We start from the raw sequence: 119,222 nt of genomic DNA, 5'->3' as shown, positions 1-119,222 counted from the left end.
ATGTACGTTACAGCAAAGCTGCTCAAACATTTCTGGGGCACTCATGATGGTCTGAAGCCCAAAGCTGGAGCATGGGGGAGGGCAGGCCTGCGGGCGAAGTGAAAGCTGAGGCAGGAACATTCAGTTTGCTTCTTTTTTTTTTTTGAGCTGCATGTCTTAGTATAACTTTACTAAAAGGTTGTTCTAAGGGGCAATCTGTGCTAATCTCAACCAGGCCTCGTGGTGCTTTTGCTTTGTTCTTTTTTTATTGTGGATATAGAAGGTTTCATTTTGTTTCACAGTCAAGATTCTGTCTGTGCTCAGCAGAAGTTCCAGCCCTGTCCAATGTCATCCAGATTAGGCTGCCATTTTTTAAAATCGGGAGAGACAAGGTGGGTGAGGTAATATCTTCTATTGGACCAGCTGCTGTTGGTGAAAGAGCCAAGCTCTTGAGCTACACAGAGCCTGAAGAAGAAGAGCCTCGAAGAAGAGCTCTGTGTAACTCAGAAACTTGTCCCTTTCACCAACAGAAGGCAATACAAGATATTCCCTCACCCACCTTGTGTCTCTTGTATTCTGGGACCACTACAGCTACACCAACACAGCACAGAACATTTGTAAAAATCCTTGAACTTTGACACTCTTTGTCGGACACTTCCCCCATGGCTGAGTTCCACAATGTTTCATTGTTCTATATCGCCCTGGGGATAAACACTGCAATCACACTCCAGGAGGGATCACATCCATCCATACCCTATCTCCAGCTGTTGTGAACAAAGATAGGTTTCCTTTTGTAAACTAGGCAGATGAATATTTATGAGTCCCTCAGTGCCTCCCTCCCTCTCTGTCCTAGTAAATCTATTTTTGCCTTCTAGCATTAAGTGGAAGGAAAGGAACTTGGGTAGTAGCCAGTGCTCTCACTGCCGTAATAAGACTCTTAAGGCTATTAACAATAAAACATACTCCCTGAAAACTCAGTCCATGCCAATAACATTAGTGTGATCATCCCTGAGGGAGCAGAGCCAGGTAACGTAAGAACAGTTCATCTCATGGTGTTTCCAACAATTATTCCCCATAGAAGAGAGGAGTTTGGGGACAAAGGGGACTAAGTCACATAGAAGCCTAAGCCCCATTTTCTAAAATGATTTAGGTACTTAGGAGCCTAGGTCCCATTGACCTTCACTTTTGAAAATGGACCTTCAGCTCCTCAGTCAGTCACACACAATAATGTTGTTCAAAAATGTACATTACAGCAAGGCAGCTGAAACATTTCTGGGGCAGCTCATGCTGGTCTCAAGCCCACAGGCATGGGGGCACAGTGAAAGCTGAGGTAGGAACCTTCAGTTTGCTTTTTGGGGGGCTGTAGGATTCATACGGGGTTCATGCACTTGGCAACATTCAGGGCACACCCGGAGTGTTGTGTAGGAGCAGTGCAAACACAGCTCCTCTCAAGGGCATGAACCTTGGAAACTCGCCCAGATGACATGAACCGTGGGAAGCCTCCCAGGACTGGGCTCAAGGCCCGAGAGCAAGGAATGCGGTAGATAGAAATTGGTAAATAAGAATATTAAACAAAGCCAGTGTATTCCTTTTATCTGTTGGAGTATGTAATGCGCAGGAGGAGGGAGAGAAATAAAAGAAAGGGTGGAAAGCTGACAGGGAGACCAGCCCGTCGGCAGACCAGCCTGCTTGCTTGCTTAAAGCCTTGTTCTGTCTTGTATTTGAACCGCAACAGGGGGCTGCATATCTGTTTTAAGTATAACTGTAATAAAAAGTTGTTCTAATGGCCAACCTGTGCTAGTCTCAACCAGGCCTCATGGTGCTTTTGCTTTGGTTTTTATTGTTAGTAGCTTAATAGGCAAATGTTAATGGACAAGTTTTTAGAAGAGCATGATCCTGAAAGAGGCGGCAAATGCTAGGGGTAAGGAGAGCAACTGCACTGCACCTGGAAGACTCTCTCTGCCTTGCATCCCTGGGATCAATTGCTCCAGTTCTGAGTGACCTCTTGGGCTGCTTGGATAAGGGGCATGGGAAGGACTAGGTCTCCTACTCCCCTACCCAAAGCCTGTGGAAGGTACTTGGTGTGAGGTTTGCCTCTTGTAGAAGAAGCGGGAAGATTTCCGCAGTTCCATGTGTGACATTTCTCACTGCTGGCAGACAGTCAACATAGGGATATAGATTTAGCTTTAAGGGATGGTGAGGCAGGATTAGCTGATGTCAGTTTAGTGTTAGTGTGAAGAGGATTAAGGGTTAGAGAGAGGGGGGTTCAGTTTTAGAATTAGGGGTGATGGAGTTGGGTTTAGGGAATTGGGATTAAGGTTTAGGGGTCATGGTTTGAAGTGGGTTACTGGGGCTCAGGCTAAGTGGGCATGGCTTGAATTTAGGCTTAGGGGTGCAGCCAGGGCATTAGGTTTACAGGGCAAAGACTTCAATTCCAGTTTAAATGACAGGGATTTAGGTTTAAGTGGATGGGGTCAGAGGTGGACAGGGTGTGGGTCTAAGGGTGAGGGACTAGTTTTAGTCAAAGTTTGTGGTGGTTTTGGATTAGGGGATAATGATTTAGGCTTTGAGGCCTGGAAGTATGTTTTAGGTCTAGGGTCAGAGACAGGTTATTAGGTGGAGGTTACATTTAGGTTTAAAGGACAAGGTCAGAGGCTGAGGAATCAGCTTAACCTCAGGAAGTGCGGCATTAACCTTATGTTTAAGGTGTAAGGAATTCCGTGAAGGCTTCCAGGAGCACCCCGTGATGCTCTCTGCTTGTGTGAGGGACCCAGAAGGTTCTGTGAGGAACTAGAATCTGAGGAGGCCATTCTACAGGCAATTAGAAGTCCAAGGGATATTTGGGGAGCTCTACTCTGATGGCAGTTTTCTGAGGGGTAGGGAATCCTAAAGGTGTTTTTCCGAGGGGATGGGAGCTCTGGGAGTTATTAGCTCTGTGGGACAATCTGTCAGGGATAGTTAGCCCCAGGAGACCTCCTGTGAGAGGTTGCTAGCCTTGGACAAAGTTCTTTGAGGCACAGGGAGCCCAGACTACATTCTGTGAGGCTGGGAGCCAAAGGTGACATTCTGTGAAGCATGTACCCTGGGATATGTTTTCTGAGGCTCAGGGAACTATGGGAGATACTAGAGATATTGTGTGAGGGGTGAAGGACCTGGGGAACATTTTGTGATGCGCTGAGAGCCCCAGTAAATAATCCGCAAGGCTTAAGGAGTAGAGCTGGTCTGAAATTTTAAATTTTTCCTGTGGAAATTTTCTATGAAAATGAACAAAAAAAATTAGTTTCCACTTGAATTTTCAATTGTTCACAGAAAAATAAAATAAAAAACAGGGCCAAAACTGATGCAGAAGGAAAAAAAGTTTCAGGCTATGAGGGAAAGTTACAGGCAGTGGTGAGTGTTGGGGGAAGAGAGGGTTATAGGAGAGCAAAGGAGTGTTAGGTGAACTGGGGGAAGAAGGGTTATCGGGCAGCACGGGAGGGGGCCAGAGGAAGAGGCTGGAGTTCTAGACAGATACAGGGGCAAGCAGTTACACAGGGAATGTTTGAGGTGGTGAAGCGACAGATTATCTGTCCCTTCACCCAATTCCCTTGCTCTCCAGAGTTGGCTTTTCGTTGGGAGGCTCCCCTGGAGTGCCACCTTCTGTTGAAGAAGCCCCCAAATGAAAAGGAAGAGGGTAGAAGCTCAGATAGTGCCTCTTCCTTCCCCATATCCCCCACCCCCGCTTTCCTTTTCTCTTTGAGATCTGTGGGTGGAAAGTGCTAGATAGGAACTAGATATTATTATTGTTAACATGCAGGTTAGGTTGCTTCCAACCAGCCTGTCTTTAATCTATAAGAAGTCACAGACTTCGCTGAAGTGGATAGGCATGATAGCTGCCTTTCATTCAGGCTGAATGAGGAATCAGTTAAATGCCCCTTTGTTTAGTGATTGGTGGCGGCTTCCATTGTTTCAGCTAAGGAATGGATTGCATGCAAGGCCAGGGCAGAAGCCAGACCGTAGGGGCTGAGGGGCTTCTCTAGGGCAGGGATTCCCAAATTTTATTCCCTGAGGCCCCCCGTGCAGCTGCAGTGAGCACCGCGGGCCACTATTAACACCGAGAACATTTTAAATTATATACATACAAATAAACCATAATACTGTAAATAACGTACATTTCCTTTCCCACCCCTTCCCTGACCGAGCTGGGGAAAAAGCCCTGACCTCACCCGCCCCAAATCAAGCCAAAGCTCCATGTCCTTGACTCTTTACCATAAGCAAGGTCCCTCAGCCTCTGCCCCCCAGGAGCACTGGTGGGGGTGTGGCTGAGGTCCCTTGGTGTTGCCCATCACTGGTGCAGGCAGAGCACGTTCTGCTCGGCCCAGGTACTGCTGCATGCTGCGCCAGCACAGCCCGCAGGGCCCGGTCCTCCTGCAGCAGGCAGGCGAGAGCCCCCTCCAATTGGAGAGGGGAAAGTGGATACAAGCTGAATCCTCATTCAGCCAAAGCGTGCCAAAAAGGTCCCTGAAAGATCGTACAGACTGTTAATGGGGCATGCTGAATAATTTATTTTCAGATTTTTAATAGGAAATAATGGACTTTGTATTAATCCCAGAGGTTCTGAGAACAGTGTATTTGCCAGGTACAAGTCATTCAAAAATAGAGGGCAAATGGAAAAATATAAACTGATTCTGGAAGACTTTCCTGGCAGCACAGCAGGTGGATTCTTAGGGGGTAAACTACAGCCCGTGGGCCACATCCGGCCTGTGGGATCGGCCTGCCTGGCCCTTGAGCTCCTGGCCCTTCCCCTGCTGTCCCCCCAGCCCCCTAGTTACACCACCGCACAGACAGCATGACTGGCTCCAGCCAGGCAGTACAGCTTCTAGTTCTGCTGCTCTGAGCAGCATGGTAAGGGGGTGGGGAGGTTGGATAAGGGGCAGGGGGTCCCAGGGGGCAGTCAGGGGACAGGAAGCAGGGGACAGTTGGATGGGGCAGACATTCTGAGGATGGGGGGCAATCAGGGGAAGGTTGGATAGGCGTGGGAGTTCCAGGGGTTGGATAGGGCATGGTTAGGGGCCCCAGGAGGGGGCAGTCAGGGGACAAGGAGCAGGGAGGGGTTGGATGGGTTAGGAGTTCTGAGGGGGATAGTAAGTGGGAGGGGGTGGATAGGGGGCAAGGGCCAGGCCGTTTGGGGAGGCACAGCCGTCCCTACATTTTCACAACCCCAATGTGACCCTCGGGCCAAAGAGTTTGCTCACCCCTATTCTATACCTCTCATAGCCAGGGAAAGTCATGCAATTCTAATAAATATACACCAGCCTATTGCAAAAGCAAGATAAATTCTTTCCCATCTGGAATGTGAAATAGCCTCTCAGAGAAAAAATACACTTTTAAATCAAATCAAGTGATAACACAGTCATAGAGATTATACTGGTAAAATGTCCCCTCAAGAAACTATAGGGGATAGAACAGAGTTACTATTCATTCTTTATAAATGTTATTTTAATAGTTTACCCCCTGTGACAAAGCTCTGTCCTGTTCTCCCTGGGTCCCACACTTCCTGGCAGATTTTGCTAGCCTCAGGCTCAGTGTGACCCTCCACATAGCCCTTCTCTCTCTCTAGAGAGAAGGGTCATAGCCTACTAAGTTATTTTCATCATAAGCCAGCAAGGGAGATGAAGAGAAGCAACTCTCTCTCACACCATCTCTGTTGTCCCTCAGTCTCACTGATTAATTCAGTAGAGAGTCTAGGCTCCAGCTCAGGAACCCTAATAGCATCAGCTATATTAGCTGACCTTTTAGAAACAGGACATGTACAATTCCCTGGGCCACTTCCCCAAAATCTCCTTCACCCTTACTTCAGGACTGCCTTCCTTCTACCTGTTTTGGTTTGTACTACCCAGTTTACCATACACCATCCTCCTTCAGCTCCCCCCAACTAACTGGGAGGCTTTTAACTTGTTTCAGCCAGCCCTTAATTGGCTTCAGGTGTCCCAATCAACCTAGCTATCTTTCCTGCCTTCTGGAAAGATCTTAATTGGCTCCAGGTGTCTTAATTGACCTGGAGCAGTTGCCATTTACTTATCCTGGTCACAGGGATTTGTTTAGCCTGGGGCTAATATATGTCTCCCACTACTTTTCTATAGCTGTCTGGCCTTGCCCCGTCACACCACCCATCTTCTAGGCAGGAATTCTGAACCTGATATCAGGGACGTGAAATTTCATGAGGGTCCAGTTAAGGGCTGTGACAAGCTGTTTGAGATGGAATGGGAAAGTAGCATCTACCTGCTTTGGGCTGGTGCCTTCTAGCAAACTCTCCCCTACCCCCACTTCCCAAAACAAACAAAAACCAAAAACCACCCAGACCTCCACATCAATCTCAGCAGCACAGGTTCAAGGTAGATCAATGACATCTGTGGGGATTTTTGGGTGCTATAAGCTTATTGCCAGAGCACTAGCTCCGTGAGATGAAATTATGGTAACTCTAATCATTATAATTTAGAAGAAGGGGAAGCAAGATACTCCTGAACCTCAAGCACTTCTCTGTTCTGAGGTAGGTACATTTTTTGCTAGAGAACTTGGTAAATTTTGACTTTTTTAGAATGCAGAAATTCTCCTTGGAAAAAAAATGTATTAAAACTATCACACAAAACTGTCAGGATGAACTGGAGTATATATCCCTTTACAAGCATTTATTAAAATCTGAGATCACACCCATTCCATTGGGAGATAATTCTATAGTCAATACACCTCAGTGACTATAGATGTAAGCCACTGGGGTGAGTGAGCTTTCTGTGGCCATCTATTGATGAATGAGAGGAAAAGACCTCATGAGCAGATCTTATTTGCATAAGTGACTCCTACTGTATCATCGTGATCATTTTTGGCTGTTTTGGGTTAAAATTCACATAAGTCTTAGATATAGGGGTAATTAAATGTTATTCCCTGTATTGTAAGAATAAAGGGCAGTAGAATTATACTTCATATTCCTTGATTAAGGGGGATCACCATAACCTATAGCCCATTCTTGAACAGCTGGGTAGTGAGCCAAAAGCCAAGCCAGGGGGAGGGGAGAAATGAAGATAGGAATGTTAATGTTTCTCTTTTTTTTGGGTGGGTGTATGGCTTCTGTTGAAGGGTCTTATGTGTTATTTGAACATTCTTATCCTTGCTGGGACTGCAGAGTTTAAAGACACAGCTGAATAGATTCAATTAAGAATCTTCCTCTCTTCCTAGTGATAACGGTAAACCAGGAAAATGAGATGCTAAAGAAGTAGTAGCCCAATTGCTATCAGTAGTAAAGCAGTGGCAAGAGGTCATATAATGAGAGGCAACAAACTGAAGCAGTGAGACAAGAGACAGGCATTTCTTCACAGGAGCCAGGCAGCAAACCTTGCCTCCCTTCTCCCAGGCGGTAGAGGTGAACCTATTTGAATGCACGTCTGGACTCTGGGACTTTGCTAACCTCTGACAACAAACTTATGCCAACAAACTGTGAGTGGGGTACAGTGAAGGAAGTGGTGTGTTAAAGGGATATTTGTCTATTGGACTTCCCCATGGGAAACTCAGGCAAAAGACTACTGCCCAAGATGCTTTTGGGAGAGAGTTTTGCTTATTATTTGCATGCTTCTGAGTCATCGTTACTGTATTTTCCCAAATTTTCTTCTCTTAATAAGTTTTTCCTGTGTTATACATGGACTTGGTGCTTGTGAATGGAGAAGTATTGCTTAGTAAGGGCACCCAGGAGAGGTGTTTTGTTTTCCCAGGTTTCCAGGTGGAGGCTCGAGCTGGTTTTGCTAATATTGAACCTGGCCGTTGCCACTGCTGACAACATCTGGAAGAAGGGTTACATCTTTGTTGTGTATTGGATTTCTTAAGTGTACTTGACATAAGATTTTTTAGGTCCACACACAATGCCAACTTTAAGCTGTCTGGCTGAGTTTTAATTGCATTCTGAATGGTGTGCTAGGACATTCAGAGCTTTACATCGATGTATATTCATTATGAAAATGGAAAAAAATGTACAAAAATTTGACACCATGCCGAAGGGAGACAAAAGAACATAGAACTAATAAGTCCAGCATTTGGTGAACAAAACTTTAACATTATGATAAACAGAAATGAAATTGCAGTCATGATTTCCCCAGGTGATTCCCTCTCCCTTCATAAGAACTTGCCATGTACAACCATGGACCACAACAATAACCTGAGAATAGGTAAATGTGCTACCGCCTACAGGGGTGGTGCTAAAAGGCACATCGTCATGACTCCAGCCTGAGTGGATTTTACTAGAAGAGGAAACAAGGGAACCATGCTGCTGGCATTAGCTGATGGAAGGAAGGGCAAGAAGTGGTCACAGTTATTCCTGAAGGTTCTCTGAAATGAAAAGTAGGCCAGGTTAACCCAGCAGGCAGCTCCCAGTAAAAAGAGCACTCCGCGCTTATCGTGCTACTCAGATAAATAGTTCTTTCCATACCATTTATTTTCTGTGTTTTTGTGGACAGGGTCTCCTTCATTACCCTGGGCCTGAGGGTGGGAGATGCTCACATCTTCTTTTTAGAGCCTCCATTATTCACTTGATTGTTTCTTATCCCTCTACCCCTACTGCCACCTCTGACTGTGCAGAACTCCCCAGCTAAGGGAGCTGATCCATGCGTCAACCGGTCTGTGGAGGAGGGGGAAAGATCAGAGTTCTGGAGACTGTTTGGGTAGCTCTCCCTCCCACTGGAAGGTCAGGGTCATCACTTCCGCAATCAAATCAATCTCCAGACACTCAGGGAGTGAAAATCCCCAAGATGGTCTTAAACCTGCTCCCACCCCCTGCCAGCCCATGCAGCATGATGCAGAGAAAGAGAGACAATGTGCTCTTTGTAAGATTGCTTTTGATCTTATTTTTCATTCATCTAATATAAAGGTTATTGAGTCTGTGAGTATATGGCTGGTTTTGTTTGTGGATAACAAGTTAATATCAGCTTCTGACCCTGTTGGCTTTGGTTCAGCCTAAGCTTACAGGGCTAGCTGCACCTCTGTCCCCTTTTGGGTCTCTCCAAGTGCACTCGGGTCCCGTGGTGCTGGAACATTTTTTTGTTCTGGAACCCTGTATTTGGATTGTTACTCCTTCAAGCTGTGGGGGCGGAAGCACACCCAGCACCTATGCTCAGGTCTTGGGCTCCTACACTTACCTGTCTTAGGGCAGAGGTTCACGATTTCCCCCCCCCCCCGCTTCTCTAAACCAAGATTTGGTAAGGCTACGTGGTGTATACCTACCATTTTCATCCTGCAGATCTGATGAGGTTTCGAGCACCCATGATTTCTCCCTTTGGGATCCTGTGACAATGAGATGGGCCCCAAACAGCTTTCTTAAACCTATTTTATGCAGCAGCGAGACAAAGGATTATAAAAAGCCTACACACATGTCTATCTGACCTGAAGTCCTACCATCCCATAACGGTGACTTTAGCAGGCCTAGCTGCTTCAAATCCTGCTTCGTTCTTACCCCCCCAGGTTCCTCTGAATGGCTTTTCAGTCCGGTTATCCTCCTATTACTTGAGAGTGTGCTTTTAAACCCTGCAAGTGTTCTTTGTTCTGCAGGTTGTCTATTCCAGTGTTCATGGGCTTTGTCCCTCTGCCCCCCACCCCGCCCCCAGTTAAATCAGTCTCCTAGGCTGTGAAAAGACCAAGCTAGAGTCCTCACTACTGATAGTTCTGGCTTTGTTCCTTAACTCTTTAGTGGAGACTGATACGTGACCATCTTGAGCCATTGCTGGCTGGCTGCCTGACCCATCCTAGACAGTCTACTAGAGAGAGGCAGTCAGGGTTCCCTTCCCTCTCTGAACTCTAGGGTACAGATGTGGGGACCCTCATGAAAGACCCCCTAAGCTTATTTCTACCAGTTTAGGTTTAAAAACTCCCCAAGGCACAAATTCTCCCTTATACCTTGGATTAGGTAATGCTGCCACCACCAAGCAAGTTAGACAAACTCAGGGAAAGGACCACTTGGAGTTCCTACTCCCCCCTATTATTCCCCCAAGTCCCTACACCCCCTTTCCTGGGGGGGCTTGAGAATAAACAAGATGAGCACAGGCCAACCTTGGGTTTTTTTAGGACACGAAAAAAAAACACCCCAATCTGATTCTAAAAGAAACAGAATTTTATAATAAAGAAAAAAGGTAAAAGAGGCACCACTCTCAAATTAGAATGGAAGATAATCTTACAGGGCAATCAGATTCAAAAACACAGAGGATTTCCCTCTGAGCCAAACTTTAAAGTTACAAAAAGAAAACCAGGAATTACACCTTCCTCTCAGCACAGAGAAAATCACAAGCCAAAACAAAAATAAGCTAACACATTCCCTTGCTAGTACTTACTAATTCTAATGGAGTTGGATTGCTTGCTTCCTTGACCTGTGTCCGGCAAGCACACACAGAAAAGACAGACCAAAACCTTTCTCCCCCTTCTTCCCCCCCGATTTGAAAGTATCTTGTCCCCTTATGGGTCCTTTGGGTCAGGTGCCAGCCAGGTTACCTGAGCTTCTTAACCCTTTACAGGTGAAAGGATTTTGTATCTCTGGCCAGGAGGGATTTTATAGTACTGGATACAGGAAGGCTGTTACCCTTCCCTTTATATTTATGACAGAGGCGCTTAAATCAAAATATTTATACAGAAAACCAGACCAACATACAGTATTCACAAATTACAGGGCACTCTATATTAATCACAAACTATTATGGGGCATCCCATATTAATCAAAGAAGTGTTCAGGAGATTACACAGTTTGCCTAAACTTGTCCTGTGCGTCTCTGCCCACTGCTGACATTGCAGCAATTTTGACTCAAACAACAAATTTTCTTAAGCTGATTAAAATGCAACCATGGGTGTAGATGACACCACACGCTGGGAAAGTGGCTTGTGGCCAACAGGTATAAAATTAATGTGATAGTTAAATAAAACATTGATTGTATACAGAGGGCTATACTGGTTTGTGTCTCAACGAACTGGCAAAGGTCTGAGTGTATCCTTATAAATATATTTCTGCTCTCTGATTGAGGTTAATGCAATTCAGAAAAATAAAATGGTCATCATTAAAAGCTTTAGAGATGCCATTGCCAGTAATTGGTGGCTCCGTATTACCTATGCTAAGTAAAGGGAATATCACAGCTGTTGAAGAGGAAGCATGCTCTAGTGGTTAGGGAACTAGCCTGTGTCTGGGAAGACTAGGGTTCAGTTCTCTGCCACAAACCCTGAGTGGGCCTTGTGTGGTGAAGTGGGGAATTTTTTTGTAGTATATTTGTGGCCTATGTGTGCCTCAGTTTCTCCTTTATACTGTGCATTGCTACCCTGTGGTGGTGGGGGGGGGAGAAGATTGTAAGAGACAAAGGCGCATGTGTGTGTCTCACTTTGTTCATTCCACCCAGAGCAGCAGAGTCATTAATGAACTGGTTGAAACTGACCCAGACCAACTGGGGTCCAGAGAGACAATGCAAGCTCCTATGACTCGTGAATCCACACTCAGCAGCAAAGCTCAGCAGAGACACCAGTTTGAAAACAAAGGATTGGGACAGAGGGTTAAGTTTAGGCTTTAGGCTGCGAAAGAAGCTCGCAGCTCTTACCTGGAAGTTTGGAACTGACCAAGGAAGTCAGAAAGGATCAGGAAATTACAGTGGATGAGAAGCTGGATATGAATCAGCAGTGTGCCCTTGTTGCCAAGAAGGCCAAAGGCATATTGGGCTGCATTGTCAGCAGATTGAGGGAAGTGATTATTCCTCTCTATTTGGCATTGGTGAGGCCACGCCTGGAGTATTGTGTCCAGTTTTAATCCCCCCACTACAGAAAGGATATGGACAAATCAGAGAGAGTCCAGTGGAGGGCAGTGAAAATTATTAGCGAGCTGGGGCACATGACTTATGAGGAGAGGCTGAGGGAATTGGGGTTATTTAGTCTGCAGGAGAAAACTGTGAGGTGGGATTTGATAGGAGCCTTCAACTACCTGAAAGGGGGTTCCAAAGAGGATGGATCTAGGCTGTTCTCAGTGGTGGCAGATGACAGGACAAGGAGCAATGGTCTCAAGTTGCAGTGGGGGAGGTCTAGGTTGGATATTAGGAAACACTATTTCACTAGGAAGATGGTGAAGCACTGGAATGGGTTACCTAGGGAGGTGGTCGAATCTCCATCCTTGGAGGTTTTTAAGGTCTGGCTTGACAAAGCCCTGGCTGGGATGATTTAGTTGGTGTTGGTCCTGCTTTGAGCAGGGGATTGGACTAGATGACCTCCTTTCATAGAATCATAGAAGATTAGGGTTGGAAGAGATCCTGAAAATGGAGATTACTACAGCTTAGCTGGTGAATTGCTCTGGCTTGACTAGAAAGGACTATGCTTAAACCTTTATTTCTCTGAGCTAACCTAAGGGCTTGTAATGCTGTGTTCCAGTTGACTAATAAATCCCAATCTATTTTGAAAACTCTGCTTGGGTGTCACTGCAAATACTTGCTGGGGTACATCAGTCCGTGAAGAATGTACAGGTCTCTACCAGGAGTCTGCCTCCGTTGGACTTGCTGAGCAGAGCTCAAGGTGTGAAACTGGAGTGCTGGAGCTCAGTAGCTCAGCCTAGTAGGCCACACAGCCGCCACTGCCTCCTCTGAAGGAAGAGTGGGACCGCTTTGGGATCTGGCACACGAAGTTCCTCCAAGAGACTGTTGAAACGCTGGGGTGTTGCACAGATCTTGTGGATCTGGGACACTTTGGATAAGTGGCTCGTTCTCTCCAGGCTGCCGTATGCATCTTTAAAATGGGGAAATAGCCCTGTCTTACATTACATTGCTGTTGTGAGGATAAATAGATTCAACATTGTGTAGGAGCTTAGGTACAATGGTAACAAGATCCTTCATGCTAGGAAGGGCAACACTGTAAAGAGTTTTGGGGTATATTTGAAAACTCTATTTAATGTTATATGTTGCGACTTTAAATTGTAAGGAGTTTCCTTGTTATGCCTGGAGACCTAGGGGGCTCTGAGGGGAACCTGATCTTTGCAGCAGCATTCTGAATGGGTCTGAGTTTGGCCTTGATACACGTAATCTGGCCCGAGAAAAGAATGTTGCAGTAATTGAGCCATGAGTTGATGAGAGCTTGGACAAGAGTTTTAGCTGTGTGGATGGACAGGGAAGGCTGCATCTTAGCAATAAGATGCAGAAGGAATCTGCAAGGTTTAGACATAGCCTGGATGTGAGGACCTAGAGGTGTCTGAGTCAAGAACAATGCCAAGGTTACAGGCCTGAGTGATGGGCAGGATGCTGCTGTTATCATGTTATGAAAATGTGCTAATGTGTTGAAGTTAAAGGCAGACACCTGTTCAGAAATCTTGAGAGCCACAGGCAGAGGGTGAAAATATTCTTTGGGGTGCTTAATGTTAAGTGCTATTAAGGTCCCAATGGGTTGGAGAGCAAGTCCGGCCGCCCCATACTCACCCCGCAAAGGCGGCTCCTGTCCTGTGGGTCTGGGCCTGTCCCCCGCTCTGGCACATTGGCTCTTGCGACTCACAGATTTGGAGGAGCCTGTTATGGTATCATGTGGCACATTTGTGTGTGTGCAGGCAAGGCCCTCCTGCCATGACAACACATTCTAGTTGCCAACTTTCTAATTCCAGAAAACCAAACACCCTTGCCCTGTCCATTGCCCAGCCCCTTCCCTGAGGCCCCCCCAATCACTCCATCCCCCCCTTCCTCTGTTGCTTGTGCTCCCCCTCCCTCTCTCTCTTGCTCATTTTCACTGCAAGGCCCAAACAGGCATATTTATTGTTTTGACAGATGTATTCTGCTAAGTTCAGGTTTTATTTGTTATAGGAAACTAGAGCTGGTAGCAAAATAGTGAAAAAGGTTAACCAAAAATAAAAAAAAATGAAATTCCACAAAGGTTTTCATGTTTCTTTCCCTCCCCTCTTCCCACTTTTTGTAACCAGCTCCATGTTTTTTGTTCACTAAACTTATTGTAATTTCATAAACAAACTAGGGAAATACAACCTAGATGGAGCTACTATAAGGTGGGTGCAAAACTGGTTGGAAAACCAGTGAGCTGTAGCTCACGAAAGCTCATGCTCAAATAAATTGGTTAGTCTCTAAGGTGCCACAAGTACTCCTTTCCGTTCCCAGAGAGTAGTTATTAGTGGTTCACAGTCATGCTGGAAGGGCGTATCAAGTGGGGTCCCACAGGGATCAGTTCTGGGTCTGGTTCTGTTCAATATCTTCATCAATGATTTAGATAATGGCATAGAGAGTATACTTATAAAGTTTGCGGATGATACAAAGCTGGGAGGGGTTGCAAGTGCTTTGGAGGATAGGGTTAAAATTCAAAATGATCTGGAGAAATGGTCTGAAGAATTTCATCCTATTTGCAATAAGGACAAATGCAAAGGACTCCACTTAGGAAGGAACAATCAGTTGTACACTTACAAAATGGGAAATGACTCCCTAGGAAGGAGTACTGCGGAAAGGGATCTGGGGATCACAGTGGATCACAAGCTAAGATTGAGTCAATAGTGTAAGGCTGTTGCGAAAAAAGCAAACATCATTGTGGGATGTATTAGCAGGAGTGTTGTAAGCAAGACACAAGAAGTAATTCTTCTGCTCTACTCCGTGCTGATTATGCCTCAACTGGAGTATTGTGTCCAGTTCTGGGCACCACATTACAGGAAAGATGTGGACAAACTGGAGAAAGTCCAAAGAGCGACGAAAATGATGAAAGGTGTAGAAAACATGAGCAATGAGGGAAGATTGAAAAACATCTATTTGTTTTAGTCTGGAGAAGGGAAGACTGAGAGGGGACATAACAGTTTTCAAGTACATAAAAGGTTGTTACAAGGAGGAGGGAGAAAAATTGTTCTCCTTAACCTCCAAGGATAGGACAAGAAGCAATTGGCTTAAATTTCAACAAGGGTGGTTTAGGAAGTTTTTCCTAATGTCCAACCTAACTGTCACGGTCATTAAGCACTGGAATAAATTGCCTAGGGAGGTTGTGGAATCTCCATCATTGGGGATTTTTAAGAGCAGGTTGGACAAACACCTGTCAGGGATGGTCAAGATCAGTGGTTCCCAAACTGGGGCTTGCGAACCCCTGGGGGTTTGCAGAACATTACAGGGGGTGCGCCAGAAAAATTTCAGTAATAGTGGCCAGAGGACCCTGGGCATTGGAGGCAGTAGTGGGACCTGGTTGCAGGGCAGACAGCCTGAGCCCCAGGGAGAGCGGGGCAGGGCAGTTTGGGCTGGCAGCCGAGCCCTGCCCCCATCAGCCTGAACCCCAGTGCTCTGCGTGGGGCTGGCAGCCTGAACCCAGGGAGAGCGGGGCCAGGGTCAGTGGGACTTGCAGCCCGAGCTCAGTGGAGCTCAGTTGACCGGGGTGGTCAATGGGGTCCAGCAGCAGGAGCCCCATGGGGTGCGGAGCCCGCAGCCTGAGCCCTGTGATGGGCAGGGGGGCAGCTGAGACCCCAAGTGCGCAGGTGGCAGCTCGGACCCCTGTCCTTGTCAGACAGGGGAAGTTGGCATCGAGGGTAGAGTGAGCCGGGGCCACACTGTACGTGGGGGGTGGTCCAAGCTAATCTCCTCCTTGGAGGGCACCCTCGTGGGGACAGACCTCATGGTGGAAGAAAAGCTGTTTGCAAGCAAAACCAGCCGGGAGCACGTTATAGCCAGTGTAGCAGTGTTAAGGTGCCTTAGTAATTGTCATTCTCTCTGGAGTGCTGTTTTGAGTGAATCTTCTCATTTTCTAGTTTGTTGGTTGTTAGCAATCTCTCTCTGTTTTTATTAGAACTTTTGTGCACAAGTTCAATGGATAAGTGGCTGAAAACGGAAAGTGTCAAGACGCAAGAATCAGCTAGTGTTTCCTCAAGTCCACACTGTGGGAAATTGAAGTCTAATGATCAAGATGGTCCTGGAAAGTCACTTACAAAGAAAAGAAATATGATGACGATTATATAAAATGTGGCTTTACGTGCATTGGTGATCAAGAACGTCCAGTACCACTGTGTGAGATTTGTGGTGATGTTCTAGCAAACAGCAGCCTCAAACCTTCTCTGCTTCAGTGCCATTTAGAAACTAGGCACCCTGCACAACTCGACAAGCCTGTTGATTTTTTTTCAAGTGAAAATTAGCTAGAGAAAAGTGACATTGCCAGTGTTCTATCCAAAGCAAATGCTGATAATGAAAATGCACTTGTAGCAAAAGCATCAGAAGCTCACACCATAGCAGAGAGCTTGATTGGTCCATGTATAAAAGACGTTGCACGCTCCGAGAAAAGGCTGCAAAAAGGATTGACATGGTACCTTTGTCCAATAATACATTGTCACAAAGAATTAATGACCTGTCAAATAATGTAGAGATCACAATTGTACATGAGTGAAAAATAGTCCGTATTATGCTATACAGTTGGATGAATCAACTGATGTAGCTAATCTAGCTATTTTGGTACTGTTTGTATGTTATGTGAATGAAGGTCTGGTTGAAGAAGACTTGTTGTTTTGCCGACCATTGGAAGAACGTACGACCGGAGAAATCTTCAATCTGACTAATGCAGCCTTTCAAGAAAAGGAAATAGATTGGTCTCCTTGCCTAGGCATTTGCACTGATGGGGCCACATCAATGACGGGGAAGTATACTGGATTTGTAGCTCGAACAAAAAAGGTTACATCAAAAGTCTCTTGGACTCATTGCAGCATCCATAGAAAAGCCCTCACACCAAAACGCATGCTTGAGGGACTGAAGAAAGTGCTGAACAATGCAGTGAAAATGGTGAATTTCATAAAATCACAGCCAACAAATTCCAGAATATTTCACGTACTTTGTGAAGAAATGGGTAGTATACACAATTGTCTGTTGACCCATACTGAAGTTAGATGGCTCTCTCAGTGCAAAATCCTTGTGTGCTTGTTTGAGCTTGGAACCAAAATCCTAGTTTTGTTTTTGTTTTGGTTTTTTGTTTTGTTTTTCTCAAAAGCCACCCTTTCCACCTTGCCAGCTGTATGGAAAATGTCTGGCTCCAGAGCCTAACTTATTTAGCAGATATTTTTTCAAGGATTAATGACCTAAATTTCTCTCTTCAAGCCCTCAATCCAACAATTTTTTCAATGTGCAAGAGCAAGCTGAATCCATGATAAAGAAGTTGCAGTTCTGGGAAAGATGTTTGGAAAACAATCAAACTGAGTGTTTCAGTAATGTTCATGACTTCCTGGCAGAACATCAACTTCAGTTGGATCAGTGCACTAAAACCAATATAATTGCACACCTACAAGGACTTTGCAAAACTTTCAGGGAATACTTTCCAGCTACGTCAGGCAAGCATGATTGGCTTCGCAACCCTTTCAATGATACCACTTTCTCAACACAGATATTGAGCACTGAGGAAAAAGAGAAATTCATTGAGATCTCCTGTGATTATGAACTGAAAAGGAGTTTCAGAAATCTGTCATTGATCAACTTTTGGCCGAGTTTAAGAAACGAGTACCCCCTTCTGGCAGAAAAAGCTGCTGCAATTTTGTTACCATTTTCAACATTTTCCTCATATGCACATCTGAAAACCAAATACAGAAACAGACTTGATGCTGAACCAGACCCGAGACTTTTTCTCCGGTGGTTCTGGACTTCCAAGAGCTATGTAGAGCAAAGCAAGCACATCCATCGCACTGAGGAAATTTAAACTTAAATCCCTGGAAATATTCTTATTTATTTATTTTTAGGAAGGTGTTCGCAAGATTTCACAATTTAGTGAAAGGGGTTCATGGGCTGTTAAAGTTTGGGAACCACTGGTCTAGATCAGCATTTCCCAAACTGTTCCGTGGACCACTGGTGTTCCGCACGATGTGAATAGGTGTTCCGTGAAAGAATCGTAATTAAAAAAAAAAGGGGTCTTGCACTTGATTTTTGCTACTTTATACGTGCTTTCCAGTTAGAAATTTAGTTCGTTATTTTAAATTTGTATTTTTGCTTTGCGTTATTTATGCTCGATTTTTATTTTATAAAACACTTTTTTATTTGAAAACCAAACGACTACAAAATATAAGTGTTCCGTAAATATATACCAGGGGTTCCATGGCCAAAAAAGTTTGGGAAACGCTGGCCTAGATAATACTTAGTCCTGCCCTGAGTGCAGGGGACTGGACTAGATGACCTCTCGAGGTCCTTTCCAGTTCTATGGTTCTGTGTGTGGAATTAGGACCACACATTATCACAGCTGCTACGGGTCCATTAAAGACCCATTCCTGAAGCCCAAATACAAATCCACAGAGCACAACCACAGAAATGCACAGCTGTCCAGATACCTATATAAATAAATCTGTAGAAACTGACTCCCACACCTGCATGCAGATGCACATGTGTATTCATGTGTACACATCTAGCATGCACTAATGCATATACTGCCACATTATTTAATATTACAGTTGTTTAGTGCCTAGAGACCCCAACTAAGATCAGAGATCCAGGGTGGTAGCTGCTGGACATACTCATTTTTAAAAAAAAAAAAAGTGCAGCAAAGAGTTCACAATGTAGCCAGACAAAGGCGGGGAGAAATGTAGGATACATTGGCTCTTCTGCAATTACTAGTCACCAACTTTCACTTTTTAAGAAATAGTACATTTCTTTTAGAGTTCCCTTCTCTTTTAAAAACTTGTTATAAAATGAATGCACACACACTCGCTCTCTGTCATCAATTTATGTGTCTGAAAGCCAGCAAAAGGAATAAAAGACAGAGTTAAGTTGCAAATTGTATTCATGCAGCTACACACACGCACGGCAATACACACACCAAGAGACAGTCTCTTAAACACATACAGTGCATGCATGCACAAACTTGCCTACAGAGAGACGCTTTCCCAGGGGCTGTCTAAATCACCCAGCCAGGAAGGGAAGAGGGTGGGCTGGAGGGGAAAAGGCGGGGGGGGTGGAGGAGAGAGGATGGGGAGGGAAAGAGGCCAAGGATGAGAGCAGGGTGGGAGTGAGAGGAGGCTGTGAAGGAGAGAGGAGGGAGTATGTTGGGTGGATGGGGATGCAGAGGGAGGCAGAAGGCTACAGGTACATGAGGATGTGGGGGGCATGAGTATATAGGGACATAATGGGGTGCAGGGCTGTGGGGGATGAGAGACATGGGGGGGATGGCTCTGGGAGATGAAGAGGATGAGTGGGAGAGCACTGTAAGGGGTACAGGGCTGGGATGGGTAGGTGTTGGGGGCAGGATGGGACGGGGAGGGATGCAATGAGGGGGATGGGGGTGCAGCCTCATTCCCAGCACTCAGAGATGGGGATACACACACCTCAAACTCCTGCATGCCGGCAATGGGGTGACAGACAGACTGCAGTTCGCAACAGGGCACATGCCGCAACTGGAGCCCAGCCACACTAGGAGCGTGAGGAGAAGAGGCCGGGCTTTGTAAATGTGTCTGGTAAACACATTTTAGTTCCACATTTCCTTCAGATCTGTGTGATCCCTTTGGCACTTACCATACATATACCATACAAAAATATTAATGATTAGGGTGTTAATTTTCCAATTATATGTTACATGACACACATCAGATACAAAAACTAGGAGTCTGGTGGCACCTTAAAGATGCCCAAATTTATTTGGGCATAAGCTTTCATGGGTAGAAAGCTTATGCCCAAATACATTTGTGAGTCTTCAAGGTGCCACCGGACTCCTTGTTGTTTTTGTGGATACAGACTAACACAGCGGCTACTCGGATACTTGACATCAGATACAGTTTGACATTAATGAATGGGGGTACACCAGACTGGTCAGGCCAGTTGAAAATTACTGCCAGATGCCAGTGACCCCGTTGCCCTCTTGCATTGGGGTGCTGTTAGGGTCACACCTTCCTCCCCACCCCCTTACAAAAATGCTGGAGGGTTAGCCACTGGCTGACCTGGAGGCAACAGGTCAGAGCCCTGTCCTGGGCAGGGCTCTATGCCACCATATTTTCTTTCCCCTTTAGATGTACAATCTCCATATCATATTCTTGGAGAGTCATGCTCCATTGTAGTTTTGAATGGGAGCCTTTTGTTTTATATAACCATGCTAATGGAGACTGATCAGTCAGGACCCTGAATTTCTTCTTAAAAGATAGGGCCTCAACTATTTAATTGGCCACATTATGGCATAGCATTCTGCCTAATCCCAAGAGGGGTTGCAACTGAGAAACCAAAGAAGGTGGGGGGGAGTGCCTCCCTTCAGCCCTAATTTAGGCAACAGACTCCACGAGAGGCGTGGGCTTAGGACACAGCCCTCTCCTTGGTATCTGGTATTGCCTAGCTCAGGTGGGGAGTTGCCTGACACGCTGGCTTTTGTGAATCTTATTCCGAGGCGCCCTCCATGCATCTTACAGGGAGCCTGAGCGCTGAACTCTGGCTTTGTCAGTCCCAGTGATTTGTTATGCTCAGTGTAGTCACCCCTACGTCCCTTCCTGAATCCAGACTGTAAGTGCCTGGATCCATTTTGAAAATGGAACTTAGGCTGCGGAATCACTTATGTGCTTTTGAAATTTTGGGTAGAAAATCTGGAGTTCCCAGTCTTTCCGCCCCAGTGGCCAACGGCCACTGATGAACCTCGACAGGGTAAGAGAGAATTCCTAAAAAGCAAAAAATTTTACCTAGAAACTGAAATCTGTTTTCATTCATTGCACTCACAAGGTTTTTTGATTAACCCAACAAGAACAAGGGTTTGGCTGCTTATTGTTGTAGGGTTGCTCATGAATGTTTTGTTCAACATACGTCATTTATTGTGGGCATCTTGAGTGATAAGCCCACAGATTCATTACCGCAGGGTTTTGCTTCTGTGTAGATAGATCAATTATTATAGGGCTGCTCAGGGCATGGGATGAAGGTGCTGTTTTTTTTTTTTGTTTTTTTTTACAGGTGGGCTGCTCTTAAGAACTGGAGTCTACACCCTGATTTGTTGTTGCTTATGAGAGTTGAGCTTCTGACATTGATCTCTGTTTTTATAAAGGAAAAAAGCGTTCTTCAGAAATGACACCTGTCACAGGTGGGGCTGCTCTGTAGCACCCTCTGCAGAGCCAAGCCTGGTATTGCAGGTGCGTCCTGCCTTAGTCCACAAATTGTAGCTGCCTGCTTGGAGCACAATAGCCCATTTTGTAAGCTAGGCATCAGTCTCTGCACAGTTAAATAAAAATGACCTCAGAATTTGGCTGTTTGCACCTTTAAACAAACACACTTCAAAGGCAAGTGCTCAGTGGTTTTCAAACTTTTTGTGTTGGTGACCCCTTTCACACAGCAAGCCTCTGACTGTGACCTCCACCCCACCCTTATAAATTAACATAACCCTTCTGCCCATCAGGGTTGGCAGCAACAAGGGCTGGGTTCAATATCTAGGGGTTCCGTTCCAATAACACAGTGCAAAACTGGCTCAAGCCCCCACCCAGTGACCTGGGACAATTACACACTACCCACCTGGGTGCCTCTAAGAGGCAATACTTCCCCTCTCACAAGCAGAGAGTCTGGGTGTAGCAAAAAATCTTTTAATAAAAGGAGGGAAACAATGCAGCATTATTTTGGGGAAACAGCACAAACAGGGTTCATAAATGTACAAAGGAAAGAAAGAAAGAAAAGTCCAGCAACACAAGTCCCATTAACACGCCTGTCCTTTCCCTAAAAAGAACAGGAGTACTTGTGGCACCTTAGAGACTAAGGCATAAGTTTCATGAGCTACAGCTCACTTCATCGGATGTACCTCACGCATGGCTGCTGTCCTTGGATTGTGCAGTCTGAGTTCTGAGGCGCATCTGCAGAGTTCACATCACGTCCCAGCCTGGGCCAAAGGCGGCGTGGGGTGGGACAAGGAAATGATTCTATGAGAGTAAACAGCCTGCAGCATTCTCGGGAGGCTGTGTTGCTTTAATCTATTCCCTGGGGAGGGAGGACAGGGAGAAGAACTAATGTAAAGAAACAAATCTGTAGTGAAAGTGTTTTTAAAATGACCATATGCTGGGTCATCAATCAAGACTGCTAGAACATGAAATATATGGCAGAATGCTGGTAAAACAGAGTAGGAGACCTACAATTCTCCCCCAGGAAGTTCAGTCACAAATTTAATGATTGCTTTTTTTTTTTTTTTTAAAACAAGCACCATCATGGAAGCATGTCCTCTGGAACGGTGGCCGAAGCATGAAGGGGCATATGAATGTTTAGTGTATCTGGCATGTAAACACCTTGCAATGCTACAAAAGTGCCATGTGAATGTCTCTTCACACTTTCAGGTGACATTGTAAATGAGAAATGGGCAGCATTATTTCCTGTAAATGTAAATAAACTTGTTTGTCTGAGCAGTTGGCTGAACAAGAAGTAGGACTGAGTGGACATGTAGGCTCTAAAGTTTTGCATTGCTTTGTTTTTGAGTGCAGTTATGTAACAAAAAAATCTACATTTGTAAGTAGCACTCTTGCAATAAAGAGATTGTACTACAGTACTTGCATGAGGTGAATTAAAAAATACTAATGCAAATATTTGTAATAAAAATAATATAAAGTCAGCACTGTACACTTTGTATGGTGTAATTGAAATCAATGTATTTGAAAATGTAGAAACATGCAAAAATTCATAAATTTCAATTGGTATTCTGTTTAACAGTGTGATTAAAACTACGATTAATCACAATTTTTTAAATCAGGATAAATTTTTTTGAGCTAATTGTGTTAGTTAACTGCGATTAATCGACAGCCCTAAAATATATTCATGGTTTCCTATCCACCCTCCCTCCTTTTTTTTTTTTTAAATATAGGACAGAGCTTTTCACTGAGCTCTGCCCAGAGAGATGCCCAGGTCTCTCTTCTTGGCTTTAAAATTTTTGTTGTTGTTAAGCTAGATCCCAGCAATGAAGATGAGTAGCTCAAATGATTCCTTCCAGTGTGTGTTATCCTGCACTTGCCTCCACTGAATTTAATTCACATCATGCTGCCCATTTGTCCGCCTTTGGTAGGTCCTTTTTGAAGTTTCTCAATGTACTTTAGTCCAGACTCATCTCAATAATTATATCTCTGATATTCGCTCTAGAGTGGTCTCTCCTTCTCCATATCCCATGTAACTCTAGAGCTGGTCAAAAATCAGAATTTCAATCTCACCAGAAATTCTGCTATCTTAACCTCTCTTTCTGTCCCAAACGAAGATCCCCTGGAAAAGTTCAGTTCTGTGGAAAAGGTATTTTCTGTCAAGAAAAGATGGACTGAGAACTCCCTACCAGCTCTGTTAAATGCAGTAAACACCAGCCCTAAATAGTGGGACACTGTTAACTTCTCTGCATATTGAAAACTGACCATTTCTTCCTACTCCTTGTTTTCTCTCTCTTAGCCAGTTTCTGGTCAATGTCTGAACTTTACCTCTTGTCTTGTGACGACTACACTTTCTTAATTAGCTTCTTGTGAAGGTCTTTGTCAAAATGCTTTGCAAGTGCAACTGGTCAGCTACTTTTCATTTATCCACCGGTTGGCTGATGCTGTGAAATAGCTCTAGCAGCGAAAAGGCACCACTTTCCTTTACGAAAGCTCAGTGGTGCTTTTTCCTCCACATGTCCTGGTTATTGTGAATTTATCATTCTATTTTATTAAACGTCTGGGCTAATCCCTCTAATACAAAAGTATGGCTCTTTGGCATGTAATTCCTAGGAGCACTCCGAGCATCTTTATTAAAGACAGGTACAAAATTTGCTTCCCCCCAGTATAACAGCTTCTTTTAATGAGATTGCATGTCTTTGCTAGCAGCCCAGCCACTCCACTCTACACTTAAGTTCCTTCAGAAGTGCCAGCTGGTCCTTGTATTTCATCTGATTCTTTCAGCACCTCCTTTTCTGCCACCTCAGTGTCTGACAGGACCTCCTCTTTATTTCTTGAGAAAGAGTAAGTCTAGAGCTGGTATCTCGCCAACCTGCTCCGTGGTGCAGAGTGATGCTGAGGAGCTAAAGCTCAGATCCACAAAGGTCCTTAGGTGCCCAAGTCCCAGAGGCCTAAATCCCAGTTCTAAGCATCACTGTGATCCCCTGAACTATGGGATTTTCTGGTGTCAGGCTCCCTCGATAACCCCTATTGAAGCTGTTCCTTTGGGTATAAATAATTAGTTAGTGGAGAAGGGGGACTTGATCCTGGGTCTCCCACAGGGGGTGCTCTAAACTTGGGGCTATGGAATAATTCTTTCTCATGCTGTCTCTCCTTCTAGCCCAATGACTAAGTATTTGCACACCGTGGAACAGCTTCAACAGGAGAGAGGGAGGGAGTCCTCTCCAATCAGAATGTCCCATTGGTCAGTGTTCAGAGCATTCTCTTGGGATGGTGGGAGATTCCTGTTCAAATGCTTATCCTGGGTGAGTTCTCTAACTACTGGGCTAGAAGTGATAAGGGAACCACCATTATCATGAGGGGGCAGGGCTTAGCACCCACCTCTCTGGTCAGCATCTCCCATTGGCTAGCTCAAACACTTATCCCCCTGAGAGGGGCAGGGCTTGGTACACACTCTTCTGGTTGGCATCTTCCATTAGCACACATCTCTCTGACTGGTTTCACCTATTGGCGAGCTTAGGTGCCTATCTCCCTGAGAGGGGTGGGGCTTATCACCTCTGGTTGACATGTCGCCTTGGTTCGCTTCGGTGATCCCTGCCTAGAGCGTTGGGTTTTGTGGCTCACTCTCTCCATTCACTGTATAGGGAGCCTATGTGCTTAACTCAAGCTTTGTGGATCGCCATGTTGGCCCAGTGATTTTCGTGGTACCTAAAAGTTAGGTATTGCAATGCTGAGCATCATAACAGCTAAGTCCCTTTCTGGTTCCAAACCGAAGTGACTATGTTGTAATATCCGTTCTTAACAGCTCCCTTCTTTCCTTGCTAGTTCAGTGCACCCAACAGCTCTTTTTCAGGCTTCCAGCTTCTGTTAGTATTACAGACTTTTTGGTGGTGGTTTTTTTTTGTTTTTAAATTCCTTTGGTCATTTACTTTTTGCATTTCCTCCTTAGCCTTCTTAATTTCCATCTTACATTTTACCTGCCAGAGTTTATGCACCTTTTTCAAACTTGCCAAATAGGCCCCATGCACCCTTTCTTGCAGTTAGCCAGGCTGCAGGAACAGGGCAGGTTTTTTCGTGTAATTTCTCCTCCGGGATATCAGGATAGGGTTTTTTCTTTCTCTTTTCTTGCTGACTTCTATGATAAAACATCCTTAAGTAGCCTCCATGCTGAGTAAAGATTTTAATTTCTTCACATTTGACTTTCATATCCTTTTAAATTAGCTTCCTTCTTTATTTTTTATATCCCACTTCCTAAAGACTAATGCCACACTGCTGGTTTCGGTATGAGCTATGAAGACTTTAACCATAATTATATACTGCTGGCTGTCAGTAAAAGGCTAAAGAATAGTTACTACTTCAGCCAACTCCGGTATATTACTTAAGACAAGAGGCTACTTAACTGTGTTACCTAGAGCTAGATAGTCCAAGAAGTCGCTAAATGATCAAGAAATTGCTCCTCTTTTATTCTATCGCGGTGTGTCATTTCATCAGCTGATAATATGATTCTGTCAAGTCCCACATTACTGCTGTTTTACCCAATGGGTATTACAGATCCCAATGTCTTGGTGATTTGTCTTTTTAATTTCCTTTTATACTCTGAACTTACTGTTCTAGTAGTAAAACTTAACTAGCATTTTTATTTTTTCTGAGTTGGGTTGTATAGACCTACAGATCTACCTTATAGTCCTGTCCACTCAGAATGTTAACTCATTAAATTCTCTAAATTCTGTAGAATCCTGTAGGTATAGTTCTACTCCCCAACCTGTGTGACCTAATCTGTCTGTCCAGATATCACAATATCTCCCTTTTAAAATATACTATCATGCTTCAGAAAGGGCTGTTTTTATAGGTTAAAGTCCTCTTACATAGCTAGGCATTCTAGTTCACCTCTTTTGCCTTTCAGCTTTTCACACAGGAAAAGAAACATTTGATATTATTTATTTACATTAGCACCCAGTGTGCTAAATACTTCACAAATGTAGAACAGAAAAGCTGGGAGACAGCCAGAGAAGCTCTGGCAGCATGGCCCTGGGAGGAAGCCAGAAGAGGTTATTGGGCAGAGTGCAGTTTGGAAAAAGGCTTGGAGTTGTGAACAAGGAAACTGCCCCCTGTTTGTTTCTACTGTATTCAGGGAAACAGGAAACTGCCCCCTGTTTGTTTCTACTGTATTCAGGGAAACAGGACTTAGTGTACGTGCTTTGTAAATAAACTGGATTGCACCTATCAACTTTTCCTCCTAACAGAAACAATCCACAAGACTTGAACGTTGGCTAGCTCCTTGGGCCAAATGGAGCAACATGCCTTAACCACGAGACCAAGCTTTCTCTTCCTGTAGTCCTCTGACTAATTCACTACACACTTTCCAGCGTGCCCAACCCAGTACCTACAATAGGGTACATATCTTCTGATTTCTGCAACAAATAAAACTGGGGTCCTAAAGACAACAGCTGTGTTCACTACACAATATTGATTTGTAGAACTTGAACTTGTGTCTGCAACATGACAGGTGAGTGCTCTAACCACCTGGCTTTTGTATGTTATGGGCCAAATCTCTTTTCCCCCTCCTCTTCCCCCTTCCCCCCACTCCCATTCCTTCCTTCCTTCCCACCCTGAAATTCCATCTTGGACCTGAGAAACCTTCTTGAGAACATTTTTGCCATAACTGATATGTTTCCACTAAGCATTTCAGTTTTAACAAAAAATTATCATTTGAAATATTTTTCCATCAAAAATATCAAACAACTTCTTTAATTTAGCACCTTATTGCTTTTCCTGCATTGTTCATCGGTGACCTCAATCTCCTCTCTTCCTTCTTATAGATAATATGTTATAGAGATTTTGGGAAGAGTTAAGATTATTTGGGTGCCTTAATGCTGCATTTCCATATTTAAACATTTGATTTTCTTTTGAGTGTCACTTTACTTTTGACTTTTCTGGGTTTATAATGATTGTTTTGGGGATATTGCAATATCCTGCTATGGTTTTTCCCTTAAGTCACTGATACATACTCTCAATCTTAACTACATGTTAATATACTTTTCTGCCTGGGAATTTCATTGTTTTTTTAAAAGTTTTATTCATCTCAACCTCCAATCATTGTTTTAATTTAACATTTTTAGGGACAGACTCACTGGTTCTTTAAATCAATGTAAAACTCCTGTCGTGCAACCCCTATTTAAGCTCCGTTTACTTCTGTTTTGCCAAAGCAGTGCAAAGCAACTGCAGCATATGGGTGACTCTGCCCCTTAGTTTGCAACTGACATAGGTTTAGAGGGCTGTGTTAGCAAGGCCAGTGCTATGTGAAAGGGACCGGGGAAAGTCCAGTCCCAGTGTCTGTGCACATTAAGGGCTCAGCTTATACTTAGTTCCCCTGGCAATGCTGCCTTGGTATGAGTGGATCCAAGACAGTAGTGCCATAGGGAGACTTTCCAGCACTGATGCCCAAGCTAGCATGTTGCTAATGGACCCTTTAAAGAACAGTGACAGCTGGACCAAGAAATCTACCATCCTGGCACACGTGTCTAGTCTCCTTCATATTACCGAGTCATTACAAGCAGTAGAATTGTTGCATGCAAATTAGCTATAGAGACCAGTGGAGGATGGCTGAGTTACTTCTGATGTCACAATGCCCTTTTTAAGAAATACCTGAGCTTGTCTGGTTTCAGAGTAGCAGCCGTGTTAGTCTGTATTCGCAGAAAGGAAAGGAGGACTTGTGGCACCTTAGAGACTAACCAATTTATTTGAGCATGAGCTTTCGTGACCCACAGCTCACTCATCCGATGAAGTGAGCTGTAGCTCACGAAAGCTTATGTTCAAATAAATTGGTTAGTCTCTAAGGTGCCACTAGTACTCCTTTCCTTTCTGAGCTTGTCTGTTGTGCACATCACCTTAATTGACTGGTCCATCAGCCCTCACAGAGAGAGTGACGATCACAACACATTGTTCATTCTGTCATAGCCATTCCTTCAGCCACCCGCTGGCCAGACTGTCAGTGGTGTTGGACATTCGATCGGCATAGCACACCGCAGCCCAGAACCCCTGAGCTCAAGCGATCTGCCAACCTTAGCTTCTGAAGTAACTGGGATCAGAGGTTTATGCCACCATGCCTGGTTGCCCACATATTTATAGCAATTGTATACAACAATCATTAATAGCTTAATTGCAACCTCATTTCTTCAAAGATAGTCTATGCATAAGATTTTAAATAATTTTAACTACAAGGAAAGTTTGAAGCGTCTGTTTTACTCCATTATTAAGTTTATTTGAAACAGAGAAAAAACTGAGACAGATGCTAAGTTTCATAAAGGAGCAGGTTTTAATTAGTTTTAACTTGTAAATTAGCAGATTTACTTGTAAATGATCAGAAAATTCATTCTCCACTTAGAGTAATTGCTGAATGCTTGCGGAGGATATGCAATATTTTTTCATGCATGACAAAAAGGGCGATTCCCTCTCTAAGTGCAAAATGGAACTCAACTTTAAATATTGTCATCACTGATGCCTTCCTAATATTTTCAGATTTCACCTATGGCAAACATCACAAACTCTATTTTTTTTAAATAGGGCCATACAGGAAAGCTTCATTTTTATTTGTTTATAGGTGTCTTTATGATGCTACTTGCTGTTATACCTGAACGTCTTTTCTTGTCTTCACTTGGAAGGTGACAAGCCTTCTACTTTCTCCACTAAATAAGCGAACGATAAATTGTAGAAACATAGGATTAGAAAGGACTTCGATAGGTCCCCTAGTCCAGCCCCTTGCACTGAGGCAGGACGAAGTATTATCTAGACCATCCCTGACAGGTATTCGTCAAACTTGCTCATAAATCTCCAATGACAGAGATTCCACAACCTCTCTAGAATGTTTGTGCCATTACTTAATTACCCTGACAGTTGGGAAGTTTTTCCTAATGTCTAAAGTAAATATTCCTTGGTGCAACTTAAAACCATTCCTTTTTGTCCTGTCCTTACTGGATAAGGAGAACAATCTATCACCCTCCTCTTTATAATGACCTTTTATGTACTTGAAGTCTGTTATCATATCCGCCTTCAGTCTTTCCTTCTCCAGACTACACCCTTTTTATCAATCTTTCTTCACAGGTCATGTTTTTTAGACCTTTGATCATTTTTGTTACTCTTCTCTGGACTTCCTCCAGTGTTTTCCCTTCTATCCTGAACTGTGGTGCCCAGCGTAGACGCAATACTCCAATAAGTAGGGCCCTACCAAATTCATGACCACGAAAAACACGCCATGGACCGTAAAATATGGTCTCCCACTGTGAAATCTGGTCATTTGTGTGGTTTTACCCTATACTGTACAGATTTCACGGGGGAGACTAGTGTTTCTCAAATTGGGGGTCCTGACCCAAAAGGGAGTTGCAGGGGGTCACAAGATTATTTTGTGGGGGGTTGTGGTGGTATTGTCATTCTTACTTCTGTGCTGCCTTCAGAGCTGGGCAGCCAGGAAAGCGGCAGCTGTTGGGCAGGCGCCCATCTCTGAAGACAGCGCTCTGCCAGCAGCGGCGCAGAAGGAAGGGTGGCAACACCAGACCAGGCCACCCTTCCTTCTGCGCTGCTGGTGGTGGCTGCTCTGCCTCCAGAGCTGGGCTCCCAGCCAGCAGCTGCTGCTCTCCAGCTGCCCAGCTCTGAAGGCAGCGCAGTTGCCAACAGCAGTGCAGAAATAAGGGCAGCAGTACCGCAATTCCCCCACAATAATCTTGCGACCCTCCCTCCCCATAAGAGTAGCTATGTGGGCCTGCTCCTCTTCTTAGTGAAGTCAATGGGACCAGGACTGGATCCACTTCAGCTGTGACCATAACAAGTTGTGGGTTTTTTCTATTCCTTCCTTCTGTCTTTATTCCGATTATTTAGTTGGTTAATTTGGGTTATGTCATAAATATAAAGGGAAGGGTAAACCCCTTTGAAATCCCTCCTGGCCAGGGGAAAGCTCCTCTCACCTGTAAAGGGTTAAGAAGCTAAAGGTAACCTCGCTGGCACCTGACCAAAATGACCAATGAGGAGACAAGATACTTTCAAAAGCTGGGAGGAGGGAGAGAAACAAAGGGTCTCAGTCTGTCTATATGCTGTTTCTGCCGGGGATAGACCAGGAATGGAGTCTTAGAACTTTTAGTAAGTAATCTAGCTAGGTACGTGTTAGATTATGATTTCTTTAAATGGCTGAGAAAAGAACTGTGCTGAATAGAATAACTATTTCTGTCTGTGTATCTTTTTTGTAACTGAAGGTTTTGCCTAGAGGGGTTCTCTGTTTTGAATCTAATTACCCTGTAAGGTATCTACCATCCTGATTTTACAGGGGGGATTTCTTTATTTCTATTTACTTCTATTTTTATTAAAAGTCTTCTTGTAAGAAAACTGAATGCTTTTTCATTGTTCTCAGATCCAAGGGTTTGGGTCTGTGGTCACCTATGCAAATTGGTGAGGCTTTTTATCCATTTCCCAGGAAAGGGGGGTGCAAGTGTTGGGAGGATTGTTCATTGTTCTTAAGATCCAAGGGTCTGGGTCTGTAGTCACCTAGGCAAATTGGTGAGGCTTTTTACCAAACCTTGTCCAGGAAGTGGGGTGCAAGGTTTTGGGAAGTATTTTGGGGGGAAAGACGCGTCCAAACAGCTCTTCCCCAGTAACCAGTATTAGTTTGGTGGTGGTAGCGGCCAATCCAAGGACAAAGGGTGGAATATTTTGTACCTTGGGGAAGTTTTGACCTAAGCTGGTAAAGATAAGCTTAGGAGGTTTTTCATGCAGGTCCCCACATCTGTACCCTAGAGTTCAGAGTGGGGGAGGAACCTTGACAGGTTAGCACATTTTCTACAGTCAGAAAAAGACAATAATTTATGTTCACATGAAATGATGCTGGTGACCTGCTGCTAGCTCTCTAAATAATGAGTTCCACTTCTCTCTCCTTCCTAGTCATCAATTCACACTTCCACCCCTGTGACAGAGGGAACTGCAGGAAATGCAATCTTTGCATTCCGTCACTGGTTAAATATTTACTCTTGGGCAAGTTGGAGATTTGTTGCCGTGTAAAAATTGGGGAGTTTACTTGAGGTTTTAAATCGAAGTTTGATCTGTCCTTGAGGTCGTTCAATGGAACGTGAGACTTTTTATTTTTATGGTTGCACTTCTTCCCAGGACGGACAGAGTCTGTAGTAGGCGGGGTCTGCTCATCTCTACCCAAGTGCAGAACAATTTTAATTCTCCCTTTTTCATGAAATTAAAATATGGTCTTGGGCTTTAGCTACATAATTACAATTCAAAGATCCCAAGGCAAGGCCGGAAGGGACCATTGTGATTATCTAGTCTGACTTCCTGTTTAACACAGGCTACGATCTGGATTTCAACTTCCAAAATTTAGGTGGTGTTTAAATCTAGGATTTCAGTTCAGTCCATTATAAAAGGTAGATGCAATTTTCAAAATTCAGAAGGTTAGAATTAGTGTTCTTCTAATTTGTATTGTCTGTCATTCTATTATTGTCAAGCCTCACATCCATGTTGCATTTATTATGCTCTCAGATGGTCTTGCTGCAATTCTCCTTATTCATAAAATTTCTCCCAAAAGTTTTGCTGAACAAAAACTTGGCAATTTATGCTTTCATGGCACTTCAAGGGCTACAAGTGATTGATAGATTTTTCTGAAATATCCCATTCCCATCAAGTTCTCTGCTGTCCTCTCTGCATTACAAATGGAAATGTAGGTAATGTGGTCTCTGATTGCAGACAACCAGTTATAACCAAAACACCTGGGACCAGATTCATCCCTGCTGTAATTCCGCTGACTTCGATTGGAGACGTTAACTGTGGTTTTATTATCCTGTCAGCTGTGTGGACTGAACTGCCATTGAAGTCAGTGGGAATTGCATGCATTCAGATGAAGATTATGCCATTAATTAACTGCAAGTCCTCTGTTTTAGTCACAAGATCAGCCTTCAGTCCTCTCTCTGTCGTACTGTTATGACAGGGATCTTGTTTCAATATTTGTATATTGAAACCATTGGGGTGTTTCATACCCCAATATTTGTATATTGAAACATTGGGGTGTTTCATTTTCTAATGTCAGATTAGAGAACATTAAAAAAATAGTTCCCTGTGAAGATCTGGGTTCAGTTTTCAAAGACTTGATAAATACAAGGGTGTTCAGTTCTGTGGCTGAGTTTTGGGACCCATCTCTGCCCTTAAGTAAAACCAAATGCCTTTATATTTTCATTTGGGGTTGGTTGGTTTGTTTCTAGTTTAGGGTTCTTTGGCTAACCGTGTCTAATGAAAGAGAAGATTTCCCTCTCAGCTTTCATGTCCTGATGGAAGAAGACAATGTACAAGAGTTTAAGAATAGTTTTATACAGATTGATTTGTTGAACAACTTTGGAGGTGTTTAAACTCTGCTCTTTGGATTTGGGCATATTGTATCATGCTCAGTGATACTGACCGCATCAATAATCACTATGAGAATCTCTGCTTTAAAGAAAAATCATTGAAGCTAGCAGAAGGAAACCTAGGGATATTAAACAAGGGAATTACTGTAGAAATATTCCACCAGGACCTAAAATGAGCTTAAAATAGAGAAATCATAGAACAATCTCAGCAGTAAAGTGGAGGATGGGTGGGAAGAGTTGAGAATTTAAGAGGTGGAGTTTATTTAGCCTATAAAAAGCACCAATGGATGAGATGCTAATTAGAGAAGAGGCTAAGTGGAGCTTGTTCTTGCAGAGCCCAGCACCAGACATGGGGAGAGCTGCACAGCAAACCCTCACTGCTTTACTCTGCATAACAGCAGCGGTTTGCGTGGATGAGGACAGCTGCCCAGGTGAGTAGGAAACAAACCCAATCACAGCTTCTCGTAATAGCCTTATTACTAAGCCATATTCCACAGAGCTAGTGGAACTGATCAGATTAATCTGCGTTTAATTGGTTGGTTCCTTCCTTAAAATAATATTGTTATTAATAGTGAGTTGTAGAGTTCATCATCTCCTATCTGATGTTGGACTTTTCTGTGGATTATGGAACTGCCAGTTAGCAAATGACAGTCCTGAAACTATAATAGCCTTAAACCAGGACTTCTCTTTTTTACTAGAATTGTTTTGTCTAATTACTATAATGCCATTAGCATGTTGCTGCTGTGTGTATACTACCAGTGATCCATTCTCTGGAACCATCACAAAATGACATTCATTTGATGGCCAACCGCTCAGTTGTTCAGAGCACTGGAGTGAGTGTTGAGTTAAGAATGCTGAGACTATGCAACGTTGATTAAAATTCACACTGACACATGTACATATTACTATGGTGCTATATTTCCCTAATTAGCATGGAAAGAAACTTAAACTTTGACTTTGATAGTTAGGATGTTGCAGAACCAATGAGGTTTTGGATCTCTCATGGCTTGCTGTTCACAAACAAGAAAACAAGCATTCATTAACACTTGTTTGTGAGGCACAGGTATCTGAGGCCTCTAACTGGCTGTCACGGATATTAAATAATAGCAAATACTTGCAGAAGGCAACTTAACTACCATATTGTCCTGAAGCATCCAGAACCCTCATAGCAGCCTCATGAGAAATGTGAAACCATAAAGAGAACTACATATATAGTGATGAGTAACTTTAACAAATGCAGTTAACAAACTCAACTAAATGACTATTCAAATTATTATATAATTTATAAACTATAGGTTAACTCTACAGATGAGATCTATAGGTTCTAATTTGCTGAGGTCCCCCCCACCCCCGAATCTACAGAATATTTCACATCCTGAGACCCTCACAAGTGTCGTTTATTGTTTCATTTCTCTCTCCAGAGGTGAGGATAGTAGGTCTCAGTGGTTCTGACAAACTTGCTGTTCTCCAAGGATGCCCTGGGATGGCTGGAGCCTCAGGACCCAAAGGAGAACCTGGATCTGCAGGAATGAAAGGTATGTTCCCAGTTGCTGAATGAGAATCTAGTCTTGCTGGTGATGTCTAAAATATCTGTTATAATGCAGATCTTTTAACCAATGGTGAGGGATTTGAGCTTTATAATGTCTCTGCTCTGAGCTAATATCCATTTTCCTTTTTTCTCTGCTGATAGTGAAGAGCGGACACTTGGTTGGAGGTATGTAGGGAAACATCAGTTATGTATTTACCAGGTTACAGATGCTAATGTTCTATTTGCTTACATACAGAGATGATTTAAAATGGAGATTTAGTTGATATCTAAATTAATCCTTAAAATACCAGCCAAACAGAGTTTGACTGATATATTGTTTGGGATGTTCATAGAGTAGCCCTAAGATTATTGAGATCAGAAAGAGCGGAATTATAAAATAAATTCAGGTTTCAGAGTAGCAGCCGCGTTAGTCTGTATCCGCAAAAAGAAAAGGAGGACTTGTGGCACCTTAGAGACTAACCAATTTATTTGAGCATAAGCTTTCATGAGCTACAGCTCACTTTATCGGATGTATTCAGTGGAAAATACAGTGGGGAGATTTATATACACAGAGAACACGAAACAACGGGTGTTACCATACACACTGTAACCAGAGTGATCAGGAAAGGTGAGCTATTACCAGCAGGAGAGCGGGGGGAGGGGAAAAACCTGTGGTAGTGATAATCAAGGTGGGCCATTTCCAGCAGTTGACAAGAACGTTTGAGGAACAGCGGTGGGTGGGGGGGGGTGATAAACATGGGGAAACAGTTTTGCTTTGTGTAATGACCCATCCACTCCCAGTCTTTATTCAAGCCTAAGTTAATTGTATCCAGTTTGCAAATTAATTCCAATTCAGCAGTCTCTCATTGGAGTCTGTTTTTGAAGTTTTTTTTGTTGAAGAATTGCCACTTTTAGGTCTGTAATCGAGTGACCAGAGAGATTGAAGTGTTCTCCAACTGGTTTTTGAATCTTATAATTCTTGACGTCTGATTTGTGTCCATTTATTCTTTTACGTAGAGACTGTGCAGTTTGGCCAATGTACATGGCAGAGGGGCATTGCTGGCACATGATGGCATATATCACATTGGTAGACGTGCAGGTGAACGAGCCTCTGATAGTGTGGCTGATGTGATTAGGCCCTATGAAGATGTCCCCTGCATAGATATGTGGACAGAGTTGGCAACGGGCTTTGTTGCAAGGATAGATTCCTGGGTTAATGGTTCTGTTGTGTGGTGTGTGGTTGCTGGTGAGTATTTGCTTCAGGTTGGGGGGCTGTCTGTAAGCAAGGACTGGCCTGTCTCCCAAGATCTGTGAGAGTGATGGGTCGTCCTTCAGGATAGGTTGTAGATCCTTGATGATGCGTTGGAGAGGTTTTAGTTGGGGGCTGAAGGTGATGGCTAGTGGCGTTCTGTTATTTTCTTTGTTGGGACTGTCCTGGAGTAGGTAACTTCTGGGTACTCTTCTGGCTCTGTCCATCTGTTTTTTCACTTCAGCAGGTGGGTATTGTTGTTGTAAGAATGCTTGATAGAGATCTTGTAGGTGTTTGTCTCTGTTTGAGGGGTTGGAGCAATTGTGGTTGTCTACAGCCAAGCTCTACGATACAACAGATCTTGTGGTGTGGTCTGGATGAAAGCTGGAGGCATGTAGGTAGGCATAGCAGTCAGTAGGTTTCTGGTATAGTGTGGTGTTTACGTGACTGTCACTTATTAGCACCGTAGCGTCCAGGAAGTGGATCTCTTGTGTAGACTGGTCCAGGCTGAGGTTGATGGTGGGATGGAAATCATGGTGGAATTCCTCAAGGGCTTCTTTTCCATGGGTCCAGATGATGAAGATGTCATCAATGTAGCACAAATAGAGTAGGGGCATTAGGGGACGAGAGCTGAGGAAGCGTTGTTCTAAGTCAGCCATAAAAATGTTGGCATACTGTGGGGCCATGCGGGTACCCATAGCAGTGCCACTGATTTGAAGGTATACATTGTCCCCAAATGTGTAATAGTTATGGGTGAGGACAAAGTCACAAAGTTCAGCCACCAGGTTAGCCGTGACATTATCGGGGATACTGTTCCTGATGGCTTGTAGTCCATCTTTGTGTGGGATGTTGGTGTAGAGGGCTTCTACATCCACAGTGGCCAGGATGGTGTTTTCAGGAAAATCACCGATGGATTGTAGTTTCCTCAGGAAGTCAGTGGTGTCTCGAAGATAGCTGGGAGTGCTGGTAGCATAGGGCCTGAAGAGGGAGTCTACATAGCCAGACACTCCTGCTATCAGGGTGCCAATGCCTGAGATGATGGGACGTCCAGGATTTCCAGGTTTATGGATCTTGGATAGCAGATAGAATATCCCAGGTCGGGGTTCCAGGGGTGTGTCTGTGCGGATTTGTTCTTGTGCTTTTTCAGGGAGTTTCTTGAGCAAATGCTGTAGTTTCTTTTGGTAACCCTCAGTGGGATCAGAGGGTAGTGGTTTGTAGAAAGTGGTGTTGGAGAGCTGCCTAGCAGCCTCTTGTTCATATTCCGACCTATTCATGATGATGACAGCACCTCCTTTGTCAGCCTTTTTGATTATGATGTTAGAGTTGTTTCTGAGGCTGTGGATGGCATTGTGTTCTGCACGGCTGAGGCTATGGGGCAAGTGATGCTGCTTTTCCACAATTTCAGCCTGTGCACATCAGCAGAAGCGCTCTATGTAGAAGTCCAGTCTGTTTTTGACCTTCAGGAGGAGTCCACCCAGAATCCTTCTTTTTGTATTCTTAGTAGGAAGGTCTTTGTGGGTTAGTATGTTGTTCAGAGGTGTGTTGGAAATAGTCACTATCAGCTTGTATGTTTGACAATTTTGATTTTTTTTTTTACTGTACTGTAAATAGGCTTGATTTAGGGGATTTATTTGTTCTGTTTGCATTAAACATTTGGGAGAGTCAGGTTAAAAATCTTGACTGTTTTTAAGCAAACATTAGAGTTTCTCGTGGTGTGATGTACCATACATAGATTTGTTCAAGGACACGGGTTTAGTGTGTCTGCGGCAGGGCTAGCAGAGAGTCAGACAACAGAACATGGGCTCTGATCCTCAATTGGTGTAAATGGGCATTGAAGGTAATGGAGCTGCATTAGAGCTGGTCAGAAAATGGGCTTTGGTTATGGAAAGTTTTGATTATTTTTTTTCCCCCCAACAAAAAATATTTTGATATGGAATGACCACTCTGGTGACCTCATGGGAGCTGCAGCTCAGAAGCCTCATTTTCCTCTAAAGGCTCAGCTCCCTTGTCATACTACATCTCCCATGATGTGTTGTGGTCTTTCCTCTTGGTAAGATCAAGTGGTGGTGCATCATGGGAGTTCCTGATATTGGTGAACCGTTGAAGGGGATGTAGTCTGGCTAGGGAACCCCTCCCTGCTCCCGTCATCGCCAGGGTTTGGACAGACAAAAGACTGAGGAAAAAAATCCTTACTTTATTTGGTTAACATATTAGCATCAGCTGTATCTTTGCTGCATTTCTCCTCATGTTCCTTTTATTCCGGGTCTACACTAATTTTTAAATAATATTTATGCACAACAAGTGTGTGTGTGTGTGTGTGAGAGAGAGAGGGGTTAGGGTGCAGCAGCTCTCCCCTAGTAGAGGATGTCCGCAATAGATGCTCAGTGACCTGCTGAAGGCAAACCCAAGAGACAGGTAGGACACAACCTGAGCCAGTAGCCTTCTGGTTGGCCAGTTGTGCCACAGGCACACCAAGGTGCTGAGATAATTGGCTTGACCCTGTCTGCGCAAGGAATACAAACTGCAGTTGAAGATCAATGAGAATTTTGTCTGAGTAAGGAATGCTGGATCTGGCTCAAGAGGGTGACCAGCCACATCGGCAGAACTCTTAAACCTTGTGGGTTTTTTTAGTTAATTTTGGTATTTGGATTCCAGGATGGAAGGTAGGAACTGATTTCACAGGTTCCCTTACTCCCCACTTTACCCCTACAATATATCCCCACTAGCATCTTTAAAATGTTAATTCTGAGTATTTTGTGTCTGTAGGAGAGAGAGGTGCTGAGGGGTTCCGTGGAAAGGCAGGACCAGCTGGGGAGAAAGGTAAAGGAATGAAGAATAAATAAGAACTGTGTTCATTCACTGCATGATTTAAACCATTTGCATCTTCTCTACTTGGTATATGTGCCAGAATGGGTATTCACCAAGGAGAAAATCTTCCTTTCAGTACCTGTATGCTACAAATGAAGGTGTGATTCGCTGTGCGGATAGATTTAATCTAGCTACTGTGTGCATCAGTGGTAGTGAGGACATGGCAGTGTGGACTTCAGCACAGGCTAGTCCACAAGTACAAGTCCTCTGAGCATTCTCGGTACCTACTTTGGTTGCAGGCCTATGCCAGGGTCCGTGCTGCCACATCTTCACTGGCTATTGTTACACTGGCTATTGTTACACTGGCTATTGTTACACACATTAGTTACATTAGAGCTATTCCAGGTACGTCTACCAGCACGACAGTCACACCTTCATTTGTAGTGCAGGTGTACCCTATGTTACAAGGATCTAAAACCTCACTGAAATCAGTAAAGTTAAACTGAAGAAAGGGGGAAGAAGGAAATGTGGCCAAAAATATCATGTCCATGGGAGTCATGTTGTCTCCTTCAATTCCATTGCATCCCCCTTGTCTTATTGATTTCTGTGTCTGAGAGTCCAGGAGTTTAGACTACGCTATCACACAGTATGTTACCTCATCCTTTGGCTCAGACCCAGTATACATGTAACTTTATTTCTAAGCCATCTCATATCTGAATAGCTTCTTTATCCATTTTCTCTAGCTACCAAACCTTTTACATTTTCATTATCTAATTTTCATGAGTGCACAACAATTCTTTTCAAAGACTTTTTTTGGCCCATTTGAGAAGATGTCCTTGAACTCAAAGGCCATTTCTATACAAGGAAAATGCATCATAATGTCAACTAATGTAGTGTTAAAATTTTTGCAGTTAATCTGAACAAGGACTGTTGTGTTTACACATGTCCAGATACCATGTTTTTAAACATGACTTCCTGTCTACACTAGGCGCTAAGTCATGTTTAGCATCATGTTAGTGAACATATTTTCAAGCATGATAAATTTTCCTAGCATAGACAAGAGGGAGACTGCTTTGCCTTGGATAGACAAACTTGTTCATCAATCCTGTTAATTGGCCCAGAAGATTTGCCTATAGGCTTTGGAGTTTTTTCTGCCCATTTATGAGACGGAGGAAACATTCTGCTTTTCTGTAAGTCCTCTCAATATGCTAATGAATATCCTAGATGGTGGTCTCTTACTTTATTGGTCATTTACAATGAACAGTGCCCTAATATAGACACTAACATCTATAAAACAAATGAGACTCATTTGACACACCAGGCAGCTTCCAGCAGAACTGTCAACTTGTTTTGTTTTTTTTAATAGGTTTCAGAGTAGCAGCCATGTTAGTCTGTATCCGCAAAAAGAACAGGAGTACTTGTGGCACCTTAGAGACTAACCAATTTATTTGAGCATAAGCTTTCGTGACTACAGCTCACTGCACTGGATGCATTCAGTGGTGATTCAATAGTGATCCACACCATGGCCCATATTTCCGAAAGGTTCTGGCTTTGCCTTCACTGACAAGAAGGTGTTTGTCGTGCAGTACCTTTCTCATAAGACCCTAGTGAAGGAAAGGCACTTGTAGTGTTTACTATGAGGTAGCTGGATGAGATAAGGTAAACCATTGGTTGGGGGGTTTAGTGCTTTTCGATCACATGGTAAAACTATGTAGCCTTGTCCCCACTTTTTTTTTAATTTAATTTAATTTATTTTTTTTACAGTGGGTGAGCTCATGTGTTTTTTACCATGGGTTAACTGACATGCTGATTTTGTCAGTGACAACATAGCAGCTTTTCTTTAACCTCTGGGCAAATAACACATGAACCATCCAGAGGTAAAAACACGGTGAAGATAAGGCATCACAAGGTAAATTCAGCTAAGTGCCTCTGGTACTCAATCCCAATTCTCCTGAAGTCCCCACTTAATGGAGTTGGAACCTAGGAGTTATTGCTATGACATCCAATTCCAGCTGCAGGAACAATTTTCTGGCTCTAAGTTACTGTCTTTGGAGATGGCAGATCAGAAACAGCAGAATGATTAAAGAAATTCACTGTCAGTTGTGTGCTATAATGTTTACAGGTTTCAGAGTAGCAGCCGTGTTAGTCTGTATTCGCAAAAAGAAAAGGAGTACTTGTGGCACCTTAGAGACTAACCAATTTATTTGAGCATAAGCTTTCGTGAGCTACAGCTCACTTCATCGGATGCATTCAGTGGAAAATACATCCGATGAAGTGAGCTGTAGCTCACGAAAGCTCATGCTCAAATAAATTGGTTAGTCTCTAAGGTGCTACAAGTCCTCCTTTTCTTTTTGCGAATGTTTACAGTGTTTGCCTTGGAAACAGGACATTAAGTTTGGGAGTTTTATTTTGTTCAACGTGGGGTTAAAATTCATATGGAAATAAATAGCAATCACATTATTCAACATCCACCTGAAATACGATGATCAATGCCAATCACCCTTAGCCTATGTCCTCTCATTTCTTTCCCACTGAGGATTGAACTCACTGCAGAATTTTTTTTTTGACTAGTCAGAGGCCAGGAAAATAAATTAATCAAACTAGGTGATAAGGCACCATCACCTACATCTTTGCTGCATTTTTCTTTACTTGTTTTGTTCAGGATCTGTAATGATTTAAAATAACTTTTGCATACAACAGAACTTTGGATAGTGGAGAGGCGAAAGGAGACGAGGAGGAGGAGGGGAGGTAGTGGGGTGAGGAACAGGTTCCAGCAATACCCCCACTGGTGGCAGGAGCTAAAATTACTTCTGCTCTGTGTTGAAGATGGTGGCCATGGCTCTTTAGTGGCCAGGTGAAGAGCTATTATTTGCAAGCACTGAAAACATGGCTTGCTGGCAGTCTGGTTGGTGAGTCATGCAACATCTTCAACAAGCTGCTAAGATAAAGGAGCGTGAACATCTGCTTCCAGTTTAAGCAAAACTTCCAAATGTTGAGGAATGCAGGATCAGACCCAAGATAATGCCCAATCAGATGGGGAAATTCTTAAACTGTGTCCCTGGTTGAAACTTACTTTTGAAATTTGGATTTGGGTTGAGGGTAGAAATTGTCCACCCATGCCATTGGTTAACCCTAGAAATACATTCCCTGTGTGCAGCTGTGAAGTATCCATTGTGAGTTTTCTGTGCTTGTAGGAGAAAGGGGAGCTCCTGGGGAGGTGGGACCAGCTGGGCCACCAGGCAAAGGTAAGACATTTTAAACACTTCCATCTTCCCATATGTGCCAAATGTTCATTCACAATGACCCAGATTCTCCTTTCAAGTGATACCAGGGTAGCTCAATAGAGCTGAACTTATGTATCTGAGAGGAAAATTAGCCTAGAAAGTGTATGACCAGAGAATCTAGTTCTGAGCACCTCTCCCCTCCCACCTCCCTTGATATTACGGGGTAAATCCACAAGCGCGACCAAGTGGATCTAAGGGCACCTGAGATAACCTGTACCTCCTAGTGGCTCCCTCCGCTTGTAGCTTACAATAGGTAATTACTCACTTACCTCCCTGAGGATGTACTTATGCTGAGAAGACTCAGGCATGGAATTTTCCTCTGGGGCAGCTGCTCTAGTTCCAGAGAAGGTGTAAGGTCTCATTTAGACAGGGCAAGGTGATTTTAATGCTATGTCATGAAAACTTGACTAGCTTCTGATGAGATGGTGCTAAAAACACCTAGGGGCAGATCCCCACCTGGGGCAAATTGCTTACCTCCACTGGAGTCAATGCAGCTGTGACAATTTACACTAGCCAAGTATCTGCCCCCTCCTCCCCCGCCCCGAGTTCTGTCTACACTAGCACCTACACCAGTGCTAGCAGCAGTTCACCTGAGTTCCTGCTAGAAAACGGGAACGAAACTGTGTAGTGAAGACAAGGCCAGAGTCAGTAAAACTTCTTTACACCTGCATATATCTCTGGATGCCATTTTATACCTGCCCTCTGAAATTGGCCCTCATGGGCCTATCATCATAGAGCCAGATTGCTCCCAGCTCTAGACAGGGGAGCAGTACAAGGAGGGACAGAGCCCCTTCTCTGGAGAGCTGGTACCACTGTGGCTGCTAATCTCTGAAAAGGGGCATGGCTTCATCTCCCATCCACACTGGACAAGGAGAATGGGGTACCCACATATGCTGTACCCCTTTCAAACATTCCCTAAGATCTCCAGGTGCCTCCCCGAGCTCCCACATGGGATGGGGCAGCTCTGTATTACCCCCAAGGCAGGGCAGTAGCTGTAAGGAACAACTGAGTTCCTAGTATGTCAGCAACAAGTACTAGATTGTTCCTTTTCTTTTTTTAATAAGGAGAGAAAGGTGATGCCGGCCCCTCTGGACTAAAAGGTGAGAGACCTTGGATAGTTCTCCTCTCCTGCTTTGGGGTCTGGTTCTGCCAATGGCTCAGTACCAGTCAGGATCAGGAGACCGATCTTGCAGCTGTCACAGCAGCAGTCTCTCTGGTGTCCCTGCGACTGTCCTTGAATGAGGGCTGCAGGATTGGAGTCAGGTCCTTTCTGCTGCTCTTCATGGGGACAGAGACTGAGGGTGTAAGAGGTAAAGTTGATACTGGGGGCCAGATTGTGGCTCTTCGTTCCCTGCTTCCTCTGACCACCAGGAGACAGAGCCAATACCTCTGCAAGCACCAGGGGAATGCAGGCCTGAGCAGTCCTTGCTAGTTCCACTGACAAGGCTGCAGCTTGCGCTACCATGTGCTGACTGGCATGGAGGGAAAGCGGGGTCCTTTCTGGTTGCAGCCTATAGAAGAAATAAAAGGCAAATGTTAAACTAAAAGATAACTAAACCCGGCCTCACCTTAGACTGGTGTCTAACAACATGACTGAGCGGGCAATGAGATTAAATCACCAGGGAATGCAGCCTCCACCAGGCACAAAAAGAACCTGGCCCAGATTGTCAAACTTCAGACGAATTCTGGTTTCGGGCAACTTTTATTTTGCTCCCTAAATGGAGCTTCTGGTCACTACCCTCAGGTGCCTCTGTTTGGAAATGTAAGCCCTCTTCCCAGCCTCAAGGTCGTCAGACCAACTGAAGGCCCAGCATGGGACTGGAACCTCTGCGAGCTCCACTGATCTACACCAGCCCCCTACTGTGCTGAGTCCTTGACGTTGGACTTACAAGCAATTAAGTAGTATCAAAGCAATTAAGTAGCCCCAAATTCTTTTAATGCCTTAGATTTTTTTTTCATGGGGTCTGCACTTCTCCTGTTTTGGATCTGAGCAAACATGCTGCTTTGGAAAAGTTCTTTTCAGTATGTTGAATATCCTTGTGATTCTCTTTATTGGCAGAATGTAACTTAGAATGCAGTATTAAACAAATACACCTCCTGTTGGATAGGCAGGGCTTCATCTCAGCACAACTGTTAAAATGTTTATGCGTAGAATGTGCGGTGCTGGAAAACCTGAGCTGAAAATGACCCAATGAAATTAAATCTCTCTTCTTCTGGTAAGAGAGGAATAGCAGAACTGTGTGTTTCCCCCTATATTTTTGATTTTGTACTTCACTCCTCCTCCTGCCCCCCCGCCGCATTCTCCCATTACTTTTTGGAAAACATTTCCCCCCTTAAAATAGAAATAAATACATAAAAGACGGCACCACTTACATCAGGGCGTAGTCTTTAAGTAGTATAAGTATTTAAGTCTGTTTTTTCTTTCTTTAGGAGAAAAAGGAATCCCTGAGACAACAGCATTTGGTGAGAAGCATTTAAGTTTTAATGATTAAATCGCTAGCATTAGGATGATACGGGAAACTTTCTGACTAATTTCTTTGCGTGCAATATTGAGCTCCACCCACTAATCTTCCCCTTTGTGATGTGATGTAAGAAAAGTGTAACAATCATGGTATACAGTAGCTTGCGCCCATCCAATTGTGGCATCATCTTCAATAATTGCTCAAAACCTAAGGGTAAACTTTCAAAGTGCCTAAGGGCCAGATTGTCAAAGGTATGTAGGCCTCTAATGATGCAGATAAGTACTTAGCGGGATTTTCAAAAGTGCCTAAGTTAGTTAAGTACCCAAGTCCCACTGAAATCAATGGGAGTTTAGGTGCCTAATGGGCAGTTTTGAAAATTCCAATAGGGGATTCCTCCTGAAGTGCCTAAATATCTTTGAAAATCTGACCATAAATTGCTCAGGAGCCTAAGGGCTTGTCTATACTGTAAATTGGTGTGCACCTTCTGGAGTGTAAATTCTAGTGTGCACCAGTTAGGGTTGCCAGGTGTCTGGTTTTCGACCTGAACACCCAGTCGAAAAGGGACTCTGGTTGGCAGTGCCGACTGGGCCATTAAAAGTCTGGTTGGCAGCACAGCAAGGGCCTAGGGCTAAGATAGGCTCCCTACCTACCTTGGCTCTGCATGGCTCCTAGAAGTGGCCACCTGATCTGTGCAGCCCCTAGGTTCAGGGAGGCTCCATCCATCCGCACGCTGCCCTCAGGAGGACGTGCCCAAGGGAACCAGGGTAGGCCAGGAACCCTGGCTGTGACAGTGACTGGAGTAGGTGAGGTGCGGGACTCCGGGGAGGGGGGGTTCCAGCCAAGAGGAAGTGCTGCCAGAAGATCCTCCTAATGAGGAGATTTTACAAACCCCGCTCCAGGAAGGGGACTTACTGACTTGAGTGATGGATTTTGTTTAAGACCTGAGGGAGGATGAGACCTTGAGCCATGCATATGAACAACTCCCAGTGGTTAACAGCAAAGTCGTAGATCCCCCACCGGGATGCACAGTACCTCCACTTTGAGATCCAGGCGGAACAACTATATTGGCTGGAAAAAGACCATCAGATGCAAGAAATTTGGTCACAGCTCCTTGTACCTTGGCTGCATCGATGAGAAGTCTTGGGACTGGCCCATGCCATCCCCTCCGCAGACCACCTTGGACAGGAGAAAACGCTGGCCTGGATCTTAAACAATTTCTTCTGGCCTGGTATACATCAAGAAGTTAAGAACTTTTGCAACTCCTGATCTGAATGCCAGCTATTCAGGCCAAAAGGTGGGATGAAAGTCCCCCTTGTCCCTCTATCAGTTGTTGATGTCCCCTTCAAATAAATGGGTACAGACCTTGTTGGTCCTCTGGGGGGGAAAAATGCCACCAGATACAAATACCTGTTGGTGATAGTTGATTATGCTACTCACTATTCTGAGGCAATCCCACTGCACAACACCAATACAGAGACTATGGAAAGTCTTTGCTCGAGTAGGAGTTCCGCAGGAGATTCTCACTGGCCAAGGCACCAACTTCACAGATCTGGTCACAAACAGCCCCAAGAAAGTGCACTGGTCTAAGACCTTTGAAAAGGCTTTTCAAGAATTGAAACAACACTTCTATACAGAACCGGTCCTACTCAGTCCAGACTTCTCCAAAGAATTCATTTTGCAGAGAGATGCTTCCGATGTGGGACTGGGCGCTGTTTTATCTTGGGAAATAGAGCACAGGGTGTTCCTCCCTTTTTATTTGAGCTGCAAACTGTTCCCACGTGAATGGACCTACTCTGTCATATAGAAGGAGGGGATGGCAGTAAAATGGGCCATAGATTAGCTTCGATACTATCTCCTGGGAAACCCTTTCAAGCTTGTCACAGACCGTGCTCCGTTAAGATGGCTAAACACTATGAAGGAGACACACCTCAGCCTGTTGCACGGGTACCTCTCTCTCCAGCCCAACACGTTCCAAATTCAGCATTGAGCCAGGAAAGCCCATCAGAATGCTGACTTCTTTTCCAGGGAGGAGGGTAGCAATCGGATGGCCCCAGCTCCCCTGGCTCTGTCTTGAGGGGGAGGGTGTGATTGGGTGTACAAACCCCACACTGGGCAGCAAGGGGTTAAGGGATTACTTTGGGCTCAGTCAGCCCCATCCCACCACACCTGCTGCAAATGCTCCATCTGCTGGAGGAATTAAAAGGCTGGGAATTAGCTGATTTGTGTGGCAGAGCTGGAGGTGAGCAGACCTGCAGCCCACAGCTCTAGCAGCCCACAGCTCTAGCAGCCCAGAGCAGAGCAGATGGACTAAATTGACCCAGGGGGTGTAAGGGATGAGAGGAAGAAGCATGGGGAGGACAAGCTTAAACAGCCTTGGTTGCCAGACTACTGGTAGACCAAAGGGCCCTGGGTCAGAGCCCCGTGGAGTGGGAGGGTCCAGGCTCCCCTCCCCACAACCCCCTTGGCAGCCAGGAACTGCAGCCATGGCCACTAGGCCACACCCCCCAACCAGACCTCGAATGAGGACCATTACACTGCTACATCCACTCGATGGGACCGTCTATTCCTAAACCAAGTAACTTCCCCTTATACAGCCAACCCTGCAGGGCTCTCCTGGTGAAGGAGAAATAAGTTTCTGATCTCAAATAAGCCACAGACAGTGGTGCCCAGATACTCTCTCACTTTTTGAAGAAACCAGATCTTTGTTCCTGTTGAGTGGTGTAGAGTTGGTGAGAGAGCTCCTTCCCCTTTCTCCCATTTCTCTTCACTAAGGTTGTCAATTCTCCCAGACCGGATGGACCAGATCCCATTTTGCAGCAAGGGCATCCCCATTTGTGTCAATGGTGTCCGGTTCAGTAGAGTTGGCAACCTTACTCTGCACAAATCTGACTGGCTAAGGGGAAGTGGCAATCAAACATGCAGAATTAATTCAGACCCTTGGGAGGGTTTGAGTGAACGAGCAGACGGGGGTGGGATGAGAGACAAGCCTGGGAAACTGAAAAAGTGAACAAAGAAGAGGCAGGAGCCCTGGGCTGGACAGAGAGGAAGCTGCTTGGAGGAGAACTGGCTGCTGGCAAAAGGAGATTCTTGTAAATGCCCAGCCTGGAGTTGAGACCAGCAGCCAACCCACGATGCTGAGCCAGCACCAGCCCAAAACTGCATGGACAGGTTGACGGATCCACTGGAGGGAAGGGATTGTATTGGCACATGGTAGAGAGACTGTGTGTCTACCCAGGCATGGGGAAGAGTTGTTTTGCTATATGCTGTGCCTAGGGAGAGGGAGTCTGTGTAACCCCTGTTGGGGATCCAGACCTGGGTCTGCACCTGGCTTTGCCTGGGTCAGATAAGTGTTGTGCTCTTGTTAAGTGCGGTGCTTGTTCCAGGGGTTACATCTGACCCCCCTAGCAGGAAAGGTTGGTGTTTGTGCAGAAGTGTGAGGATTGCACTTGGAACCTCGGCCCCAGTCCTGGGAACCTCAATCTACAATATCCATTGCATAGTACGGTATGGGGAGCAGAGACTCAGGGTATGTCTACACTACCCGCCAGATCAGTGGGCAGGAATCGATCCAGCGGGGGGGGGTGTCAATTTATCGCGTCTAGTCTAGACGCAATAAATCGACCCCCGAGCGCTCTCCTGTACTCCACCGCCACGAGAGGCGCAGGCGGAGTCGATGGGGAAGCAGCAGTCAACTTACCACAGTGAAGACGCCGCAGTAAGTGGATCTAAGTACGTCGACTTCAGCTACGTTATTCACGTCCCCTTTGGATACCTGGCTGCATAGTCAATGATCACTAGCATGCTAGTCAACATGCTGGGCAGGAGGAACAGTATTTTGTCACTTCATGGTGTATGCCTGTGGCCAATAGACTCTAGCGAATATCCAGGCCTGTGTCTTCTGTCTCCCATATCATGCACCAGCTGCAAGATGGACTGGTGATACTGGCATGGTATAAGCAGCTGGTCCCTCACCCCCCCAGTTTGCTGATTCTTCTCAATTTGGTACAAGTGCTCCTTCTTGAGTGCAAAGTGCAGGTATTGATCGCCTCCCTGAGACTGCTGCTTCCCCGTTTATGGGGACCAGTTGCTCATATACACGGTTTAAAATAGGGTCGTTCCTCTGTTCTTGCACAAACTTTCCATCCCATCAGAGAGCCTCCAGGTCCTAATGGTTTGCTTCTTTCTCCCCTGTGGGGGTCTGCAGCTGTGTTGCTTGGGACATCTCTTCCCCAAGGTCATTTGTTTCCCTAAGGCTTGCCAAGCTCCGGAGAGCTGGTGTTACTACTTGGCCTCTGTTCTTGCTTGTGGCCCAGGCCTAGGTATTAAATACTTGCCGCAAAAAAAAAAAAAAAAAAAAGCCAACCCTAGCCTGTAATCACAAGGTAGGCCAACTTTTCTGCTAAGGCTGCAGTTATCCCTACTGTTATTACTGCAGTATGGGCTCTCACTGCCAGCTGTAGTTGCTGGGTGGGGTAGGTCTTGACATTGCCATGGATACACTGAAGATAGATTGTTGTCTTGGGAGTGGTGTCACTTCCCACCATGGAGGTCCGGACCACTGTCTGGCTGCAGCCAGAGTTCAAGAGTCCTTGAACCAGCTTCCCTTGGGCCATCACCGGGACCACCAACTTAGGGGGAGTTTTCTTCTGTGCCTGGATTTCTGCCGTCCACCTGGGCATACTCTCACTCCATCAGTGGGCATGCCCTCATTATGTGCCCTGCCAGCCCACAGGAATAGCCTATTAATGGGCTGGGGTTGCTAGCCTCTTTCCTAGTCTTGAGGGAAGCTTGCCTGTGAGGTGCTGGTTGGACCTTCGTCTATGAGCTTCAGTTCTCTGGGGTGCCTGACGGTTCCACTGGCTGCATTGTACTCACCCTCTAGGCCTGCCCTGTGTCAAAGTGGCCATCTGAGAGGCCCCTTTGGGATTCACCTCCTTGTGGACTGTGGCTCACCCTGCCCAGGTCCCTTGTCCTGCTGATGCCTAAGGTAATTCTGCCTTTAGTGACCCTTTGGCTTCTACAAATTCCTCCATTAACCTGACTGCTTCTGATAGTTTCCCTTGGAGATGCCATTGTCTCCACTCCCTGCCTTCCATAGGCAATCTTTATAAATTGCTCTAGACACAAAGGCCTCAACCACTTGGGTCCCTGAGCATTCCTCTGGATAGAGACGCTTCCAGGAGTGTTCTTTCAGTCATCGTGCTACCATTCGGGGTCGTGCCCCCTTGGGGTAGCTCCCGGCTCTAAACCATTGGTGGTAGGTTTCTTCTGAAATATCAGATAGTCCAAGATGGTGGACTTCACTTACTTGAAGTCCTTCTTGGTGAACTTCACTGGTACAGGTGGAGGGACCCCTTCTGTTGAAGCATGAATCCCTGGACCCGCATACGGGCATAGCGCTGATGTCATCTGCGGTAACGTTTCCTTTGGGAACTCTTGCTGCGGGGTCATCCGTTCCCTCAGCAGCAGCTGTTGGGTGGCCTGAACCTGCTGCGGGGCGATCTGCTGCTGCAAAAACTGCAGCAGCAGGTTCAACAGCATCGCTGCTGCCCACTTATGGCACTGCGCCGGCCCCCCGGCTGTGCGGAACAGCTGAGCTCTGTCAGCTCTAAGGCTTGTTTGGTTGGGTGTTTTTTTGTATCTGGGATAGTTTGCCCACATTCTCGACAGTTTTGGGGGGGAGGGTTCCCTGTCCGTCATTTGCCCTCTTCTCTCCCCCAGTTGGCAGCGCATGGGGAAGCTCTCTGAGGCTGTTGGACATGGGCAGAGGAACAGTTCGCCCTCTTCCCTTCCCTTCATTGAACGGTGGGCGTCATAGGCCGGGCGGAGGCTGTGCCTCCCAAAACAGACTAGTATGGCCCTGTCCACACTCCGCTTCCAGTCTCTCTCCTGCCTGCTTCCAGTTCCCTTCCAGCTCTTCCATGGTGGAGAGGCTGGGGCAGGCAGGCTGGGGCTGGTGCTTGCAAGGCCCAGACCTGGGAGTGCACGGGAGGGGGCAGGGTGCTGCTCTGGGCTCCGGCTGTGGGGGCAGAAGAGGAGGGGGAGGGTTGGGGCATGAGGGGGCTAGCCTCTCCTAACAGCTTGTTCACCTGCCACCCATGATTTGCCTTGTAAAAGATGTGGATCCATCTGGAAAGAGGGCCAGTCTCTCTGACAGCCCCAGGATATCCAGTTCTAAGGGCTTAGTCTTTCAGAGTCTATTGCCCCTTTGCATGGTTTACCTTCTACCCCTCTTCCTGGGGTGTGTTGCTTTGCTGTCAATCAGGGCAGCTTTGGGAGTGGTGCGCCTTGTGGCGGTCTCTTCCTCAGCTGGACTACTTCTATTACCAGCAGCCTCTAGGTGGAACAGCGTTCTTCCTGTTCACTACCCCTTCCTTTGGGAAATTCCCCCTTTTAAGCTCCTCCTCCTCCAGGTTGAACAAGCCTTGCAGGTGCATCTTGTTAGCGTGGAACAGGCCCAGAAGAGCTGTTAGTCTCTTTCATACCAGTGTGAGGTTGTGTCTCTTCGAAGCATGTTAAGCAAAGTAAGCAGTCATGGAGTAGGAGAAGTCATCTCATGAATCAGTAACTGGTTAACAGATAGGAAACAAAGGTTAGGAATAAATGGTCAATTTTCAGATGGAAAGAGGTAAATGGTGGCGTCCCCCAAGGATCTGGACAGGGACTTGTGCTGTTCAACAAATACATTATCTGGAAAAGGGGGTGAACAGTGAGATTGCAAAGGTTGAAGACTGTACAAAATTACTCAAAATAAGTCCAAAGATGACAACGAAGAGGGATCTGGCTAACTGGGGTGATTGGGCAACAAAATGGCAGATGAAATTCAATGTTGATAAGAGCAAAGTAACGCACATTGGAAAAAATAATCCCAACTGTATATACGTACAAAATGATGGGGTCTAAATTAGCTGCTACCACTCAAGAAAGAGATCTTGGAATTGTGGATAGTTCTCTGAAAACATCCACTCAATGTGCGGCGGCAGTGAAAAAAGTTAACTATATTAGGAACCATTTGGAAAAGGATAAATAATAAGAGAAAATATCATAAGGCATATATAAATCCACAGTACACCTCCACCTTGAATACTGAGTGCAATTTTGGTTGCCCCATCTCAAAAAAGATACAGTATAACTGGAAAAGTTAAGGGAAGGGCAACAAAGGCAATTAGGACGATGGACCAGAGATTTAAAAAAACAGGGACTGTTCATCTTAGAAAAGAGATGACTAATGGGGGATATGAGAGAGCTCTATAAAATCATGAATTCTGGGAAGAAAGTGAGTAAGGAAGTGTTGTTTACCCCTTCACGTAACACAAGAACTACGAGTCTCCGAATGATATTAATTGACTCCAAGTTTAAAACAAAAGGAAGTACTTTCTTCACGCAATGCACAGTCAACCCGTATTGTCAGATCATGGTGTGAAGGCCAAAAGTATAAGTATAACTGGGTTCAAAAAAGAATGAGAAGTTCATGGAAGATAGGTCTCTATCAATGGCTATTAGCCAAGATAGTCAGGGATGCAACCCCATGCTCTGGATAGCCCTAAACCTCTGACTATCAGATCCTGAGACTGGATGGCAGAGGATGGATAACTCAACAGTAGCCCTGTTCTGTCCATTCTCTCTGAAACATCTGGCACTGGCTACTGCCAGAAGACAGGATACTGGGTTAGATGGGCCATTGGTCTGCCCTAGTATGGCCATTCTTGTGTTCTTATAAATGGTTTGACTCAGAAAAATAGACACAACTGTTAGAACTGAATAAGAGTTAAGAAAAAAAAATGCTCTTTTCTCTGGTTTTAACCCACTTCCACTGGGTTTCTTTCTCTGCACAGATGTGAGGCAGCTGGACAATATCCAGTGTAAGAAAGGTGAGTTTGCGATAATAATTGGCCAGTTATCCCGTTCAGGTATCAAAGTCCAGTGTATATCTGCTCCATGAAGAGAGGAAAGTGTGTGAATTTCACTTTTTGAGAAACAGAGATCATGTAACTGATGCTGTGTCAGCAGCAACAGATTTAATGGAATTCCATTCCATATAAATTCTGCTAATGACAATGGGCCAAATCCTGTTTTTCTTACTCACAGAAATAGTCCCACTAGAGTCCCCTATAAGAAAAAGGCCATCTCTAGCCTAGTAACAAATGAGGTGACCTCTGCCACAGCAGTTAAGTACTAGAAGGGAGTCCATTTTATAAACTTCATATACAGATTTTCAGTGTGATGCTGAGGAATTCATTTTCATTAAGATTGTGATATTTTAATTCTTTTGAAATGGGAGTCCTGATGAAAATGCTGTGGGGAAAATCTATCTGTGTTCAATCATCTGACTGATAGATTTTAAGTCCAGAAGGGACCATCATGATAGTTTTATCTGATCTCCTGAACATTGCAGGCCACAGAGCCTTGCCCACCTACTCCTGTAATATACTTCTAATCTTTGGGTGAGTTACTGAAGTCCTTAAATTTTGATTTAAAGACTTTAAGTTACAGAAAATCCACCATTTACTCTAGTTTAAACCTGCAAATGACCCATGCCCCATGCTGCAGAGGAAGGTGGAAAAAACACCATGGTCTCTGCCAATCTGATCTGGGGGAAAACTCCTTTCCAACCCCAGATATGGTGGTCAGTTGAACATGAGCATTTTGGCAAGACCCAACAGCCAGGCACAAGGAAAGAATTCTCTGCAGTAACTCGGAGCCCTCCCCATCTAATGTCCCATCAACATCCACAGGGGATATTTGCTGCTAGCAGTCCTGTGTGAGCTACATGCCACTGTCGGCAGTCTCATCATACCATCCCCTCCATAAACTTATCATTCTCAGTATTGAAGCCAGTTTGTTTTTTTGCCCACACTGCTCCCTGTGGAAGGCTGTTCCCAGAACTTCACTCCTCTAATGGTTAGAAATCTTTGTCTAATTTCAAGCCTAAACTTGTTGATGACTGGTTTATATCCATTTGTTCTTGTGTCCACATCGGCGCTTAACTTAAATAACTCCTCTTCCTCTCTGGTAATTATCCCTCTGATGTATTTACAGACAGCATTCATATCTCCTCTCAGCCTTCATTTGGCTAGGCTCAACAAGCCAAATTCTTTGAGTTTCCTCTCATAAGGTAGGTTTTCCATTTCTCTGATCATCCTAGTAGACCTTCTCTGAACCTGTTTCAGTTTGAATTAATCTTTCATAAACATGGGAGACCAGAACTGCACACAGTATTCCAGATGAGGGCTCACCAGTGCCTTGTATAGTGGTACTAACCTTTCCCTTTCTCTACCAGAAATACCTCCCCTGATGCATTCTAGGACTACAATAGCCTTTTTTCACAGCTACATCACATTAGCACCTCATAGTCATCCCGTGATCAAACAACATAGCCAGGTATTTTCCTACTTTTGTTGCTTCCAACTGATATATCCCCAGTTTATAGAAAAAATTATTGTTGTTAGTTCTTAAGTGCATGACTTTGCACTATTAAATTTCATCCCATTTCTATCACATCAGTTTTCAAGATCCTCCAGGTCTTCTTGTATGCTATTCTGGTCCCCCTCAAGATTGACAACACCTTCCAACTTTGTGTCATCTGCAGATTTTATTAGCATACTCCCACTTTTTGTGCCATGGTCACTAAAATATTTTAAATAAGATTGGTCCCAAGACTGATCCCTCAGGAACTTCACTAGTCACCTCCTTCCAGCCTGACAGTTCACCTTTCACCGTGACCCATTGTAGTCTCCCCTTCAATCGGTTCCTTATCCACCTTTCAATTCTCATATTAATCCCCATGTTCTCCAATTTAACTAATTTCCCATTTGGAACTGTATCACATGCCTTACTTGAAATCCAGGTAAATCAGATCTACTTCATTTCCTTTGTCTAAATAATCAGTTATTTTCTCAAAGAAAGTCTGCCAGACCAACCTGATCAATCTACTTATGGTAAAACGATGTTGTATTTTAGCCCAGATAGTATTTACCTCTATGTCCTTAACAGCTATTTCATTCAAAATTTGTTCCAAGACCTTGCATACAATTGAGGTCAAACTACAAGGCCTGAAGTTTACCAGATCACTTTCCCCCCCATTTCTTAAAAATAGGTATTCTGTTAGCAATGCACCAGTAACCTGAGTTTGTGGATTCTTTAAAAATTCTTGCTATTGGACTTGCAATTTCATGTTCCAGTTTCTTTAATATTCTTGGATGGAGATTATCTGGGCCCCCAATTTGGTCCCATTAAACTGCTTGAGTTTGACTTCCACCTCAGATGTGGTAATTTCTACTTCCATACTCTCATTGCCATTAACCACCCTGCCAAACCCTAAGCGTCTCATTACCCTTATTCAAAACTGAGGCACAGTATTTGTTTAGGTGTTGGGCCATGTCTAGATTATCTTTAATCTCTACCCCATTCTCCGTGCTTAACAGTCCCACTTCTGTCCTTGTTTCCTTTTTATTTATATGGCTATAGAACCTTTTACTCAAACATTTCTTGCCTTTTGTAAATAAGTAATCATGTATTTTCAATTAAGTTATACATCTCAAAATGGTAAATCATTAGAATAAGATAATTTTGAATCCTTCCCATTTGGTGCAAACGAAAGTTTTAAATTCCTGTTCTCTGCAGGTGCAAAGGATTGCAAGGAGCTGTTATCCAGAGGGCACGTTATGAGCGGCTGGTACACCATCTACCCCAAAGGCTGTGCTGCCATGACCGTGCTGTGTGACATGGACACAGATGGTGGGGGATGGCTTGTAAGTAAGAACTGAGCGTAATGAAGTTCACTGGACGCTTATGCAAATGTGTGCCTGTCTCAAAATGAGTTCTCTTAGGCAGAGTCTTCAATATACAGCCATAGCATGAATATTAAATACAAAGCAAATTCCTATTTCACAGCTTTTTCTTCAGTGAATCTAACAGGGAGTTCCCTATTAAAACATTAGTTATGTGTGTAAGTGGGGCCTGAATGAGCTTTCCCCTGACATCTAGTGACCTGGAGAAAAGACTTTAGGAGCAGATTGTATTTGTATGGACATACCCACTCTGCCTAGGTTTTCAGCAGCCAGACTGGCTTTGCAAAAGTGATCAATTTTGGCTGGTTTTGGGTTACAATTCACTTTAGTATTGAATGTGGGGTAATGCTCTCTTTATTGTACGATCAAAGAGCAGCAGAACTGTGCTTAGCATGCCATGACTGAGGGTGTCGCAATCGACTGAATCTCACTTGGTAGGCAGAAGGTAGAGATGCTAAATCCCATTGAAGAGGAGACGGGGTGGTGCCAAGTGTTCCTGTTCCTCATGGTGTGGGCTCTGCCTAAAGAGTCCTGGACACCATTTGATTCTCCTCTCTTAAAATATGATGGGGGCTAATTTAGCTACAAATCAGGAAAAAGATCGTGGAGTCATCGTGGATAGTTCTCTGAAGACGTCCACACAGTGTGCAGCAGCAGTCAAAAAAGCAAACGGGATGTTCGGAATCATTAAAAAAGGGATAGAGAATAAGACCGGGAATATCTTTATTGCCCTTATATAAATCCATGGTGCGCCCACATCTTGAATACTGTGTACAGATGTGGTCTCCTCATCTCAAAAAGGACATACTGGCATTAGAAAAGGTTCAGAGAAGGGCAACTAAAATGATTGGAGGTTTGGAACAGGTTCCATATGAGGAGATATTAAAGAGGCTAGGACTTTTCAGTTTGGAAAAGAGGAGACTAAGGGGCGATATGACAGAGGTATATAAAATCATGAGTGGTGTGGAGAAAGTGAATAAGGAAAAGTTATTTACTTGTTCCCATAATATAAGAACTGGGGGCCACCAAATGAAATTAATGGGCAGCAGGTTTAAAACAAATAAAAGGAAGTTCTTCTTCACACAGCACACAGTCAACCTGTGTAACTCCTTGCCTGAGGAGGTTGTGAAGGCTAGGACTATAACAAGGTTTAAAAGAGAACTGGATAAATTCATGGTGGTTAAGTCCATTAATGGCGATTTGCCAGGATGGGTAAGGAATGGTGTCCCTAGCCTCTGTTTGTCAGAGGGGGACGATGGATGGCAGGAGAGAGATCATTACCTGTTAGGTTCACTCCCTCTGGGGCAGTCTGGGACAGTGGCATTGGCCACTGTCAGTATACAGGACACTGGGCTGGATGGAAGTTTGGTCTGACCCAGTATGGCCATTCTTATGTTCTCTTCAGTGTTTAAAGCCAGAGCTGATTGGACTCAACAGAAGCTCCTTGTTTCTGTTAGGTGATTACTAGAGCTGAAATCACTGATGAGCAAGTGTAGGGGCCAAGCTTTAGAGCTGGTGTGGGAATGACATTGCAGTGAAAGACAGTGAAGAGGCAGCAGTACAGAGGTTCCCCACTATCCAGTGAAATCCCGAAGAGCTGGGCCTAAATGGGGAACCTCAGAACACAGCATCTCGGATGGTACTGAATGGTAGAGATGGCAGCAAGGGGACAACAATGGCGGAGATAACAGTGGCAGCAGCCGGGAACTAGTTGCCGAGCAGTTGGAGGCATTGTTCAATGCACGCCACCCTACACCTCCGAGGTGATAGGTGAATGCATGTGGATGCACCTGTGCAATCTAGGTGTTTGCTGACCAATGACAGCCAAGTTAGACAACTGTGAATGGGGTGCAGCAGAGGGAGTAGCGTGTTAAATAGACATACATTGGTCAGACTTTCATACCTCAAGATGGAAAACTGAGGCAAAGGACACTTCCCAATGCACTATGGGATGGGTGTTTACTTACAATTACATGTTGTTTTTGAATTGTGGTTGTGGTGTTCTCCCAAATTAAAGCTTGCAAGTGTGGAAGTATTGCCTATTAGAGGCACCTAACGGTGCTGGTTAGTTTTCCAAGATTACTGAGTGAGGGTTTAAGCCTGTTCTGTTTTGTATTGTTATAAGAGGAACCCCTAGATTTTGAACCTGGCCCTTATTGGTGCCAACTCCACCTGGCAGAAGGGTTACATGTGCAATGCAATGGAGGATTTCAGCATAACATTTACACTCCCGAATTTTAGCGCACACATATACACCTCTTTTCCTGCCAATCTTCAGAGAGAGTTTCCCATATGTAGTAAGTATCAACTGGATTCTTCAGAATTAGAATGAAAACTGTAGTGGCTCTATAATATAATTCAGCACCTTTGTGTGTATGCATTATTATACCGTCTTCAGTTACATAAATCAAATACCATTTTTTCCTGTGAGATCTGTGGCTCACTCAGTACCCAAATTGGACTCTCAAGAGCTGAATTAAGGTTGCATGGGCAAACTTAAATTTGACATTTCCTAATTCTGTGTGCTTGACTTTGCAACCTTCCAACAAATCTGTTCCTCCTCCGCATCACAGCCTTCCCTTACTATGGAATTGAAATAAAATAAAATGCCATGGTGTAAGAGCATGGGGGTTACACGAGAAACTCAGTATTTGACAGAAGTGAATTTTTGTAATTGTGGGTAGATTTGGCTTTTGTCAATTTTAATTTACACTGGCCCAAATCTGAGATTCTTATTCAAATTTTACTCTGCCAAATACCAGTTCTGTACAAGGGAAGTTTCTCTCTCTCTCTCTCTCTCTCTTTTTCTCTTTCTTATATATATAAAAAAAATAAATTAAAATTTTATTTTTTTTACTTGGGCACTCCTAAGGCAAACCCCTGTTGAAGAGAACTAAGGAAAGACTGAGTAAAAATTGAATAAGGATCTCAAGATGAGGCCCATTGAAAGGACTCTAAATTTAATTCTCTCCTTTCTAGAAGAGCTAATGACAAGGAAGTTAAAATGATGGGCTGTCTAATTCTGATTAACCTAATATACACTATTTGAGCAACTTACCCTGGAGGAACCTGAACTGCCAGTCTCACAAAACTAAAATGAATGTGACCAGCCTCCAACCTGTTTCCCTGCAGGTTTTCCAGAGACGGGTGGATGGGTCAGTGGATTTTCATCGTAACTGGGCTTCCTACAAGAGAGGTTTTGGCAACCAGCTGACAGAATTTTGGTTGGGAAATGACAATATTCACCTGCTGACATCACTTGGTAAAGAAATCATGGATGCAGTCTTTCTTAAAATCTCTTCTGCCCACCCCTCCAATCCCCTTCTTTGCAACATGTCTTATAGTGATCATAACACTTACAGTAGCTCTTACATAGTGACTTTCATCTGTACATCTCAGAATGCTTTATCAAGAAGGGTATCTGTTCACATAAAGCAAGGTGCAGAGAGAGGAAGTAATTTGCCCAAGTTCATACATCAAGTTAGTGGCAGAGCTGTGAATAGAGCTTAGACCTGACTCCCTGTTCAGTGCCTTCCACACTGGGCCAATAGTGGTAAAACTGCTGCCAGAATCACCATCACCATTGCCTATGCCTTAGAACTTAGCTCTTCCAGGAAAAGCAAGTGAAATAGATAGCAATCTAGTGCTGCTGGCTCCAGTCAAGGTTGCTTCAACCTGAAGGTTGATATGGTGTCTGAATAGCAAATATTCGACACCTGAGTTTCCCCCAAACTGTCCCTTTCCTAGCAGTGGCTAACCTTGAGCATTCATGGATATATCTTCTCTAGAAGGTGAGACATCACAGTGCCAGCCAGTCAGTCACTGCCATATTGCAGCATCACTCCCTGAGGATTGCGTTCCATGAACCTTAGTAGACAGAATGGTGGAAACACTTGTCAGATCCTTGCTGGCCAGAAGAGGGTCAACAGGTAGCAAAATATCCAGCTACACTGTGGGATTCCAAATACATCAGGGCACCCAGCCTTTGCTACTCTGCTCAGCTTTGTCTCTGGTTCTGTTCCCTCTCCCTGCCCTTGCCCTTGTTCCTGCTGGTTCACTCCAGCTCCTATTTGACCCTGAGATCCAAAATCCTGTTCTAATCACTGTGACAGAGTCCCCCATTGGAACCAATGGAGCCAGGACAGAAATACCTGTGTGTCTTGCTGGCGGAGGCCATAGAGGGATGGATACTATATATTCTGATCTCCTGCCTGGGTGAAAGGTGTTAGATGTGGGTTCTGTTTGCCAACGGAAAGATGAGAGTGGGGGATGGAAACTGGGTTAGCTAAGGCAGTCCCAGAGTCAGCACAGGCTGGTGAGTCAAGCCCAGGTGTGTGAGGGTCCTCACAAATAAACCCAGCATTGTGCAAAGTGATAGAATGTAGTGAATATTTCACTTTGCTCCTGTGTTCCCCAGGAAATAACGAGCTGCGCATTGACCTCGGAGACTTCGAAAACAAGAAATATTTTGCCAAGTACAAGTCATTCAACATTTTGGGAGAATCTGAGCAATACAAACTGATTCTAGGGGACATGGTGGCAGGTGATGCAGGTAGGTGCTGTACTTGCTCACAGCAGAGGAAAAACATGCCCATCCAATGGAGACGTAGGACATCCTGCAGCAGAAACAAACCAAATCCTACCCTTTTAAAGACTGGCCCAGGGCTGCAGCATCAGGCTCATAAAATTAAGGGGAAAAAAACACCTTAAGTTTTAATTTTAACATAGTCTCTGTAAAGCTCTGGCTTCAATTGTCCCATTTAAAGCTCCAGCTTCTCATCAAGGGACTGGGAGGAAAGGGGGGAAAAGTGCTTCTACCTGTCCTCTGAGACCTTCCAGACCACGTTCTGGTCGCACAGGGCAGGTATTTAAACAGGAACAAGTGGGAAAAACCTCATTCCAATCAGCAGGGGCAGGTCCTGCAAGGCAGGACAGGCCCTTGGCCTGATCCAAAGGAAGTAATGAGGGTCCTTGACCCTGTCTCTTCACTCCCCAAGGTGAGGTGCTCAGGTACTCATGCTGATAAGGCCAGGGAACCAGAAGGTACTCACGTATTCTGTCTGTCCTGTTTCTCTCAGTGCATCATGTCACCCTTTGGGTCAGAGCAGAAGCACTGACTTACTCCTTGGGTGGTGCAATTCCATGATCAAGGACTATGGTGGAGAGTGTTTTCCCTCCACTGCCCCACCTAAAGCTGAAGAGCTTGGTGCATGTCTCTGGCTCTACTTCCTCAAGCTGGGTTGTGGGGAAACCAAGTAGAGCTGGGCCACTCATCCTCCCTTCACTTTCCTCCAGCCAGGCGAATAGGAACTGGTTGCCTCATCTCCCACCCCTCCTTTACTTTCCTTCTAGTCTTTCCCTCCTAGTCTTCCCACCCCAAACTTGGCAATGGCTATTAAACACAGTTTCACCCCCGCACCCTCAAGTAGGCCCAGAGCATAATGGCAGCCTCTCTCCAGCACCACTAGGATGCAACATCGGAGGTGATTAAATCCTCAGAATTAACTGACCCAGGATTAAGGGGAAGGAAAAAGTTTAAACCCTGTCTGTGTGTTGTTACAGGGGATTCATTAACCTACCAGAAGAACAGTAAGTTTTCAACCCCAGACCATGACAATGATCTGGATTCGGGTAGCTGTGCAAAAACCTTCCAAGGAGCCTGGTGGTTCAATAGCTGCCATTACTCCCACCTGAATGGGATGTATTTACGAGGAACCCATAATCGTCCTGGTCATGGTGTGCTCTGGAACAAGGGTATTGGGAACGAATATTCCTACAAGTTCTCCGAAATGAAATTCAGGACTCTTCCCTAGTGTGAGGTAGGGGCTGTGCACCCTCCCCTCCCAGGTGCATTTTGTGGTGAGCACCGGCTTCCTATGGAGGCTTCTCCTGAAATAAAAATGTTTTCTGCTTGGAGAATCTCGTTTGAGTGGTATTTCTTCTTTGTTCTTGAAGAAGGAAAGGTGAGGGCGACACTGGAATTCTAGGTCTCTCTTCACTGTGATACACTGAGTCACACCTGCCCATTAACAAAGCACTTTGTCTCTAACTAAGGAGAGAGAAGCTTTATCTGTCTCTTCTCTCTCATGATACATTGAGCAGAAGGAGACGCTAGCTCCTCTCCTGGCTGGCTCCACTGATTTAGCAGAGGATCATTATGAGCTATGCCATCAATGCCCATGGCACTTTACAATACAGATCCCGAGGGATGCCCTGCCCTGAACAGCAATCTAAAGGCAAGATTTGTGGCTGTCTCTTGGTGCAGATGCATGGTGGGGACATACAAAAGCCTGTCACAAACACTGTCCCTGTGCTCAGGGACTGCCCACTCCCTGTGCCCTTGGGAAGGCACATTGCTCCCAAGGGGACAGGGAAAGGTGGGACAGATGCAAGGCCCCCACCCACCCTCACTCTGAACCAGCTGATTGTGCTCCACCCCACTCCCAGGGCGTAGCTGTAGGTAAATCAGGCAGTCGGGGCCCAATTCATCCGTCAGCCAGTGCAAAGCCTGGCACAGGGAAGAGGGGCTGGTTTGTGTTTCCCCTCCCCAATCTTGGAACTGTCAGGGGGCAATTCAGCCCCCCACTGGAGTCAGGGATGCCCTGAGGCTTGCACAGCTTGTAGCTAGCTTCTCAAGATTTTTGAGCTTTTACAGCCGGATTATCTAGGGAACAGGACCATACAGGGTATACACCTTCCCAGCCCTGGAACGGGCTGCATCTAAGCCTGGCATGCCCTATATCCTCTCCTGCACCAGGGATTCTTGTAGGGAGCCAAGAGCTGGTTGTCTGCTGGCCTAGAGGATCTCCCCCATTACGTATCTTCTCCCAGGGGTTGTAGGACTGTTTTGCAGTCTCTTTGCTGGGGTATTGCTGGCTGCAGTTTCAGAACCACTACTGGTCTGTCTCACTCAGTCCACGTGGAGAGCATAAGAAAAAAATACATCAGTGATTTAGTTACCAAACGATGTTAACAGGTGGATATTGTGATTCCCCAGCCAGAATTCTGTCAGCTGGTTTCCAAAACATCTCCTCTACGAGTTCCAGTCACGGGGAAAAAATCCACTGACCCATCTGCCCATCTCTGGAAAGCCTGCAGGGAAAAGAGCAGGGCTCAGGTGGAAGGCAGCACAGTGGTCTGGATCCTGAATAGGGAATAAGCACATTACATATTGTTCAAATCCATTTGTTTCCCATGACTCAGCTCAGCTCTCCATGGCTAATGGTCAGGGTGGTGTGTGGTAGCATAGCCCAGAATTGTGTCACCTCCCTGTGCACAGTGATAGAAACTGCCTGTATGACACAATCAGCCTTTACACCAACTCTTATAAGGAAGTAATGTAACTAAAACTCTGACCAAAAGTAGCATCCACAGTAATAGCAAGGGAAAAATCTTTGCTAACCTGGCACTTAAATTTAGGGGACTTGGTGGGGGAATCCCATAGGAGAACACTGGTTTTCTCAAACTACTAATGCTATAAAACGCAAAATTAACATTCAAAAAGGTGGAACTGCACAGTTAACGTTAGTCACCCTAGACAACATTAGCTCGGGTCCACTTTTCTGCTCTCCCATCACACTGTGTAGGCAAGGCAGACAGATTTTGATGTGGGTATTTTTGATGTGGGATATTTTGACATTTTACCCCCATTAAAGCCACTCTATTATCCAAGTTGGACAGTGGAGTCCAGGCTCACTGTGATGCACGTGGTAAAAATGTATTTTTCAGCTAGCACAGCATGCTACTCCTTCCCTGCTGAGAGAGAATGCTCGATGGGATCAGTCTGCTCAGGGATCTGTACTGGGCTATTTGCGCTTCTGTGGGTTCAATTAAAGGTGTTGGCGCACATCCTCAAAAGTATGTAGGCTCCTAACGTTCACTGATTTGAAGATCTGGGCCGTTGGTTTTAAATTGTAAAGCCCTAGATAGTTTTAATCTGAGTAGGAGTTGGGTAAACTCAGGAGGATTTTAGTTTAGACTTTGGTCGCAATTGGGTTTTTTTAAATTACGTGTGGCCCTTGCACCCTGAGCTGTAGATATTTAAGCCAAATTTTAAATGTAAAACTAATTAGATAATATTCCATAGTATGTTTATTTATATATTTAATTTGCTTGCACAACAAATTTTATTATCAAACCCATGTACTAAGGGCTCCAATCCCACTTTAGAGCAGGAGTAGTAGGCTGGTTTGCTAAAGAGTTCTTGGCCATGTTCTTTTACTCTTGATTCGTACTCGCAATCCATCCTCTGCCATCCGGGTCCATGTCACACCGCACAGTCATGGCGTATAGTCACAGGGGTAGATGGTGCACCAGCCGCTCATGAGGTACCCCTTGCTCAACGGCGCTCTGCAGTTCTTTGCTCCTGGGCAGGATGAAGACCTATAATTGGAAGATGTAAATACTTGAAGGACTTTCCTTGAGCAAAAGAGTTATGTGGATATGAGGAAATGGATCAGTTGTGCTCTTGTTAGAAAATTGCAGCATCTGATCTTCATTTGCAGCTCTCACCTGATTTCACCGGGAGCTGTGGGCGTTCAGCCCTTGTGAAATCAGGGCCAAAGTGCATTGCACAATCCTTCCACTGCTCCCCTGTTGCACAACTGCACTGAGCTACACGGGGGGTAGGTGCATTAGAAATACAAGAGCTGACTTGAATTACATTAAGCTACTGCAAAGTGACCGAGCTATGCTACCAGAATATGAGATAACAGGCTCATAAGAATATGAAACTCACCTTTTTCACGCAGTATATATTCTCCAGCTCCATCTCTCCTGTGTAGGAGGAGGAAGACAGTGAAAATGGTTTTTGAGGTCCATATTGTAACTGAACCTAATGTTATGGCATTGGGGCATACAAGTGCATAAAACAACCCTCTGCATGGTCTTCTCCAATCTTGGGTGCCTGGTGCAGTAGCTGTGCTATCAGTATTTCCTGCCCCATGTAGAAAAGGGGAATGGACCAAGCCTTTATTGTAGTCTTCCAGGTCACTGAAGAAGGTAGATGAGCCAGCACCAGGGATGGAGGAAGATTCATCTGAATCGAGTAAAGGGATGGCATAGCTTATGTCCCACCTGGTGCAATCCTTTCCCTGGGCTGCTCTTGGAAGGGTAAATCTATGTAGCACCCCATGCTCAAACCTGGAAGCAAAGGCGCATTATAGCCCACCCTAAATGATTCTCATTTTGCATCTTTTTTCTGCCCTTTGCAGACACGTTCTCACTCCCAGAACAATTTGCTTTCAAAAGAGAACAAATCAACCATACAGATACCAGGAAGGAAATCCATGAACCCATCTGCCCCAGGACTTCAAAGAGCGGCTATTTAAAAATAAAAAGTGCAAAAAACCTAACCCAAAGAATAATTATAGCAAAGAAATTTTCCTTCTCCCCTCAAATGTGGGGTTGTAGCTCCAAAGTTACACAAGTGTAAGATCACAAAGGCTCCTCGGTAGTCCTGGGACACTTACACTTTTAAAGTCCAATTATCTTGGGATCCATTGGGAGTAGAAATGGACCACTGGAAAAGAGATTTCTAGATTATTAATGGGCTAAATGGTATTTGCTACTAGCCCTGGAAGTTCCTGAGAGTTCAGACTTTGAAGTTACAACACTGATATACATGAGGAAGCTACTTTAAGTCCTATTCAGAGATTCTAAAATATTAGTTATACTTTTTCTCTCCTTCTAGCTGAGTCTGTTATGGGAGTGCCATGTAAGAGAGGTCTATGTTATGTAGATAGTTAATCTAAAGAACTCTATGGATTGGCATATAGGAATCTATAGTAATGTTCATCAGTAAGGAGGCAGAATAAAGTTGTTGATATGCACTGCAAACAGCTTCCTCAGTCTAGCTTATAACATCTACATTCGAGCTGGTTGGGAATTTTCAGTGGAATGTTTTTTCAATCAAAAAATGCAGTTTTGTTGAAGCCAAAACTTTTTTTGTAGAAAAAGGTTGGTTTTGGTGAATTTCCTGTTTTGCAAAAAAAAGTGTAGAAACTGTCAATGTCCTGTTTGGATACTTTTGAAATCAAACACAAAGTTTATTTCTGCAGAAAGACTTTTCAGTGGGAAGGAAAAAGTGCAATGTAGACAAGGCCTTTAAACCTGGTTATTTGGACGTAAGGTCCCAATTGTACCCCTGACTTTACTAGATGAGACGCATCTCACTGGGCAGATCTCGTCTGCTCTTTGAAGAGGGTTAGGGACAGCTGATTGCACCATAATTTTCCTTACACTAGAACCTGCCTGCCAGTGAGGTGGGGGATCCAGGGCTGGGGAAGAGGTAAAGATCAGGACAGGTGAGCATGTATTCTCTCCACCGTGCACTAGCAGAAAGTGAATGCAACCTCAGGCTGCATTCGCTAACTGCTCCATAACATCTGTGCTGGGTGGGCGGCGTGGTTGACCTTTGATAGGCTTGTAAAATACATACATCCCTATTGTGCCATATATCCTATACAGCTGGGGTTTTAGTTACATAGTTACATACTCGGACATGGGCCACTGTGGTGGGGTGACTGCCCCACTCTGGAGGAAAAAGGGTTAAAGGAGGCCAGTGAGGCTGTGCAGACAGGCAGCCAATTAAAAAGGGCCTGTGGGCAGCTAATCAGGGCCAGGCTGGGCCCTATAAAAAGGCTGCTGAGTAGAGGTGAGATCAGTTTCTCCCTGACCACCAAGGGAAAAGGACTGGCTCCTGGTAGAGGGACTGACTTCCTGACAGCATGCAGGGTAATGGGAGCTTTGGCTGACCACTGCCAAACTGCAGGCCTAGATACACAAGCTGAGTGGGTGCTAAGGGCTATGGGGAGGTGGCCCAGGGAAGGCAGGCAGAAGAGGGGAGTGGAGGAAGGCAGCAAGTGGCTGCTGCTCAAGGGTCCCTGGGCCAGGGTCCAGAGTAGTGGGCAGGTCTGGGTCTCCCCCTTTGCTCTGCTGGAAGGGGAGTGGCCAACAAAAAGGACTGCAGTTTGCCCCTGAGGGACAGGCTAAACTTGGAACTACAGTTTCCCACTGCTGGTGGGACTGGACTGAGGACAGCCGATTACCCCAAAAGTGGGGAGAATGGAGTTGGGGGGCATGGCTGTGGAAGCAATTTGCCCAGGGGCCCCAACGAGAGTTTTCAGGGCCCCTCCCCCCACAAGAATTTTTGGTGGCACTTCGGCAGCGGGTCCTTCAGTGCTGCCAAACACACCCGGAGTGAAGGACCCGCTGCTGCTTCTACTGCTCCAAGTCGGCGGGGGTCCTTCCGCTCTTTGTCTTTGGTGAAGTGCCCCGAAGACCCCAGGCCCCCTGAATCTGTTGGGCGGCCCTGAGAGAAGGTGGAGACAACAGAGCAGACAATGGGCGAGACACCTGCTGCAGGGGTGCTCCATGGCTGCACTGAGCTAATTCCTGGAGTGACCAGCAGGAGGCGTTAGAGCGGTGAGTCAAACTGCCCTGTTACAGCCAGCTATAACCTATGAGCAATTATTGCAGATGTTGCATCATCTGGACAGCCACATGTTAGTTAATATCTAAGTTGGTTCAAGAGTTTCACCGTTCAGGAAAAATATCACTTCAGAGAACAGCCGAGAGAACTGTGTACAATGATTAAGTTTTGTTTCCATGTTACTTTAACACTTTAAAAATGAATCTCTGTATACAGGAGAGGGCAGAGGTTCTTACCTATTGTCCCAAGTGTTCTGGGGCTTCCTCTTTCCCTAAAGAAAGAGAGCCTGAAATCTTTGTTTCATGCATCAGTCACACTTTGCTCATTGTGCTAACCTTGCCCTGGTGTTGGGAAAACCAAACCCCTCCAAATCCATTTGCTAGTACTCCAGGGAGGAAGAATAATCCTGCTAATTCCAGAGCAGCATGGATTTGGCAAAAAGGCTCTAACAGCTAATAATTTGCTCAATAAGGGTGAATTCATCCATGGGCAGAAGGCTAGCAAAAGGTCTAGGCAGAGCTTGAGCCCACTAAATAAAAGCGGAAGCAGGATGTAAGTGGTGTGTAGACCCTTCGCTGACTGTGTACACAGGGTGAATGTCACCTGGGGAGGGCATGGCTAGACTGAGTCTAAATATCTAATCTCCTTTTATTTTGCCTTGATCTGACCCTGCTACCACTGTTCAAGCTAATCTCCCATTGAGTTCAAGCAGAATATTTCATGAGTGAGGGCTCTGTTAGGATTTCAAGAATAGTTCCTGTGGGTTCTATTCTGTGTAAATTTATCTGGTTGATACAGTCTGTAAGTTGCTGTTATCCTGTGGGTGGTTTGGATAGGGATTCTCAACCTTTTCCATACCTGGTGCTCAGGACACCCCTCCCATTTAGCTGGGATGTTTTTCCATTTAGTAATGTGGGATGGGTAGAGAGGTTGTAACCCCCAGGCTCAGAACCCCGGCTCTGATTGTCTGTTTCCAAAGGTGCATTACTACCAGTCTGCAGCCCAGGAGACTGAACGTGTTTTCCAGTCCCAACTGAAGATGTTGGAACTGTGCACCCCAACTCCTAGAACTCATGAAGTGTCAAACCAGGCATATCACTTTTCAGGAGGAGCCTGTTCAGGGATAGCTTGCAGTGCGTCTCACTCAGGGCCAGAGATGTACCTTTCAGTCCTACAGCTCCGGGTTCACCTTTGGGACTGGGTGGTTCTGTGGTTCCAGGGCTACCTTGGAGAATGGCAAGTTTGTCAGAACTGCTGAGTCCTGCTGTTTTCACCTCTGGGGAAAGAAATAAATGGATGATGTTTGTAAGGAGAACCTCGGGGTCTGAAATATTCTGCAAATTCCAGACTGTCGTGAACACCTTAGGTCAGAGCTCACAAGGCTTCATGGATCTTTCTCACTGTCTAAAAACAAAGTAGCCCCCTTGGTTTTAGGAATTAGCTGGATCTTTAATATCATTACAAACAGTGATACTAAAGGAATGACTTTATATAGATTAAGACATGCCACCAGTAGAGCTAACCTTAGATGTTCCAATACTTACCTGAAAGGTGTTGGTGCATCTTTAGGTGGGCAAAAGTCACAATTTTTGTGTCACAGAACTTCACACAATGTTTTCCAGTCTTTTTTGTTTTCTGTCATTTCAACCCCCCCCCATCCCCATCAATCGTGTTTTATGGGAAATCAGTGACTTGGCTACTCTTCCCTTGCAAACCTGCAAAAACACAAATTTTCAGATTTTTGATACAAAACAATTTTCACTCAAAGTAGCCCATTTTGCAGAGTCCAACAGGTGCACTGACGAATGATTTACAATTTTTACATACTTTTAACATGGTACTTTCTGAGTCACTGATTCTGTGACCTAGGGAGGTCGTCTAGTCTAACCCCCTACTCAAAGCAGGACCAATCCCCAATTTTTGCCCTAGATCTCTAAATGGCCCCCTCAAGGATTGAACTCACAACCCTGGATTTAGCAGGTCAAACCACTGAGCTATCCCTCCCCCAGAAGTGCAGGGCCTGCATTAGGGGTGGCAAGCAATATGCAATTGTCTGGGGCCCTGCGCCACTGGGGCCCCTGCAAAGCTAAGTTACATGCTTCAGCTCGGGCTTCAGCCCCGCTGCCTGGGGCTTTGGCTTCAGACAAGGCTCACAAGTGGAAAAAAAAAACAGGCTCAGGTATCACACTGAAAGGTAAGTACAATATTTATATTCCAATTGATTTATTTAGAATCATCTGGTAAAAATGAGAAAGTCGGCATTTTTTCAGTAACAGTGTGGCTGTGACATGTTTGTATTTTTTGTCTGATTTTTTGTAAGCAAGTAGCTTTTGAGAGGTGAGTCTTAAGCCCTGTCAGACCCCTGAGAGGGGTAGGGTAGTCTGGAAAGGCTGAGAACCACTGGACTAGACAGCTAGTGGAATTGCTGCTTGCTGGCCTGAGACATGGGCTTGCATTTAGCTTGGTACCTTTGTTTAGATTATTTAAAATTACACTTCTCCTCCTGAAGAAGAGCTCTGTGTAGCTCAAACTGTTTCTTTTGCCCTCAGATGGTGGTCCAATGAAGGGATTACTTCACGCAGCTCGTATCTCTAATATCCAGGGACCAATGCAGACCCAACAACACTCCAAACAACTTTTCCTCCTTTCGGCTGAGTGGCAGAACTAAATATCATGCTATGTTGTATCTGGGCTGTCTCATCCAGCACAATCCAACCATTACCATGTGCCCGACCCCTTTCAGAGTGAACAATCCTGATGGGATCAGAGAGACATATATTAGCTATTACTCTGTGTGACATTAAACATTTGTTTAATGTGATGGAAGGCAGGTGATGGGTCAGTCTGAAAAGTGTTCAATGCAATGGATTAACCTGTTTTCTGACGTCTAGCTGTTCTCACACATCCACATCATGGTGATTACTTACAAACTGAAACATTTGATATCCTTTTTTGTTTACCGTGACACTGAAATCTACGAATGAGACCATCCTGCAGCACAAATTCTACCAGCCGGTCTGCAAATCAAAGTTGGTCTTCAGTTCCTGGGTTTGTGGTTCCTGGGTCGTTAGCGAACAGCTGTAGTTTTAGAGTTAGAAAGGAACACAAGCAATGCAGTGTTTAGAGATTTTTATTATTATTTTGGAATTATATTAAGAAGGATCTTGCTAATGGTGACTTTAATTGGATCAAATCTTAAGGGCCTTATTGAGCTTCTACTAAGGCAAACTCCAGTTTTCTACCATGGGATTTTTCCCTTATTAAGGGCTGAGTAAAAACTTAGTAAAGACCTCAAGATTTGGTCATGGAAAAGGCTTTCTGTTTCACCCTTTTCACCAGCTCTTCCTTTCTCAAATAGCTGATGAAAAGGATGTCAAAATTTTGGGGCACATTTTAAACTCTTTGAAAAGATGCTCACACATATTCTGATTAACCATAGCATGCACCATGCTGACAACTTGTCCTTGAAGAACTGAGCAGCTATTCACATACAACTAAAATGAATGCAACCATCTTTTCACCTAAGGTTCTCTAATTTCCTGGCAGGTTTTCCAGAGACAGGTGGATGGTTCAGTGGATTTTTTCTATGACTGGGAGTCATACAAGAGAGGTTTTGGCAACCAGCAGATGGAATTCTGGCAGGGGAACGACAACATTCACCTGCTAACATCTCATGGTAAGAAATCACAGATGCAATTTAACATATATATATATATATAAAAAATCACCATGCCCTCCGTTTCCTTGGTAACATGGCACAGCGTGATGATGATATGGTAGCTTTATGTAGTGCTTTTCATCTGTAGATCTCAAAGTGCTTTACAAGGGAGGGTAAGTATCATTAACCCCACTTGGTGAATGGGGGTTTGAGGGAAGCAGAGATGAGGACCATATCTAAGTCCAAGTTGTGTATCCTGTCCACTGGACTATGCTGTAGTGAAACTGCTCCCAGAGTCACCACTGGCTGCTCCTGACACACACACACACCTGCAAGGAAAAGTTTCTGAGAGAGATTACACTGGAGCTCTTTGGACTCCAGTCAAGGCTAGCTCACCTTAAAGAGCATTAAGTGAACAGATCTGGAGACGTACCAGTCCTTGTTACAGTGCGTAGGACAGAATATCTGTTGAACCATCGGTGCTAAGACAGGAGCTGTAATTGTCCCTTGCTGCTTTGTCAGTGGATTGGTTCTGGCAGAGGCCATAGGGAGATGGATGCTATAGATTCTGGTCACTTAGCTGGAGCGCAGATGTTAGCTATGAGTGCTGTTTGCTAATGGACAAGAGATATAGGGGTATGCAACTAGGTTATTAAAGGCATCCCAGACTGAGCATTCAGGGATAGGCTGGTGGATGAATGATGTACTAAACCCAGATGCTGAAAAATGTTAGTGGAACACGGAATAGCTGATATTCTTCCTGTTTTTAACAGGAAGTAATAAGCTGCGCATCGACCTCATGGATTCTGAAACTGAAGTATTTTGCCAAGTACAAATCATTCCAAATTTTAGGAGAATCTGAGAACTATAAACTGATTCTAGGAGACTTTCTCAATGGCACAGCAGGTAGGTGCTTGCTGGGTTTTACTGTGATCACAGCTAAGAAGGAATAGCAAATTCAGCTGAGATGTGCTGAAGTCTGGGGCAGCCAGCAAAGTAAATTCTGCCCTGTCTGCACAATCTGAATTTAGCCACTTAGAGAGGCACATGCTCAGGTTCAGATAAAACCCCTGAAAGTTCTGTCCCAGGCCCCTATTGGGAAGATGCCACCTTATGTACCAGTGGGTTAACAAACAGGATTCCTGGGCATCCCTCACACACATTGAGAACATGCTCTGAAATCTCCGACAGCTGGCTTCATTTGGGGGCAGTGAAATGCATTGGTGAGGATTCTCCAAAATCAAGAGGAAGAGCATCTCCTCTTCTCCCAGCGGGATAGAGCAACTTCTCAGTTCTATCCCTCTGATTACCCTGTGGGGTAATGAGCACCTCCCATCTCTCTCCTTCCCAGCAGTTCTCCCATGAAGACGGAGGGAACATCATCCCTTGGAACGTGGCTCCCAGTTTCACTCATCACTGAGGACCCAGGACACTGGTACCAATCACAGAAGTGCTCTTAAATCAAACCCACAGAACAGGAAGTACATCCTGTAGTCATTGCTGTGCTAGCTTTGCCTGGGCCCAGGGTCAAACCTGAACCTGCAGTGGTGGGTTTTGGTTCTGCCAAGAGCACAGACCCAGACTGGCTTCAGGTTTCTACATTTTCCATCTAGCACCTCCTGTCACCAGCCCCAAAGCCAAATCCCGTGGCCCTTACCCAGGCCAAAGTGTCAGGTCACACTGAGATTTTGGATGAATGAGGTCTGAGTACAAAGCTCAGGAACAAGGCCTCTGTTTAGAGGGGTTTGAAAGTTTTAGCCCAGTTTTGGCTTAAAACGTGGCCCAAAAATATCCCTTGGATCTGAACCACCAAAACTTTGGGGGTAGTTTGGAACTGGACTTTGTAGCTGGACTCATATCTGTAAAGGGATGAACCAAAATCTCTGATCCAAACTGTCTGAACTTGGGGAACACTTGGATTTGAAGCCAAAGTTTGTGATTTATGCCATCCTGGTTCTGGCCCTAGCTGTAAAGCTTACGGGTAGTTTTCAGGGTCCAGATATTTGAGCATAAACCCACAGTGTAAGCAAGACCGAATGTGTCATTCTCGGAGCACTGTTATAAAAAGCTTCCTCTTCCTCCCTATTCCTGAGAGGCCTCCAGAGTGAAACAGCAGCCTCCCTGCCCTGTACTGTGAGGACTTTGGGATGCCCACAAGGGGAGTGATCAATCCCCACACTGGAAGGCCAGGCCCTGCATTTGGGAGACTGAACTACAGGGAGGGAGGCAGTGTGGGCTAGTGGATCGAGCACTCTGTTGGGACTTGGGACAACGGAGTTCTATTCCTGGTTCTGCCTCTGGTCTCCTGGGTGACCTTGCACAACTCACTTCCCCTCCCTGTGCTTCAGTTTCCCCATCCATAAAGTCAGGACAATGCAACTCTCAGAGTTATTGTATTACAACTTGGGAGACAGCTACAGCTCTTTGTTACAGGTGATGCCTTAACCTACCATAGGAACATGATGTTTTCAACCAAAGAAGGGCTGTGTGTCACAGTGGGGTCATCAAGGCCAGATTAACGCATTGGCAAACTAGGCATGTGCCTAAGGCCCAAGCGTGGTCGGAGGCCCAGTATGTTTTGTTTTTTCCCATGAGAGGCAGCCGGCTAGGCCAAATTAGAGTGAGTGGTGGTATGACCTAGTCAAAGTACTGCTCAGGTTTGGGCCAACCAAACCCTCCATCATGACTATAGATTAACCCCCTGCTTCTGGACTAAGTACTGGTTGGGGGAAGAGCGGGGGTTCCTGCTGCCAGCCCTACCTCTTTGGAGAGGAAAGAGGTCTCTTCGGAGGAAGAAAAGGATGCCCCATGCCATTGTCTGTGACTCCCTGGAAGGGAGGAGGACCCTGCCACCAGCAAGCCAAGTTGGTGGGGGCCATGTCGGGGTACGTCTAGGGCCACGGGTTGCTTTAATCCAGCCCTGGGAGTAATACCAGCGTCCTGAGGCCTGGACTGGGAGTGGGATTTTCTAGTACAGATGTAGCCTGAGGTCCTTGCAGAACTCTTCTATTTGCACCACTGCTCTTTTCCGACATGCCCCCTCCGAGGAATAGTGCTCCTGGCAGAGGTAGCTACCCTCTCTTGCACTCCCCAGTGTACCCAGACAAATTGTCGTCTCCTAGCATGATTATACATTGCCTTCCCACCTCTCTAATTCACCTACTGCACGGCCAGGCATGTTTTTAGCTCTGATGCTATTGAACTGTCTTGTATGTGCCTTTCACAGACTTTTTAAAAAAAAACATAATGGAGCCAGTGTTTGCTTTACTAACAGAGGGGAAAGTTCGCCAATGGCAGATGCGGCTTCCAAGGGCAATGATTCACTAACAGCAGAGGAAAAATTGCATGACAGTGGTAGGAGCTGTAGTAGTGCCTCTGGGAATGGAAGCAGCAGAGGACAGAACCAAAGAGGAGAAGAGAGATGACCTAGTTAGAGCTGGTTGAAATTTCTGGAATTAAGGGAATGTTTACACTGCACTAAAAGACTTTTGTGGCATGACCGCAACTGGCCTGGGTCAGCTGCTAGGTTGGACTCGGGCTGGATCCCAGGCGATGACAGCACATAAAGAGGGAGCCTCAGAGCTTCAGCCCCAGCCTGAGTGTCAACACTGCAATTTTACAGCCCTGCAGCTTAAGCCCTATGAGCCTGAGTCAGCTGACCCAGGCACCAAGACCTAGTGCTCTGGGTTTTTGTCACAGTGTAACCATACCCTAAGAGTTTTTCTAGGGAGAAATAGCTTATTTTTTTTAAAATTTTTAATCTATCACTGACATCATTCTAATGTTTTGTTTGACTGGAAAAAATTCACTATTTTTTACTGAAACTCTTTAGCATTTTTTTATATCAAAAATGTTCTCTGGATGATGCAATTTTTATTTTTTTGTGTGTGTATAGAATGCCAGGGCTTTGGTAAATGAGAACATTCAATGGCATTTTTGCTGATACATATCAGGGGGAAAGAATTGGAAAAAAATATACAAAAAATTAAAAACAAACCCAAAAAACCTTTGAAATGAAAACAACTTAGAAATTTCATTTTTTTTCCCCACAAAACTATTTTTGCCTTATTGTTACCAGCTCTAGTCCTAGTGCATTGCAGTGGCTGAATGTGTAATTTGATGTCTTCCCTTAGTGGGTGGTATACAAAGAAAATGGCCCCTTACACACAGCTAAAAGGTACTTGCTTAGCTCAGGTATTAGGGGCTTGCAGTTATTGTGCTGACAGGTGATGGGCTCTAGCCTTACTTATGACTTTGGGTCCATATGTATTTTACCATTTATTTAGTATTTTACCATTGTACCATATATTTTTTTTACCATTTATTTACTTATGACTTTGGGTCCATATGTATTTTACCATTTATTTGAGCCCATATTTCTACTTTCTGTTACATAAATGGCTGCACATCTCATTGGGTGAGCAGAAAAAAAGACGTAAAAGACAAAACATTATGGTATAAAAAGAATTCATCTGAGCACATCTCCAGCTAAATGATCAAGATGATGATAAATATGCAAGCCTGTATAAGAACTAAGTGTAATTACTATAACTGCCTCCCTGATTGGCTACACGGGCCTAAATTTCATTTCTGACACCTTGTAGGAGTACTTGTGCCCTTTGCCGGTCTTCCAGTTCACCCCATCAGCGTAGCTTTCATGGGCTCCTCTCAAGTATAATCCATTCAGGTTGGACCAATGACATTCCTTGTACCACCAGGCCCCTTTAAAGGATGTTGCACAGTTACCTGAATATAGGTCATTGTCTCGGTCTTGGGTTGTAAACGGCATGTTGTTCTGCATGGTTAATGAATCCCCTGTGGAAACAATTGTGTGTACAGTATTTACCACATGTTTTTACAGTTCAGGTCCCACGGCCCAGCCTGGCAGTTCTGCAGTGGGGTTGCTAAATTTCACCTTTCACCAGGCAATAAAAATCTCCCTGGAGTTCAGGAGCAAGACTGCATTTCTACTTCCTAGAAGGAAGATTTTCCACCAGACCATATTCTGATCTCAGTGACACCACTATAAATCAAGAGAGTAACTCATTGCAGTCAATGCACTCAATGTGCTCCTAACACTAACAGCTTACCAGAGAACGGGTTGAGGATTCAGGTCCAAGGAATCACAGAGATATAGGGCTGGAAGGGACCTCACGAAGTCACCAAGTCCAGCCCCTTATGTTGAGGGAGGATCAAGTAAACCTAGACCAACCCTGACAGGTGTTCAGCCAATCTGTTTTTAAAACCCCCATTGGTGGGCATTACACATCCTCCCTTGGAAACCTATTCCAGAGCCTTAACTATCCTCATGCTGTAGTTAAAAAGTTTTTCCTCATATCTAACCTAAGTCTCCCTTGTTGCAGATTAAGCCCACAACTTCTTATCCCACCACCAGTGGACATGGAGAAGAATCGATCATCGTCCTCTTTGTATGAGCCCTTGAGACTGTTCTCAGGTCCCCGCTCAGTCTTCATTTCTGAAGACTAAACATGCCCAGCTTTTTTTAACCATTCCTCATAAGTCAGGTTTTCTAACCTTATATCATTTTTGTTGTTCTCCTCTGGACTCTCTCCAGTTTGTCCACATATTTCCTAAAGTGCAGTATGCAAAAGTGGACACAGTACTCCAGCTGAGGCATCACCAGTGCTGAGTTGAATCGAGCAATTACCTCCAGTGTCTTACATGCAATACACGTGTAAATAGATCCCAGAATAATTCACAACAGCATCACATTGTTGTCTCATATTATTTGCGACCCACTCTAACCCTCAGATTCTTTTCAGTGGTGGTACCACCTAGCCCAGGAGATCTCAGACCCAGGGTCATGACACCTCAGGGGGCTGCAAGGTTATAACACGGCGAGCCGCAAGCTGCCAGCCTCCATCCCCAAACCCTGCTTTGCCTCCAGCAATTATAACTATTCTTAGACTTGCTGTGTGAAAAGAGTCACTCTCCCAGCGTGGTGTCATCAGCAAATTTTAAAAGAATAGTCTCCGCTCTATTAGCCCAGTCATTAATGAAAAGATTGAATAATACCAGATACAGGACTGACCCCCGCTAGACTCTACTTGATATTCCCTCGCTGTTTGACAGTGAATCACTGATAATTACGCTTTGCGTATGTTTTCAACCAGTTGTGCAACTATCTTAGAGCAATTTCATCTAGATTTCATTTCCTTAGTTTGCTTGTGAGAATGTCATGTGGGACTGTGTCAAAAGCCTTACTAAAATCAAGATGGATCACCTCTATTGCTTCCCCCTTATTCACGAGGCCAATAACCCTGACAAAAAAGTAAATCAGGTTGGTTTGGCATGATTTCTTCTTGACAAATCAATGCTGGCTCTTCCTTATAATACTATTTTCCTCTAGGTGCTTACAAATTGATTGCTTAATAATTAAAGGATAGGGCTTATGTTTGCACTTCTCCAGTCCTCTGGTATCTCATTCGCCCTCCAGGTGTTCTCAGAGATAATTACTAATGGTTCCTGGGATGAATTTTGTCAGACCCCATTGACTGGAGTACATCTAACTTATTTAAATATTCTTTAATGTGCTCTTTCCCTATTTTGGCTTTCATTCATTCCCCCTTATCGCTGATATTAATTGTGTTGAATATCTGGTCACCATTAACCTTTTTAGTGAAGATTGAACCAAAATAGGCATTAAACACCTCAACCTTCTCAATATCATCAGATAATAGCTCTCCATCCCCACGAAGCAGAGGATCTACACTTTCCTTCATCTTTCTCTTGCTCCTAATGTATTTAAAGAACCTCTTCTTACTGCCTTTTATGTCCCTTGCTAGGTCTAACTCTTTGTGACTTAACCTTTCTGATTTTGTCCCTGTGGGTGATGCTATTCTTTCGTACGCCTCCTTAGCATTTCGTCCATGTTTCCACTGATGGTAGGATCCCTTTTTGATGTCCAGGTCATTGAGGAGCTCCTGATGGAGTCCTAATTGCCTCTTCCTATTTTTCCTACCTTTCCTTCACTTTGGGATAGTTTGCAGTTGTCTCCTTAGGAAATTACCAGCTCTCCTGAACTCCTTTTCCCCCTAGATTGTCTTCCTGTGAGACCTAACCTACCAGTTCTCTGAGTTTGTTAAAGTCTGCTTTTTGAAATCCACTGCCCTTCTTCTGATGCTTTCACTCCTTCCTCTCTTTAGAGTAATAAAGCCATCATTTCATGATCAGTTTCACACAAATTGCCTTCTAACTTCAGATTCACTACCAATTCTTCCCAGTTGGTCAGAATTAAGTCTAAAATGGCTGGTCCCCCTGGTTACTTCCTCTACTTTCTGAAACAAAAAAGTTATCCCCAATATATTCCAAGAATTTACTGGAAATTTTCTGTTTTGCTGTATTACTTTTCCAACAGATGTCTGGGTAGTTATATTCCCCCATTATTATCAGGTCTGGGTTTGCCTATTTTTGCTATTTGTTCTAGAAATATCTCATCTTCCTCGTTTTTACCACTTTTATCTTTATCCAGAGACTGTCAAACGGCCTGCCTCTCACCTTGTTCAAGGCCTCAAAACAAGTGTATATATTCTTGGTGTATAATGCAACACCTTCTCCCTGCCTGTCTCTTCTGAACAAGCTACACCCCTCTATACCAATATTGCTGTAACAATTCTTATCCAACCAAGTCTCTGTGATGCCAGTTAAGTAATAAGAACATAAGAGCGGCCATACTGGGTCAGACCAAAGGTCCATCTAACTCGGTATCCTGTCTTCTGACAGTGGCCAATGCCAGATGCTCCTGAGGGAATGAACAGAACAGGTAATCATCAAGTGATCCATCCCATGTGCTCTGGCAAACAGAGGCTAGGGACACCATCCCTGCTCCTTCTGGCTAATAGGCATTGATGGACCTATCCTCTATGAACCTATCTAGTTCTTTTTTCAACCATATTATGGTCTTAGTCTTCAGAACATCTCCTGGCAATGAGTTCCACAGGTTGACTGTGCGTTGTGTGAAGAAATACTTCCTTTTGTTTGCTTTAAATCTGCTGCCTTTTAATTTCATCGGGTGACCCCTAGTTCTTGTGTTATGAGAAGGAATAAATAACATTTCCCTATTTATTTTCTCCACACCAGTCATAAGTTTATAGGCCTCTATCATATCCCGCTTTAGCTGTCTCTTTTCCAAGCTGAGACGTCCCCGTCTTTTAAATCTCTTCTCATATGGAAGCTGTTCCATGCCACTAATCATTCTTGTTGCCCTTTTCTGTATCTTTTCCAATTCCTATATATATATCTTTTTGAGATGGGATGACCACATCTGCATGCAGTATTCAAGATGTGGGTGTACCATGGATTTATATAGAGGCAATATAATATTTTCTTTCTTATTATCTATCCCTTTCCTAATGATTTCCAACATGCTGTTAGCTTTTTGAACTGCCGCTGCACATTGAGTAGAGGTTTTCAGAGAATTATCCACAGTGACTCCAAGATCTCTTTCCTGAGTGGCAACAATTTAGTCCCCATAATTTTATATGTATAGTTGGGATTATGTTTTCCAATGTGCATTACTTTGCATTTTTCAACATTGAATTTCATCTGGCATTTTGTTGCCCAGTCACCCAGTTTTGTGGTCTGCCTTTGTAACTCTTCGCAGTCTGCTTCAGATTTAACTATCTTGAGTAGTTTTGGATCATCATTTGCCACCTCATTGTTCACCTCTTTTTCTAGATCACTTATGAATATGTTGAACAGTACTTGTCCAGATACAGACATCTGGGGGACACCACTATTTACCTCTCTCCATTCTGAAAACTGAGCATTTATTCCTACCCTTTGTTTCCTATCTTTTAACCAGTTATTTATCCAGGAGAGGACTCTTATTGCATGACAGCTTACTTTGCTTAAGAGCCTTTAGTGAGGGATCTTGTCAAAGGCTTTCTGAAAATCTAAGTACACTATATCCCCATTGAAGGGGTGAACAAGATGGAGACAAAGAATTCTAGTATATTGGTGAGGCATGATTTTCCCTTTACAAAACCATGCTGACTTGTCCCCAACAAATCGTGTTCGTCTATGTGTCTGATAATACTGTTCTTTACTATAGTTTCAACAATTTGCCTAATACTGAAGTTAGGCTTACCGGCCTGTAATTGCCGGGATCACCTCTGGAGCCCTTTTTAAAAAAAAAAAAAAAATTGCATCACATTAGCTATCATCCAGTCATCTGGTACAGAAGCTGATTTAAATGATAGGTTACATACCACAATCTGCAATTTCACATTTTGAGTTCCTTCAGAACTCTTGGGTGAATGCCATCTGGTCCTGGTGACTTATTACTGTTTAATTTATCAATCTGTTCCAAAAACCTCCTCTAATGACACCTCAGTCTGGGCCATTTCCTCCAATTTATCACCTAAAAAGAATGGCTCAGGTTTGGGAATGTCCCTCATATCCTCAGCCGTGAAGACTGATGCAAAGAATTAATTTAGTTTCTCCGCAATGGCCTTATCCTCCTTGAGTTCTCCATTAGCATCTCAATTGTCCAGTGGCCCCACTGGTTGTTTAGCAGACTTCCTGCTTCTGATGTACTTAAAAAAAAATTTCCTGGTACTTTTTGAGTCTTTGGCTAGCTGTTAATAATTAATAATTTAGCTATTGAGCTAATACTTCCAGTTCTTCCTATTCATTCCCCATACTGCTTACATTTGTGTGTAGACCTCTAAGATGTTGAGCTGATATCCCACTTGTGTTGCTCCTCTTACCATACATACCCCCCAACATCTAACCCTGTGTTAAGGTGGCCCTTTTTTATTCTTAGCGGTGGGCTTTGATCACCTACCCCCTTTGAACCTAATTTAAAGCCCTCCATAACAGGTTGGCAAGTTGGTGTGGCTAAGCAATCCTGCAGTGGCCTGCAACAGACTCTGTATGCCAAAGAATGTCTCGGGCTCTAGTGTGTGTGAGTCTGGATGCATAGTTTGCACAAAATGCACATGTTCACCCACTCAGTGACTTGTACCAATCCAGGTGTGCCTACTTAGTTTAATTTAGATGTTTCTCACAGGCATTTAGGTTTAATTTAGGAAAACAACAAGGAGTGGCTGTGCTTAACTCTGCTCAGAATTCTGTCTTCCCGAGGCAGGATATCCATATTACACTTCATAGCTGGTGTCGCTAGAACATGTGTTCCTGCCAGAATAGTTCAAAAGCAGAATAACTGATTTTTTCCAAGAGAGATCACTTCCACAGATTACATCGCCTTTTGGAGCTACCACAGAATATTCTGCATCTCACTTGCTTTCCATTTTTCCATCTGCCACAAAGGGTAAAGGACGAGCTCAGAACCTACCTGCAGTGCCATTAACAAAGGGTCCAAGGATCAGCTTGTATTTCTCGGTCTCCCCTGTAATTTTGAACGATCCGAAGGTAGCAAATTGATACTTGTTGTCAAAATCTCTGAGATCGACACGAAGCTCGTTGGTTCCTTTGGAAAACAATTTGAAAGCAAAAGGTTCAGCAATTTCAATCCAGTCTGTAGCATTCCTCATTAATGTACTGTGAGCGAACCACCGCACTCAGAGGACAAATGCTACTCCAGGCATCATGACTGGAGCCAGGCCAGCTACCCTAGCACTATCGGTTTCAATAGCTTTGTGCGGCAGGGCTGTAAGGAACAGGAAGGGGTGTCTGCAGCAGAAGTGTTACCTTCTACAACTCTATACCCTGTATCTATGGCTAAAGTGATGTCTTTACCAAGGGATGTCAGCAGGTGGATATTGTCGTTCCCCAGCCAAAATTCTGACAGCCGGCTGCCAAAACCTCTCTTGTATGAATTCCAGTCACGGTAAAAATCCACGGAACCATCCACCCGTCTCTGGAACACCTGCAGGGAAACAGGAGGTTCTTAGCTGGGAAATCCCACATTGTTTTCCATCCTACGTAGAGCAGGAGACCAGAAACTCAGACTGTAAATCGTTGGATGAGATTTAACATGGTCAGATTTATTTCAGCCTCAGGTGACTATCACAGAGGGAGGCTTGTCCCAAAGGATCGTATTAAATCTTGGCAGCAACAGCACTAGGTTAAAGAATCACATGGGTCAAAATCTACAGGACTGGACTGGCAATCAGGAGGCCTGAGATCTATACCCAGTTCTGCCACTTGGGCAAATCACATCCCCTCTGCTTTCTGTCCGACCCTTTGTCTGCCTTGTCTATGGAGACTGTGAGCTGCAAAGGACAGGGGCTGTCTCTCAGTATGTGCGTTCAGCGCAGTGGGACCAGTGGTGAGCTGGAGCCGGTTTGCACCGGTTCGCTCGAACCAGTTGTTAAATTTAGAAGCCCTTTTAGAACCAGTTGTTCCACAAGAGAGAACTGGTTCTAAAAGGGCTTCTAAATTTAACTGCCCAAAAGTGGTGCCTTAGGTGCCGGCTCCATGGGTGAGTCGCAGAAGCTGGGGGGGGCAGAGAAGCTGAGTTGCGTGGCACATTCAGGGGCGGAGGCGGAGCGGAGGTGAGCTGAGCTGCGGGGAGCTGCCGGTATGTGTGTTCAGCACCCAGCGCAATGAGGCCTTCATCAGATTCTCTAGGCACGACTGGGATATAAATAAACACAATAAATTGGAAGGTTTAAATGTGATGTGTATACAGGGTTCAAACCCCTCGTCTCCTCAGCTCCCTACAATGCTCTCTCCACTCATACTCAGGGGCTGCCTGAGTGCCAGAGCAGCTGATGCATCAGGACTTTGACCACGGTAGAAGGAAGAAGGAATTCTGGTTCCAGAGCTTGGGCAGCTATGGAGGAGGCTTTGAGAGCCAGGCGGGGAATAGCCAGGAAAAGGGAAACCTGTGTCAGAGCAGTGAGAAATGTCCCCTCAGACGGGGTCTTTTAGACTCTAAAGCTCCCAGTTCCCTCCATGAAACCCATTGTGTTCACAACCAAGGTGGCTGGAGACTTTGACAGGATTACTAGGAAGTGTCTGTGTGTTTGTTCAGCTAACCATGGCGAGCTAACAGCTTCAGAGTTTCTGTCTGCATGCTTTTCTTCTAGCTGCCACCCACGGGCTAAGGGCCACCTCCCATTCTTGGGAGAAAAAACTGTTGTTCAAGGGAAAAAATATCCAATAAGCTTCCTTAGTCTCTGTTCTTACAATCCATCCTCCGCCATCTGTGTCCATGTCACACAGCACGATCATGGCTTTACAGTCGTGCGGGTAGATGGTGTACCAGCCGCTCAGGGTGTACCCTCTAACTAACAGCTCCTTGCAGTTCTTTGCTCCTGGTTGAAAGAGGAATTGAAATATGTAAATTGGTTGAATAATTCTCCTTGGAGCAGGGATTCATGGGCTGCTTTACATTGCACTGAGGGCCAGATCAATTGCAGTATCAGGTAACTCGAAAATAATCTTTGAGCCACCATCTTCTCTCCTCCCCACTGTAGTGTTTGGGAATGGGGTAGTATCCCTTTAAATAGTGTATGGTCCCTCTGTGTTCTATCTTTGGAAACCTACCACAGCAGCAGCATACGTAGCGAGCGAGGCTTTTCATGCTCTCTCTAGTTAGCAAACACAATTATTTAGACTTCACTGTGCTAGTGTGGTTCAAATTATATTTGTTTGAAAGAGGAAAAGAGACAACAACTGCCCAACCCCATCTGTTCTGTGTGAGAACAGCTCAACCTGAACAGGGGATTGGCTCAAAGTGTCTTGAAAACTCATGGAAATTGAAATGTGCACAAAGATTTGTACTGGTGGAAGTGCCCGTGCAGCCATTTTGAAATCCCTTGTGAGTCAGAAGGGCTTCTGGTTATCACGTGACTTGGGTGAGCAATCACTGCAAGGGAATATCAAATACTCACTCACATCAAACAGATTACAAGTGAACCCATTGGCTGAAATGTGTTTCCACAAAAGATTCACTAGCTAATTGCACAAATTGTTCATTTAAAAATACCCAACTCTCTGGTGAGTAAAACAGGCTGAGTTGTCATATTAATCATTTTAAACTATTTGTTCATCATTCCTGAGGGTTCAGCCATCACGGCTGTGTTCCCTGGATGGAATAAGATGATAGTTCACTGGTTATAAGAAATGCTCACCTTTCTGACACTGTATATTGTCCAGCTCTTCCTCTCCTGGAGAGGAAAAGAAACAATGGAAGTGAAACGTGAACCAGAAAACATTGTATTGTCTTTTAAATTGTGCCAACCGTGATAGCTGGGTTAGCACTGTACTAGAAAATGCACTAGACAGGTTTGTACTTGTGCAACACCAAGTGTTAATGGAATCACACCCATCTCTGATCTGCGCTTCCTGTCTGGAATAAAAAAGATGTCATTCATAATTAGCCAACACTGTTGTGTAACCCTCTCATGACGTTCCTACTTGCATGGGTAAGAATTGGTCCTTAACGGACTAAATGAATTGCTGGTCAGGAAGTAGAAGCAAGTTACACCTGCTTACACTAGCTGTGAATTTGAGTCAATATGTTGTAAAAAATCCCAAGTGGAATAAGTTAAACAGAAAAAGGGGAACTCCTTTAAACGAGCATTTAAACCAGATCCATTTCTTATACTTCATGCTCCCCACCCCCAGTATGTGAGGAGTATAAGGAGGGGTAAGAGAAAGCAGTCTTCTCCAGGATATACATCTGGATCTTCAGCTTTCACTTACATGCCAAATCTTATCTGTAATGCCAAAGATCATCTGCTTGGAGTTATGGTAGATTTTACAATACTGTACTGTTTACTTGTTTTGTAGACAGAGCTATTTCTCTCTCCAAACATTTCAACACTGACAGGAATATTGCTGAGCTCGATACTGTGGGCATGGTAACTATTCAAGAAGCAAGATTCTTAAGCCACTTAAATTAAACTGAAGTGATGTGCTCAGTATAAAGGAAAGTGCAGAGGGTCTCACCAACTGTTCCAAGGGTTCCCAATGCTCCTTTATCTCCTAAAGAAAGAAAGAACTAAGAATAAAATTCTTTTCCCTAGAGATCATCTCCATAATTTGAGCTCTCATTTCAACACCCACTTGGGGGTTATGTGCAGGCGGCTAGTTCACTCCACACAATCTGTTAAAGTAGCCTGCTAGTGGGACTTAAGCGATACATGTATCTTCTTTTGTCCTCTTCACTGGCTGAATTTCACCCTTAGGATATGTCAACACTGCAACTGGGTGCATGCTTCCTAGCTCCTACATAATGAGCGAAAATGTGTTAGCCTAGCACAGTGGTTCTCAAACTATGGGTTGAGACCCCAAAGTGGGTCGCAACCCTGTTTTAATGGGGTCACCAGGGCTGGCGTTAGACTTGCTGGGGCCTGGGGCTGAAGCCCAAGCCCCTTCAACTCGGGCTTCATCCCTGGGTGGAGGGGCTCAGGTTACAGGCCTCCCACCCTGGGTGGTGGGGCTTGGGCTTTGGCCCCCGCCAAGGGCAACAGGGCTCGGGCTGGCTCAGGTTTCAGACACCCCTCCTGGGATCGTATAGTAATTTTTGTTGTCAGAAGAAGGTCGCTGTGCAATGAAGTTTAAGAACCGCTGGCCTAGTGCGGTTTGATTCCTGGAGTAATTTCCTGTGACTGCCAAGGACCTTGTGATATGTCAGACATTATAATTAGAGCTGTTGAAATGTTTTCAGCTAATATATTATTCACCAAAAAAATACAGTTTCATGTCCGAAACAGTTCGCAAATTCAGTTCACATTTGGCAAACACGTACAGCCAAAGTAAACAAACAAAAATAAATGAGGGGAAATTTTCCCACTTACTCAAAAAGTTTTGCTTTGACATTATTAAAATGTTCAAACCTTTCATTTTGAAACAACATTTTGTTTAGTAATTTGGCTATTAAGCAAAACCAAAAAGAGATTAGAAAAACCCACCTAAAACCTTTTGGTTTGGGTAAAATGGCACTTCTTGTTCAACCTGACCCAATTTTTTTATTCAGCTTTTTCTTTCAGAGAGAAGACAGAAGGGAAAATTGAACAGTGGCATGGGGGGAAATGTGGCTCCTGGTTCTTCTATCACCGTGAACAGCATCATAAAGTGCCCTGCTCTGCAGTGAGAAGAATCATCTGAGGTATCTCACCTTTCGCTCCAGGGGGGCCAGCAGGACCTCTTTCTCCTGATTGAACAAAAAATAAGATAGTAAAGACTGATCAGAGATAGCGAGATCTTGACACTGGATCAGAACTGAAGTTCTGTTACAATAATAAACCCTTTATTGTCAAATATAGAGTGAAGGGGAGCTATGGTGGTTTTTGGAGCCCAGATATTATAGGAATTGGTGTTTTATAACTAGTTCTAATTGATATTTGATCAAAAACAAATTTCCTGTTCTTAGGTCACTTATAGGAAAACACAGTTCTCTGCCCTTTGTTACTTTACCTTTTGGGCCAGTTTGTCCTGCCTTTCCAGCGATCCCTGGAGGTCCCCGTTCTCCTGCAAACACAGAAAATTGACGGAATATTTTCCAAGGTAGCGTAAATACTGTGTATATAATCCTCACCCACCACCCCTATCTGGAATTATAATAACCCACTGGTGTCAAAATTCAACTCATGTATCTGCATCTGGCTCGTTGAGTCCCTGATCTCACATCAGGATCCACTAGCATGGACTCTTGCATGGAGGCCATTGACGTCAATGGGACAAGCACATCTTGCTGCCAGGTGAGAACCAAAGCTGGGAAACAACCATTTTCTACATGCTACCTGTGACGCATGGTTAGAAAGGGTTAAACATCCTGCAAAATAAATAACCCACAAAAGACATGTGGGGAGCTAATGTTTGTGGTTTTGTGTATTTACATATGTATAAGTAGGGTCGACAATGTAATCAACAGTCCCTGTCTGTGCTATTTTCTGATCATTCAGAAGACAAAACAACATCGTCTCAATTCAATGAATTGTAAACATGGGATAGCTCTGAATATGAGATTTGGACATTGGACTATGACCTATGAACTGAATTCTAAAGGAACTCTTTGCAACTACAAAGCTCACCATATCTGCTGTGAATCTGAACCTCAGTGAGTTGAACTCATGTTTGTATGTATATTGATCTTTTAACCATACTCTCTCTCTCTTGTTTTTTAATAGATTTTAGTTTAGTTAATAAGAATTGGCTGTAGCATGTGTTTGGGTAAGATCTGAAACATTCGTTAACCTGGGAGGTGACGTGTCCGATCCTTTGGGATTGGTAAATCTTTTCTTTTATGTGATGAAATAAAATTTACAGAAATTGCTATCATATTTAACATGGGTACCTGGATGGAGGCCTGAGGCTGGATCATTTTAAGGGATCTGTGTTGTTTGGACTTCTGAGTAACCAGTGAGGTAATAAAGAAGCTGTTTTATTCTGGCTTGGTAAATCTAAGGATTGGAATATCCACCAGCTTTTTGGGGATTGTCTGCCCCATTCTTTGCAGTTCACCCTAATTGAGTGAGCACAGCTGGCTCCCACTAGGATCCCGGTCACACTACCATTAAAAAGTCAATGGCTCAAAATAATCATCATCATTTGTTCTTCTCTAGCCCCTCTCATCCAAAGTTCTCAGAGTGCTTTACACAGGTCAACGAAATATGCCTCAGATAACCCCTGGGAGGTAAAGGACCATTATAGCCGTTATACAGAGGGGAAAATTGAGGCTAAGGGAGAGGAAGTGACTTGCCCAGGGCCACACAATGAGACAGTGACAGAGATGCAGAATGAACTAGAAGACTTGATTGCCAATCTGATGCACCAAAGAGAAAGGATAATATTTCAAAGTTTGTGTATTCTGAAGTTCCAATCCCTCACCAAAGGATATGGAAGATTTGCCCTATGAGTTGGGCAGAGTTTCCTCATATCAGGGTTGAGGGGAATCTCCAAAGTCTGAGCATATTACATAAGTAACTCCCATTTACATCAGCACCATCCATGCCTGATTCCCTTTCCGTGCCTGGGAATGTACCTCTCATTCCTGCAGCTCCTGGGTCTCCTTTGTGTCCTGCGGCACCAGGAAACCCAGGGCAGCCTTGGAGAACGGCGAGTTTATCGGAACCGCTGAGTCCCACTATCCTCACCTCTGGGGAAAGAAATGAATCTATAAATAATATGTGTTAGTTTCTCATTGTCTGAAACATTCTGCAGAAAACTAAGCAAACGAGAGCCTAGATAGTTCCTTAATTTTGTTTTCTCTATTAGTGACAAATGCAACATTTTCTTCAGGTTTATGAATTTGAGACAATGCCCTAAAATTAAAGGGTTGGGGGTGATCATTTCTCTCTGTTTCTGTTTTAAGTTTTAGTGAAAAGTTAAAAGAAAAAGACATTAAATTTAAGTGATTTTTAAAAAAACACGTGAGTTATTTTGATGTACATATTGCCCTGCCGTGTTTGCAACACAACCATTGTGGAATTGTGCCAGTTCATGAGAACCTCTTAATGACATTAACTAAAGAGAAACAAAAATTACACAGACTAGTCCGTTTTCATTGTGCAAGCAGAATGAAATGCAGAGAAAAAAAAGAAAGCTGTCATTCAGTGAATAAATTATCCAAAAGCAAATTAATTTTAAAAATAGTTAGTATTTCCTGTAGGCGTAGGATACCTGCCTCCTAATTTGGAGCATTTGGGCATAAATCAGAGGTACCAAATGATTTTTTAAATAATTATGAATGTAAGGAAATGAAACTTAAATAGCCGTACTGCTCTGAAATAATACATTAATTTATCCATAAGAGGGTAAATCCTGTATTCATTCCTTTTTCAGCAAAACACCCATTTCCTTCAAAGGGAGTTTGCTTGAATTAGGTCTGTACAAAATTGATTAAATCCTGCATAAGGACCATAGGATTTTATGGTGAACTAAAATTAACCCCCAAATGCTGCTGGATTTTCAATCCAAAATACAGCAGTGAAAGTAAGTATCATTGTACAAAGATCTCTATTGTGGATGTCTGCTATTAGATATACAGTACTAATATTTTTTAAAATGATAACCTTAACTTAGTAACCACGAGTTTTAAAAAGGCTAATCTACTATCAGAGGGTTCCGCTGAGCTTTAAAGGTCGGGTTTAGATTTCCTAGAATGTATTAAGTGGCCATTTCACAGCTTGTGGGTTGGTCACTTATTGGGTTAAAAATGCTTTGGTGTCAACATACAATGGTGATAAGAGCTTTAGATGGAGAGATTCCAGCAGCAACGGGGGGAGGTTAGAAGTTAGGAAATGAGTGTGAGGAAAAGCAGGTCAAAAAATGTCAGATTTCAGAAAATTTCATTTAAAAAAAAGATTTTCACAAAATTATTTGCAAAAACCGTGTCCTATTTTTGACCACTTCTCATCCGCGGTGGCCATTTCTGCAATACAGATGAATTTTTACAAAGTAATTTTGGTCAAAGAAGCTGTTCTTTTTATTATTTATATTCCACCATGAGCCTGAAAAGTACTTTATAGACCCGTAGGACAACAAAGATCCCTGAAGACCTTACATATTGAAGGCAGCTGAGTGTAACAGTTCCCAGTTCTCCAGGGTCCAGGTTGGCAAGAAGCATAGCATGAAATGCTGTTGTGAACAGGGATTGTCTTTCACTCACCTGGGCAGGTGTCCTGAGCCTGACAAACCGTTGCGGCTAGACAGAGTAAAGAGAGGAGGGTTTTCTGGGCAACCCTTTCCATGGCTGGTGCTGGTCTCTGCAATAGCAGCTCCACCCTCTCTTGCCACCCTCTCTTCTGCTTAGCATGTAGGGCTCTGCAAGCTTTTCATATTGAATGACCCATACAGAACTAATCCCACCTCTTAGCACCACCTTCCCATACTCCACAATCCACTGGTTCAACTGAGATTGCAACATAGACAAAGTTCACAACTGTAGCTGATCTAAATGGTCTTGTCGGATATGTTCAGTATTGGACTAACAGCCACTGCGTCATCCACACGGCAAGCGCAGTATTGTCCAGTGATGATTATTGAATGGAGCTAGTCTGAATCCTGTCTCACAAAGTTCATGAGAATGTGTCTTCTTAAAGATTAAAATAGGGTGCCAAATAATGAGCCCAATCTGACTTTCTCCTTCCCTTCAAGTCTCCTGTCTCCTTCAGTGGGAAACTTCGGGTGAACCAGGGGAGCAGGATTGGGTGAACTTAATATCCAACTGTGTTCTTGTTATTTTTTGTATGACAGTAGCCACAGGAGGCCTCATATCGGCTTGGAGCCCCACTGTGCCGAGCGTTGTACAAGCCCACAGTAGGAGACAGTAACAGATTGCTAGATTCCAAGGCCAGAAGTGACCATTGTGATTATCTAGTCTGATCTCCTGTATAACACAGACTCCTAGATAAATGATTTCTAGAGCTGATCTTTTAGAAAAACAGCCAATCTTGATTTTAAAATGGTCAGTAATGGAGAATCCATCATGACCCTTGGGAAATGAGTCCAATAGTTAATTACTCTCACCATAATTTCCAGTCTGAATTTCTCTAGGCTTAATTTAAGAACATAAGAACGGTCATACTGGGTCAGACCAAAGGTCCATCAAGCCCAGTATCCTGTCCTCTGACAGTGGCCAATGGCAGGTGCCCCAAAGGAAATGAACAGAACAGGTAATCAACCCCTGTCGCCAATTCCCAGCTTCTGGCAAAAAGAGGCTCGGGACACAATCCCTGCCCGCCCTGGCTAATAGCCACTGATGGACCTATCCCCCATGAACTTCCAGCCAACCCTGCCCCAAAGATGCTACAATCTAAATAGACAAGACAAATGAAGGATGGGAGAAAAGAAAGGTTGTTATTTTTGCAGTACTATACGGCCCCAGATCTACTGAGGCAGTGCTGCTGCATTTTCTGATACGTACATGTGATTTTTCAGTGACTGCCACATGTTGGATGCTCCTGAGGGCAGATCACTGCCATGGTTTATTTCTTTATGTGCTTCTGTGTCTGCATGACTCCAATCTGTAGAGCAAGAATGCCACTATTCTCCCTGGGTGCAATGGGTATTTCCTCTTTACACTGGGGAAGCATGATTAATATTGTATTGTGGTTTCTGGTCTCACACAGGTTTCGTGTGATAGACCTTGTGCTGCAGGATTTATCTTGGGCAGGATCTGCTTCTTTGGGCATGCCATTGCATGTCAGATGGGTTGTACCATCAGTGAATGTTAGTTTGTCCTCTTCTCCAACTGCCAGGGTATGTATTTTACTCATGGGTGGGACATCAGCAGGAGGAATTGAACCTGGGGCTTCTGTAGCTAACCATATAAGTTACTGACAGTTCATCCGATGAAGTGAGCTGTAGCTCACGAAAGCTCATGCTCAAATAAATTAGTTAGTCTCTAAGGTGCCACAAGACCTCCTTTTCTTTTTGCGAATACAGACTAACACGGCTGTTACTCTGAAACATATAAGTTACTGCCTCTTTAGCCGAAATACTCAGGTATGTAGCCTACAGTGCTGTAGTAGACTCATCAACCTCTGTCTGTGGCCCAGCCATCACCAGATGAGGACAGAGCACCACACAGCGAGAGGAGGATACAGCCGGGGAGGGGTGAAATTTGGATGGCTGCAACTAGCCAACCCCATCTTACCTGATGTTGGTGCAATGCCTTTGAAAATGTGCTGTGGGAAAATGTGCTAGGCACCGTTCACTTCTCTGCCAGTCCCAGTGATGGACTTAGCTGGCATCATGATGCTGGACCCAGCTCTCCCAGTTGCTGTCACAATACACACGCCCAGTGTCAGATGACCCTGCTATTGGACAGAGAATCTGTTTTATACACTGTCACACTCTTTTTTTCACCAGAGGCCAGTCCACTGCGACCCAACACAATCACTCTTCTGTGTCTGAGATGAGATCTTTGGGGCAGGGACTGCCTTTGTGTTCTGTACTTGTACAGTGCCAAAGACAACAGGATGTTGTGACTGGTGTTCCTAGGTGCTACCATAATCCAAATAATAAACTATTAAGATAAGTAATAATTCCCCTTCATTGTGAGCCCAGGGGGGCATAGGGTTCATTCAGAGCTTCCCAGGGGCAGCTTGAAATTACTATCCCCCGTAGCAGGGCCATCGCATGGCCATGGACCAGCTGGATATTGGCCACACCTCTTTCCTGAGCAGCTCAATTTTTAACAGTCCACATCTCTTTATCCCTGCCATTGGTCCTTCTTACATGAGCTACAGGATGGGCAGTTTTGCCATTGACCTCGGTGGGAGCAAGATAGGGCCTCTTATGCTTTTGTAAAACTTGGTGTCCGCGACTCCCCACCTGGTCTAATGAGTACAAACATGGAGTGAGCCCACCGATGTTAATGGAGTCACTCTGCGGTAATCAGGGCTGGATTAATGCATAGGCCATCTGGGCACGTGCCTACGGCCCAAATTCAGGGATTGGGAGGGAGGGATTGTTGTGTTGTTTTGCTTTGACCATGATAGAGTGAGGACCAAGCATCATAATGGAGGCTGGCTGGGCCAAATGTGACCTGACATGTGGGGTTGCAGCCAATGCTCAGGTTAGGCCCAGCTGCCCCTCCATCATGACTACAGAATAAACCCCTGCTTCCTGGGTAAGTACTGGAGGACTCTCCTGCTGCTAGCGCTACCTCTTTTAGAGGGAAGAGGCTCCTGCTTCTGGGGAAGAAAAGGATACCTCATGCCTGTCATAAATATAAAGGGAAGGGTAACCACCTTCCTGTATACAGTGCTATAAAATCCCTCCTGGCCAGAGGCAAAACCCTTTCACCTGTAAAGGGTTAAGAAGCTAAGATAACCTCGCTGGCACCTGACCCAAAACGACCAATGAGGGGACAAGATACTTTCAAATCTAGAGTGGGGGGGACAAAGGGTTCTGTCTGTCTGTGCGATGCTTTTGCCAGGAACTGATCAGAAATGAAAGCCTTCCAACTCCTGTTAAGTTAGTAAGTAATCTAGCTAGAACATGCGTTAGATTTTCTTTTGTTTAATGGCTAGTAAAATAAGCTGTGCTGGAGGGAATGTGTATTCCTGTTTTTGTGTCTTTTTGTAACTTAAGGTTTTGCCTAGAGGGATTCTCTATGTTTGGCATCTGATTACCCTGTAAGGTATTTACCATCCTGATTTTACAGAGGTGATTCGTTTACCTTTTCTTTAATTAAAATTCTTCTTTTAAGAACGTGATAGATTTTTCATTGTTCTTAAGATCCAAGGGTTTGGGTCTGTGTTCACCTGTACTAATTGGGGAGAATTATTCTCAAGCCTTCCCCAGGAAAGGGGGTGTAGGGCTTGGGGGGATATTTTGGGGGAAGATGTCTCCAAGTGTTCTCTTTCCCTTTTCTTTGTTTAAAACGCTTGGTGGTGGCAGCATACTGTTCAAGGACAAGGCAAAGTTTGTACCTTGGGGAAGTTTTTAACCTAAGCTGGTAAGAATAAGCTTAGGGGGTCTTTCATGCAGGTCCCCACATCTGTACCCTAGAGTTCAGAGTGGGGAAGGAACCTTGACAATGCCACTGCTGGTGAATCCCCTGGAAGGGAAGAAGGGCCCTGCCACTTGCATTCCAAGTTGGCAGAGGCCATTTTGGGGTATGCATGGGGACATGGATTGCTTTAATGTGGCCCTGAGGGCAGGTTAAAGGGTTAGAGCATGGTCATCAAACATGCAGCATGGGGCCCAATGGTCACATCACCATAGGCTTTTATTTTGAATCATAAAACATTTTTTAAAAACCACAAAACATGCGTCTCTGTGTCCCGCAGGAAGAGGAGGCTACGGAAACGACATGTACCAGCAGCAGCCCCTCCAGCACTGGCCCATGCCCAGTGGCTGCGGCCCCTGCAGGATGGGGAAGGAAACTTCTACTACCAGCAGCCAGTGCTGGCCATGCTCAGATGCTGCGGCATTTTGCAATGGCATTGCAGGGCGGGTGGCAGAGGCGACAGAGGGTCAAGTCCCCCCCTCTCCCCCGATTGGCCAGCCCTCACCGCCACCTCCCCAGCCAGGTTCTCTCAGGCAGCTGCTGTGCTGCACAGCCCGGAGCGGCCCGCTTCAGCTGGTGTGAGAAGTGGCTCCATCCCGCTCCCCACCCAGACCCGGCTGCCAGGGAGAGCGGCCAACCGTGCCCGAGGGGAGGCGCAGTGGGAGAAGGACAAAGCCTCCCCCGTCTGCAGGTAACGTGGGACAGGGAGAACACGATGGACCCAGGCTGGGCTGCAGGGTGGGGGGTCACTGGGCAGAGGCAACACGGGGTGGGGCGTTCACGTGTCCTCCCCTTTAGATTGTGGGGGAGGAGCAGGAGTCGTCTGTGCCTGGGAGCCCTATAAGAATTGGGGCTGATGGCCAGGGACGGGGTTAGACATGTGCAACCCGTGCAAAGGCAGGAGCCCTGAGCCAGCCAAGGGGCCCCCTGCCATGGCGACTGCGTCGGGTGCTTGTGAAGGTGGGGTCAGGAATCAAGCGGGAGAAGGTAGACGACAGGGGCAGATGAATAGCTGGGCCAGACTCAGGGCTGCTTGGCCGTACAACGTCTGCCCAGCGCAGGCCGCTGCTGTTGTTGGGGGCCTGCTGGAACCCCGAGGAAGAGCCGTGCTCTGAGCCCCACGGCCCACATTTGAATTTGCTCCGGGGGGGACGACTCCAAAAGGGTGGCTCTGTTGCAGTGGCGGAGTCAGCATAGGATATTTGGGTGGGCAGGTAATTCCGGGGTGGGGCTGGGAAGGCAGGAGGGATGGGGGACCTGCCTCCCACCAAGCCTGCAGCCGCCATGGCCAGGGGCTCCCTGGGACCCTGGCATGCACCCAACTTCGGGAGGAGATGCTGCTCTCCAGCGCTCCCAGCTCCCTTCTAGGTCCCACCGCCCCACACTGGGCCCAGCTCCCCCAGGCGGTGGGCCTGCCTTTTTTGAAGATCTCCTCTACCGCCAGTGAGCACCCAACCCCAGCAGGAACGCCAGGCAGGCGGAGCAGAGCAAGCCCCTACGCCCGACCCCACTCCCTGGCGGGAGCACTGGTGGGGCGGGCAGAGCGGGACAAGTGCTGGGGCCGGAGCAGAGCTGGGGTTGGGGGTGGGCCTGGATCAGGGGTGGGCAAACTTTTTGGCCTGAGGGCCACGTTGGGTTTCTGAAATTGTATGGAGGGCCGGTTAGGGGAGGCTGGACCTCCCCAAACAGCCAGGTGTGGCCCAGCCCCCGCCTCCTATCCGACCCCCCTGCTTCTCGCACCCTGACGGTCCGCCCGGGACTCCTACCCCATCCAACCCCCCCTGTTCCTTGTCTCCTGACGGCCCCCCCACCCGGCAGCCCTGCCCCATCCACCCCTCCCTCCGCTCCCTGTCCCCTGACCACCCCTGGAACCCTTGCCCCTGACTGCCCCCTGCCGCCCCATCCAAATCCCCTCTCCTTCCTGACTGCCCCCCCGGGTCCCCTAGCCACCCTCCACCCCCTACCACCCCCCCAAACTCCCCTGCCCTCTATCCAACCCCCCCTGCTCCCTTCCCCCTTTCTGCACGGCCTGGAGCACGGGTGGCTGCCGGAGCTACAGCTGTGCCGCCCAGAGCACCGGCCAGGCAGCCGCGCCGCCCGGCTGGAGCCAGCCACGCCGCCGTGCAGCACAGGGCACCGGGTCAGGCCGCAGCTCTGCAGCTCCGCTACCCGGCAAGACCTCGCAGCCCCCCCGCCCAGAGCATGGCACCTGGGGCTGCGGGGGAGGGGGTGACAGCAGGGGCGGGGCTGGGGACCAGCGTCCCGGGCCAGGAGCTCAGGGGCCGGGCAGGAAGGTCCCGTGGGCTGGATGTGGCCCCTGGGCCGTAGTTTCCCCACCTCTGGCCTGGATGCTTAGTGGGTGGGCCACAGCCCACCCAGGCCCACATGTGGCTACGCTCCTGCTCTGCCATGAACTCAGACAAGTGGGACCGCCAACGGCAGAGCCTCCATTTTGGTTGGAAGCCCCCCCCGCTGGAAGCTCTGACTCCAGCTCCGCTGGCAGCAGCAGCTGTGGTTTGCGGCGCTGACTCCCGCGGTAGCAGGTCTGGCTTTGGCAGGAGCCGTGCTGATGGCTCTAGCAGCAGCAGCTCTGGTGCAGGGCATGGACCTGGGTGGGGCGTTGGGATGGGCGGGGGAGCAGAGCAGGAGGTGCAGAAGCAGGGATTGGGGGTTGTGGGGGGTGAGGGAAGAGAGAATGTGGGACTTGTGGTGGCACATGGGGGTCCACAATAAAAACCTGCACCCAGGGCTGGCCTTCAGGAAAATGGCACCCTGGACGAACTTATATTTTGGTGCCCCTAGCCGCTGTGGACTCCCAGGCTCCCCATCCCCCTTTGCACCCTTAACCCTTGCGCCCCTAACACCTGCACCCCCTCCTGCACCCACATGGGGAAACTGATATGGATGCATGGAGCAGCTGGCCTTGCTGCTTGCTTCCCCCTTTGAACGCTGCTCCTCCATGCACCGCTTGGGGGCTGGAGGGGAGCGAGGAGCGAAGTCAGGGCTCCCTGCATCCAGGTCATTTTGCCCTTCCCTTACTCAGCCAGGAGGGAAGAGAGCAGCAGCTGCTGATGCTCACCTCACAGCACAGTCCAGGTGAGGAAAGTGACCAGGGTGCATGGAGTGCTTGGTGTCGCTCCTCCCCACACAGCCCTCTGGGGGTTTGAAGGAATGTGGGGGGCAGTGGGGGAGTAGTATTTCTGTGTCACCGCTCCCCCATGGATGCCCCCCCCCACGCAGCACTGACCTGGCAGCTGGGAGCAGTTTCTGACTCTACATTGGCAGTGCACACTTCTGCACAACGCCCCCTTTCACCATGGCCTTTAAGGAGGTCACCAAGGTGGCCCTCCCCTAAGCCGGCCCTGCCGGCATCGGTGCCCATCTTTTTGTTCCTCTGCCATGGCACAGGGAGAGACGGAGACGGAGATGCGGGGGGGAGATGTTGGACTTGGAGTCCAGTCAGCATTTGCTGACCTTGCTGACAGTTAAATCTTCCGCTGGGAATAATACCAGCATAACGAGGGGAGATTATGGCCTGTTCTGCCTCACCAGGCACCATGGGCTGGGCGATGGGACTTTCTAGTGCAGGGTTAGCCCGAGATCGTCTCAGTGCTCTTCTATTTCCACCCTCACCCTATTTCGACATGACCCTTCTGCAGCCGCAACGCTGCTGGCAGAGGTAGCTCCCCTCTCTTGCACTCTCCAGGGTAGCCAGGCAAATAATGTCCCCTTCTGCCCAGGGCACGCTCTGCCCACAACGTTCACAACGCAGGGCCAGGCACATTTGGGCTTTAATGCTATTGAACTGTCTTGTGTGTACAAACAAATCTGAGACGTGGAACTCATTGAGCAGCCCTTGCTTTATTGACAGAGGGGAAGGTTCTCCAGAGGCAGACGCAGCATCTGAGGGTAATGAGTCCCGAACACCACAGGAAGAATTGCATGGCAGTGGTAGGAGCTGTGGTGGTGCTTCTGGTAATGGAATCAAGAGATAGCAGAGCCATGCAGGAGAGGAGACATAACCTAGACAGAGCTGGCTGACATTTCTCAAATTATGAGCTTTTCTATGGACAAACAAACTTTTTAAAAAAAAATATGACATTTTTCATGACATATCACTGATGTGGTTGTAATGTTTTGTTTGGCAGGGGAAAAAATCAATTTTTTAAAATGGTTTCAGCAATTCTTTTTGAAAATGTTCTCTGGGTAACAACCACATTTGTTTCTTTACAGAAAGCCAGGTGTTTTTTTTAAAGGAGAAAATTAAACACTGTCTGGTCCTACATATCAGGGAGAGGAATGAAAACAAAGTCTGCAAAAATGGGTTTATTTAGAGCCCTTTGCAATGAAAACAATTTAGACATTCCATTCCCGCCCCCCCCCCCAAACTATTTTAATCTTTTTACCGGCTCTAGTCCTAGTGCACTGCACTGGGTAAGTGTCTATGATGATGTCTGCCCCCTCCTGGCTGGTGCATAAAGAAAAGATCTTTAGTGTCATCTTCAGATTAATGTTCATTATGACAGGCCTATAATGCTATATAAGAGCTCAGTATAATTATTATAACTGCCTCCCTGATTGGCTACGAGGGCCTGATTTTCATCTCAGACAGCCAGTAGGAGTACTGGTGCCCTTTGCCTGTAGACCAATTCACCCCAGCACCATAGTTTTCATGGGCTCCACTCAGGTATAATCCGTTCAGGTTGGACACATGACAATCCTTGTACCACCAGGACCCTTTAAAGGCTTCAGCACAGTTAAGTACAGACAAGTCGTTGTCATGGTCGTAGGTTGTAAACATCATACCATTGTGTTCAGTTAAGGAATCCCCTGTGGAAACAATTGGGTTTGTTTATTACATGTTTTTACAGAGACAAGGTGGATGAGATAATCTCTTATTGTTTATTTTTTACAGCTCAGTTCCCACAACCCAGCCTGGTGGCTCTGCAGTGGAGTTATTAAATTTCTCCTTTCACCCCACAGCAGAACTCTCCCTTGGGTGCAGGAGAGAGACTGCAGTTCTACTTCCAGTGAGGAACATTTTTCACCAGGCCATATTTGGATCTCAGTTACACCACTATTGATCCAGAGTAACTCGTTGCAGTCAATGTGCTCAGTCCTTCGGTGTCCTGAAATCAGTTTACACCATTGTGATGGTCTAATGTGAGCCCAATGTGCTCCTAACACTAATAGCTGAGCCAGGAGCCTGCTGAAGATTCAGGATCATAGAATCACAGAATCATAGACATGTCAGGCATGAAGGGACCTTGAGAAGTCATCAAGTCAAACCCCCTGGGCTGAAGTAGCCCCAAGTAAATCTAGACCGTCCCTGAGAGGTGTTTGCCCAACCTGTTCTTTAAAACTTCCAGTGATGCAGATTTCACACACTCTGTTAGAAACCTATTCCAGAGTTTAACTACCCTTATACTTAGAAATTTAATTCTAATTCTGATTTAGTTCTCTTTACCGCAGATTAAGTCCATTACTTCTTGTCCTACCTTCAGTGGACATAGAAAACAATTGATCACAGTCCTCTTTATAACAGCTCTTAACGTATTTAAAGACTGTTACCAGATTTCCCCCCCCCCCCCAGTCTTGTTTTCTCAGGACTACTCATCATCAGTTTTTAAACTTTTCCTCATAGGTCAGGTTTTCTAAACCTATTATCATTCTTGTTGCTCTCCTCTGAACTCTCTTCAATTTGTCCACATCTTTCCTAAAGTGAGGTGCCCAGAATTGGACGCTGTTCTCTGGCTGAGGCCTCTCACCAGTGCTGAGGAGAGCAGGACAATTCCCTACTGTTTCTTACATGCCACACTCTTGTAAATATACCCCAGAATGGTATTAGCTTGTCGTGCAACTGCGTCACATTGTTGACTGAGATTCAATTTGCGATCCGCTCTAAATGCCAATTATTTTTCAGCAGTACTACCGCCAAGCCAGTTATTCTCCATTCTGAAGTTGTGCATTTGATTTGTCCTTCCTAAGTGAATCACTTTGCACTTGTCTTTACTGAATTTCATCTTGTTGAACTCAGACCAATTCTTCAATTTGCCAAGGTCATTTTGCATTCTAATTCTGTCCTCCAAAGTGCTTGCAACCCCGCCCAACTTGGTGCCATCTGCAGATTTTATAAGCATGTCCTCCATTCAATTATCCAACTCATTAATGAAAATATTGACGACTACCGGACCCAGGACTGACCGCTGCAGAACCCCATTAAATACACACTCCCAGTTTGACAGCAAACCATTGATAACTACTCGAGTACAGTCTTTCAACCAGTTATGCACCCACGTTATGGTAATTTCATCCAGACTGCATTTCCCTAGTTTGCTTATTCCAAATGTCATGTGGGATTTGGTCAAAAGTGTTACTAAAATCAAAATATATCATCTCTACTGCTTTCTCCTTATCCACTAAGCCAATAACCCTCTCAAGAAGGGAATTAAATTGGTTTGTCAGGATGTGTTCATGAGAAATCCATGGTGGTTATTGCTAATTAATCCTAATGTCCTGCAGGTGCTTAGAAATTGATTGTTTAATAATTTGAGTGAGTGTCTTTCCAGGTATCAAAGTTAGGCTGACTGGCCTACAATTCCCTGGGTCCTGTTTGTTCCCCCTTTTAAAGATAGGTATGATGTTTGCTGTTCTCCAGTCTTCTGGGACCTCTCCCATCCTTCAAGAGTTCTCCAGATAATTATTAATGATTCTGAGATTGTTTCGACTGGCTCTTTAATTCCCCTAATATAAGTTTCATCAGGCCCTGCTGACTTGAATACTTCAAACTTATCTAAATATTCTTTAACCTTTTCCCTCCTATATGGGCTTTCATTCCTTCCCCCTTGTTGTTAATAGTGTGTTGAGTATGTCATCACCAGTAACTTTTTTAGTGAAGACTGAAGCACACTAGCCATGAAACACCTGAGCCTTCTTGATGTCATGAGTTATTACCTCTCCATTCCTGCTAAGTTGAGGAACTACACTTTCCTTCATCTTTCTCTTGCTGCTAATGTATTTAAAGAACCTCTTTTTCCTGAACTCCATTTTCCCCAGATTGTCTTCCCACAGGACCTAATCCATCAGTTCTCCGAATTTGTTAAAGTCTGCTGTTTTGAAGACCATTGTCCTTCTTCTACTGTTTTTAGTCCTTCCTTTCTCAGAATAAAGAAATCTGTGATTTCATGATCACTTTCACCCAAATTGTCTTCCGCCTTCAGATTCACTCCCAATTCCTCCTTGTTAGTCAGAATTAAGTTTATAATGGCTGTTCCCCCTGGTTACTTCCTCCAGAAAATGGTGTCCCCAACACATTCCAAGGACTTATCAGAAATGTTGTGTTTTTCAGTATTACTTTTCTAACAAACGTCTGGGTAGTTAAAGTCCCCCATTACTATAGTACACGTGTAGCAAGAGGTCACTTCTATTTTTTACCCTTTTTCTCTTTACCCAGAGACTATCAATTGGTCTGCTTGGAGCAGAGAACAAATTTATATATTCTTGCTGTATAATTCTACACCTCCTCCCTTTTTTACCCTGTCTGTCTCTCCTAAACAAGCTATACCCCACTATACCAATATTCCAGTAATGAGACTTATCCCACCCAGTTTCTGTGATGCCACTTAAGTAGCAATTCTCCTACTATGCTAATCATAGAATATCAGGTTTGGAAGGGACCTCAGGAGGTCATCTAGTAAAACCCCCTGCTCAAAGCAGGACCAATCCCCAACTAAATCATCCCAGCTAGCGCTTTGTGAAGCCAGGCCTTAACAACCTCTAAGGAAGGAGATTCCACCACCTCCCTAGGTAACCCATTCCAGTGCTTCACCACCCTCCTAGTGAAAAAGTTTTTCCTAATATCCAAGCTAAACTTCCCCCGCTGCAACTTGAATCTGCCACTTGCAATCCTTCCAGTTCTTCCTGTTTATTCCCCATCCGCCTGGCATTTACATTTCGGTATCTGAGATGCTGAGCAGATTTCTTTACTGATTTCCCACTTCTTCCTCCTCTGTACATGCTCCCCCCCCCAATCTAGCCTTCTGTTAAGTTGGCCCTTTTTTATGCTTAACTCTTGGTTTTTGTCACCTGCACTTTTAAATCTAGTTTAAAACCCTTCTCCCTAGTTGGCTTGTGGGTGTGCCTAAGTAATCCTGCAGTGATGTGTAGTAGACTCTGCATGCCACAGAATATTCCTGTATCTGGTATCCAAGAGTCTGGGATGCATCGATTGCTTGAAATGGGGCTTATCTACCCACGCAGTGACTTGTACCAATCCTGGTGTGCCTACTTAGTTTAATTCAGACATTTCTATGGGGCATTAAGGTCTAATGTAGGAAAGCAACCAGCAGTAGGCAGGCTATCCATATTATACTATATGTTTTGTAGTCACTAGACCTTGTATTCCTCCTATAATACTTCAGTTGCAGAATAACTGATAGGTTTCAGAGGAACAGCCGTGTTAGTCTGTATTCGCAAAAAGAAAAGGAGTACTTGTGGCACATTAGAGACTAACCAATTTATTTGAGCATGAGCTTTCGTGAGCTACAGCTCAAGTGAGCTGTAGCTCATGAAAGCTTATGCTCAAATAAATTGGTTAGTCTCTAAGGTGCCACAAGTCCTCCTTTTCTTTTCGCAGATACAGACTAACATGGCTGCTACTCTGAAACCTGAATATTCTGCATCACTTTTGCTTTACATTTTTCCATCTGCTACAAAGGGTAAAGGATAAGCTCAGAACCTACCTGCAGTGCCATTCACAAAGTCTCCAAGGATCAGCTTGTATTTCTCATTCTCCCCTGTAATTTTGAATGATGAGAAGAGAGCAAATTGATAGTTGGTGCCAAAATCTCTGAGATCGACGCGAAGCTCATTTGGACCTTTAGAAAACAATTTGAAAGCAAAATGTTCAGCACCTTCCATTAGTGTTTATTACTGTTATTGATTGTTTCTATTGCACAAGCCCCTAAAGGCTCCACACACAAATCAGGCTCCATTACGTTGGGACCATTATGATCATCTAGTTTGAATTGCCTGCATCACACACATCACAGAATTCCACCCACTGATTCTTGCATCAAGCCAATATCTTCCTATCGACTTTATCAATTTAATTTCCATCCACCAACCTGACCTCCCTATTAAAAACCTGCTCCATGTTATGCTTTGCGCAGTTCAGAATTGATGACCTCATCCAGGCTGTAGCATCCCTTATTGCTGTACTGTGGGCGAACCACCCGAGGACAAAACGCTGCTCCAGGAATCGTGACTGGATCCAGCCCATCTACCACAGCATTATTGGCTTCAGTAGCTCTGTGTGGCAGGACTGGGCTGTAAGGAACAGGAAGGGGTGTCTGCAGCGGAAGTGTTACCTCTACCGATAGTACAACGCTATACCCTGTGTCCGTGGCTAAACTGTGGGAACAAAACTTGGTGGAGAAGGTTGCTGTAAGGAAAAGAATGCATCAGTGATGTCTTTACCAAGGGATGTCAGCAGGTGGATATTGTCGTTCCCCAGCCAAAATTCTGACATCCGGCTGCCAAAACCTCTCTTGTATGAATTCCAGTCACGGTAAAAATCCATGGAGCCATCCACCCGTCTCTGGAACACCTGCAGGGAAACAGGAGGTTCTCAGCTGGGAAATCCCACATTGTTTTCCATCCTACAGAATGAGGAGTAATGGTCTCAAGTTGCAGTGGGGGAGGTTGAGGTTGGATATTAGAAAAAACTTTTTCATTAGGAGGGTGTTGAAGCCCTGGAATGCTTACCTAGGGAGGTGGTGGAATCGCCTTCCTTTGAAGGTTTTAAGGTCAGGCTTGACAAAGCCCTGGCTGGGATGATTTAGTTGGGAATTGGTCCTGCTTTGAGCAGGGGGTTGGACTAGATGACCTCCTGAGGTCCCTTCCAACCCTGATATTCTATGATTCTATGATTCTACTAGAGCAGAAAACCAGAAACTCTGAGACTGTAAATCATTGAATGAGATTTAACGTGGTGAGATCTATTTCAGCCTCAGGTGACTATCGCAGAGGGAGGCTTGTCTCAGAGGGTCATATTAAATCTTGGCAGCAACAGCACTAGATTAAAGGATCACATGGGCCAAAATCTACAGCACTGGACTGGCAATTAGGAGACCTGGGTTCTATACCCAGTTTTGCCACTTGAGTAAGTCACATCACCTCTGCTTTTTCTCTGGACTACCTTGTCTATGGAGACTATGAGCTGCAAAGGACATGGGCTGTCTCTCAGTATGTGTGTTCAGCACCCAGTGCAATGGGACCCTGATCTTCATCAGATTCTCTAGGCACGACTGGGATATAAATAAGCACAATAATAAATTGGAAGGTTTAAATGTGAGATACATTCAGGGTTTAAATCCCTCGTCTCCTCATCTCCCTAGAATGCTCTCTGTACACTTGAGAGAGCAGCTGATGCAGATGTGGAAGGAAGAAGAAAATCTGGTTCTGGAGTCTGGGCAGCTATTGAGGAGGCTCTGAGAGCCAGGCAGAGAATAGCCAGGAGAAGGGAAACCTGTGTCAGAGCAGTGACAAATGTCTCCTCACTTGGGGTCTTTTTGACTCTAAAGCTCTGAGTTCCCTCCATGGAACCCATTGTGTTCACAACCAAGGTATCTGGAGAATTTGACAAGGACTAGGGAGGATTAGAAGGGCTCAGGAAGTGTCTGTGTTTTTATTTCAGCTAACCATGGGGAGCTAACAGCTTCAGAGTTTCTGTCTGCATGCTTTTCTTCTAGCTGCAACCCACTGGCTAAGGGCCACCTCCCATTCTTGGGACAGAAAATTGTTGTTCAAGAAAAAATGTCCAATGAGCTTCATTATGCTCTGTTCTTACAATCCATCCTCCGCCATCTGTGTGCATGTCACACAGCACGGTCATGGCGTTACAGTCACGGGGGTAGATGGTGTACCAGTCGCTCATGATGTTCCCTCTAGCTAAGAGCTCCTTGCAGTTCTTTGCTCCTGGTTGAAAGAGGAATTGAAATATGTAAATTGGTTGTATAACTCTCTTTGGAGCAGGGATTCATAGGCTGCTTTATGTTGCACTGAGGGCCAGATGAATTGCAGAATCGGGTAACTGGAAAAGAATCTTTGAGTCATCTTCTCCTCTCCTCCACACTGTAGCATATGGGAATTGGGTAGTATCCCTTTAAATAGTTTGTGGTTCCTCTGCGTTCTATCTTTGGAAACCTACTAGAGCAGCAGCGTATGTACCTAGCGAGGCTTTTCATACTCTCAGTAGTTAGCAAACCAAATGATTTAGACTCCAGGGTGCCAGTCTGGTTTGTATTAACTTTGTTTGAAAGAGGAAGCACCTGTCCAACCCCATGTGTTCTGTGTGAGACCAGCGCAACCTGAACAGAGGATTGGCTCAAAGCATCTTGAAAACTCATGGAAACTGTAATGTGCACAAAGACTTCTACTGGAAGTGCCCACGCAGCCATTTTGAAATCCCTCTCTGAGTCAGAAGGGCTTCCCGTCATTATGTGACTTGGTTGAACACTCACCCCCAAAGAATATCAGATACTCTCAGAAATACTCACATCAAACAGTTTGCAAGTGACCCCACTGGCTGAAATGTATTTCCACAAAAGATTCACTGGCCACCTAAACACCTTCATTTTAAAAGATTAAAGTCTCTTTGCTGATAGTTTGAGAACAGCAAATAGGGTAAATCACAGATGTATTTTTTTTGTAATTTGTCTACCTCTAATGGGTTTTCATGTTTGGGTCTCTGGATGGAATGAGATGACATTCAGTGGTCATAAGAAACTCTCACCTTTCTGACACTGCATGTCTTCCAGCAGTTCCTCTCCTAGTCACGAAAAGAAACACAGTAGAAAGTGAAATGGAACCAGAAAATGTTCTACTGTCTTTTAAACTATGTAATTGGCCAACAGTGACAGCTGGGATGGCAAAGTACTCGTTATCTTGAAAATGCACTAGACAGGTTTTTAACTGTGAAAATCCAAGTGCTAATGGATTCACACACACCTCTGATCTGAGCCTTCCAGCCTGAACCATCAAGACAGCTCTCATTATGTACCAACGCTATTTTGTAACCCTCTCATGAGGCTCTTACTTGCAGGGCTAAGAATTCGTCCTTAATAGACTAAATTAATTGCTGGTCAGTAACTAGAAGCAATGCCCACAAAGTCAAGGGAGTTCTATATGCTTACGCTAGCTGAGAATTTGACTCAGTACTTTTTTTTTAAAATTCCAAATGACAATGGGAGAATAACAGTTAAATAAAGTACTGGTAGAAAAGTGGTCATTCCTTTAACTGGACATTTAAACAAGATCCATTTTTTTGTGACTCATACTCCGCACTCCCAGTATGTTGGAAATATAAAGAGAGGTAGGCAAAAGTAACCTTCTCTAGGATACACCTCCAGATCTACAGATTTCACTTACATTTCAGCTGTTCTCTCTCATACCAAAGGTCATCTGGCTAGTGTTGTTCCAGATGTTACAACACATGGATGGCCACCTGTTTTTGTAGGCACAGCTATTTCTCTCTTTATAGATCCCAAATCTTACAGGAGGATTGATATTGATATTTTGGACATGGTAACTATTGTGGACATGGTATCTATTCAAGAAACACGCCTTTTAAGCCCCTTAATTTTTAGTGCTGCAGAAATAAAACTGAAATGTTGTGCTCAGTATAAAGGAGAGTGCAGAGGGTCTCACCAGGTATTCCAGGAAGTCCAGGGTCTCCCGTGTCTCCTTTATCTCCTAAAATATAAACTCAGAATAAGATCCTTCTTTTGCCTGGAGGTGACCTACATAATTCAAGATTTCACTGCAGCAATCACTTGGGTGTAATGGTGTAGGGGGCTAGTTCAAGGCCTATGTGCCACCTACATTCTGCACAATCTGTTAAAGCTGGTGTTTTGTGGGACTTAAGTGATGCATTTACAGTGTTGCCAACACTCAGGATTTTATCATGAGTCCCATGATAACTATTGTTTTCCTTAAAGCCTGGGGTCCAGTGGATATGACATGATTTCAGCCTTCAGTCTGAAAGAAAAAGTAAGTTTCTAGCCCTTGAGGCTTTGAACAAATCTTCAAAATGTGACCCCAGTGCACCCTAAAGGCTCAAAAAGCAGAAGGCAATAAAAAGGACACCACAGCTATAATTTGTACATAATCTCATGATTCTAAAACAGTCTCCTGATTTTTGATGAAACTGACCCAAGATTTTCAAACATTTGGGGTTCGCAGGACTGCATTTATCTTGTCTTGTCTTCTGCATTGGCTGAATTTCACCCTTACACTATGTCTATACTGAAGTTGGGACCTATTTCCTGTGACTGCACTGGACCTTGTGACATATCAGACATTATAATTAGAGCTGGATGAAATTTTTCCAGCTAATATTTTATTCACCAAAAAATACAGTTCCGTCTCTCTAACAGTTCATGAATTGGGGTCAAATTTGTTAAATACATTCAGCTAAGTAGAAGAAAACCTTCCCACATACTCCAAAAGTTTTGTTTCAACATTTTTGAAATGTTCCAACACTTCATTTTGGAACACCGTTTTGTTTTGTCATTTGGCTATTAAACAAGAACAAAAAAGGGACATTCTTGTTCAACCGGAACCAATTTCATTTCAGCTTTTGTTTGGCATAAAGTGCCCTGCTCTGCAGAGAGAAGAATCATCTGAGGTCTCTCACCTTTCGCTCCAGGGGGGCCAACAAGACCTCTTTCTCCTGATTGAACAAAAAATAAGATAGTAAAGACAGATCAGAGATAGCGAGATCTTGAAACTGGATCAGAACTGAAGCTCTATTGAAATAATAAAAGCTTTATTGTCAAATATAGAGTGAAGGGAAGCTATGGAGGGGGGAGGGATAGCTCATTGGTTTGAGCATTGGCCTGCTAAACCCAGGGTTGTGTGTTCAATCCTTGAGGGGGCCATTTAGGGATCGGGGCAAAAATTGGGGATTGGTCCTGCTTTGAGCAGGGGGTTGGACTAGATGACCTCCTAAGGTCCCTTCCAACCCTGATATTCTATGGTGGTTTTTGGAGCCCAGATATTATAGGAATTGGTGTATTATAACTCGCTCTAATTTATAACTAGCTCTAATATTTGATTAAAAACTTATTTCCTGTTCTTAGGTCACCTAATAGAAAAACAAAGTTATCTTCGCTTTGTTACTTTACCTTTTCGGCCAGCTTTGCCTGCCTTTCCAGGGAACCCCGGAGGTCCTAGTTCTCCTGCAAACACAGAAAACTGACTGAATATTTTCCAAGGTATTGTAAATACTGAGTACATAATCCCCACCCACCTCTCCAACCTGGAATTACAATAACCCACTGGTGTTGAAATTCAAATAATATATCTGCATCTGGCTCCCTGGACTCCCTGATCTCTAAGGTCACACAGTGAACAAGTGAGAGAGATGGGGAAAACACCAGAAGACTTGGTTGCCAATCTGATACCTCAAAGGGAATGGACAATATTTCAGAGCTTGAAGCTCCAATCCCTTACCAGTGGACATGGGAGATTTGCTATGTGATTTGGGCAGAGTTTCCTCATATCAGGATCAAGGGGAATCTCCAAAGTCAGAGCATACTACAAAAGTAGTTCCCATTTATGTCAGCCCCATCCATGGCTGATTCTCATTCTCATATGGCAGGCGACCAGCTTGGCTTAACGGTGAAATCCTAGCAGATCTTAAACATAAAAAGAAGCTTACAAGAAGTGGAAGGTTGGACATATGACCAGGGAAGAGTATAAAAATATTGCTTGGGCATGTAGGAATGAAATCAGGAGGGCCAAATCGCACCTGGAGCTGTAGCTAGCAAGAGATGTCAAGAGTAACGAGAAGGGTTTCTTCAGGTATGTTGGCAACAAGAAGAAAGCCAAGGAAAGTGTGGGCCCCTTACTGAATGAGAGAGGCAACCTAGTGACAGAGGATGTGGAAAAAGCTAATGTACTCAATGCTTTTTTTGCCTCTGTCTTCACGAACAAGGTCAGCTCCCAGACTGCTGCGCTGGGCATCACAACATGGGGAATAGATGGCCAGCCCTCTGTGGAGAAAGAGGTGGTTAGGGATTATTTAGAAAAGCTGGACGTGCACAAGTCCATGGGGCCGGACGAGTTGCATCCGAGAGTGCTAAAAAATTGGCGGCTACGATTGCAGAGCCATTGGCCATTATCTTTGAAAACTCGTGGCGAACGGGGGAAGTCCCGGATGACTGGAAAAAGGCTAATGTAGTGCCAATCTTTAAAAAAGGGAAGAAGGAGGATCCTGGGAACTACAGCCCAGTCAGCATCACCTCAGTCCCCGGAAAAATCATGGAGCAGGTCTTGAAAGAATCAATCCTGAAACATTTACATGAGAGGAAAGTGATCAGGAACAGTCAGCATGGATTCACCAAGGGAAGGTCATGCCTGACTAATCTAATTGCCTTCTATGATGAGATTACTGGTTCTGTGGATGAAGGGAAAGCAGTGGATGTATTGTTTCTTGACTTTAGCAAAGCTTTTGACACGGTCTCCCACAGTATTCTTGTCAGCAAGTTAAAGAAGTATGGGCTGGATGAATGCACTATAAGGTGGGTAGAAAGTTGGCTAGATTGTCAGGCTCAACGGGTAGTGATCAATGGCTCCATGTCTAGTTGGCAGCCGGTGTCAAATGGAGTGCCCCAGGGGTCGGTCCTGGGGCCGGTTTTGTTCAATATCTTCATAAATGATCTGGAGGATGGTGTAGATTGCACTCTCAGCAAATTTGCTGATGATACTAAACTGGGAGGAGTGGTAGATACGCTGGAGGGCAGGGATAGGATACAGAGGGACTTAAACAAATTGGAGGATTGGGCCAAAAGAAATCTGATGAGGTTCAATAAGAATAAGTGTAGGGTTCTTAGGACGGAAGAACCCAATGCACAGCTACAGACTAGGGACTGAATGGCTAGGCAGCAGTTCTGCAGAAAAGGACCTAGGGGTGACAGTGGACGAGAAGCTGGATATGAGTCAACAGTGTGCCCTTGTTGCCAAGAAGGCCAATGGCATTTTGGGATGTATAAGTAGGGGCATAGCGAGCAGATCGAGGGACGTGATCATTCCCCTCTATTCGACATTGGTGAGGCCTCATCTGGAGTACTGTGTCCAGTTTTGGGCCCCACACTACAAGAAGGATGTGGATAAATTGGAGAGAGTCCAGCGAAGGGCAACAAAAATGATTAGGGGTCTGGAACACATGACTTATCAGGAGAGGCTGAGGGAACTGGGATTGTTTAGTCTGCAGAAGAGAGGAATGAGGGGGGATTTGATAGCTGCTTTCAACTACCTGAGAGGTGGTTTCAGAGAGTATGGTTCTAGACTATTCTCAGTGGTAAAAGAGGACAGGACAAGGAGTAATGGTCTCAAGTTGCAGTGGGGGAGGTTTAGGTTGGATATTAGGAAAAACTTTTTCACTAGGAGGGTGGTGAAACACTGGAATGCGTTACCTAGGGAGGTGGTAGAATCTCCTTCCTTAGAAGTTTTTAAGGTCAGGCTTGTCAAAGCCCTGGCTGGGATGATTTAATTGGGGATTGGTCCTGCTTTGAGCAGGGGGTTGGAATAGATGACCTCCTGAGGTCCCTTCCAACCCTGATATTCTATGATTCTATGATTCTATGATTCAGTACCTGTATTTCCTGCAGTTCCTTGGTCTCCTCTGGGCCCTATAGCACCTGGAATTCCGGGGCAGCCTTGCACAATGGTGAGTTTCTCGGTACCGTTGAGACCCACTACCCTCACCTCTGGGGAAAGAAATGAACCCATAATCAATTATTGTTAGCTTCTCAGGACCTGAAACATTCTGCAGAAATCCAGAGGGATAAAACCAGCAAATGAAGTTATTAAATATTTGTATTTAAAAGAAATCACTTCAGACTTAATTTTGATGTACACATCCCTCTGCAGTATTTGCAACCCGACCATTGCAGCATTGTGTCAGTTCATGAGAATTAGTTAACTACAGAGAAATAAAAGTGACACTGACTAGTCAGTTCTTATTATGCAAGCGGAATGAAATGCAAAGGAAATAGCTGCCATTCAGTGAAAAACTGTCCAAAAGTAAATTAATTTAAAAAACAGTTGCTCTTACAAAACACAGGTAATACATTTGAAAGAATTAAACGTGTTTTTTAACCTAACAGTCCCCTCTCCATATTATACACATTGTGAGATTTAAAATTATTAATAGGCACATCAGTGAAGAAAAATAGAAACACACCTGTCAACGGTATTGAGCTCCATAGATGTGGACATTTTTGAGGTAAACAAAGTGGGGAAATGGTTTATATTTCCTGTGATATAGGAACTCCACTTGCCCAATTTGGAACTTTTTGGGTAGAAATTGTACATAGCAAATGATTTTCAAAATGTCCATGAATGTTAGAAAATGAAATGCTGCTCTGAAATAATATTAAAATAAACCTTCAAATGCTGCTGGATTCTCAACCCAAAGTGCAGAAATGAAAGTGTTGACATGGAAAGAATTGTGTTGTGGATTTGCAGTGATAGATACACAACAGTTGTGATTTTATAAATTTCATCTTAATTAGGTAAATGTGAATTTTAAAAAGCAGAGGGATCTGAAATCATAGGCTCACTCTGAGCTTTGAAGATTGAGATTTTATTTTCCAGAATTTAGCTCATCTGCCTGTGTGGGTCGGTCAGTCACCAGATTAGAAAGGCTTTGGCCCCAATTTGCAAAGGAGATGGGAGCTTTAGACAGAGAGATTCCAGCAGCAACACAGGGAGGTTAGAAGACAGTATATTGAAGAATCTCAATGAAGACAAGAGACAACATTTTCACAACATGGTTTGCAAAAACTGTCCTATTTACTGAACACCTCAAGTCTGTGTTGTGCACTTCTGCAATATAGATTAATTTCAACACAGGAATTTTGTACAAAGAAGCTGTTCATTTTATTATTTAAAAACCACCATGAGCAGGAAAAGCACTTTATAGATGTGTAGGACAACAAACATTCCTGAACAGTTCCCAGTTCTCCAGGGTCCAGGTTGGCAAGAGCCACAGTATGAAACGCTGTTGAGAACAGGATTGTCTTTCACTCACCTGGGCAGGTGTCCTTAGCCTGACAAACCGTTGCTGCAAGACAGAGTAAAGAGAGGAGAGTTTTCTGAGCAGCTCTCCCCATGGCTGGTGCTGATCTCTGATCTTCTCACCTTCTCCTCTCCTTTAATATTTCAGTCCCTTTAAGCCTTTTATATGCAATAATGATACAGCCTAGAGCAAATAAAACTCTCTGCCTCCGGCATGTCAGCGCCTCCTTCCCACTCTCCACATTCCAGCAGTTTCCACTGGGACTTATTTTGCTGCAGCGGTCACAACTGGAGCTGATTAAATGGCCTGATAGGAGACGTTCAATACTGGACTAGCGGCCGTTGCTTCCCCCGCACAGCAAAATAAAATTGCAGTATCGTGCAATGATGATTATTGAACAGAGCCAGTCTGAATCTTTCCTCACAAAGTTGATTCCTGTCAATGTGTCTTCTGAAATAGTAAAATAGGATGCCAAATAATGAGCCCAAACTGACTTTCTCCATCCCTTTGAAACCCCCTGTTGGCTTCAGTGGGAACCTTTGGGAGAACAAGGAGAGCAGGATTGGGTGGATTTACTCGCCAACTGCTCTATTACTATTATGTGTGTGACAGTAGCCACAGGAGGCCTCGTGTCAGATTGGAGCCCCCTGTGCTGAGCGCTGTGCAAACCCCCAGTAGGAGCCAGTAATGGAGGTATAGGTTCCAAGACCAGAAGTGACCATCGTGATCATCTAATCTGACCTCCTGTATAATGCAGGCCATAGAACTTCCCCAAAATAATTCCTAGGGCAGAGCTTTTAGAAAAACACCCAATCTTGATTTTAAAATGGTCAGTGATGGAGAATCTTGCTCGACCCTTGGGAAATAGCTCCAGTGGTTAATCACACTCACTGTTAAATATTTACACTTTATTTCCAGTCTGAATGTGTCTAGCTTCAACTTCTAGCCATCTATGCCCCAAAGACCTTACGATCTAAGCAGCCAAGACAAATGAGTGATGGGGGGAAATAATTATTATCCCGATTTTTGCAGTGTTATGTGTGCCTGTGTCATAGAACTAATAATGATGCATGCCCAGGCCATATCTGCTGATATACCACTGCTGCATTATTCTATATGTCCATGTGATTTTTCAGTGACTGCTGCACGGCAGACGCTCCAGATGGCAGATCACTGCCAAGGTTCCTTTCTTTATGTGCACGTGTGTTTGCATGATTCCAGTCTGTACAGCAAGAAGGCAGCTGCTGTTCTGGCTGTGTGCAACAGATATTTCCTCTCTTTGCACTGGGGAAGCGGGATGACACTTCCCACTCTGGTATTGTGGTTTGTAATTGGAATCAGAGATCCAAAGCTGCAAAAGAGACGATTGGACGATATGGATCTCACTTTGGATAAAGCCGTAAGACTGAGTCAGGCAGCAGAAATCATTCAACAGCATAAAAATATTAGAAGGAAAACAGAACACTGCCACACTGGATAGAGTGACATGAGAGACAAAAAACTGGCAAGCAGCCAATCCGTACAAAAGAAACAACAGAGATGCATGAAAAATGCAAAGCACAAGAGTTTGTAAAAACTTCAAAGATTGCTCAAGATGTGGACAAAAAACGACAACATTTTGGTAAGCGCTGCAATATTTGTAAGAAATACAATCATTGTGCCAGGGTCTGCAACCAGGTTTCAGCAACTGCAGAAGAGGAAGCGAAGCCTGTATACTTTTGCAAGTGATCCAGGCAGGGAGCACAGACAACAGCTCAGGAGTTCTATCTAGGAGCTGTATCTGAAGAGGAAGGAAGAAGCGAATGGACAATTTCCTTAGACACTAATGGGACTCTTATAACCTACAAATTGTGCACTGATGCCAGGTAAATGTTGTTTCAGGTATTGGTGTCAAAAGGTTGGAAAAAACTCAGGGAACATGGTGAGCAAACTGGTCAAACTGAAAGCTTATAATGGGGGAACTCCTTCCTACTACAGGTACATGTGTACTAGCAGTGACAGTAAAAGATCAAACAGAATTGTTGGATTTTGAGATCGTGAAAAGGAATAAAGCACGTACATTGGATTTAAAAACGTGCCCAGCCCTTGGGCTGATACAAAGAGTGCACGTGGGTGAGGACATAAGGGACACATTGTCCAGAACATTTGATAAAACTGTAATAGAAACAGAGATGGAGTCAGACATAGTGCATGTCAGACGGATAAAAAAAGAATTGTCCAGCCTCAGGCAGGAAGTGGAAAGAATTTTCTTGGGCTACAGGTAATGATGGGACTTTACAGAGGGTATTAAGGCTATTATTACAGGGTGGCCAGGACATTCCATACCATGTCCCTATTTACAGTTTAAAGCAGAACTATCTGTTCTTCGAGTGATTGCTCATGTGTAGTCCACAATAGGTGCGTGTACTTGCCACATGCACCAGTGTCGGAAGTTTTTCCCCAAGCAGTACCTGTAGGGGAGCTTCCCTAGCGACCTCTGGAGTGGCGCCTCCATGGTGCGGTGTAAGGGGCGCTGTGTGCTCCTCCTACCCTCAGTTCCTTCTTGCCGCCAGTGAAGGTGCTTTGGAACGGCTCTTCTCCAGCTTTGCTGCAGCTCTTCCTCAGAACTCTTGTTCCTTCAGTGCTGGTACCTGTAGTTAGTAGTTTGATTAGTTTTAGTTTAGTTTAGTTAGTGTGCCCGGGCTGGGGCATTCCCACGCCCCGGGTTTTAAGTTGTGTGACACTCATAAGCGACCAATGCCAGTGAGTGAGCCACATATGGACTGTTTACGCTCTTTGGGTGAAACCCATCTCAGCAATCGCTGTAAGATTTGCAAGTTGTTCAAGCCTCGGACCAAGAGAGAGAGAGAGACATTAGGCTCCGAGCCATCCTGATGGAGTTGGCATTGACCCTGACTCTGGGGCACCACTCCGAGTCGGCACCTGGTACCAGTCGGCACTGCTCCCCATCCATGGGGCATGCCAAGAAGGCTAAGAAGAAGCCTTCTCTGCCGCAGCACCGGAGCAAGACTGGGGGAAAGGCTAGACCCATGTTGGGCAGTCCTCGGCCCCCATTGGCCTCTAGACCTCCCACTCAGGTCAAGCAGAGTAGGCTGGCCCATTCGGAGCAGGCTTCCCCGGATGTCTGGATGCCCTCCAGGCCAGAGGCCCTGCAGGTGGCCCAGGACGTTATGTCCATGCCAGTACCAGGAGCACCACCGGTGTGGCCCCGCAGTCCAGAGGCAAGCTGCCGCTGGGATCTCCGCAGTCGCCCTGACTTGGTACTGGTCACAGTTGAGGGAATGTTCCCGACGCCATTTGCACTCAGCAACCATCCTGTGTGTAGTCCACTCAGGTTGTCGTCAACCCCCACCAGGTTGTCTGGCTGGGTTCCGACTGACAGAGACTCCAGGCACCACTCCACCTTGTGGAGCAGACACCGATAGGACCAAGGCAGACACCGCAGAAGATCCTTGTCTCGGAGCGGCTACTGTAGCCAGTCTCGACATGAATGTCGATGCCGTTCCCATTCATCATCTCGCTCCAGGACCCCGCCACAGCACTGCTCCTGCAGCCCTGGGCGTCGATCGCTGACGCCTCGCCGTAGCAGATCCGCCCACCGGCGCTGATTGCAGAGCAGCTGGTACTGGTGGTACCGTTCCTCCACGTCGGGATCATGGTCTCGTGGTCGGCACCGCTCCCCGCGCCACCAGTTCTCCTAGTCTGGGGACAGCAGCAGGTCATACATCAGCCTGGCCTCCCTTCATAGTCATCTACTGATGGATCAGCCCAGCCAGGCCGAACAGCCTGCTCTGCCGGTGCCACAGCAGGCGGAGCGGTACCGGGCCCCGTGGCCGGCACAGTGGTACCAGGGGGCACCAGGGCCCCCAACGCAGCCTCCAGTGGGGGCTCACTCAGTGGCCAGAGCCTCAGAATGGCCATCAGCCACCCTCTCCCAGCCTCCGAGGAAGGAGTCAGTGGGACGTGAATCTTCGGCGCCGTGCCCAGAGAGCGACCAGGTGGTGGATTCTTCGGTCCTGGTGCAAACGCAAAGTACCGCGCCCACCACCTCACCCTCCCCTGAGGAGGCGATTACGGCCCTGCCTCCCTCCGTCCCGCAGGAGGACTCTGAACCAGGAACTATTGATAAGGGTGGCATCAAACCTCAACCTTCAGGCAGAGGAGGTGGAGGAGCCCTCAGACTCCCTGTTTAACATCCTGTCTGCTTTGGTACTGGGCAGGGTGGCCTGGCCACTCCATGAAGGGGTGGTGAAAATTTCAAATGCCTTGTGGCAAACCCAGGCCTCATTGCCCCCCATCTCTAAGAGAGCAGAACGCAAGTACTTTGTGCCCACCAAGGGACATGGATACCTATACACCCATCCTGCCCTTAACTCCCTGGTGGTTGAGTCAGTCAACCACAGGGAGCGGCAGGGCCAACCAGCCCCCACTCCAAAAAATAAAGATTCAAGGAGGCTGGATTCATTTGGGAGAAAAATCTATTTGTCCTCGAGCTTCCAGTTACGGGTGGCGAACCATCAGGCTCTCTTGGGCTGGTATGAGTTCAATCTGTGGGGCTCTCTGCCCAAGTTCGAGGACTCCTTCCAGGAGCGTGACAGGAAGGAGTTCAAAGCTCAGGTGGAGGAGGGTACAGCGGCTGCCAGGGCAATCCTGCAGACAGCATTGGATGCGGCGGACATGGCCACACGGTCCATGGCCTCCACGGTGTCCATGAGAAGGGCATCCTGGCTCCTGCTGTCTGAGCTGTCCAGTGAGGCACAGAACTCCTTGAAGGACCAAGGCTGTATGATGGCAAGGCTCTGTTTGCGGAACAGATGGACATAAAACTGCATGGCCTGAAAGAATCCCGCACTACGCTTAAGACTCTTGGCCTCTATATTCCTCTGGCTAGACCTAAGTTTAAGCCACAGCAGGCTCCCACCCAGGCCACCCACTCTAAATAAGCCCCTTTATAAAAAGTTGCGGGACTATAAGAAAAGCCCACAGAGGCAGTCTCAGTCTGCCCCCCAGCCTGGGTTCTCCAAGGGCAAACAGGCAGGGAAACGGAAGATTTGACAGGATGCCCAGGGGCAACCTACCAGTTCACATCAGGGATCCACCCACAATAAAGCTTCCCTTGTCCTACCGGTTGTGTGCTTTCCTCACGGAGTGGTCACAGCTGACTTCAGACCGATGGGCCCTCAGCACCATCTCCCGGGGCTATACCCTCCAGTTTACCTCTACCCCACCCAACCGTCCCTCCTGGGGGACCCCTCTCACGAGGCCCTGCTCAGACAGGAGGTGGAGCAGCTCCTTGGCCTAGGAGCGGTGGAAGTAGTGCCAGTGGAGTTCAAATGCAAGAGGTACTACTCCCGCTATTTCCTTATCCAGAAGGCCAAAGGGGGGCTCAGGCCCATCCTAGACCTGTGGGGCCTGAACCAGTACATGGTGAAACTCAAGTTCCGCATGGTCTCCCTGGCCTCCATCATTCCCTCCCTGGATTCCGGGGACTGGCACGCCACCCTCGATCTGCAGAACGCCTACTTCCACATCCATATATTTGAGGGGCACAGATGCTTCCTCCATTTCACGGTTGGGCAGGAGCACTACCAATTTACGGTGCTCCCGTTTGGCCTGTCCGCTGCTCCCAGACAAAGTATATGTCTGTGGTGGTGGCCTACCTCAGGTGCAGTGGGGGTCCAGATCTTCCCCTATCTGAACGACTGGCTGGTCAAGGGCAGCTCCTGGTTGCAGGTGCGGGATCATGTGGTGCTCCTTCTGTCGACGCACGCCACTCTTGGGCTCTTGGTAAACAACACCAAGTCCACATTAGCCCCGGTACAACGCATAGAGTTTATCGGGGCAGTCCTGGATGCCACGTTGGCCAGAGCCTCCCTCCCACCAGACAGGTTCGAGACCCCGAAAGGGCTCATTGACACAGTCACAAGGTTTCCAGTGACAACAGCCAGAGCATGTCTCCAGCTCTTGGGTCACATGTCAGCATGCACATATGTGGTTCTCCATGCCAGACTCAGGATGAGACCCCTCTAGCTCTGGTTGGCTGTTCTCCCAGGCCAGACACAGGATGGACAAGGTGCCCGAACTGGTGATCGCCTCCCTATGATGGTGGTCCTCCCCGGGGAACATGCTCCGCAGGGTCTGATTCAGAGGCAGGCCCCCGTCGATGGAACTCGTGTCCGACACATCAGACCTGGTGTCATAAATATAAAGGGAAGGGTAAACCCCTTTAAAATCCCTCCTGGCCAGAGAAAAAATCCTCTCACCTGTAAAGGGTTAAGAAGCTAAAGGTAACCTCACTGGCACCTGACCAAAATGACCAATGAGAAGACAAGATACTTTCAGAAGCTGGGAGGAGGGAGAAAAACAAAGGGCCTGTGTCTGTCTGTATGATGCTTTTGCCGGGGACAGAACAGGAACGGAGTCTTAGAACATAGTAAATAATCTAGCTAGGTATGTGTTAGATTATGATTCCTTTAAATGGCTGAGAAAATAGCTGTGCTGAATAGAATAACTATTCCTGTCTGTGTGTCTTTTTTGTAACTTAAGGTTTTGCCTAGAGGGATTCTCTATGTTTTTGAATCTAATTACCCTGTAAGGTATCTACCATCCTGATTTTACAGTGATTCCTTTACTTCTATTAAAAGTCTTCTTGTAAGAAAACGGAATGCTTTTTCATTGTTCTAAGATCCAAGGGTTTGGGTCTGTGGTCACCTATGCAAATTGGTGAGGATTTTTACCAAACCTTCCCCAGGAAGTGGGGTGCAAGGGTTGGGAGGATTTTGGGGGGAAAGACGTGTCCAAACTCCGTTTTTTTCAGGAACCCAGATAAAGTTTGGTGGTGGCAGTGGAAATCCAAGGGTAAAGGGTCAAATTAATTTGTACCTTGGGGAAGTTTTAACCTAAGCTGGTAAAAGTAAGCTTAGGAGGTTTTCATGCAGGTCCCCACATCTGTACCCTAGAGTTCAGAGTGGGGAAGGAACCTTGACACCTGGTATGGGGATCCCATGTGGGAGATGTTCAGACCCAAGGTCTGTGGTCTGCACAGGACCTGGCCCTCCACATAAACGTCAAGGAGCTCTGGGTGGTTTGGCTGGCGTGCGTGGCCTTCCGCTTGCACCTGGAGCGCAGGGTTGTCAGGGTTCTCACAGACAACACGGCCTTGAGGTTTTACATCAACAGGCAAGGCGGGGTCCAATCCTCTGCCTGGAAGCCCTCAAGCTGTGGGACTTCTGTATAGCCCACGACGTTTGCCTACCAGCTTACCACCTACCGGGTGCCTGAAACTCACAGGCCGAACGCTTGAGCAGGGACTTCTCCTCTCAGCACGAGTGGTCTCTTCACCCAAAGGTGGTACACAGACTTTTCCAAGAGTGGGGAACTCCCCAGATGGACCTGTTTGTGACTTGAAAGAACTGTGGCTGTCCCCGGTTCTGCTCCGGGGAGTGGGGGCTGGGACGGGGCACTATTACCGATGCCTTCCTCCTATCCTGGTCAGGCCAGTTTCTCTATGCCTTCCCCCCGTTCCCACTGATCGGCAAGGTTCTGAAAAAGATAAAAACGGACAGGGCCCGGATCCTCCTGGTTTCCCCGGCGTGGCCCAGGCAGCATTGGCATAGGACCCCCACGAGCCTGGTGGTGGTTGCCCCGCCATGGCCATTACCGTACCGCCCGGACCTGCTCTCCCAGGGCCAGGGCTGCCTCCTCCACCCCAACCTAGTGGTGCTCCACCTCATGGCGTGGCTGCTCAATGGTTATGCAGGGAGGAAAGGATGTGCTCAGAAGAGGTTCAGCGCATACTGTTGGAAAGAGGCGACCCTCCACATGCCGAGCCTACTTGGCGAAGTTGTCTCGGTTTTATTGTAAGTAAACGGTAAGTGCTTCAGGATTGATTCTTTGAGGACCTGCTCCATGATTTTTCCGGGGACTGAGGTGAGGCTGACTGGCCTGTAGTTCCCAGGATCCTCCTTCTTCCCTTTTTTAAAGATTGGCACTACATTAGCCTTTTTCCAGTCATCCGGTCATGATGTCCATGATGATTTCCAGTCATGATGTCCATCTGTTTGCACTTGGAAAGGAAGATGATGTCTGTCAGTATCTGTACAAGATTTTTCATGAAGTTGATAGATTTCCACTCCATATGGCTAAATGCAGTGCCTTGCATAATGACAGGTTTCAGAGTAGCAGCCGTGTTAGACTGTATTCACAAAAGAGACTAACCAATTTATTTGAGCATAAGCTTTCGTGAGCTCCACCTCACTTCATCGGATACATTCAGTGGAAAATACAGTGAGGAGATTTATATACACACAGAACATGAAAAAATGGATGTTATCATACACACTGTAAGGAGAGTGATCACTTAAGATGAGCTATTACCAGCGGGGTGGGGGGGAACCCTTTGTAGTGATAATCAAGGTGGGCCATCTGAAGGTAAAAAATAAATTGGTTAGTCTCTAAGTTGCCACAAGTCCTCCTTTTCTTTTTGTGAATACAGACTAACACGGCTGCTACTCTGAAACCAGAAAAAATAATCAGACCTATGGTATTTGTTGCTTTGATTCTATGAGCTGCGTTCTCCTGTACAGGCAGTGGCCTGCTTTGAGGGCAGCGTGGAGCCCAGCCCTCGTGGGAATTTCACGTACATCAGGGAAGTGCAGTGCCCCAGAGACCTTTAAGAGTCCACTTGCTCTTCCACCCATGAAGGTGACACAGCAGATGCATATCCTCTGGCCAGTGTGGATGGGAGGGGAGGACATAGTCCAGCCCACCACCTTTGTACAATGTTAGCACCTAAGAGTGTCCCAAGCCCTGCGGGGTCCTTGTCCCTCTTGCATGGAAGCCTGAGAGCAGGAAAATTGGGTTGCACACTTATCTCCTTCCCTTGCACTTGCACAACTGCCCAGAGGTGATAGGCACTTTGGAAATAAGAGGTAAGATAGGGCCAAACTGAGTAACGTGTAAAGGCATGTAAGCTCTACTGAGCGTAAGGGAGTGTGACACACTCGGGGCTTCTCTACAATAAAACCATTGCACCTGTTTCTAGCAATGGTGCCGCTGCCCGTGTAGACACGGCCCTGGCTTTTCATGACACTATGCAAAAACCAGCTGAGCCCAGCCCCTCTTAACCCATTGCTGGCCCACATGGAGGTGCCCTAATG

The 119,222-nt window shown here is 45.3% G+C and overlaps 3 protein-coding genes across 3 annotated transcripts; 1 reads left to right on the top strand and 2 right to left on the bottom strand.

Annotated features, from left to right (window-relative positions):
- Window positions 1-7,130: 7,130 nt before the first annotated feature.
- On the top strand, window positions 7,131-60,386 carry LOC125623570 (ficolin-2-like). The gene is made up of 12 exons (XM_048823155.2): window positions 7,131-7,449; window positions 32,705-32,801; window positions 33,792-33,905; window positions 37,914-37,967; window positions 41,150-41,200; window positions 42,304-42,339; window positions 43,670-43,702; window positions 51,537-51,572; window positions 54,325-54,452; window positions 57,624-57,753; window positions 58,909-59,043; window positions 60,054-60,386. Exons 2-12 carry the CDS (start codon window positions 32,720-32,722, stop codon window positions 60,302-60,304), a joined length of 1,050 nt encoding a protein of 349 aa, XP_048679112.2. The 5' UTR covers window positions 7,131-7,449; window positions 32,705-32,719; the 3' UTR covers window positions 60,305-60,386.
- Window positions 60,387-73,928: 13,542 nt separating this feature from the next.
- On the bottom strand, window positions 73,929-88,266 carry LOC142069397 (ficolin-2-like). The gene is made up of 10 exons (XM_075120288.1): window positions 88,128-88,266; window positions 86,502-86,615; window positions 84,935-84,988; window positions 84,636-84,671; window positions 83,465-83,500; window positions 82,645-82,680; window positions 81,698-81,825; window positions 80,303-80,432; window positions 79,899-80,033; window positions 73,929-74,395 (listed from the first exon to the last, which is right to left on the bottom strand). Exons 1-10 carry the CDS (start codon window positions 88,207-88,209, stop codon window positions 74,148-74,150), a joined length of 999 nt encoding a protein of 332 aa, XP_074976389.1. The 5' UTR covers window positions 88,210-88,266; the 3' UTR covers window positions 73,929-74,147.
- A 7,555-nt stretch (window positions 88,267-95,821) lies between these two features.
- LOC125623573 (ficolin-1-like) lies at window positions 95,822-110,170 on the bottom strand. The gene is made up of 10 exons (XM_075120406.1): window positions 110,077-110,170; window positions 108,638-108,751; window positions 106,166-106,219; window positions 105,676-105,711; window positions 104,688-104,732; window positions 103,774-103,809; window positions 102,829-102,956; window positions 101,457-101,586; window positions 100,721-100,855; window positions 95,822-96,809 (listed from the first exon to the last, which is right to left on the bottom strand). The coding sequence occupies exons 1-10, from the start codon at window positions 110,156-110,158 to the stop codon at window positions 96,562-96,564; spliced, it is 1,008 nt and encodes a 335-aa protein (XP_074976507.1). The 5' UTR covers window positions 110,159-110,170; the 3' UTR covers window positions 95,822-96,561.
- Between the last annotated feature and the right edge of the window lie 9,052 nt (window positions 110,171-119,222).

Source organism: Caretta caretta, chromosome 16 (assembly GCF_965140235.1).
Source record: "Caretta caretta isolate rCarCar2 chromosome 16, rCarCar1.hap1, whole genome shotgun sequence".
NCBI classification, from domain to species: domain Eukaryota; kingdom Metazoa; phylum Chordata; order Testudines; family Cheloniidae; genus Caretta; species Caretta caretta.
The sequence above is the reverse complement of the archived record's forward strand: the minus strand, read 5'-3'. Positions and strand labels throughout refer to the sequence as shown.

Bases quoted from the DNA above. Each gene is read 5' to 3' on its own strand.
- LOC125623573 (XM_075120406.1), bottom strand. From the start codon at position 110,158: ATGGGGAGAGCTGCTCAGAAAACTCTCCTCTCTTTACTCTGTCTTGCA. The intron at 105,712-106,165 runs GTAAAGTAACAA...TTGTTCAATCAG, and splicing joins AGGCAAAGCTGGCCGAAAAG to GAGAAAGAGGTCTTGTTGGC. The intron at 100,856-101,456 runs GTAAAGACATCA...TGTTTTCTAAAG, and splicing joins CCACCTGCTGACATCCCTTG to GTCCAAATGAGCTTCGCGTC.
- LOC142069397 (XM_075120288.1), bottom strand. From the start codon at position 88,209: ATGGAAAGGGTTGCCCAGAAAACCCTCCTCTCTTTACTCTGTCTAGCC. The intron at 86,616-88,127 runs GTGAGTGAAAGA...TTCTTTCCCCAG, and splicing joins GGCTCAGGACACCTGCCCAG to AGGTGAGGATAGTGGGACTC. The intron at 84,989-86,501 runs GTACATTCCCAG...CTGTGTTTGCAG, and splicing joins AGGAGCTGCAGGAATGAGAG to GAGAACGGGGACCTCCAGGG.
- LOC125623570 (XM_048823155.2), top strand. From the start codon at position 32,720: ATGGGGAGAGCTGCACAGCAAACCCTCACTGCTTTACTCTGCATAACA. The intron at 43,703-51,536 runs GTGAGAAGCATT...TTCTCTGCACAG, and splicing joins CCCTGAGACAACAGCATTTG to ATGTGAGGCAGCTGGACAAT. The intron at 51,573-54,324 runs GTGAGTTTGCGA...TGTTCTCTGCAG, and splicing joins CAATATCCAGTGTAAGAAAG to GTGCAAAGGATTGCAAGGAG.